This window comes from Rhipicephalus microplus, chromosome 5 (genome assembly GCF_043290135.1).
Source record: "Rhipicephalus microplus isolate Deutch F79 chromosome 5, USDA_Rmic, whole genome shotgun sequence".
Taxonomy (NCBI): Eukaryota; Metazoa; Arthropoda; class Arachnida; order Ixodida; family Ixodidae; genus Rhipicephalus; species Rhipicephalus microplus.
The window spans coordinates 46,144,288-46,288,466 of NC_134704.1; the positions used below are offsets into that span (position 1 = coordinate 46,144,288).

Here is a 144,179-nt window from a genome sequence, read left to right on the forward strand (position 1 = left end):
GCGCCGGTGCAAAGGCGGCGAGCCAGCGCAGCGTGCCGGGGTCCTCCTTTTCTTCCCTCCGCCCTTTGTTCGTTCACTCTACGTCCCCTCCGTACCGTAACGACCTCGTCACTCGCTCCCCAGCGGCACACCCTGTGCGCCTCCTGTCAGGCGCGCATTCTCTATCGCGTTTGTCGCGAAGATTTTACGGCAACCGCATTATAAACGATCGTTAATCTTGGGGGAAACTGCACAATAAGCGGTATGCGTATACATGCCGTTCTATGGGAGGGTAAACGAGAGTCAAAAAGACCGCATTGTAACCGATTCTGCACTATAAGCGGTTACGTTAAAAGTGGTCTTCACAGTAAAACACATTCCCGGTGCCAGTGTTTCTTCTTTTAAATCTACCCGTGGATGAAAACACTAAGATTTGTATTGACTTGAGTAACCACAAACTGCACAAAAAGGCCATACCCCTTGCAAAGGAATGCGTGTTCCTTAGTCATGGTTTCTACTGGTTTCACTGCTACTGCTGTTATAGTTTCAAATGATCAATTAAAAACAGAACAATTCGGCAGATCCCACAAGCCTCGGGAATTGATGTCGTGCAAAGCATGCGGATGGAAGGCGACTATGTGTCCCATTTTTTTATTGTGCAAAAAGTTACGATGTGGCGCTAAATATATGTACAAATGCACGTGCAAACACGTTAAACAGCCGCATATATCTTTATAACCAGTTATTTACAGTTGCGCAGTGATGCCAATAGCAACATGAATGTTAGCAGAAGTGGTAAGCTGATGAGAATCTCTGGTGCTCGCTCGCAAGGATAGTAGCCCTACATATCATCATCACCAGCCCGACTAACTATGCCAACTTTTTCTTGTCGCTGTGACGAGCAAGAATTGTCGTCCCATTTTTTGTTATTCAGCACCTACATGCACGCACAGATACCTACTTATACCACGTAGTCACAAAATAAGGAGGTATTGGAGTGAAAGCTCTGTATGGAATGAGTGATCAAGACTGCATGCAATCTTACACACAAACCTGCTGATACCGTGCGAGGTAGAAAAAGAAAATGCTCTACATAGGCAACAGAAGGAAGTCACACCAGTAGCGCTCTGTACTTCAGAAAAATATGCATTTATTGTAGCGCTCGAGAAGCAGGTCACAATAATTCTTTGTACATGTGTCAGACAAGAAATGAATACAGGAAGAGTCAAACAGTATGCGGACTTGTTTTCAACATGTGCACCGCTACACATACACACTAATGCTACACACAAGACGCCAGACTGATCGCTGTGCATTTTGTTCAAATGGTATTGAAGGGCAAGCAACTGGTGGACAACTGATAGTGTGGTTGTGCTCGACATGAACTGCAGTAATCATTACATACTAGCTGCACCATAGAGCGATGCGGCTTTAAGTCGCCACTGTAAAATAATAACACACTTCTGTGTCATTTGTAAATTGCAAATGAACTATTAAGCTGTCAAATAGCGGTATTGCAAGGCTCAACTGTGAACTGCACTTAAAGCACCACATCAATATGATCCTATTACTTCGGTACTGTGACCGAATGAAACCAAGACTAATTTAACCAAGGAGAGCGCAGAGGACACTTTTGCTCTAAACCCCACCGATGGAAAAGACGTTTTTTACCAACTTTAATTCATTTAAAATCCACACAATTACTACACTACCGCAATAAAATAATGTCTCCTATGCTTTTCTTGGCCTTTGTTGGTTGCGCCTAACAAACAAGCCACTGGGACAATTCTCCTTCTTTCAATGCAGTGAGAAATATTTGGCACCACATGCCTGAATTGGGATTATGACGTAAACATGAATTAGAACGTAGACTCGCTTATTCCCACCAACTCGATCTTTCATAAATATTAGATTTACAGACTTGTGCCCCTATGAACAATAAAATGGTGTAGCGTAGACCACACCACGCGCATCTCACCGAACGTATTTGTTAACATTGGTTGACACTGTTTATTGGTGTGCCTGATGCTTGATGCATAACTGCTCCTTAAAGCATAATTTCATGACACTTACACAGATAAGCACAACTCCCATAAAATGCAAATAGTGAATGCAATGCAGTCAAAGATACACAAGTTGTCAGAAAGTGCTTGTCATTTGTTGGACTTTGTTGTCACAACAGCTTATAATTGCACTTGAGAAGTCCAATAAAACTTCTTGCACAAAAGAGTGTGCGCTACGGTTTCAGCTACAAAATGTAGTTATGTGAACATCAGATGTTCTGAGCTTTTTTTCTCTTGGCATACACTAGAAAATGCAACTGCTCACAGTCAAGTTTACCGTGTTGTCACGATCTTGCTATTATTGACACGCAATCCACCAGCTCTTACAGCATTTTTTTTACATGCATGAAGGAACAGTACTTATTTAGCAAAAATGCAGATCACAACTCTGATGGTGTAAGGCATGCCACTAGGCAAGATTTGCAGCTGCCGGCTGTAGTGGCAGTGACCTGCAAAATTTTGGGCACAAACCTTCACATTTTTCTCCCAGTGTGAAATGGGTTCATAATTCATCAAGGTTTACGAAACATTTTATGGACAGCACATATATTTCCACTGGTTCAAAACACATGTGCAAGCATAGTTTTCTTGGTATCGCCTTTCACATTTTAAGGATGAAAAGTCACCGAAAAGACCGTGGCAGTGTTCCAGGCAAAACGGTTAACAAAAACTGGAATTGGCAGAAGGCAAGCTATTACTGCTTCATCAAAGAGAACGATGTACAAAATATATAAAGATGATCTGACAGTATGGGATCTGCCATGAGCAGAAAGGACTAGAGTGTGCGGTGACATATACACTAGTGAATAAAACAAACATGGTAAACCAGTTTCATAAATACAACAGTGAAAAAAGGTCCCCTCATTTTTTAATAGTGGCAAACCAAGGAATTGTTCAAAGAATACTCGAAGAAAAAAAAGCTTGGCATAGAGTTAGTAGCGTTCTAGTGGCTTGCAGGCCGCCCACAAAACACATCTCGCATTTAGAAAAATGCATTTTCAGCAATTTTTTCTGACGTTAGTAATAGAAGACGGTGACTGCTCAATGTTTCTCGTAAGAAAGCGGCCCTTCGTGCCCCTCGTCGTTAGAGCTTTGCAATTAACATCATACGGTGCTTACAGCAAGTCCACAATATCCAAATCTACAGAGCACGATTGGCTTATAGCAATTTAAGCACGGATCACCCAAAAGGTCAATTTCTTTAGGTTTTAAAGCAATTGCTCCTTACATTGCCCAAAAAAAAGTAAAATGTTAGCTACACCTTCAGGCTCTGTTTACATATTGTCGAGCAAATGCTTGAATTTTCATACAAGTTTTTTTAATTAGTGTATTGTTCTTCTATAATGATTTCCTTTAGAAGTACATTTTGCTCAGATTTTGGCTACCCAAACAAAAACCTGTATGCACCTGTGAGCTTCTCAAACGAAGTTAGACTGTACGTTGATTGCACTGCATAGTCCACGTCAGGGAATTGCACACGTGACAAAAGAAACAGGGCAGGTTTTTTGGCTGATCCATGCATACTTGTGAGCGAACATAAGCCGAATGAGCTACTGATTCGAATCTACGCAAAGATATTGTATACACATACATGCAACTACAAGCTACTGACGTTTATTGGGTACATACGCATTACCGTGCACCTTGCAAGGCCATTCCAGTAATATCCAGCACAACATGCAACACATAGTTGCAACAAATTCAAGAACTTCACAAGGAACGGCTGTAGCCTCTCTTCAGAGAAAGTCCCCCTTTCTACTACTTCACTGCCTTTGCACAAAGCACCTTGATTGGCAGTTTTGCGAAGTTGCACAGCACCTGGCACCCCTGTTGAATGCTCATAGAATATACATATTATTGTCAATGGCTCAGCTATGCTTTGTACTTCATTCTTTGAATTGCAAACACGCATGCAATCATCACAGCACAGGACACTAACATTTGTTCGTTATACTAGGTCAAGATACATTCGCAACGTCAATTGTAACTGAATAAAGTTTGTGGCAGGAACATTTATATAAGGGAGGTAAGTAGCAGAGATGTCTTGATTTGTAGGGGCAGAAATACCACACATATTTTCTTAGTGTCGACGATAGACTGAAATCTGGCTCTAGCGCATTTAATGTACCTAAATGACAGTGACTCTAGTAAATATAAATGCGAGCATCAGATTGTTGCGTAGTTCACAAAAGTTTGTTCCTTCATCCTTTAAAATGCATTATTGACCAATCATTATTATTTATTACACTTCAGCTGGTTGCATCTGAAGAAGTTCAGAACATTTAGGAGTAAAAGAAGTGTTAGAATTCGAAACCAGAATTACGATAAGTTCTGGTTCCAAATATCCTCACATTTCATTAATGCATACAATAACATGACAAAAAGAGTATATTATTTACCCAGTATCTAAGTGCTCTTTAATAATCACAAAGTCACATTTCTCCCCAGTAACATAGCACAGGCCGACAGACAGACTACAGATACTTACTGGCTTCAGCACCATCATTTGCAAAGTACTGTTTTAATCCTCACGTGCCCTTATGATTATTTATGAAAGGGGAGGATTTTTATAATTACGTGACATGATGAGTAAGGTGTATAAGTAATCCACTAATGAACAAGTGAAGCTTAATATGTGGCTATGTTAGTATGTTGCACTGTCACAAACATTTTCCGAGCATGAAAACTAAAATTTCTGTTTATGTACACAACAAGTTGCATGGTTCCACTACAGTTACTCATGAGAAAGGCTAAAAATGTCTAAGTGTAACTTGCATTAAATTACACAGCAATAAGTCAAATCTGACACACACAACAGGCTAAGCATTCAGACACAACCACAGCTACAATTTACCCTGAATTCAAGATATGATCTTGCAGCCTCTGCATTCACCAAGAATCTGAAGCCTTGAAGACACAATCGGATTTTTTTAAGGGAAGCTGGACAACCTTAAAAATAACATGTGCCCCCCCCCCCCCCCATAGCACCTAAATGATCTTTAGTCTGTATTTACGCATTTGCATTTTGAACAAATCTTTGAAAACATATAGAAACAACACTGAGGCTTGACACTGCCTTTCCTTAGGTGTTCACTCTTTATCACTATTTGTAGGCCAAATACAAACAGTAACATACTGGGGATTAACATGACTTTGCTGGCAAAGGGTGATGTGGGCTTCAATTCTTTCACATACTTTAAGCACAGCAATACATCTGAGAAAAGGTAAAGGGTATACTGTAGCAAAACTAGCAAGACTAAGCTAGACCAACATGCTGTCCTCAACAGTATTTAGGTTACTCCAACTTCCCTTAGTTGCCATGCTACACAAGTGATGGCTATGCACTGGGCTTTGTGGGGACCCACAAGCCGTTATTACATCTCGCAGGAATACAGGATAGCATTGCACCATTATAAACTTCCTGTACGCTTTGACACACTCGCACAGCAGGCAGGAAATGTACCTGTTCATATAAAAAAAATACTCTGCACATTTAGTAACTAAAAAAAAACAATCTCACCTGTGCGGTGCAGAGAGAATTGGTGATGAAACAAAAGATCACATTGATGTTTAAGACTTTATCATAGTGTTTTTCAAAATGAGCAAAAATGCCTAATTTGTAGAAACTGATGACATAATCACATCATTTAATATGTCTATCAACAATATGAATGCAGAATTTCAAGGTCAACTGAGGAAACAACCGATGCAAAGCTTCTTTTAAAATGTAAGGCCACGGCAAATTTGACATTGGTGTGCTAATGAGACAAGGCAGTTAACAACAGCACATTTCCGACCTCCCTGGAATGTGAATAAATTATGTTGTATGAAGATAACGTTGCACACACACACGCACACACACACACGAATTTTCAAAAATTGTGGACTCCCAAAAGCAGTCAATAAAATCTGAGAAACAGAAACTTGCCTAAGGACAACAAATATGTTATATAGATTAGGCATACCATTGCAATCACACAAGGCAGACAATAGGGCCCACAAAGCAGCGACTTGCAATAAATTCAGGATTGAATTTTTTTTACATAAGTACATAAAGACACGACTGGATAAAATCTATCATGAAAGCCTGTAGAACAAATCTATAAAATAGTCAGCACATAATAGAATTCATACTTTCAAATCACCACTGCGAACTTTTTATACTGGACACATCAGAGAATGCGAAAAAAAGAGCTTCCAAAGACATAACACGATTTCTGTGCTAATGCTACGTTTGGAATACTGTGGACGAACAGGTTTAGCATAGTGGAGACAATCCAGCGCAGAAGTAAAAACAATATACCGGTGTACACAGAAACGTCACGTCATGCTTGATTAACAAAGGCATGCATAATTTCGATTGCAACGATTAGCTGCACCCCTGGCATACTATGAACAACCGTAATGAAGGTATTATGGCAGGCTTCCTCATACAAAAATAATTCATGCAACCGAAGAGCGCTTTCAACGTGTTCTCTCAACAAAGTGACAAAAGAAGTCAGCACTAGATCTAATGTTGTTGGATATGTGGATTCGTATTGCAGTAAACGACTCCGTTGAACAGGCTCTGTTTCGCTGATCTGTATATGGCAAAAGTTGATACTTGGCAGGAAAAAATAAATGGCACAAAATAATGGTGTACTCAGAACAGCCTAAATGCCTTTCCCAAGAGACTTTGTTCCTCAGAGGAAATATTAATTGGAGCACAAGCATATTGACTCTGATTTCATGACGGCGGGAAAACACACTGTCCCAAATGTCGGAGACCTGACACTTCGGGTCACTGACAGGCGACTGCTGTGGTACAGCAACATCAAAGCGACATTTTCTGCGCTTTCAATAGGTCAGTGTACCGAATCAGAAATTATAACACCAAATCACAAATAATACTTTTTGGTGAGGCACTGTGTATAGTTAACGAGATCACTGTACACTGGTTATATGCACATTGTTATGCGCACACATGAATGAGCACACTTACGATTCTATGCAATTTCTGCATTCTGGGTCATGCCCAAGTGAACGTGGCCAAGTTATCTCTAACCGTGCAGTAAACAACGAAAGCATGCCAGGATCAGAAATCTATTAAAATAATTTGCAGTATTAACGAGGGTTGAAGAAAGAAGCTTTTACTGGAAATCCTCACAAAAGTACAATCGGATCAACTGTGAAAGTGATGGCATCTTACCACGCAGTGTGACAGTTTGTGAATTTCAGTAACGCCTTTCTAAATTACTGTCGTCAGAAGAAGTGCATCTACAAACTATAAACCCCTTTCACTTCCAAACCATAGTGACGTAGGAATGAACAAAACGTAGCAAATATGAGTACGCCAAATGAAAGCGTAGTTAATATAACAGACTAGAGCAATTTGCGGAATGTAGCAAAGATGCTGCGGATTGCAGAAGACGGCTAAAAAAATTTTTTTTTCACAGCCACAATCGTGAGAAATTTATAAAAAGAGGTTAGAAAAGTTTTTAGAACAGGGCGGCATCACACCCTCAGGAACAAATGAAGTTATTCAGTGAGAGAGTAAATTGTTTACAAATCTCAGGACAAACTGATAAGAACAGTAGCAAATTCAGATTAATATACTTTTTCCTCCTTAATTTATTAGATAAGTTTTTCAAGGCTCGAAGTAAAAGGTGCACAGTGTAAGTATTATGAAACGTAATAAAAATACCAGTATCATCCGAAATTTCTGGATCCAGTGAAATATTAAAAACTAGATTGCCATATAAAATGAAAACATGCAATGCTCGTCCTCAACAAGAATAAGACAAACAAATGAGCACCAGAATTGAGAGAAACCTACGAAATTTTCATATTTAATTAAAGAAAGTAAGGCCCCTAAAAAACTCTATCAGAACAAAACATTGCCCAGCATATGATCTTGCCTGGATTACACAAGCCTATGCAATTACGCTTTCTGGATGAATCAATGCTCATGGCCTATTTTTTTGAAACAGGCAAGCTTTAAAACACAGAATTGATAATGATCAAATGATTCACGAATAACGTAGACACTAACTGCCTTTGACCACGTGCCAATAAGCGGGAATGAGTGAACTGCAAGATGCACTCGTGATACCGCGACGAAAAAAAAGGCATATATACTTAAGTGCCATATCAGTTAGGTTCTGTGCTTGCTTCTCAAAGGTTTACGATAAATTCCCTAAGCTATACAGGCATTCTCGATGAGGGTTTTGGAGTCCTTCTGCATAGGGTTGCTTTTTTTAAAGCTTAAGCCCTGTCTAAGGAGAGTGCAGTGAATTTAAAACATGGTAATACACTCAAACCTCGTTATAATGAAGCTGCGTCTTACATAATATAAGTTTATTATATCCAGACATTCGTTATAAAGATATATTATTAACACTATAGCTAATGCATGACTATTCGTCATTTGATTTGTTATAACCAATATTACATTATATCTGGGTTCGTAATATCGAGATTTGAGTGTACTACTTAGTGGTATTTAATTGGTTCATCCATGGATGGGAAATTGCTGTTGTACTTTTAAACCAAGTCCTTGAGAAAAGAAGTAAACTCAGAATGGTGCCTTGGTGTTGCCAGCAACCCCTCCAGATATTTCACCATTACTATGCTTCTTTTATATTATTTGCAGATGACAAGTACTGGTGGAAAACACATTATGCTATGTACAGGAGAGACCTATAGACACTCTCTACACACAATATTTCAGCAGTCAACAACAAAATAATGTGTTGATTTGCCGGCACCAGTATAAAATGCATTTATAGGTGTCTAATGTCTCAAGACCTTATATTGATAATGATTGACAGGGTCGATGACAATGAATGTGTGATGTCACGACCTCCATTATTGCACAAGAGTGAACACCCGCCTAAAACATACTCGCATGCATAACCAGCTAAAAAAAAGGAACTGAGAGTCTGTGCTGCAAATGCCCCTCGCAACACGTCATTACGATGAAAAAGAACAGCAAATGATGCACTTAACCCTGTTTTGATTATAATGTGTAAATAAAAGCACAGATACTGCAGTTCCTGCAGGCATAATTACTAAAAGCTTCTTAAACGCAACTCACAGCAACAATGCCAACCACATAAGCAACATCTCAACATATCTTATAACTCAATCTCTCTGTTTCACACAGACCACAACGTACAAAACACTGTTTACAGCTTGGAGCAACACACGTGCGCTGAGCACCTGCAAAGCAAAACTATTTGCAACAACCCTCTCTGCACAAATAGGTACACACAATCACGTAAACCTTCAGGAAAGAAAGTTTCATAAAATGTTTTAAGAAGCCGACGAAACTTCCCACCGGCAATGTGTGCAGCACTCGCATGCATTTGATTCAAAACACGCGCAAGATGGGGTAAGAATGCCATTGCACTAATGAAGAGTTAAAAGCCTCATGACAGCCAAAGTCTCAAAAGATATACTCCCGTTCTTTGTGCTCCGATGAACGGCCCGCTGAGTTGCGTGCCCAAGTGATGGGAATTGGTTCGTTGTCTGTGACAAGCTCAAGGCTTGTGTCTGTGGATCCCCTGATGACTTCATAGAGCGCCGCATCTCCATTCGTGTTGTTTGCAGGCTCACTGTCTCTGTCATCGAGGTTCGCATTGAGGCTGTACGTGCTGGTTGCACGCTCTGCCGTTTCCACGCTGGTCGTGAGATTACTGTCGCTGCACCTCCAAATTCTTGCCTGCACACCGAGACACCTGCTCGCAGATGACGCCGGCCTGCCAACGGATCTATCGTCAGCTCCGTCCCTGTGCCTGACCCTTTCGTAGCCCGGCTCTTCCGAGCTGCTGTCTTCAGCACCACGCTCCGATGTGGAGCTGTCGTCCGACGCCTGCTTCCAAACGGGACTGGGTACCGGCGATTCTGTACTGCTTCCGGTTCCTTTCATTAAGCTGTAGCCAAGCTTTCGAACTATGTTGTCTTGGACGCTCTCGTATGTCTCGTCGCTCGACCCATTATTGTCTTGCTTTGCGGTGCCAGCGGTGACCGCGGCTGGGCGAGCGCCTGCTTTCTTGTAGCCGAAGTCACCACCCTTGCTGCGACCGCGCCACGACCGATCGCCACTGCCCCTATCCCTGATCCTCTCATACCCGGGATCGCTGTCCGCTTGGCTGCACGCGTCGCTGTGACTCCTGTGGATACGCTCGTAGCCGGGGTCGCTCGTGTCGTCCTCTCCTCTTCGGCAAATCTGTTCATATCCCGGGTCGCTTCCTTCATCATCGGCGAGACCTCGGCGACCCTTTATCCTCTCATAGCCGTAGTCTGCCGTGGAGCCACTGTCCTGTTGAGTCAGTCCGCGACTGCCAGAAGCCACTTCGTCTTCGCGGACGGCGGATGCTTTGTCACTCTTCCTAATCTGCTCATAATGAGGGTCAGTAGCCCCCTCCGAATACTCCGTCGCGACGTCCTTGCGGAGCGTCTCGTAGTCGGGTTCCTTGTCGAACCTCTTGGCTACCTTCTCGTAGCCTGAGTCCGAGATGCCGTCGCTTCCATGCCCTCCGGTCACTCTCTCATAGCAAGGATCTGTATCGCTGGAATCCTGGTGGTAAACCCTTTCGTACGCGGGATCCGCATATTCTTCTGGCGGTGGTGGAAGTGCCTCGACAAGTTCTTTTTTCTCTTCCAACTCTTGTACGAGTGTGACATTGGTACACGAGACAACGGACTCCATGTTTGGAGGCATAGACCGCGGCCTGTCGTGCACTAGGAAGGCTTCGTGCAACGGTGCTGCCGAGAATTTCTTTGCCTCAACCCCTTCTTCCTGTGAGGCGATGGCTGTAGAGGTAGGCTGGCGATGGGGCTTGTGAACTTTGGCGTACAGCTCGTCCAAGTTAGCCGGGCCTTCTGTGACGGATGCCACACCTTCTGATATGTGGATGGTTTGCCTCTGCTTGTTGCATTTGTCTACTGCAGTGTACAGGCTCCCGATGTCGATATCTGGGCTGGGTGCACCGAGCGATGACGCAGATGTTACCGATGCTAGAAATAAACAAAAGATGTGAAGGATACTGATAAACACAGCTCAAGAGATAACATCTGCAAAAGCATGTTGTCTATAAAAACAAAACTCCATGGCTACATCAATGCTACAGTAGATGGCTAACTGATGACCTAACCAGCAACTAAAACAAAGCAAGCAAGCATGCTTTTAGTCTGTGAAGGCAGATCGGTGGCTACAAAGCTCAGTTGTTGGCTCAAAGGCTGCGAGTTCTGGCCCGGCAGCAGCGGTCGCATTTCCCTGCATGGTAGAGGCCTGTGTACTATGTAATGTCAGTGCACACTAAAGAACACTAGATGGCCAAAATGTCTCGAAGCTTTCCACTACGGCATGTCTCATAACCAAATCATGTTTTTGGGCGTAAAAACCCACATATTATAATCATTTATGCCTTTAGGGGAGAACAACATCGGTGATCAAGTTTGCTAAACCAACTCACCCAATCAACCATGTTAACAAAATGGAACTTATCAACAGTCAACTGCCGATTTTTCGGACACCCGAATTTTCGGACATGCCCGATAATTCGGACATCTTCGCGGCACCGCCACGAGCTCCATAGAATCAATGTATAAGGAAGTCTGAAATTTCGGACGCTCGAACCCCCCGAAGTCCAATTTTCCGGACTTTTTGACACGATGGAAGGTCGAAAACCACCACTGACCTCCAGTGGAAACCACCACAACTGCTTCACACGCGATTACGATGGCATGAATGAGCGCGCCGGTCTACTGTGGCGGCATCTGTTGCTTGGACTCGTTGATCGTTAGCAAAGAAACACACACGGCCTTCGAGATTCCTAACACTGGCCGTGTTTATCGTGCAAGGGTGCTTCGCTGACAATCGAAACTATCCACCCGGAAATTTTTTGGCGCCAATAAAGTTCCTTTCGCTTTAGCGCTTGTGCTCGTGTGTGCCACTCTGGCTTCTCGCGCAGTGCTTTCGTAAAGCGTTTCACCACTTCGAACTAGAACTAACCGTCACACACCGATTTGGTCTGGCCACGCTGGCTATCTTGAATGTTTACCAGTGCCACCTCCGGAGTATCCGAGGCACCGTCGCCTACCGTCGCGCCGTTTTGTTTACCCAGCCCACATGGTGTTTGGCTAGCCTAGTGCGTGGTTGTGCGATCGTGTGAAGTGTGCTCTGCAACGCTAAGCCTAGGTGCTTCGACGCTCGTCAGCAAACTCCTTTGTTCACATCGTGAGGATTTTGCTTGCCTGCGATGGCCCCCACTCCGCCTTCGCCGTCCTCGCTGATGGCATTGAAGCGCGGAAAACAGTACCGTCGGTTAACGAAGGAGAAGTAAGCCGCCATTAGTAAGTTAGTGAAGAGTGGCCGATCGCAGGCTGACGTGAGCAAAGAGTTCAGCATTTCCAAGCAAACAGTTTCCGATTTCCTGAACAACAAAGACAAGATCTTGGAAGCGGCCGAAAAACCGTCTGGTGCCCAAAAGATGAATGCAAGCCAAGGTGTTCAGCCAAAGCTTGAGGACGCTCTTGTCGTGTGGCTTAATTCAATGATTGCCAAGCGGTTGCCAGTCTCAAGCTGAATCTTGAAACAAAAAGCAGAAACTCTCGCGCTTCGAATGGACATCACGGATTTTAAGTTCAGTGATGGATGGCTGAGCAACTTTAAGCATCGGAATGACCTCAAGTTCAAGAAGATGTGTGGCGAAAGCGGCGCCGTCGACAGTGCAGTTATTGCGCAGTACCGCAGTGGAAAACTTCAGTCTTTGTTGCAGCAGTTCTCTGCTGACAACATCTTCAACTGCGACAAAACTGGCTTGTTTTACAAGCTGTTGCCGGAAAGAACACTCGCTTTTGCTGGTGACGCATGCCATGGTGGCAAGCATAGCATGAACGGCTGACCGTTCTTGTCGGCAGCAACATGTCTGGCAGCGAGAAACTTCCTATGTTAGTAATCGGGAAGTCCAAGAGCCCGAAGAGTTTTAAAGCGGCAACGCTGCCAGTGTTATACGAAGCCAACAAAAAGGCATGGGTAACGCAGCAGTTGTTCGAGAGTTACGTCCGCAGGTTGGGCAGGAAGTTTGAACAACAGAACAGACGTGTTCTGCTCTTCGTTGACAAATGCACTGCTCATGGTCACATCAATAACTTGAAGGCTATCCACCTAGAATTCATGCCGCACAACACGACTGCGATCCTCCGACCGATAAACCAAGGCGTTATCCGTAATCTGAAACTTTTGTACCGTTCACGTATACTCAACCGCATGGTGCTGTGCTCGAAAAATGAGAAAGGCTACAGCGTTGACCTTCGGTCTGCTGTCGGAATGCTTGCGGACGCATGGAAGGCAGTAACACAAGACACTCTTCGCAACTGCTTTCGCCACGCCGGTTTCGTACCCGACACAGAAGCAGCAGACTTGCCTGAAGAAAGCGACAGCGTGACTGACTTGTGCCCGTTCATGGACGATATTATCAACGACCTCCGCTCTGCTGGTGCTTCCATGCCCAATAAATAACTTTTAAGCAATTCGTCGACGCAGACAACGAGCTCAACTTCTGCGCAGAGCTAAGCGACGACGAAATAGTCAGTCAGGTTATGGCAGATTCAGACGACTCCGATGTCGAAAACGAGGAACCAACCTACGACCGCCGAATTGATGCGAGCATTGATGATGCTGTCATCAGTATACAGTGATGACATAACCCTTGCCCATATCGAGGCGAATGTGATCACATGCAAGCGGAACGCCGGTCAAACAAGGATCAACAAGTTTCTCAAGCCACTGCAGCTCTAACACCGGCTGCCCTGGCGCCACCCCCTGTCGGCTGCATACATATTATTTAATGGCTCTTTTCAGAGCCACCCCACTGATGCTTTGGCAGAGTTCCGGAAGTCTGGTACTTCGACCTTGACCCTCTTGATCCGAGAAATATCAATGAAATAGTGCGTTTTTTGCTTGCACTGAGAAATATTAGCAAAATGGCACGTTTTTTTTTTGCTTGCATTTAAAGTTATCAGTAAAATAATGCATTTTTTCCTGCTTGCATTCATTTTTTGGACTGCCCCAATTTTCCGACGGTTTTTCGCTCCCTAGAGGGTCCGAAAAATCGGCAGTTGACTGTATATCATAGCATACTACTTATATTGATATGCCGTTTTATCTATGAAGTACAGTAGACTCTCAGTAAATAAAAATCCCTTAAATGAAACTGCTGCCTAAATGGTGCAACTGCTTTGATTTTCCACCCCAATTCATCTCTCAGTAATTTGAACTCCTGTTAAAAAGGACCCATTTTCCTGGTCCTATGAGGTTCTATTAAGTAAGCCTACTGTATCGCATCCCACACTTTTTCAGTATCCACTGCAGATCGCAAAGGTTCAAACTTTCTAGGTTCCATGCTGGAGGGGCTGTTATAATGCAACCCGTACACCTTTTGACAAAGAAATTCTTACACAAAAACTAAAAATTGCTTTGTCCTAGCTTCTGACTTGAAGATAGTATTCTGATTATCAACTGCACCAATAGGGAGCACTCATGCTTGCTTTTGCAAGATTATTAAGACCAATTTAACTGCTTATCACACAATAAAACAAACATTTGCATTCTACTCCGTCTTGTTCATATGAATGCAGAATCTGGCTGTAGTTGAGTAGCATTACACGTACTGTGGGCGTTTCTTATTTACATCCTCCTCATACCTGCATGATCATTATAACTATTATTCATTTGTTTCGTCCTCATCACCTCTCTGCGTCATCACCATCGTCCGTGTTCAGGCTCTGCCCATTTATTTTGCGAGGTCTTTCGTCAAATAAATGCTGTCGCAACCAAAAGTCATAGTACACGCAAGAGTAAAAAAAAAAATTGTATGTAGTACGCAGTGCTCATGCATTTGACACCGCTGGTTGTGACAGCCCTCTCGGCCTGATGCACGTCTTTACTTGATATGTTTAAAAAAAAATATGCGAGACGGTTTAAGGGTTTTTTAAAAACCCTGAAAATTGAGTAATTTGTACACTGACCTTGTCTAGAATGGGCCTGGGCAACAGACTTGAGGCTTTCGACAGTAGGGGGTGCTGGCGGGTGCGGCTCGGTCGTCCTTGGCTCGATGCGAGCGTACGTGACGGACGAGCCGGCAGAGTTGTGGCCCGACTCTATTTCAGCATACATCTGCTCTTCCTCGGGAACCTCTGTGTAGTAGGCCTCTTGGGTTGCGGCTGCAGCCTGTGTGTGGAGTGCGGTAAAGTCTGTTAGCGCTGCATGCACATGCGATGTTAACATCATGTTACGTGAAGAAAGAAAGCATTGCTCCTAGTCCGAAATCTCATGCACCAAGTCAAGGAACCCAAAAGCTGAAATTAGGCTGAGTAAGAGGGAATTAATGAAAACATGTTCACAAAACTATTTATACAACAGAACAAGATGCATTTTTTATATACCGCATGGAGTGCAAAAGTTCTTTACTTTACACATCACAATTCAATGGTCCACAATAAAAACTAAATTACAATAATGATGTTTTTTTTATTTATTACTACAGTTAAACCTGGGTGTAACAAAATTGATGAATGACGACAATATTTGTTACGAGCAGTTTCACACGAAAATCGACAAGTGTCACACCTCACAAATTTATTCAGAAAAACAAAAAAGCTGCGCGACTATGGCCTGTGTTCTTTTCCTATACCTTCTTTATAATATATATCACGGTAAGACTGGACTAAATAAAGAGCGGTATTTAAAGACGCCTAGTTATATGTCCAAACGGAAAGATCACTTATATAAAATTAGAGAATATACCTGTCGATTGAATGTCTTTAAATACTCTTTCTTTCCAAATTCTATTAGTGAGTGGAATGCGCTAAAAATACCAATATTCTCTGATTCTAATTTCCTAACAGCCATTGAAACAGCAGTTTGAGCTGCTGAAATAACCCATATATTTAACGTTTGCTTAGTACTTCTCTTGGTTGTTGATTTTTATAAGTATAATTTCTGCTTTCGTTGTATGATCCTGTGTTTTGTACTTTTGTTCTAACGCTGTACTACAAGTGTTGATTTCTCCTGTATACTGTAAGGCACGATTTATTTGCCTTTATTTTGCTGTTTTGTATTCTATTTTCTACTGTAACCCCCCTACAACAATGCCCAATGGGCGATGTAGGTACTTGTAATAAATAAATAAATAAATAAATAAATATATGATGAGATCAAGCAGCGCTCCAAGGAAGTTTAATCATGCGATACGGCTTAATCATCCAGCGTGCTGGTGGGTGGCCAATGCAAAACGTCCAACGCGTCCACCACTTTCTTCGTGGTACGCACGAACAGGATTGTGATCTTGCACCACCATTTCAATAAGCAGCGCACCTCACATTTCTTCAGTACATACGGCGGTATTTTCAGCAAACAAAAGTACTTCAAGTTTGATGCCATCGGGCACTCGTCCGTTCGCACGTAGCACATTCCGTGACTTAGTTACATCTGCCTGATTTGCAGGCCCGTCTTCAGTGTCGTGGATTTCCACTTCAACAACCTTTATTGGCCCCTTAGTGAAGCAATTTGAAACTGTCTGAGCTGCAACTTCTTGTCTTGACACGGCAACTATCTCGACGGTTTGATAGATGTTGATGTTCATTTACCCTTAAAAACGGATGTCCAGAAGAATCTTATTTACAGTTTTCACTTGCGCAATGAATACACTCGCATAATAAACGCACCCCCAACTTCATTCGTCGAAATCTGAATTTTTTTTTTCTCCCGCGTAATAACCCCCCCCCCCCCCGACGTTCGTCCGTTGCAGTCCCGCTAGCTGACACCTGGGGCCTCCATGCCCGTTGGATCCCTCTCGTTTTTCATTCTTACACAGACGCCACAATGGGGTTTACAACGATGTGGGTGTAGAGACATCGCAGCTGATAAACACACAGTGAGCGAAGGCGACGAAACTGCCTGCGCCAACCGACGGTTGCTTCCTGCGAATACGAACCTAATGCCCGTGACTTTCGAGCAACGATTGCAGAATTTGCTGTCACTATGTCTGTCGCGAAAAGCTATTCATCGACATCGTGTCACAGGTTTCTGAAAAATCAAAAAATCACTTGCCGCCCAGAGAAAATCTCGACGATTGCCGCAACTTGTAGCACCCTCGATTCTCGCTTCGGTCACAGTTTGCTCTTCGAGCTTCTAGTCCACACCTACTTCAAGGAACACAAAATATAGGCCACCTTTTCTACGGTAACTTCTCATGTGAACCGCAAGATGGCAGCCATATTTTGTCGTTAATCTTGTTATCGACTGTTTGTTTTGATGCTTCGGCGATAGCTTGCTGCGATGTCAACGGTGTCGTCACGGTGTTCGTGCGAAGTTGCCAGAAAGTTGGCAAAGTGCGTCGTAGTGCATGCTTCTGGGCACCCCTCGATATAATAGCTGTTGAAATTAAACGATTGCAAAAAGAGAAAGCCGTGAAATGTTTTTACAAAGCGCTCGGGGTGCCCAGCTTGCGGAAGATAGCGCCTTCAACCACCAAAGATGAGTGAAGCGCAACAAAAAAGCCGTTTCCAAACAGCATGCTAGTATGACAATTGTGAAAGGCTAAGCAACCTAACCCCCTCAACCCCTCACTTTTTTTTTGCATTACCTCATTTTTTTTTTCTCATCCCAAAAAAGTTTTAAAAATTACACCGCATAATAAATGCACCCCAACTTTGTTCTGATTTTTCAAAAAAAAAAAAAGAAGTCACTACGTGAGTAAATACAATATTACACGACATCAATAGCACCAATTGAAGCTGTTATTTTTTTATTATTACTTTGTGCTGTGACTGCGTCAAGGATGTGCAATTCTAAGAAAAAAAATGTTAACTCTATGGTTGAGAGCTGAGGGTCGTCAACGTGGTGCGCATGCATAACAACTGTCCAGGAGCAAAGAGATTTGGTCGCGTTGTTGCTTGATGTCTTTGTCGAAATCTTTCAACAAAGGTGAGCAAATAATCAAAATATAAAAATTTGCTCAAATAGTGTTTGCTATTCCATTCTATTCACACTAGAAACTATTCAAACTATTCGACCTTCCCAAAAACAAATGCACTCAAAATTCAAACAAAAATGACTCCTTCAGCTTTCTCGTGTGCTTCACCTCATCACACTTTCGTATTGCGGCAAAGCAGCTTTTCAGGCTCCACTGCAATTGCAAATTTATTGACTCGAGAAAATGCTCGTTCCAACATAGAGAGTATTGATGTGGCAGAGATGGGAGCTCAATTAATGCTGTTTTGGCCTAAAATTTGGGCAGCAAGTTGGAAAAGTTTGATGCCAAACATTTTTGGCATTCAAAATTTCAGATGTTTTTTTACAGTATACTCTCACTAATGGAAATTTGTAACACGGAACTTCTGCTTAAACAGAACTATTGCCTCTGCAATGCTTGTGTTCGGGCTTGCATTCTGCACCTATGTTCACTTCTCGGTAAACGGAACACCTGTTAAATGGAACATATTTTCCCGGTCTTTTCAGGTTTCGTTTACCGAGAGTCTACTGTATGTGGACGTCTATGAGGCAGATTTGAAACTCCATACCCTTGTCCGCCACATCAGCTGGGCTTCCAGAGCAGTTTAAACAGGAGCAGGAGAGGCTGAGGAAATAAGTAGCATGTTTGCCTTTCACATACAAAGTGTTGTCGTAACACTTCGGTTTCACCAAAATATGCGCATAAATACAATTCAGCCTCTCCATTACTTCATCCTTGATAAGACAACTCTAAAACACCAACACGCCAGTGCTTCGTTAACCTGGCCAAAAGAAACACTTTCATGTTGCTATCTTATAAGAATATGCATATGAACCTTCTCCAACTTCTGTCCAGCAATTCCATTTTGAAGAATTAGAAAAATATCCCAGAAATAATCGAGAAATATTCGAAAAATGTTCTATTCAGTTCGCATTCACACTTGAATTTTCTAATTCGCTTCACACCCAATATTTTGCTGTTTGCACAGCTCTATAAATAACCAATAAATGAGATATGGGAAAGGCTACCTTCCAAATGTTGACCCCCCCCCCCCCGCTTACTCTGCCTTCTAAACTGACCCCACCTTTGCGGGACTAAATTATTTTGTGCCTGCAGCCAGAAAGCTGAGGAGGGTTTAGGACCCTCAGTTTAGAGATAGGCAGTAATACAAACCTGTGCTGGTTTCTGTCTCATGGTCTCCTCGCGAACTTTTGCCAGCGGTTCACGAACAGAGATCACCGTGTAGGACAAGTCCGATTTCCCTGCAGTCGAAGAAATGAAAATATCTCTGAAACTCTGCATAACCAGCATAAAGTGATTATGCTGGTTAAAACAACACAGAAAGCAGTTCACTTGAAGAGGCCCAGCAACACCTCTTCAGTATCGCCAGGAAATCCTGCTGACCGATAGGGTTATTCTAGAAGTGTAAGCTAAACATTATTGCACAGCACACAGCCTGGAGTTTATAGTTTGCCCCAAAGAGTGTGCAACAGGCTCTGGAAATGCAGCTTTTCCAGCTCTACCTGTGACTGTGTTTTCCGTGCACTTGTTGAAACCAGCACCACAAGGTGCGAATACCTTGTTGCAGTTAAGTTCACGTTTGTTCAGACTGCAACACCAATTTTTCTGTTCTGGTCATTTTTCTTGGACATACTTTTTCTCCCTAACTTGCTTTGCATGCAAAATAACGTGAAAATTTTTTGCAGATCCACTTTTTTGTTTCACCACACTTTTCTTATTTTCATTATTCAGCACTGGATAAGTACACTAGTCAAAAGGACCCTTGTTTTGATGGGAAAAAAATTCGGCATTTATTTGAACTACTTCCCAACAATCAATGCTGGGCAAACAAAACAAGCTTAAGCCTGCATTAGAGCGGACGCCATGCAGCTGGGTGCAGGGTCTCAAAAATACTTACACGTGACACGGCCTTATCTGAAACATCAAGCCAGCCGAAAACATATTGAACTCGCAGCATTTCAAGTTAACAAAAACCCCTTTCTTTTCCAAGCTATAAATGAAGTTTTCATGCTTACCTGTAGGTTGTACAGAGCTGCCAGGTAAATCGGATGCAGGTGGTACAGGAAAGGCATCGGCAGCACCATGGGTTGATGTGCCGGGCACAGGTGACGCTGGTGCATTTACTTGTCCTAGAACAAGACAAATCGCTTGAGCTGAGTATGTGGAATTACAGAACTTCTCTAATGCGATGTATATGTATAACGTTCTATTGACCAAATTTCATCAGTGGAGTTAGGAGCATGTAACTTGTGCATCTGAATGACAAAAGATAGACAGAGACAGGCTCTGCAAGGAGTGATGGCCAAGGAGGCATGCTACAGAAACCGAGCAGGTTCATTGCTCATTTCTCTATTGACAGGTACTGGCTATAACTCTACAAGAACTAGTTGTCTCAAACGCAATACACATATCCAACTGTGGGAAGGCAGCATATAATGAAGGCAAGGAAAGTAGTGTGGACATTTTCTTGGTTTCGTAGAGCTTCTAACAAGAAAAAGTCCCTGAAATGATTCTTCTTCTTTTGCTTATACGTACATTGTTTCACAAAACCTGACCAAAGCTATAGAGAAGTGCCGTGTGCTTAAGGAACACTACAGGCAAACTGCAGTTTATGTCAGAGTGAAAGTTGAATGTGTGACGTCTAAAACGGCAATATTATCAACAGCACTGCCCTACTTGCCAAGAAATTAAGCTGAATGTAATACACAACGAGTGGGACATTTTGGAAATGATCCTGATGACATGAAAGCATCGGACCGTGATTAATCACAAGTAATCAAACTGGCCGCAATAAACAAAAAAGAACATTCTGTGCATCAAGAGATGTATAAAATGCCGATTGTCTATTTCTGTTTGATTTATAGAAAAAGGAACCACCTGGAATTACTAAGGGGAATGGCATGAGTGGTTCATAAGTTCCCTTTTTGCCTTGTTAGGGTGGACAAGTGGTGCCATCTAACAGTGCCCACTGGAACCAAGCAAGCAGTAAACTGTTCAATGGCGGTTGTTGCTCTTATGCTACCGCTGCTTTCGCTCTTGCTACTAGTGTTGGCGGCCATGTCGTAAAGGCAGGCAATGCTGGGCACGGCAGCAGTGACGTCAGGCCACTTTCAGGTGGGCCATTTGAAGAGCGATAACGCAATGGGGCAATGAAAACAAGATTTTATTTCAAGATAAGCACTTTTTTGGCAGAAAAGTAGCACTATGAGGTTTCTGGAGTACTATTTCTGAACAATTAACGTCGACTTAATATTTTTCTTTAGTGTCCCTTTAATGCTTTAGCAGAAGAAGAGCAGCTGTGTCATAACCCCTTGTGGATTATAACTAAGTTGTGGGCCACAAGGGGACATTTCACATTTAGTAAAAAATCTAGGTGAGAATGCAAATCATAATTTGCTTACTGTTCCACCTCTTTTATTGTTTTAGTTGTCTCTAGACGCCTTCTTAGAGAAATAACTTACGAAATGAAGTGACCATTTCTTCCAGTACAGGCGGCGGCGCACTTTCCACCGCTGCATCGGCGGTGACATCGAAGCGCTTTTCCGGGACGGGCGGCGCGGTGTCCTCCGAAGAACTGGGCGCACGCACGTTTGCCACCGAGTAGAGGGGATCTGACTCTGAACTCTCGCTCGGAGTGTCTGTGCCCTTGCCGACAGAAAGCACGATGGGGGCGGCAGATGAAGAGGGCGTGGTCGGTGGCGGCGGGGCGTGAGCCTTGTTCCTTCGGTGCGGACGCACGAGTGTCGTGGGAGCTTGCCCGTCTGTAGCAGCCGTGGCACCATTGTTGTTGTTGTTGCTGCCGCTGCCATCCCAGGCGGTTGTGACCGGGTTAGGCAGGGGATTAGGCAGAGACTGCGGTCGGCCTGGGGGCGTTGGCAGTGCACGTTCTGTCACTGGCCTGCTGCGAGGTGCAAATGACACAACATGGGAGTCTGCAGAAGTGTGCAGAACGGGCACTTGCTCACTCCCCAACTTCTCCCCCAAGCCACACGAACGCTTGACCCTTACCCAAGCTGAACGAGGGCTCCCCACCTCCTCCCCCCATCGCAATGCAACACAGATTTGAGCAGCACAGGACAGTTCGCTCATTGCTGCTTTAGCTTAAGTAAGAAGTACAGTAGACTCTAGGTTAATGGAAATCTCTTACACTCAAACCTCATTATAACAAAGCTGGATATAATGAAATATCAATTATAATAAAGTAAACGAAAAATAGTCTTGCAACGAATATAGTGTTAGAAAAGCTTTTATAAGGAATTTTTGGATATAACGAACTTATTTTCGTGTAATATGCATCTTTGTTACAATGAAGTTTGAGTGTAATTCAACAGAACCGCTGCTTAAGTTGAACAACTGCCTCTAACCTGATTGGCTTTGTACTTGAATACTGCAGCCCTGTTAATTTGTAAGTAAACAGAGCCATTAAATTGAACATAATTTCCTAGTCCTTCCAGGTTTGCTTTACTATGTCTACTATATTTATGCTCTGTAAATATTTGATATGTTTGAAAGGGATGTATCGAGCTTGAATCACCAAAGCACATTCCCCTAAAATTTGAACTACTTCATACTCATTTGTGGATGTGGAGGGCCCATTAGTGCCCAGAAAACAAGAAATATAGATTGAGTAAAAAAATTGTCAGCAGGAGGATTAATTACATCAGGCTAGTGAATTATGTACTATCAACTTGACATTTCATTAAACAGAGATAGTACAGCTGAAAGGTCCCTGGTGCTTCAAAATGCTACTTTGGGCTAATTTGTTTTGTTTGCTACACTTAAAGGGAGACTGAGGAGCAAAACTATTTTTCGCGTATTAGCAAAATAAAATTTCACAATCTCGAAAACGCCACTCAAACCATGAGACGACGCTTGGTAAGTGAGAAAACCCGCGAGAAGAAAATGCAGGTAAAGATTCCACTTTGAGATTCTTGCACCAAACGCTGTGATGGCATAGATTTTGAAGGTGTCTATTGGGCCCTACATAGCTTCTAATCAATAAAAAATGAAGTACTAATAATAGCGAAAGTTGGGCTACTTGGTGGTTCATACCTGGGAAGTAAAAACAGCGCAAAAATATAGACAAGGACAGAGGAAAAGATGACACCGCGCTGAACTTGCAACTAAACTTTATTGAAAGATACACGCACATATATCAAACATTCGACCCAATTACGTGAAAAACCAAAGGCGTCTGCGCATTAAAGCAAACAAGGTATGAAACAAGCCTAATCATATTGATCATCAACACGTCTGTAACAACCATGAAAAAAAAAACAAAAAGAACACACCTTCCTACTTGCCAAAAACATACGCAACGGTCCTTAACAAACTAACAATCACTTTAACATGGCAGCGCTGAACCCAGGTACCGAACTTCTTTTTCAATGAGGGCCACAGACGGCTTGCTTATACACCTTTCCCCCTCCTTTTCAGTGAAAAAAGCCTCCATCACTTCTCTGGTGCACTTGTCCTCCCGCTGTCCAAACAAACAAGTGGCTTTATCTGCCAAAGGTTGGCAGCCACTCTCCCTACAATGAGCTGGCAGGTGCGACCCGCCAGCGGCCGTTAAAAAGGTTAAGTGTTCTTTTAGTCTCACGATAATGCACCGTCCGGTTTGTCCTATGTAACCCCCCCCCCCACCCACACACATGACAATGGCAACATATATACAACACACGATTTACACTGAACATATCTATTTTTTCTCTTCTCCGGACAGTACGAGCAGGTCTTTCGTAAACTTGAACTTCTTTTATGCACGCGGAATAAAAAACTTTTTTTATGCACGTGTACATAAAAGAAGTACGCGTGCATGGTCGTTACAGACGTGTTGATCCATTCACACCACAAATTTATTGACTCGCCGTGTACCAAAGCTGCGACGGACAATTATATCATACCCTTTTTCTTACCTCTGCCTGGCCTCCTCAACCGATGAGGCATGCTGGCATCACCGACGATCTCAGAGCTCCAATGAGCACGCTCAACGTTTTGAGCTTTTACCAGTCTAGACCTTAGAGATCGCATGCCGACAGGTTGCGCGCAGTCTTAGAGGCCATTACATGGTGCGCCTGGCAGCACGTACGCCGTCAAGCAACAGTGACGAAAATCTCGTAGTGGTTCATACCTGTTCTGACAGGTGCCGCCACCTCACCAGCCAACCTTACTTCCGCGTATTCTACAGGCCATGACAGCCAGTCAAATCAGCAGCTGACGCGGCTGCTTAAGTGCTCTGGCCTCTTCAAGCTAGCAGCCAGAGCATGCCGCTCTGTGAATGGGCGGTTGAAAATGCATTTGGCCGAGTCGCAACAATCTGAAGCGATTTGCAACTTTCAGGGGTTGTAATAAATTACACAGTTTACGCAGAGAGCTCAAATTGGTTTGTAAATGACCCTTGAAACTTGGTCTACCGGCCCAATGTGTTTGTACAAAACCGCTAAAACCGTTTAAGGGTCCCTTCAACAAAGTTATTCATTATCAGAGGAATCCTTCTGTGCCTTGGCTTCATATTTTACAACATAAACAAAATTACGCTTGCTGCATTTCATTTTCACTTCGAATGTTATATTTTTTTTTCCAACTGAATTATAGGGTTGATGTGTTCTCAGTAAAATTTTGTCCTCTATAAGAATATAACTATGCATTTTAGCTATTAGTAACTCATTAAGAATGTAACCTATTGGGTTTTAAAACCAAAATGCCTACACTTGTATTTTCTGCGTCCCGACTATGAGTATTATGATAAACTGCTAAATTACCGATGCTGCTATAAAAGATCATCTGCTGATAATGATTTCTGGGGTTTTACAGCCCAAACTATAACATGACTATGACGCACGCTATAGTGCAGGCTTTAGAGAATTTTAACCATCTGGTGCTGGGTAGCGTACACTGACACGATGTACCATGTCTCTAGAATGTCCACACTGACAAAACGCAATTCTTGACGCCCCATTTTTAGGATCAGCAGTAGCAGCAGCATGGGCATCACACAGCGATATACTGCTTGCTTGGTTGATGGCGTGATCACAATACTGTTGCAACTGCGCATGTCCTAAAGCTTTCGTAACTGTAATCCTATGCTAATGTCCATAATAACTATATCTAGCTAGAGTATTGTTCCGCATTCATTTCATCGAAGTGTTGTTTGCTTCGCCAAAAAATTTATGGCTCTCAAAGCACAGCAGTTTCATTTTCTTGGTCAACAGACATTAGATGGAAGTTTCGTGACCAGCATTGAGGATTCCGGCTAAACCGACCCCTCTTCGGAACGGAGAATGGTGGTGAGGCCGAGCGAGAAACCGATACCAGCTGAAATGGTTGTTTTGCTTCTCCTAACACCGCCTATCAACAAAATTCTTGCAGCAGCAGCGTGTTCATATTGCACAAGCACATAGTTATCTCCTAATCTCAAATTTTGGCCTGAGGTGCCGTTTACTGCCCTTCAACTCGTTACCGACTGTTGCTTCAATTACCTGGGATGGAGGGAAACTTTCTCGAGAGGAGAGTCCCCCCGCAAGTCACCATTCTGATGATCGTCTGTGCTCTGCAAGTGAAGTTAGAGTGAAGTTTAGCACATTACACCGTAAACACAATGCAGTGCAAGATATTTTCTACTTGATAGAAACTCTAGCCCATTTTTTTTTCTAACATAAAAGAGGAGGGTACGGAGGTACAGTTGCAAGACAATATTTCAAATTCATTAAAGATGGCCCTAGTACTATTAGCATCATTGAAATGTCATTGCACAGATGAATATGCATCAACGTTATGTAATAATAATAAGGCTCTGGGTGATGCTACTGCCCATAACAAACAAAGACAACTGCCAGCATTTCTTCTTGCTGAGCTGCATTTGGAAACAACGGAACCAATATTTCACATCTTGGCACATATTTCCTGGTCACAGAAACCTAGACTATTCAGCAGAAACAAATGTAGTAAATTAGATATTGTACTCCGGTGCTAGCAAGTATATTTTTTACTTTGGCATAGGTAAAAAAAACAAGGTAAAAAACGAAAGAAAAATAAACGACACAAATAAATAACACTGACATGAAGAGAAAGCCTTCTTCTTATGTTTGTCAATTTTAGCCATTGCAACAAATCTTCAGCGAAAACTTTAAAACTAATTCTGCAGAAAAGAGCAAGAAACACCAAGCCAGCAAAAAAGCTTAGGAAAAGACGAAATTGAAAAAATAAGAGAGTGAGAGAAAAAGTACCTGAACTTTATAGGCGACGGGCGAGTTCTTATTCAATACTTGGTGGTTCTCACCCAAGAAATTGAGCGACCTATGGACAGGAGAAAAAAAAATAGATCAAAGTAAATAAATATGTTAGCATTTTCAATAAATGGGAAAAAGAAGGAACACACTTTCTCCTTTCTCATCTTCGTATATTCGAACTCTTCTGACAATGGCCCAAAAGCTTGATGCGCACCAGAGACATGTCTATCAGCTGCTTTGAGAGACTCTCAAAGTACAAAGTACACGCAAACCTCATTATAACAAAGTCGCATATAATACGAAAATGAGTTTGTTATATCCAAAAATTTGTTATAAAGGTATATTCCTAACCCTATATTCATTGCAAGACTGTCTTTCATTTACTTTGTTATGACCAATATTTCATGATACCTGGGTTCGTTATATTGAGATCTGTGTGTAATATGTACATCATTGCAATGCATATTCAGAACATACCATGTTACGTTGCAAATATTTCAAAGATGGTGCACACTGATCCCACAATGTAATCTTAGAGAGATTTTTCATGTATGATAGATGCTGCTGACTATTGAAGGTCATCCCAAAGGGCTAAGCTGATTCTTGACATCCTGTCATACAAAACACGCACAAAGGGGAACTGTGGGTAGAAAGACATATATGGGGTGCTACTACCCCCTGTAAAGTCATTTGTGCCGTAGAGTTTTCTCGAAAAACTAGAGGGAACTCTGGCGCTGCGTTTGTTCAGTGAGCATAGGTATGATGGGTAGAATACAGATTTGCCCAGTCTTCGTACGGGTGGTGGGTCACACTTGTGGCTTCGTTTATTGCTGGTTTCGGTTTTGTTTCGAAGGAAAGAACAAACCATTTTGAACTTCGTGACCCAATTTGAAATGGTAAACCTAAAAGGTGAAGGGGGTGAAGCGTAACTGGCAAACATTTGCCGATTGTTATTTCGTGTAAAACAGTTTAAAGCCACGCAAAGCCAAAAGAAACATAAAGTATAAAGACTAGGCAAATTTGTGTACTACCCATCATTCCAGTGCTCGCCGAAGCACCATGCGTTGCAGCTCCCATAGACAATAGTGCCAGAGTTACCTCTAGTGCATATTTAGTAAACACTATGGTTTGTGCCTCGTAGCGCATATGTGTTCCACAGATAAGCCACATTTAGGGTCAATAACTATTGAGCAGTATGTGGCTCAGTGTCCACCATTATCATTATTGGGATTAGTGCAGCAGCGCTATCAGTGGTGCCTGGCGGCGAGGCTGGATGGTGGCACATGAGACATGAGCGGCTCTTTGGCACGTGGCGGGATGCGGTGACCAAGGAATACGTTGTGAAAAGCACTGTAGAGATTATATTTGAATGCCCATGAAAGTGGCGTACAGGAATCCATTTCATCATCAAGAACCGGTGCAGCATTCAAGATTCACTTGCTCGCACGTGATATAACACACTCAATGTAGAACACAACTGTTTTTATGGATACCTGCCCATGCCGTCTATATACGTCACTTCAACTTCAAATTCCATCCGGACTAGCCCGATCCGAAACAACCATCCTCTGCAACTTGTGGCTGGGGGTGTCATTCACTAATAGTTTTGCGTACCGGATTGGGATGACTGTGCTTCGTGTGATCACTGTGGCAGTGAGGAAACCATTGCCCAAGTCTTTTGTGACTGTCCTCATGATAGCTCCCAAAGACAACAGCTTTTGGCAGCGTTAGCACGGCTCTACAACCAGACACTTTCGGAGCACTCAATATCGGAGTGCTGGAACGTTCGACGTTCCAGCTAGAAAGCGACGAAGGCGCTGCTGAAATTTCTGCGGTCAACCGGACTCTCAAAATGTCTGAGACACTACCATGCTTGAGTGTGTGCGCGTTTGCTGTCTTCTTTTCTTTAACCATCCTTTTCCCTCCTTACCTTTTTCATGCCCATTTCCTTCTATGCAGTGCAGGGTAGCAAACTGGATATTTTTGTCTGGTTAACCTCCCTGCCTTTCACTCAACCTTGTTCTCCCTCTACATATTTATTTACCTTACACCTTCTTTTATTTGCGGTTTTAGTGCTCTCCTTATGGAGCTGCTATAGATAGGTTCGAGTACCTTATATCAGCTTCCCTTACTCCCTCATGCCTGCTACTTGCTTGTGTACTGTAATTATGAAGCTAACACAGTTTGATTTAACCCTATTCAACACAACAGAACGGCAGAACACATTGATGCTACAATGCATGAATGCATAATGATGCCTTCAGTGTTTAGGAACTCAAGACGCGAATGCATCAGTCTCAAAGCTTGAGCACAGCCAAAGTCGTGCTACAGTTTGTTTTAGCCATAACTACGATGCTTCGTTTATAATGAAAAAAAACAAAACAAATCCAGACTACTTTTTCTTTTCCTTTCACATACATTAGCGCGCGAACATGACCCACAGAAAAGGATGCGGCGTAGCGGTTGCCAATTCCTTCCGGCACAAAATTGACGGACGTTGCACAGAACACATCACTCGTGTAAGCAGTCAAAATATTCATTTTTTAGTGCGGATCGGACTGCCAGAAAACTTTGGTTGCCAAGCGCACAACTACGAGCGGTCGGCGTGTTTTGAAGTGCTATCGCAACACGCGCGATTGCCCGACTCGGAACGGAAATCCCAATCAAAACATTCGTACGGGTTCCGTTTCGTTGAGCCACGGTCCCTACGCAGACGCGCGCCTGACCGCCCACATTATGCGGTCGTGAGTACACAGTCTCTATATTTAGCAAGCTGACGCACCGCAGTCTTCACACTCGAGCGAGTGCACAGTACAGCGGCTTAAGTGGCAATCAAAGGCACAGAATGGCCGTGGTTTCACTTACTTGTCCGCCCCTTGCTTACAAAGGCACAGAGCGAGAGCGACAATCAAAACCACTGACGTAGGGATGGCGACAAGAGCCCATGTCACCGGAACGAGCTCAACCGAAAGCATCTTTCACACCAGTCCTTCGAAACCTGCGCAGGTTGAACAAAGCAATAGAATGTCACAAAACTGCCTCACGAAACAAGCGAAGATCGTGCTACGCAAGGTTTTAGAAGGGGCGATGCCCCGCACAGTCACAAATTTACTCGCATAATTGATTCGGTGCACTTAGCGGGCTTTGAAGTGACAACGGAACGCTTTTGGCTGATGCGGACACGCATACGATGTCCACTCGTGCACTCTGTAGTGAGGTGCAAACACTCACTCATTGCGATTGGATGTAGCAGCTCGGAAATGGTAAACATCGGTGACCCGCGGCTTTCGCCAAATCACAACGACAGCGAAAATGTGGGGCAAAGGGGACGACGACGACGACGACAGCAGCGACAGTAGTGGCGGTGCTAGAGTGTACTAGAATGGGGGAGTGGGTCCACTGTGGCCGGCGGCAAGCGGTGCGGGTGAAGCAAAAACGGCGGAAAATTTGGTGGCGCTGCAGTAGCCTTCTCCTGAAGTGACGTCAGTTTCGGCGGGAGCGTGCGAGTCGTGCGGCGGTTCGGGCCGCACGACGCGCTGGCGGGGACGCTGAGCGCTCGATGTTGTCGTCTGCTCGACGCGCCGTCGTCTGTTCGATGCACCGTCGTTCGTGCGCTGTTTTCACAATTTGTCTCCTGGTTCTTTTTTTACACATTATTAGAGACAAAAACAAGTGACATGAAATAAAATGTATGCTTTTTTTCGTGAACGCGTAGGTTTGTATTTCCCTTTGAGCAAAGCCGTCTGGACAAAGAATACGCGGCAGACGGCACGTTTGCGTGCGCAGATATGTGTCTGCTGGTTGCATAACGGAGCGTTCCAAGCTGCTTCAAAAGATTAGAGGATGAGCACGTCTAGGCGTAGAAATTACTGTTGTGTCGTAGGCTGCCAAACCGGATACAGCAGAGTTAAAAACCAGCCCAAGCTCTCACTCTTTGGAGTACCTCAAGACGAAGAAAGACGCCGGCTATGGGACCAGAATCTCAACCGCGCTGATCGGCCCTTGCAAGTCACCGATGCCATTTGCGAGCTGCACTTCGAGCAAAAATACATACTAAGGCAATATGTACATATTATCGAAGGCCGAGAAGTATATATAGAGCGGGGAAAGCCGGAACTTCGCAGTGATGCTGTACCCATAATTATACCTCATCTCCTGAAGTGTCCTGACGAGCAGCCCACACCGGAGCAGTCAACGAAGAAGAGAGCGGCTTCACCACCAACCTGTGAAGACCAGCCGTCAAAAAGAACTGCGCTGCAATCAGTTGAGCCGCAACTGAGATTTGAAGATTGCGAAAGTGCGAGGCAAAGCGACAACGCATTTGAACTTGAAGACGTTGTCCGGCCAAACGACCACTGGGCAATGCACAAGTTTCGTCATTATGACGGAATTGCTTATGTTTCGGCCTCCCTAAGTCGTGAACTCGTAAGCATCGAAAAGACTGTGCTCATGAATTACGGTACCGACCGGAGTGAAGTGATTTGTCGGACATATGTTCGGAAGACGCTGATCTCCGAAAAGGTCGCCTATAACCTTGAAGATGCCAAACAAGTCCTGGACTGCGCAGAATCTCTTCACCCTTGCAGAGGAGCAGGTAGGGCGAAGGACTTCACCTATGACGTTCTTACGAAGAAACTGGAGCAGCAAATCTCTCATTCCGACGGCCTTGTCTTCAGTGTCACGTGCAAAGGAGCGGTTAAACAACAAGGTGAGTGCGGCAAACGTTTATTGAGACGTCACTTGTAATTGTACAATTAATCAATCAGTAACCTGTTTAATGCTAGAACATTTGTGTGGCCCCTAATTTTTGTAGTACTCATTAACATTTACGAAAGAATAGTTTGCCTACAGAAAGTGAAAGTGCATAAATTGCGTTTCAAACATGCATGGTAAAAAACTGGAAGCTCTTCATAATTTTTTTCTCGTATACTTCCAGGTTCTTCATGCATTTCATGCAAGTACGTGAGGAAAGTAATACTCACCAGAAAAAGCTACCTAAAACGAAAAGAGCGAAGAAACTCAGTCTCCACCAAACTGCGGGTCCTGAGTCAGAGAAACAAGCGGATGGCGACAAGGCTGTTGGACATTGCTGGTCGTCTCGAAGAGATGAGGGCAAACAATGCGAATGTCGCGGATAAAATACTAGAGGATAAAATATCGTCACTACCGCGAAAGCAGCAGGCAAGTGTTCGCGCTTGCTTTCAAGCTGCCAAACAAACCAGCAAGCAGGGCATGCGCTACAATCAGGAGTGGATCCTCGAGTGTTTACTCATGAAACTAAAGAGTCCCCGGCTTTATCAGCACATCAGAAAGAACGAAATTCTCATGATGCCCAGCAACACTACTTTGAAAAGATACTTGAGGTCATACGAGTCGGCCTTCGGTTTTAATCAAGCAGTAATGAACACTCTAAAGAAAAAAACCGCGAGCATGTCAGACCTCGAAAGACACGGCGGACTATTGGTGGACGAAATGAAATTGTCAGAACATTTCAATGTGACGGCGTCTGGCCAGATTCAAGGCTTCGTGGACCTTGGAGAATTTACGAAGCCCGAAGACAAGTACCAGCAATGTGATCACGGCATGGTCATCATGTTTGTGCCTTTCGCTGGAAAATGGAGCCAAATTGTGGGCGTTTTTGCGACAAAAGGAAATGTGAGAGGAGACATTTTATTGAAAATTCTCATGGAAGCTATCATCCTCGTGGAACAGGCGGGCTTGTTCGTCGACCACATCACTTGTGACGGAGCCCCCTGGAATCGAAAAATGTGGAAGCTAGCGGGGGTGTCGGCGTCATCGAAGAAAATAAATGGCGCCATACAGCATCCTGTCGACGAGATGAGGAAATTGCACTTTATCTCCGATTTCCCGCATCTGCTAAAATGCCTCAGGAATGGTCTTCTCCAGAAAGGCTTTGCAACACCAGACGGATTGGTACGTATAGATTCATGGTTGACATTTTACAAAGATTGTGTTTTTTGCATACATTGCATTACCTCAACCTATATTTCTAGGTGTCTGTGCATCCGGTTCGGGAGGCGTACCTTCTAGACAGAAGTGTTAGGACACTGAAAGTTATGCCCAATTTGACCGAGACGCATCTGGAACCAAACTCATTTGAGAAGATGAGAACCCCTTTCGCCTTCCAACTATTCGGTCCATATGTCCTACGGGGCCTGGCCTTCTACAAGGAGGACATCGAGAGAAGGTGTGGCAGCATCGAGGCAACTCAGCTGTTCTTCTCGTGAGTTGCGCCTACGTTCCAAATGAATTAAGTGTAATCGTAAACATCTCAAACGCATGATGAGCGCTCTTCTGACATACATTCTTTTTGTTTATTTTGCAGGAAGATCCAACGACTGATCACCGTGATGACTTCCAGGTTTCGGGCCGAAGCGCTGAGACCAGCTTCTACAGACGCGGCATTCCTGTCCAATTTTCTGGACTTCCTGAATGACTGGGAATCATTCAGTGACAACAAGCGGCACTTTCTCAGCGAGTCCACTGCCATAGGTTTTAGGGTCACTATAGCAAATACCCTTTCATTGCTGAAGTACCTGACAGAGAGCGTTGGATTCAAATATCTCATGACATCTCGACTTAGCACCGATCCCGTGGAACATTTCTTCGGCATCGTTCGCCAGTCAAGTGGCTGCAACGCGCACCCCTCTCCGGATGAGTTTCTAATAACCGTCAACTGCTTGTCCTTTTATAACTTGGCGCACAGTGTGGACAGCGCAAACGCAAACCCTGACATGATAAACGCTCTTGTCACTGTGCATGACAGACAGGGTCTAAAGGTCACGCACAAAAAAATTGATGATCTTATATCACAGGGAAAACTTGGCGAGGTCGAAAGCACGATTGCCACGATGCCAGAAAAGTTTGCTGACCACATCGATGTGACTTTGGAGAAGAGTGACTCGAGACTCATTTACTACACAGCAGGGTACGTGGCCAGAAAGTGTGTATTGAAGTTGGCATGCGTACAATGCAAAGAAGTGCTTCTGTTTGAGAAAGCTGTCGCGGTTGCTGAACAGCTCCCTTCGCAATTCACGGAGCAATGCGACTGGGGTGGACTTCTGTACCCCTCACGACAGCTGTATGATTTCATTGCCTCACTTGAAAACTTGTTTACTGAATGTTTCAGTGTTTCCATGTTGCACACAGATAGCATCTCTGACATCCTTTCATTGGTGAAAACTAATTTTCTGAACTCGAAAGCGGTCGGCTGTCCAGACCACAAAGATGCAGTGAGCACAAAGCTCGTTTCGTTCTACGTGCTCACTCGCCTTCACTTCTTAGTGAAGGGAATGAACAGGGAAAACGCTTCGAAACGAGCGAGAGCAAAACACTTAAAGCTTAGCAGGACAACATAGAGCCTGACGTTCCTTGAGCGACGGTGTCGAAGTCTTTCGATGATATTTATTTTGTTTTTTATATTTATGCGAAAAGCTTGCGCAGTCAATTTAAAATAAAATATTTTGCGCATATCACTTCTTTATTGGTGTCTTTCAGACTTCCTATCTATAGGTGAAAACACGTTCATGTTTCGAACAAATGTTTGCATGGACACGTACCGCAGGCACGAAGAGAAAAGGTAAAATATAACATATTTCATTAATACCTACAACGTATACCAGCACTAGATGCCGAACAAAAACTCATCATAAAACCACCGCGACGGACGTGCGTCCGCCCTATAAGTCATTTCCTACGAATAGCACAGTTGCCGTCCGATGTGACTAAACTTCCTTTGCCAACACCCTCACGTAATCGCAACAGGACTGGTTCAGTTTTTCAATAATATCACGCGTCCCTAACGAATAGCTGCAAATTTGCAGAAGGGTTCGCATACTTTAGCTTTAATTCTCGTGATAACAGCTGGTAACTTTAGTCTTGCATCATATTCAATTTGCTGCCGTGAGTCTAAATTTGCACCAAACGCAAACTTACTTATATATCCCAGTTATATTGACATTTTTAAAAGCATCGCAGTTAATGCTCATATTACACTTTCGATGCGTACGTTTTCGCAAAAGCCAAATTCAACTTACGCTCTTGATTGTAAACAATTACCGTGGAAATCACGGTACTTGCGTGCGTGACTACCTATACGAGCAGGGCGTTTCGCAATATAAACATTTAGATTTTGTTGAACTGGCGCGGAAGCACGGTGCGACGCCGTTCACGGCCACGCACGCACGAACGAAGCAACAACGCTGCGAGACTGCGCCAGACGCGCGAGCAGCACGCGAACCGCGCGAGCTATCAGACTACCCACCCGTCGCGAACCGCGTGGCAAAGGGGACTTGTAACCATGGCAACCACGGCTAAGTCTTCAGGTGAAGGCGATGGTAGCGCCACCTGGATTTTCCGAAAAAAACGCCTCAGCGTGGAGCCTTCAGTGGACCCACTCCCCCATTCTAGTACACTCTAGGCGGTGCTTTACAAATTAGGAAGCCTGGATAGATGCAAGTGCCTAAGGTGCTGGTGGCGTGAAGCCTTCGTACTGACGGCTGTGGTAAAATTAAAAAAAAAATTATACATATTATAAAGTCTGCAGAAACAATTCATAATAACTGCAAATTTTGACAATTAACTTAAATATGCGTTGTTTATAAGCGTTTTTAATGTAAAAATTTAGTGTTTAGTAGTCTACTCTGAGTCAAGATAAGTGGTAGTTTCATTTGTCCACAAGTCCCTTAGCTTAAGGCGTTTGTGGCGCGCGTGTGTGGAGCATGACCTACTACACTCCTGACCTGCCCAGAGAGCACCTCTTCCAGCGCCCACGTTCTAGTTCATACCTTCTGCCGCTAGGGCCGTCACCTACGAGCGGCGTGGCGCTAGTCAGCACCTGCTCGCTGACGTCATCTTCACTCTTTGTGGTCAAATTTTGACCAACAAAGCACTCGTAGTGCGTATTTATGATCCAAAATTTAGAATTATTCAGAAATAATAATACTAAAAGACATTCAGAATTTTTTTGCAATAAAATGCACGCTACCACGCATAGGCTGCCCTACATCGTGTAAATCTACGGGTTCCCACGTTTGTCAACCAGTGTGCTATAAATACTCAAGCGCTCTGAACACCTTGCTTAACCAGCAATGTATGGGAAGAAATAGTCACATATATGCCGCCAGTTCACTACAGAATGCAGGCATTCTTATACCAGCGCCTACAAAACAACCGTAAAGAAACAGACGAACAGGTTATAGGTAGCGCCACCAATGGTGAGCGGTTGAACGAGAGCGGGGACACGCGCTCCCATAGGAACCCCGCTATCTGAACAGGTCAGGAGTAGAGTGTACACTCTAGTCAGGAGTGTAGTAGGTCATGGTGTGGAGCATGAGGTCTCTTCGTTTTGGCTGCACCGGCTGAACCAGTTCAAAGGGTGCAGCACCTTCGTCCTCGTTTTGCCGGAGCAGCGCGCGCCCTCTGTCGCACCCTCTGCACTGGCTCCCTCGTTTTGTCTAGGTGTAAGCCTAGTTCCTGACGAGTTCTGTACCGGCGTGCACGCACTCCAAAGCAGGTGCAGAGTAGTGCAGCATGGCGGGCGTCCCCCCAAGGCCAGAGCAGACGACGTTGCAAATAGTTGTTCAGGGCGTTCAAAAGGAAGTTAAGGCACTTCACAATCCCGACGGGTCATTTATGACGGACGCCAACGGTTACGTCTATGAGGCATCAGGTAAGTCAGGCTGCATGCATTGCCAAAAAACGTGGTTAGCGGCCAGGAGTCGTAGTCGGTCAGCAAACAGCCTCGTAGCATTGCTTATGCTATGTCGGTATTTTTAATCTTGGTTTTCGCCCTTGCAGACGGCAAGCGCGTTACGTTGCGGTTCATGGCAGGGAATCGTGAAAATGACCCCCCTCCGGCACAACCGCCGACGCCTTCTCCTGCCTGCGACGGCGACGTTGACAGCGATGGGGCTTTAGCCGCATTTCCAGCAGCAGCCGCGTCGGCTGAAGATGTGGAAGAGCTTTGGAGCGCCCGAAAAACAAGGTTCTTCATCGCCAAATACTCGGAAATGAAGGACTTGGTGGGAAAAACCAGGGCACTTCGGTATGTCATCCTATGTCCAAAATTATTTGCAGCTTTTTATTATTCCGTTTCACTCTAGGCAAGCACCAACAAGATAAGGTGCAGCACCTCCAAGCTCAAGCCATGTTGCAAGTGTAGTGCTGCCTTGAGAATTTGCACTAGAGGGAATTGCATGTTGTTATTCTGAGGCACATCTCTAGCAAGTCTCGCCCTGCAGTCCTTGTGTCTTCACTGTCTGTCCGCATTTCTCTCGCACTGCCACTTTTCAAGATGGTGCAGCTCATTGTTAAAAGAGATATGCTTCTTGACACGTGCTACCCTATCTTTGAACCTAGACTGCGCCGTCGTGTCAGCAAACAAGGTTGCGCAGCTGCATGTTTTACAATGCAAAGACAGGTTAGAATATGGCTGTCTCCTTAGTGAAGCTTTATGATCCAAAAGAGTGATTTACACAATGTTCAACTTCTCCAACATAATGCTTCCCGCACAAAAAGAACGTTCGCAGTTATCAGAAGTGTGTGAATAGTGAATTTCGGAATCAAGTAAGAGTCAAATAGTAATGGCACCAAATAGAATACAAATAGTAATTGAATACTGTTTGAATAGTAAGTAGACCATTTTCAAAACAGCCTTAGAACAGAACATTTTATTTGAAACAAATAGTCACAAACTTTCGACAAAGGCCATTACAGTCAGTTTGAATCTACTCAAAATACCACAATTACGAAAACTAAGGTAATCTCGTATGCAGCAGGAACTAGAATATTCGTAACATTTTGTAATTGTAGGTTCAACTACGGCATTGACTAGCGTTATCAACGTGAGACTTTGTCACCTCACTTTAAATAAAATTGGGACACAAAAACAAAACAATTTACAACCAAACATTGCAGATACAACTAAATATGTAACGGAGCAGATCAACCCGTCATCACAACATGGCCTGCGCACTAAAAGCGGATAACAATGGGCGTTGAAATTTACATCTGCAAGAACAATTTACGCAAACGCAAAACTTGTATCTGTTGCTAGTCGTGAAGCTGCAAGCACTCGTAGTTCCCACCTTTGGTTATTACAAGACGAAGACAGGAGCTGATAAATGCGATACAGCTAAAGTGCAGTAAAAATTGAGCAAGAATGGAGCTTTCAGAAGCGCATTCATTCGACAATCAATATAGTGTAGGTAGTCTTGCAAAAGCTTGGGCTGCGTACAGGTCACATTAGGGATTGAAAGAATGACTTGTAGCTGTTTCGTTGTTTTGGGGTTCTCCCGCCAGTGCCGATTATTAAAAGAATATTTGTTACTTAGAATATGTGCAATTCGATTCGACTTAGGAACTGAATACAGTGCTGTTTGATTCATTATCCAAAATTTTCGAATAATCGAACATCCCTAGCAATTATCCCTGAAAGCTACACATATGAAGTACTAAGGAAAGGTTCATGTGCTACTGCAAGACTTGGGTCACGTTACGTCGCTTCCTTCTTTCCTACTAACTGTGCTTTGCTTTTTTGTTTAGCACAAGAAGGCTTCTGTGGAAGAAGTTGGCTGAGGCCATCAATACGGAGTTCTTGTGCAACGTGACTGCCACACAAGTGGAAAACAAATGGAAGTCGCTGGACAGAGCATATAAAAAGTCAAAAAAAGACAACAATTCTTCAGGTCACCACCGTGTGAACTGTGAATATGAAGAGTAAGTTACGATTGTGTCTTCATATCTTCAGTGATTCTCATAGTGTCTATTACAGAGAGCTGGCAGAAGTCTTGGAAAAAGAACATAGTGTAAATCCAAGGCTGCTCTTGGAGCCTGGAAAAACAATCCTGCCTAGTGCAAGTCCAGAGTAAGTAAAAATTACTTAATTTGTGCTGTAGCCTGGAAATGACATGGCACCTGTACAATTACTTTCAACAGCACCAGCATCACTGAAGCACCTCAAGATGCAGCAGTCCCAGTCGAGTGCAACACAGCATCCAAAGTTCGGAGCAGCACAACGCCAAAAAGGAAGCGCCAGAGTAGGTCCCAAGTCACGCCGCTCTTGGAGGCATTAGAAAAAATGCAAGCTTCGAGAGCTAAGCAAGAGGAGGCAGCAGTGAAACAACTGGAGGAAAGAAAAAAATGGGAAGAGGCAAAGGCAAAGCGGCATGATGAGCGCATGCAGCGATTCGATCGGTTGATCGACGTACTCTCAAATAAGGACGGGTTATAATATGGGCAATAAACTTTTATAACACTAGCAGTGTCTACTCCATCTAATTTGTTAAAAAAAAACATTGCTTCTAGACGCGGCACCCCACTTCGCAAAACATTTGCACACTGAATAAATCGCGAAGCAAAGATGAACTTCTAGCACTGTTCCTTTGCAATGAACTCTCGCAGAGACTGACTGTAGCCTGGCAGACTGCAATCAAAATCTCCTTCACTTTCATCATTGCCCACATCTTCTTCTTGGGGAAGCGTTGCAAGTTCCTCAAGGAAGTCCCTTTCATCGTTGCACATGTTGTGTAGCACACACGCAGCCATAACTATATAGCAGCACTGTTGCACACTTTTTGCATCAACAAGGTAGAGCCTCCTAAAACGCTGTTTAAGCAGGCCGAAGGTGTTCTCAATAAGCACTCGTTGTTGACTGTGTCGTTTATTGAAGCTCTTTTTCCACGTAGGAAAAGAACTTCCATTGTCCTTGAATGGGGTCATGAGCCATGGCATCAGTGGATATGCACTGTCACCCAGTATATAATTGTCTTCACATTCCTGAATTGCGCGTGCAAAGAAGGGGCTCTCCCTCAGGACACGGGCGTCGTGAACCGAACCTGGAAACCCAATAAACACGTTCAGCAACTTGTTCCTGTCGTCGCAGATTCCTTGCAGGATTATCGAAGGCCACTTTTTCCGGTTGAAGTAAGACTGCGTAGATTCGCTTGGAGTGAGTATCCCGATGTGTGATCCATCGATACAGCCGATGGTGTTTCTTGGGCCCTTGCCTTTACTTTTGGCGAGGAAGCCGTTCTTTATGCGGGTCACTTCCGCGCTACTAGGCCAGCAAATTATCTCATCGCTAATAGCGTGTAAGAAGTGAACGACCCGTGTCACACAAACATGAACAGACGACTCGGTAACATCGAATTTGTCGCCTATGGCGTACATAGATATTTGTGAGCCTAGGTACACAAGCGCTATGAGGCATGTTTTTTCGGCACTGATTTGTTGGCGGCCTTGCACTGCCCTTGGGTAGAAGGCTGAAGTCTTGAACTTGGCACTGAAACTATCAAAAGTCTCCCTGGACAGCCTGAAGAGGCGCTTGAATTCATACTCATGGTACCTGCCGATAATGCTTTCGTACCCGGGTACACGGTTGGCATCGTCGCGCACCAACGCGCACGCGACCAAGATGCACGCATCGTCGTACTCATCGTCGCAGTCACTGCAAACGGCACCGCTGACGGAATCGTCGTCGCTGCTCGAGTCCAGCAATTCCATCGCAGTCACAAGAAGTGCCATCACGGCCGTGTATTGATCGGACAAGGCGGCGGAGGCGGCTATTTTAGGCTTACACTACAAGGTGTTCTCCGGCCTGCACTCACGTCAACTCACGCCTTCGTTTTGGCTGTAGCCGTCGCGCGCTAGTGTCGGCTAGTGCCGAGGCGTGTTGAGGCTGCACCTGCACTTGCTCGACCGGCGCTGCACGCTCACTGCACCGCTTGGCACCGCTGCGGCACTTTTCTGAACTAGTGCAAGCCAAATCGAAGATTCCTATGGTGTGAAGTGCGTTCTGACGTGCATTAAGAGACGCGCTATTTCTTCTGCTCATTCATTTATTTCAGCTATTGACCATGGTTTCTCTAACGCCTTTTAACATGGCTGTCGACGATCTAAAAATACTTAACACGTATGTGGTACAGGGACTGGATATGATACGCGGTGTTGCTGCGGATATCTGTAGTGTAGAGACAGGTGCGCTTTGAAGTTTCCTTTACTTGAACTGCCTTAGCATACTGTGTGCAATGTATATACACTGTTTCCCACTTGAACGCTTGTATTGCTGAGTCGTGTATGTGGTAATGTGCCGTGAATAAATTGAAGAGTTTGGGCTCTTTGATGTAATCACCAATGAAATAATCCAGTTGCAAGATGATCGAAATACACCTATTTCTCTCGCGAACCCCGTGCGCTGCGTTTACCGGAGTAAATTAAAAAGTGGTTCGGATTGATGCTGCACGCGTGTTCGTTATCATGACAATGTTTTGGGTCGTGTCACTGCCCAGGTGACAGTATTAACGTAGACGTGGAGGAGTTGAAGAGTTGCACCGAAGCTGTGATTAAGGAAGAGTACGACGCCGCCAGTTTCGTGGAAGCGGCTCCACAACTTATCCAAAAGGTATGTTTTGGATTGTTATTCTACGCAAGTGTAGCACAGCGTAGAAGCTGATAAGTTGCTTACTACAGCGGCAAGCAATGCTAAAGCAAGTTTGTATGGCAAGTTTTTCAAATTCAGGAAAACACAAGCGTTCACTTGGACATCTGTGACCCACTGTTGATTGATGACCACGCCAAAACCTTTATTGTGAGCATCAATGTATGGTCTCTCACTGATATGTCATTTGTGCATTTGATACGTGGTTGCATAAAAGCATCATGTGTCTGTCCAATAAACTCAGTTGAAAATTTGCACTTGTGGCCGTATAGTCCTTAATCTCAAGTGATCGTCTTTTAAGCTGTGTGCAATAACGTAACATTGAAAAAAAGAGGGAGGCACAAAAAATGCAGTCCTAATAAGTGTCGTGCGAGTTGACGTTCTGGCTGTTGCGTTCAAGACAGAGCCTGGTGCCAAAAGCTGGAGCCTTGGGATTGTTCAGGTACTCGAGCAGCGACCGCCATAGCTCGTTGGTGGCAGCACCGGTGATGCGTCCAGGCCTGGAATGAAATTGGGTGCCATTCCAGTGGAATTGTGGCAATCCCGTTGCCTGGTTCCAGTGTACAGCGGGCAGTCCCAGATGAAGTGCGCCAGGTCCGCTCAGGTGTTGCAGTGGCTACAAATGCCAATATTTGTGGTGCCCTGGTCTTGATATCTGTGAAAACGCCGCACGAGGAAAAGGGTCAGGAGAGTTCCTGTCTTCCCGGTCAATTATTATGCAATTGGGTATGGTTTGGAATGCTTAACTGTTATTTCGTCTTTATTATTATTATTTAGTGAATGAAGAAAAAGCGTTACCTTCAACGTTAAGTGAAAGCCAAGTAAAGATGCCCTTGACGGAATTCCGAATGCACGATACAGTCCCTACATATACGAAGTGGCCAGTGAACAATCGTGCAGCGCGAGCTGTCATTTTTTTTTTTACTAGCAGATGCTGCCTGCATTGGCCTTATGAGACGAGAAAGAGCAAGGGAGCGACATTTTTGCGAGCGTATTCCTAGGCTGGCACGAGACGCAGTAGGGGTGTAAATGGCGTCGACGCCAAAGCGCGACATTGTGTGACTAAAAGATGCTCCGAATTTAAAATCACTTCCTCTTCTCTCAACAAATGACACTACAGGCCCAAATTGCTACGTCCTAGACCTAGTATCGTCCATTGGCCGATCTGAGCATGGCGCGCTCAGTCGTTACTGGGACCACCGCGGGAGGCCGCAGCTTAGCCACGCGTTTGCACGCGACCACCCCGAGAAGTTGCGCATTCAGAGAAAAAAAAAAAGAGAGAGAGAGAAAAGTGCTCAAGGTGACGAAGTGCACGTAATGCATTTTCTTTCCTCGTGTCATTCCTCCCTACTTACCTTGATTTTAACAGCGCACTGAGAGATGAGGACTACGTAAAAAAGGTGCACAAAACGTGCGCTGGTAACATGGGTACATTTTCTTTTCATAGTCCTCGTCCCTTAGTGCGCCATTAAAATCAAGATAAATCCATATCAACTTGCCTTAGTTTCAATCCTCCCTGCTTAGCTTCCAGCACTTTCATCGGGATGAGAGAAGAGAGAATGTGACTGCAGCATGTGACCAATCTTTGTAACTCCGTTCATACATGCACAGATTTGGAAAAATTTGATGGCAGAAAATTTGTGAGGCAATAAGCTCCTTTAGTGTGTCTATTCTTAAAAAAGTGTTGCAGGGCCCCTTCAAGATTTCCTGTGTTGTCTTGTGGGAGGGTATGCAAAAACATATGTAGAGCAGAGATGCACGGGAAATGATATGCGGCAGCCCCTGCTGCAGTGATCTTAGGCCCCATTCACGCTCTAGCAGCCCTTCCATCATCTCTCCGCCTGGCTACTGCTTCTGCCTTCCATGGGTGTGTCTGGGAACCGAAATGTGACATGTAATGCGGACACTCATCTCTCATCAGGCCAACCAATAGAACAGCTCTGCTGTTAATATTAACTGTGTCGTAGTTTCATTCAGGTTGAAGGTTGTCAGAAAGATTACAACTTTGTGTGTTTACTAATGTGACAATGAGGATTCATAGTTCATGAAGGGCATGGGGATATACAGCATGTTATTTAAGAAAGCTCTATATCACTGAGTTTGACTTCGATTGTTTCTGGCCACCATTTCAGATCCGGCAGGCTACTGAAGCAGATCAGAGCCTGTACTGGAAAAAAGAACTTGCCTCCATCTATGAAGCTGCTAGACAGAAGCAAGGAAACCCCGCCGATCACATGGCATACAAGGATGTCCTTCGGATTACCAGCAGACACGAGGAAGGTATGAGAACTTACAATGTTCGCGCTTTTAATATAGCATTTGTTATGTTCCCACGGGTTACTCAATCGTGCCACTGTCGGAACCAAAATTTTACACATTTAATGGGTGTTTTCACTGGCCCCGCCGCGGTGGTCTAGTGGCTAAGATACTCGGCTGCTGACCCGCAGGTCGCGGGCTCGAATCCCGGCTGCGGCGGCTGCATTTCCGATAGAGGCAGAAATGTTGTAGACCCATGTGCTCAGATTTGGGTGCACATTAAAAAACCCCAGGTGGTCGAAATTTACGCAGCCCTCCACTACGGCGTCTCTCATAATCATATGGTGGTTTTGGGACGTTAATCCCCACATATCAATCAATAGGTGTTCTTACTGTGGAATTGAGCTAGAGAAGAAAAAAAAAAGAGGTGTTGAAGTTGACTACCATAGTGTCAACATTGAAAGGGGTACTGAAGGCAAATATTAAGTAGCCGTTAATTCTTGAAACAGCAGTCCAGAAACCTTAATACCTCATTTACTCGCATAATCCTCACACTTTTTTTCCGCGGAAAACTGATGAAAAGTTGCGGGGTGCGAGAATTACATGAGGAAAATTTTGGGGGAACAAAGTGGTCGCAAATTGGTATTCTCATGCTAGCAACTAACTACAAGCTTTACAAGCTTTGAGAAGTACTCACAAAGACTTACTTTAGCTATAAAACCACAGGTTCAATACAAGACAAAATTTATTTGAGGCACAAGAACTGCAAGCAAATGGTAGAGTTTTGGAATATTGTATGCAGAGCTTGCGAGCATAGTGATAGCATTCGTCCGGAAACCCGCAAAAGGTTAGCGTACGACGTCAGCCTTGGGATCATGGCCATCTGACATGCAATTGTCCGCAGTTATCTTCTGGCAAAAAGTTTTACCATCCATCCCAGTCTTGGGCACACGGAATGTCCAGCGCGCCTTGATGGCTTTCAGCTGGCCGTGCTGCCGCCGTCAGTAGCGAACACAAAACTCGTCACCTCCAAAGTGCCTACCGGTGGCCCTGCTGCGGTTGTTTAGTTCATGATCAATCACTTCCAACTTGAAAGCAGCTGTGTGGCAGGTGTGCTTGGCGTTACCGTGCCATGCTTTTCTTCGGCAAAATAAATGCAGCAACTAGAACAAAAAAATACTTTTTTAAGTGCAGCCAGAAATTGTGAGGGCGATTCTTGCGCATATAAAAAAAAAAAATCACGCCCCGGAATCTCGCACGCTCTGCTGTCTGCCGCGTTCTCCGCTGCTGCCAAAATCCACAGTGAATGCCGGGTGTGCGTAGCTATACTCATTAATTTCACCGGGGAGTGCGACGATTGGGACGGCCGGAGAGAAACACAGCGCGTGCACTATCTCGGAGGTCATGGCAGAAAATCGCTCAGTGGCTGCTGTTGCTGCTGTGGCTCCTGCTACTTTCGCTCTGCTACTACTAGTGTTGGTGGCCGTGCAGTGAAGGTGGGCCACGTTGGGCACGGAATCAGTGGCAAGAGAAATAGCGCTTTCAGGCGGATGACTTGAAGTGCGCTGATGTGATGTGAATCGTTTAAACATGATTTTATTTCAACATAAGCACTTTCTTGGCACAAAAGTAGCACTACAAGGTTTCTAGACCTCTATTTCAACGTCAACTCAACATTTGCCTTTAGTGTCCCTCTAATTACTGGATTAGCCGAGCTCTGCTTTTGATAAAACAGACATTTTAGATGTTCTTAGACACTGAAAGTTCAGACTGACATAAATTGTTACTTGCCTTCAGTGTCCCTTAAAGGGAAAAAGACTAATTCAATATTACAAATTATATTACAAATTACTGATGTGACATTTCTGGGCTTTTCATTTTAACTTGTTTTATTAAGGGCCCCATACTTGAAACCTTGATAAAGTACTAGCATTTCAATGAGCACTCTTAAGTAGCAGCATTTGCACAGTTATTTTGGACTTAAGGGAAACTGTTGAAATGTCTGATACCTGTGTCATGTGGGCAGTTTTCGAAGCCCATCTTGTTTATTGCCATCAAAACACCACAGCTCATTTCACTCGACGCTACATGGCTCTTTTGAGGGGCCATGAGTGGTTGACCTGTTTCTTGCAAAAACTCTGTGGAGTTCCAGATATTTATTTTTGTGTTCGTTGCACCTGAACCTAAATAATATAAATTTATTTAAAAGGACAAGTATCTCTGTTGTTTTTTATTTGTTGCTTAAACATTTGAATAGATTGTTTACTTCTAGTTATTAATACGTATTGAATTTCAAGTGGTTGAGCAGCGAAACTGCCACAAGCGATGCATGGCAAAATGTGATGACGACAACGATATTGCTGTTGTTAAAAGTATGTACAATTTTGCTCATTGAAGTATGTATGCGCATTACATGTGGGAAGTGTGCTTTACTAAATAATCAATGCTGCTCAGAGCATACTGCTTTTAAAGCATAATCGTAAAATTTTTCTTCTTCTAATCGTGACTAAGAGCACGCTGTGGACAAGAAGTCATAATCGCCCTGCTTTCATTGCTCAGTGGCTATCGCAGTTTCGATAAAAATGTACACTGCTTCATTGGCCCAATAGACTATTGACACAATGGCCTTCGAAACCCCCTTTGTTGCAGAGCGTGCTTGACCACTGAGTCAGTAGACTATCAGTTGCAAGGCCTTTAAACTGCTCATGTGACGTGCGTGTGAATGATTGATGTCCAAAGCATCATATTTAGCAGAAAGGTGCAAAAAAGTGGCACTACGCACACGTAACAACAGCTTGCCTATAAGCCAGTTGTGTTCCTGTTGAGTAGATATATTGTGACGTTATGATGCAGAAAAGGTCGTGTAGAAGCAGCTAAGTTTCTTTTCGGGCCAATCAACAAGTTGCTTCTTTAGCAGACTAGCAAGGAACTGAAAGTGAGTACCAAAGCATCAGAAATTCCTGCTCTCACATTTCATTTAAATGTCCCAACGATGCAGTGTGTGAATAAGAAATCAAACCTGATCCATAGAAAAGCTGCTGGATTAGCTTATACACTCAAACTTTGATATAACGAAATACTGTTTATAATGAAGTAAATGAGAAATATTTTTCAAATAGTTAATCAACCTTTATTACGAATTTTTGGATGTAACGAGCTTATTTTCATGTAAGGTGCAACTTTGTTTTAATGAGATTTAAGAGTACGATTAATCCAGTCCTGTGCTTGCTGCAGCCACGCTACCTCTGCTCGTGACAGTAAGGAGAGCTTACAAGTGAAACATGAAGTTGTCATTTTCTCAATCTTTTCATACAAAGGCCCGTCCTCACTCACTTCAGAGCTCCAGCACCCGCCGTTAGACGTCCAACAGTGAAGAGCATGCCGTGAGGCAAGGGCCGGCAAAAATCTAGTGAGGTGTTCGCACCAGTTGCCAGTTTGTCTTCGGTAGGAGCGGTGCAAACTCCGTGTACAAGCTCAGCTCTTTTTTGGTAGAGGAACGGTTACGGACCAGCTTTTGGTGCCTCACTTAATGCCCTGCCCATGCATATCTGAATGGCTGACAGTGCAGAAAGGATGCATATAAAGAAAAACATGCATAACAGACCTATTCTTCGTCTGTGCAGTATCTGCGCTGTTAGCCATTGGCATGCACCACCAGCTCGCCTGAGAATTGCTCTTCTATGCTTATTCCTGATTTCAACCTGATGCTTTGCTTTTTTGAAGTGACATCATCTCAAAGCTCGGAAGACCTTATCATGACTGAGGATGTTAGCAACACTCAATGGAAGGACCCAATCACCCAGAAGGACATCGAAGTGCCCGTGAAAAACACGAAGTGCGGCCACATTTATGACAAAATGAGCATCAGCATCTACATCAAACGCTCCAAACACCCCAGGTATGCCAGCCTCATCGCTAGCGATGTGAAGCAGTACTGAGAAGTACACTTTATGGGGAAATGAAAAAGAAAAGTGATTTCATTTTTAATTTACTGCAATAACACTTTTGTAAACTACACTCAAACCTCAGTACAATGAACACGGATATGACAAAGTAAGTCAAGAATAGTCCGGTCATTTTTGCATCAAATGCGATTTCATTATTATGAGGCTCGAATGTAGTTTCGTTTCATTCCCCAGTGGGTGTATGGGTTGCGATGCCATGATACAGACAGTGGTAAAATGGGACCTTCTGCATACAAATACTAGTTTGGGGGCTTGGGCATGAGTCCTTAAACATCATTTTGAAAGCCTATGCCAAAACACAGATGCTCTCGCCAATAGTGTGCGCTCACAAAATGTAGTCAATTATGTAGGTTTGAAGCAAATAGTATTTTGGTCGAAAAATTTTGAGTCTAATTTGAATAATGTATATATCACACATTATCAAGAAAGAGGGGCATATTTGTCATCACAAAACTAACCTGCACCATATTTTTTTAAAATTCAGACAAGGCCTGTGTAAATGCCTTTTTTTTTGCATCAAAAGAAGTGGAAACAACTTTTAAAAGTAGCAGGATTTGAATGCAAGTGATGGCCTCTAAAGTCTCTTATGTTTTAAAATTTACTATACTTAAAGCATATAAGTCGGTAAAACAAGCTTTTAACTCAAAAACAAGAATGAATTGATGTGAGGGTAATAACTTCCGATTGCATTAAAGTGGGGCTTCGCAGCAGTGCCAAATTCTGATAATGTGTTTTCACGGCTCAGCACCAGTTCACAGCAGTGAAGCCACTTTCACAAAAAGTTGCATGTGAATTAATGTCTACTTGGATAAATGCTTTCTCTGCTTATCACTACTCCACAGCAGTGAAACCACCTTTACAGGATGTTGCATGAGAACTATTATGCATGTATCAAGGGTGCAACAGCTGCGCCAATTGCGCCAATTTGATACAATTTTACATTTTGGCACTGAGCTGTGCTAAAACCATAAAATTTGCTGAAATTGCGTCACACTGCACTAAAATGCTTGACCAGCCTCAAAATTTAATCAGTTGCGCTGATTTCCGCAAGTAACGGCGGCCACGTCTGCAATCTGCGGTTTGCGGCATAAACAAACTCAAGCGCGCAGCCACTAACCCTAAACCACGGTGTAGGATATATTCCCATTAGGTCAGGGCGCTGTTGACCCGCGGTCGACCAGATAAAGTAACAAAACCGCTCGCCATTGGTCTGCTGACCGCTGCGGGTATCTATTGGTGGGACTGCGGAACTTGAAAACAAAAAAAGACGTTTCCAAAGCCACCAACGCTTCACGATAAATAAAAACTTCCTAGTCAGGCAAACTTGACTGCGGCATGTTAGCAACAAAATATGGAAGCGTACACCGCGTTACTCGCGGGCGGACACACTCGATGTGCTGCGAAAATCAGTTTTGCTGGTGACCACATTGGTTGCCATAGCAACGGCGCTCAAAACATTTTACAGTCCTGAAGTTGCGTCGTCCCGGCGATAGATTTCCGGTGACATCGCCGGGCAAACAAGCATGCGCCGTTGTTATTTCATCTGGTCGAACGTGCCTTGCAAGCGAGCCAATTTGTTGTGCCCTAAACCTAATCCCATTGCAAAAACAAAACAGAAAGAAAAAAATGACGGCAGTTTCCCGAGTGGGACACTGGTTAGCATGCGGAGCATATATGTTGAACTGTATAAATGTGGTTTGTAATTTGCGACATGTGTGTGTGTTATGAGTGAACATGAGTGAACATGCACGCACATATGCTGCGAAAGACTATGTTTATTGATGAGACGCTTTGGGTATTTTGAGCAAGATGGCTTCATGGTTCGTAAAGTGAAGGGTGAGTGGGTCTGGTTGCAGCGGTCGAAGGTCGAAATTTGCAGAGACGCGGTCGATGCACGTCCCGCGAACCGTGGTCGGATGATGTTTGCCGTCGTGCGTTGCTCGTAGCAGTGTGTGCCGTGACTCCATGTCGTCAACCACCCAATCGTCCTTCATGACGTCGGCGTTGAAGTCGCCTACTATAGCGAAGAGTCGTTTCGTTAGCATACATTTTCACCAGTGACATCGGACGTGAAGCGACCGCACAAACCAACCGATGAAGGGCGGCGCGCCCTGACACTTGGTTATTTATAGCGAGCGCCGGCCCCGGCCTGCGCGCATTAGCATACAGCTGGCGCACGTAAAACTGAAGGTCGCGTGGAGGGGAGAAGCGAGCGCAGCGCATGCTGTGTTGAGAGGAGGAAGGGTTGCACAGATGGCTGGCGGAGGAGGAGGGGGGCTGCGGACGGTGACGGCGCATGACTAGCCCCTAGTATGACATGCTCCGCATGTAAAGGGGGGGAGGGGGGCGTAGCGGTGTTGCACGACTTATTTCAACTCGTGTAGAACGCTGCTTAATTCATCTTCGCCGCAGTACATCGGTGCCTTGCGGATAAACGCGTTTCGATTTTGAAGGGGCTGTAAGCTATAATCACAGGACACAGCACATTTTGTTAAAAAACTCGTGTGTGTATATGGCACATGATTGCGAGTACTACTAGGATTGATGACGTCGGAAAACGTTACTGGCAATCATTTGGAGCAGTGTATGACATTTCTGGCGCCCTAAATAAAAAAAAATGATGTGCCAGTTTCTTTTTTACCACCCCTATGAATTCCTCGAATTTCAAAGTCGCCAGCTTGGCAGATCCACTTTTAAATTCGCAGAGTTAGACACGGCAAGTGCTAATGTGGATGTCAGCATTATTTGCTCAGTGGGGTGGTTCAAGATACTAGTTTTGTTGAGATAGCAGTGCTCTTACTCACACTGCACAATTTAGGGCATATTGAGTGGTTTGTACATATATTTTTTTGCTAAATGTAAGACTTCTTACTTATACTACTACAAATTTGGTCTTTGGGATAAAAATGAATGTTTTCTTCCCTGTAACCTGCTGCAAATTCGGATTTTTGTGCTCCAAAAGTAACATTTTGCTGCTCTGAAAATTGCTCCAAATTCTATTTTGGCTGTCGCACCTTTGACATATTCGTTCATTTCGAATAATTCAAAATTTTTGATAATTTAAGTTTGATTTGAAGTCAATTCGAATGCTGCATTACTTGTTCAAAGAATTAGAATATTTACGCAAGCCTACAAATATGAAGAAGTGCAGTGTAGAAACAAAAGTGTGTGGTACCCACTTCATGTGGTATAGATTATTCGTTGTTAACAGCACTAGGAAACACAAGCCTCTCTCTTTTATTCTTTCTCCATATTTTCATGGCACTGTTTACAATGAGGGATAAGGCGTGCAGCTTTTACCTTTCAGCTGTAAATCTTAACATAGGGTCATGCTGCGGCAACAGCTAAATGGTAGTTGTTAAACAAATTATTGTGCACTTTTACGTTAAGGTAGTACCTCTTTATTGCGATAGCACCTGTATGGACATTTGGACGGGATTCCGTCATCTCCATCCTGTTGTGTATAAAGTCCGAATCGATCACATGGCTCGGGCATCGTATGTCTCACACGCGAGTAGAAGCACGCGAGCGTTACAGACGAATGCGGCTGAAGCAGAGATGACACAAGCCGGCTATCTCCATCGCAGAATGGGTGCACGTGATTACACCACTTAGCAAATGGCGCCTGCCGTCAATGGCTTTTCAAGGATAGGAGAAAGGGCACGAAGGGTGGTTTTTGAAACGGAGGCTGTGTAACTTGAGCAGCGATTGTGAACGTGGCTTGTATATCCTTGTACATGCCCTGCTCTCACCATTCACCTTTCATTGGGATGACAGACAGTACCAAAACAGGAAAAACCATATGCCTTTACATCGGGGTTTTGTAGAGTTACACAATATTGGTTTTAAAAGAGTCAGCTGCAAGCCCTACTTCGTAATATAACATTCCAAATTGTTGCGGTTCCACTCATTCCTTCGCCCTGTAATTTTCTGTGGTGTTGATATGGAAGGACACTATCTCAATCAATTTATTATTGTGGCCACACATAATTTCTGCACTCTATCTGCACCGAAAAGGAATAGTACTGCACTTTGATATGCATTTTTTTGCATGCGCATGTCACGCACCTGCTGCTCATGGGTCCTCACCACTGTAACTGTAGCCGCTGCTTAGACTAATTCAGTCACGTGTTTATACTGTTGCATGTAGCTTAAGCGCAAGTCTTTTTTCAGTGTAGTATTCACACTCAAGCAGAGGTGGCCAAGATGGCAACTGTCTTGCACTCCAAATCATATTGTCTTGCAGCCTATGGTGGCTGCTCCATATTGTGACCCTCAGAACTAAAACCACTGCTTTGGTGTTGTCTACACACTGTCTTGTGATGCAACAGTTACCGGAGCCGGAATGGCGATCAGCCATAAAGAGACTTAATGCTGTGGCTCTCAACTTGGTCAACATGTCTGCGCATTTTTACACGCACAGCGTTCAAACGACCTCAAGTTACAACATGGCATGTCGTCGATTGGTTGGAGTACCCACGTTTTCGGTTGGTTGTAGCACCTAGCTGAGAATGGCAGGGCGTTTTTCAGTACCAACAGAGCTCCCAAGCAGTGATGTAGTGTCGCATAGAGTGAGCAAGACCAGGCCAAATGAAATGACAGCTCACGTGGACGTATGCACTTGAAACACCTCAGTGCTCAGCAGTGATGAGGTTGAAAAATTCATTGTCATGAAGGTAAAAGCTACGGTGGTATATAACTGAAACATTTATGTTACGATTATTGGTTATAATGAAGTGAAGAATTTTCGTGCAATAGTGTTAGGGTTCAGAATATACATTTATAACAAACTTTTGGATATAACAAACTGCAAAAATGCTTTTGGATGCCCAGGTAAGGCAATCGTTTTATGTGCCGTACAGCAACGATTCAGCATAACATAACTTTATTTTCCTTAAAGACACCGCCAGGGGGTATTGCATAAGAGGTGGTTTAATGTACAAAAAAAGTTTTTATTGCCACAAGTTTTTACCTTGAAAAATGTACACATAATTGATCAAAAAATGATGATGGGCATTCAGTGGTGACAACATTATGGGGAAGATTGTTCCAGTCTTTTGCTGTCCGTACAAAGAACGTCGTAGAAAATGTGGTCATCTTAATTCGTGGCCTAGCAACTTGAAGTGAATGACAAGTGCCGTGAGATATGAGGGCCAGTAGAATAATGTACGGATGACATCGTTATTTTATGAAAATACTCATGAAAAAGGCTGAGACTAGAGATGCAGCGGTGGACGTCAAGGCTTGAAATAGACGATTCTTTTTTGAGCCTTTTTGTGCATGTATATACATGCCCCAGGGAAGCTTCCGCACTTTCGGTGCGGCTGGATGTGGCGAGAAAAAAAATATTTTCACACTAATATATCATCCTCAACAGAGTCAGAAGCGACAGTTTATTGTGTATAGAGCTAATTATCCTGTTAAAAACTGCAAGAAAAACACAGAAGCGGTGCACAGCAGTGATATCGAAAGGTTCTCTTAGTTGTGCAGAACGCCAGCACTGTATCTATGCAAGGTAACGTTTAAGCATTTAGAATAAGCAGCATGGGCACATTACAAACAAGTAAGGTCCAGCGCACGCTGAAGAGGGGCACTAAGTGAACCGTACAAACTTGTCACTTGGCGTGCTTTCCTCTCGCTATGTCGCTGCCACCGTCGCCTTGTCTTGCATGGTCAGACAGATCTCCTGTGAAAGGGACATATGTGCTCACATAGCTTTCCAGCCTCTCTAGCACAATAATTTGCGCTCTCCTGATGGCTTCCTTTCCAAACTGCATTTTTTAAAAAAATCCTCAAGTGCGTGCTGTGAGTAATTCGGACATGTGGAGCTGCACAGTGGTGATCCCGTGGCTAGTGCTATTCGCAAATGACGTCAAGTGCAGACCTCCTGTATATTTATTTATCTTTGTATAAGTGAAATAACATTACGCTGAATGTTTTGAATATGTTTGGTCAAACGAAAGTTATACTGGAAAAATCACAACCACTGTTGTCAGAGTTCATTTTGTGTTGCAAGCTTTCTTAATAGTAAGTTCAAGAGTTGCAGAGTGATCCAGGGTAGTCATTGTTAACATCATTCTGATTTTTTTTTTTGTAAGTGAAGTAACATTCCTTTGGGCATTTTGAATGTATATTGCCACGTTCAATTTCCCAAGTTTTGTTATCGTCCCAAAACACGACACAGTTCTCAGCGCAAGCCGCGGATGCAGTTTTCGAGAAGCTTCCGGACTGAAGTAGACCATTTCGATAAGATCACGCATACTCTGCGAACTGTACAGATTATTCTGGAACCTACGCCACCGCCAGCAATAACGCTAGATCATTCGACGGCAAGAGTATAAATGCCGGCGCACTTCGCCATTTGTCAGTTGTTGATTGACGGCCGACGCTCCATTTGTCGCTATCAGTCCAAGACTTCTACTGTAATCGGACTTTCCGTTTACCGGGCACCGGTTCGCCCAAATAAACAGTTAAATTCCAACGCAAAGTCTCCTGTCTTCGGCCACGTCACAACCCCGTGACATTTCGTCGAGGTGCTGCTGCTTTGATGTTCCGGACGCCCCCTTCAAGCCGCGACCCCAGCCCAAGCGGCACAGAAGACACGGATGCTAACCCTGAACAGCGAACAAGCCGAAGGCAGAGGGGACTACAACCAGAGTACGGGCCCCTTCCTGAAGCAGTCAGGCAGACCCGGATCCCGACAATGACTACTGCAACCATGACCGCCCCCGTGCAGCCTCCACTACTCCTGCTCCGGCAACCCAAAGAGCCGCCAACTTTTCGCGGTTGGCCACTGGAAGACCCGGAAAGCTGGATCGAAAGGTTCTACCGTGTCGCCACCTTCAATGACTGGACAGATGATGACAAGGTCCGGCATGTGTATTTCGCCTTGGAAGATGCTGCTCGAACCTAGTTCGAGAACCAAGAGCAAAGCCTTACAACGTGGGACGTATTTCGCGCCAGGTTCCTCACCACTTTCGCAAGTCTGGTGCGCAAGGAGAAGGCCGCAGCTCTTCTTGAAACCCGCATGCAGATGCCAAATGAAAACGTGGCGCTGTTCACGAAAGATATGATTAAACTTTTCCGCCACGCTGACTCCGACATGTCCGAGGAGTAGAAGGTTCGCTCTGCTCATGCGAGGAGTAAAGCAGGAACTCTTCGCCGGGCTGATCAGAAACCCGCCTAGGACGACGTCGAATTCATTTCAGAAGCATCTACGATAGAGAAGACGCTCGAAATGCGCATGTGGCAATATAACCGTAGCTTCTCGTCTACAAGCTACGCCGGCATTCAAGCGCTTGGAACCACTGACTTGCGTGAGACGATCCGAGCGATCGTGCAAGAAGAGCTGCGAAAATTACTTCCTTAAGCGCAGCCTGACGTGGAATCCGCGGAAGCAGCAGAACAACATGGAAGCAGCGGAACAAGCCGATGCAGCCGTGACCTGACGCCACGCCCTAACTGTAATGCGAGACGGCGAACTAGCGACCTCGACGTTCTTATCGGCGGCCACAGTGTGACCGCTCTCGTCGATACTGGAGCCGACTACTCCGTCATTAGTGGGTCGTTCACCGCGGAGTTAAAGAAAGTTAGGACAGCTTGGGAAGGCCCTGAAATCCGCACAGCCGGAGGTCATCTCGTAACACCTGCAAGAATCTGCACAGCGAGAGTCACCATTAACGGCCGTATTTATCCTACAGACTTCATAGTCCTACAGCGTTGCTCGAGAGATGTCATTCTTAGCATGGACTTCTTATGCCTCCATGGTGCTGTCATCAACCTAAAAACAAAGTCGATAACAATATCCATAGAAGAAGCACTACCGCCGCGCACGCCGTCGGGAAACCATGCCTTGAATGTGCTGGAAGAACAAGTCACCATTCCGCCTCGCTCAAGTGTCATTATTTCAGTCGGTGCTCTTAAATCACCTGACTTGGAAGGCGTCGTTCAAGGCAGTCAGCATCTGTTGGTCACCCGAAATATTTGCGTTGCAAGAGGAATTGCAGAGCTGCGGGGAGGCAAAGCAACGGTTATGCTCACGAATTTCAGCAATGAGTACAAACATGTGAACAAAGGAACAACGGTCGCATACATCGAAGAAATTGTCGAAGCCACAGTGCTTTCGCCCTCGCCGATTCTGCGGAACCTGCTCGATGGAACCAAGCCCCTCCCATAGCTTTCGATGTCAATCCCAGACTTCCGAACCATAAGCAAGAACAGCTCAAGGCCCTGCTCCTGCAATACGAAGATTGCTTTTCGTCGTCATCAAAAATTCGGCAGACCCCAATCACGAAACATTGCATCATAACCGAAGAAAATGCCAGCCCACTCCGTCAGAGTTCGTACAGGGTTTCGACGCGAGAACGTGAGGCCATAAAGAGACAAGTTGATGAAATGCTGCGGGATGACATTATTCAGCCGTTCAAGAGTCCATGGGCATCTCCCGTGGTGTTAGTGAAGAAAAAGGATGGGACCCTACATTTCTGCGTCGATTATCGCCGCCTGAACAAAATCACAAGAAAGGACATGTATCTTCTCCCATGAATAGACGACGCACTTGATTGGCTCCATAAGGCCAAGTACTTTTCTTCAATGGACTTTAAGACTGGCTATTGGCAAATCGAAGTCGACGAAAGAGACCGAGAGAAGACGGCTATTATAACACAGGACGGCCTCTTCAAGTTTAAAGTGATGCCCTTCGGTTTTTGCTCAGCGCCTGCAACTTTCTTTTCAACGCGTTATGGATACAGTACTGGCAGGATTGAAGTGGCAGACTTGCCTTGTGTACTTGGACGACGTCGTCGTGTTTTCCTCGAGTTTTGACGAGCATCTTCGGCGCCATGAAGCTGTACTTCAAGCCATCAAGACGTCCGGGCTCACACTGAAGCTAGAAAAGTGCAGATTTGCGTATGGGGAGCTCTTGTTTCTGGGGCACGTCATTGGCAAGTCTGGAGTTCGTCCTGATCCACAAAAAACAGCCGCCATCGCCAACTTCCCGCCGCCCACTGACAAGAAGGCGGTGCGCCGATTTCTGGGCCTGTGCGCCTATTATAGGCGGTTCGTGGAAAACTTCGCCCGCATCGCCGATCCTCTCACTAACCTTACCAAGGCCGACGTGGAGTTCAAGTGGGAAACGCCGCAGGAACACGCTTTCCAGGAGCTCAAACATCGCCTCCAGACGCCTCCATTACTTGCCCATTTCGACGAATTCGCCGACACAGAAATATTCACTGACGTAAGCAGCGTAGGCAGAGGGCTGACGGACTTGAAAGGGTTATCAGCTACGCCAGCCGATCGCTATCCAAAGCAGAAGCCAATTATTCCACAACAGAAAAGGAGTGCCTCGCCATCATCTCGGCTACGTCAAAATTTCGCCCGTACCTCTACGGCAGGCCCTTCAAAGTTGTGAGCGACCACCACGCCTTGTGTTGGCTAGCCACCTTGAAGGACCCTTCAGGTCGCCTCGCACGATGGAGCCTGAGACTTCAAGAATATGACATTACTGTCATTTACAAGTCCTGCAAGAAACACTCCGACGCCGACTGTCTCTCTCGTGCGCCTGTCGACCAACCACCACCCGACGACTTCGCTGAACGACAGCAACCCCGACCCGGAACTTAAGGTCCTGATAGAATACCTCGAAGGCAGGGCCGCCGAAGTCCCGAAGGTAGTCAAGCGCTCACTTGCATCGTTCTTCCTGCGAAACGGTCTTCTACAAAAGAAAACTTTCCACCGCTTCGAGCTAAGCACCTCCTTGTGGTGCCTTCAGCTCTGCGACCAGAACTCTTGCAGGTCCTGCACGACGATCCGACGGCAGGGCACCTCGGTGTTTCTCACACGCTCGCGAGGATACAAGAAAGGTACTACTGGCCACATCTTACCACCGACGTCACTCGTTATGTGAGGACACGCCGGGACTATCAGCGACGCAAGACACCGCCAACAAGGCCAGTGACTTCTGCAGCCAATTGAACCACCTTGCCGACCTTTCCAGCAGATTGGTATGGACCTACTGGGGCCGTTTCCGACGTCGGCTTTCGGAAACAAGTGGATCGTGGTAGCTACCGACTACCTCACTCGCTACGTCGAGACAAAACCCCTTCCCGAAGGCAGTGCATCCGAGGTAGCTAAGTTCTTCGTCGAAAATATCGTCCTACGTCACGGTGCCCCAAAGGTCCTTATCACTGACAGGAACGGCATTTACTGCCGACTTAACTCAAGCGATCTTGGCATACAGCCAGGCGAACCACCGCCGGACGACAGCGTACCACCCACAGACCAACGGCTCATCGAGCGGCTTAACAAGATGATCGCCGACATGCTGGCAATGTACGTCGATGTCGAACACAAGACGTGGGACACCATTCTTCCGTACGTGACCTTCGCATACAACACGGCGGTGCAGGAGACGACGCAGATATCTCCATACAAATTGGTCTATGGAAGGAGACCGGCAACGACTGTCAATGTCATGTTACCCAACGTCACCGACGAAGAAAACCTCGATGTGAGTGAGTACCTTTAACGCGCCGAAGAAGCCCGACAACTCGCGCGTCTCCGTATCAAGAATCAACAGACGACCGACAGCCGCCGTTACAATCTTCGACGGCGCTTCGTGGAATACCAGCCCAGTGAACGTGTTAGGGTGTGGACGCCGATACGCCGACTAAGTGAAAAGCTTCAGCGACGGTACTTCGGATCGCACAGGGTGGTTCGACGTCTCGGCCCACTTGATTACGAGGTTGTCCCCGACGGCATCGCGAACTCTCAACGACGCCGATCGCGACCTGAAGTCGTCCATGTCGCGCACCTCAAGCCGTTTCATGCACGTTAACAAACTGAAACAGTGTTTTTTTATTATTGTATCGTAATTTATTCATTGTACTTTCTTGCATAATTGTTGTACCTTCATCTTTAATTAAAGCATCGTGACGATGTCTTTTTCAGAGGGGGGCAATGCCACGTTCCATTTCCAAAGTTTTGTTATCGCCCCAAAACACTACACAATTCTCAGCGCATACCGCGGATGCAGTTTTCGAGGAGCTTCTGGACTGTAGTAGACCATTTCGATAAGGTCACGCCTACTCTGCGAACTGTACAGATTATTCTGGAACCTACGCCACCGCCAGCGATAACGCTAGAACATTCGACGGCAAGAGTATAAATGCCGACGTGCTTCGCCACTTGTCAGTTGTTGATCGATGGCCGACGCTCCGTTCGCCGCTATCAGTCCAAGGCTGCCACTGTGATCGGACTTTCCGTTTACCGGGCACAGGCTCGCCCAAATAAAGAGCTAAATTCCAACGCAAAGTCTCCTGTCTTCGGCCACGTCACGACCCCATGACAATATTTGGTGACCTTCAAGCCTGTATATAGAAGAAATTTTGACCGCTTTTGCACGCGTTCATTGTGTTCTTGACAAGTTATTAAGACTCGATTATTTTGTTTTAATTTTGATGTCCATATAGTTATTATAAGTACACTAAAATTAGTCATTTTTAAAAAATTTTATATCAAGAAATTTCAACATTGCATGCCGCTTTGAGTCCTTGAAAAACCTGTGACAAGTCTGGAAGAGTCCTGGAATATCCCTGAATTTTCGCTTTGAGAACCTGTGCAAATCCTGTCAGGGTGGTGAGACAAACTGGTATCTGCATCCTAGTGCAAGCATCTCATCTCTCTATGATGGAGACCGTATATCCTTGAGTGTGCAAGTCGTCTGGTAGGGTTTCCTAATAGTGGAGTACCTAGCAGCGTGATGATCAGTGATGGAATGTCCGTGTGAGTATGGACGAAGCTTTGCAACAGCCCACACGCTGTGATTTAATAATCGTGCTCAACGAGTGGCAGGGTCCATGCTGTCGTTGTACTAGTGTTGCTTCTATACTGTGACCACTGGCATAAGTTTCAATTTCTGTTGAAGCAAAGTGGGGCAGGATTGACGTAGGTGTGAAGAGAGCCATGAGTTGAGATAAAGATGCAGCACGATCAGGACCCCGAGAAAACAGCACATCTCTCTTCAAAGAAGTTGGCTAGGCGCTGTGCAACAAACAGTTGCGAAGTCTTCTATGAAGGACTGGACGTATAAGCACCGTCCTTCAAAACTGCAAGCTTAATTTGCAGACTTTGGGAGAGAAAACACAGCATGAATTTTGTACAGATCAGGGGATGGTGATTAGGTGACAACTAAGGCCATATATTGTGGAGTTCAACTATAGACTGGCCCAGCGAGACATGTTTGTCGAATGCAGGTGAAGTAACAATGACTTGATTCAGATAATGAAAACATGTGGACCACTTGAACCCTCACTACGAAGAGTCTATCGTTCGGCCGAAGGCGGCATGCATGTTACATAGACCAAGAGGCATTACTTTGAATTGATAAAGACCACCAGGGGCAACAGATACATATTTTTCTTGTTCTGCTTCAACGATGGCGATCTGCCATTAGCAACACCAGAGGTTAATGGAAGGAAAGGAGAGAAATAGCTACCACTTGCTAGGTAGCGCCGAGCACCACAGATACGGGCAAAGGGTAAAAGTCTTTTTTTGTGGAATTTTGTTTAGGTGAATATAGTCTGTGCGAAATTGCCATGCTCCACCATTCTTTTTGACAAGTGCAGTGGCAAAAGCTCAGGGACTACAGAAAGACACTACAATCTTCTTTGCAAGCAGTTCTTGCTTGTTCCGACATAGAAACACGATATGGACGTCAGCGAATTCAATTTGTATTGCTAGCATATGTGCAGTGGGCCACAACCACGGCATAGAAGAAAAAAAAATCTAGTTGTGTCTCAGGTTTGGGCGGGAGGTGATTAAATATGAAAGCTTGCAGACTGAAGGCACACTAAACAGCCAAACGATTTTTCTCGTACTAGTAAATTTTTCTTTCACGGTTGCCAAAAACATTACGCTTGCGGTCAAAAGACACTTGGTAAGCGGGACAACCCACAAAAAAGAAAGTTGTGGTGGTGACTTCACCTTATAGTTTCTGCACCATTCACCGTGACTTCATCTATTTTAACGATGCCTGCTAAGAGTTACATAGTTACAAATCAGTAAAAATCTTCTAGATTGTCCTCTGAAGGGGTCGTAATCAGAGATATTAACATGAAATTTAAAGATGGAGTTTTCAACTTCATTTTTTCCTCTATTAATAAACATATGATGGCAAAATTAATGACATTAGAGTTATCAAAGTACAATTTGTTAATCTAAACTGATTCAAATTGTTTCTCTTTAGTGCCCCTCTCAATGGCTCGGAGGTGGGGTCAATTCGCCTTTTTCTTTTCCCAGTGCTGCCCTCGCGAGGACAGCTCGTATTGCCTCGAAGATCAAGGGGCATTTCATGACTTTCCTGCTCAGGGATGGGTGCACGCACCGTGGCATCATGTAAATGGCAAAAGGCAGCTATAGGCACTTGGTGGAGAGAGCCGGTCGAACAATCTATGAAAGCAGAATGGATGTTTTGTGAAGGAGTTTGTGAGGGCAAGGGCTCTTCAACACCTTTTCACTGTTGTTTATTTCCTTGTGAATCAACGGCCAGCAATGTTTTTCAAATTCATAATGTAGAAGCATAGTTGTTGGCATGAATGAGAGGACACATCCAGTCTGTTTTCTGAACACTGTACCCTTTGTATCAATGTCATCTGTTGTGTTTCTTTCGCGTAGATGAAAATCACTAAACAAAAAATGTGCTACTGTTTTCAGGTTATTGCACAGTCATCCTTGTCACCTAATTTGCCTTTCGTTTGTTTCGGTGGATTCAAGGCTGTATGTTGTGCAAATTGCAGAGCTGATCTATTTTCTTGTCCTCGTAGGTGCCCGTATTTGGGTTGCGGAAACAAATCGACGCTGAACATGAAAGACCTTGTGAACGACCACTTCGTTGCAAGAATGCTCCGCGAACGATCGCAACACAAAGATTGAGCACCGCCCCCGTTCTCTAGTCTTGTTTATGTACAAGCCGTTACAAATAAAATTATCTTTCTTAGCAAGTTAGTGAGGATGTGGCAGTCTCTTTCTAAACTGCGTGTGCATGACTTGCATGTGCATGCTGCCTTGAGCCTTGTCTACCATTGGCCTGTTATCTACATATAGGTGAAAAAAATTGTTGCATTGATAACCAACATATGAAAAGTATAATACTAATGACTGGGTATGGTTTCCTACCAGCTACTGTTTTTCCGTAATGTGGTAGCGTGCCAAGAGCGAGGCACGGTGTAAATTCGGTCACGATTGGCTTACTTGCGCAAGACGCGGAAGGGCGCCGATAGCGGTTTAGATGCTGGGTCCCAATCGTAAGCCCGCACCAGAATTCTCTTTGATACAATGCCAGCAAGATGTGGGCCACAAGTGGGAGGTTCCCGTGCCACCGTCCCCATTCCCGAAATAAATCGCTACCTTTTAGCGTCACTGCATTTCCGGGCGGCCGAAGCCGCCGGGTCAAGGTCGTAATGAAACTGGAGCACAGCCCGCGGCGCGAGCTACCGGGAAAGGTTAACCGTGAGGCGCGGTGCTCCTTCCCTTTGCAGCGATTTCGCGTAAAAAAAAATGCACTGATTATGCGAGACGTCGTAGATAGTCTTACAGCTAGCCTAACCGTTATGCTGAAGACGGAACAAGCAGAAAATTGTGCCGATACTGCTACGCAAAACCGGGAAGAATTAGGTGCTAGCTGTATCGGTGAGCTCATTGGCGAGTAATGTTTTGGATGGACTGCGATGCACAGAGACGCACGTGAAAACGAGCACCTCTTTAAATTGCCCTAGCGCGGTTTCAGGATCCGAAAGCTCTGTTCCGGGAAGCGCCGCCGCGTCCTTCCGGAAAAGCGCGTCGTTGTTTTCGATTTGAGTTGCGTAGGCGAGGGCGGAGTACAAGGCGAAACGCGCCGCCGCCGCCGCCACCAGCGCCCTGTAGTGAGCGTCAGCAGAAGAAAAACGTAAACAGACGTGGAAGCGAGCGGCGGTCGTGCTGCCCCACAGCCGTGAATTCCCCGGAAAAAAATAGGAGGGTGGACTGGATCTTTACAACGCGACGTTGACGTGTCCTGCCGAGGGATCAGCGGACCTACAAACGTGGCTCACGAGGAGACAAGCTCTAGGTGAGCGACGTTTCTCGATTTGCGCGATGCCCGCTATCTGACACGGGTCTCCCCTTGCTGCGGAAGGCTAACTCCGAAACGAGGGGAGGTGGGGGTGATGATGCGAGTCTCGCGGCGATTTTAATGGCGTACGCATCGCTTCACGGTGCGGGCTGGTCCGATTCGCGTGCGTTGTCAGTTGACCCGACTATGCCGTCCGTCCTTGCGATGCGTGGACTTAACGATCTACTAGACCGAGGCGAGCGCATTTTACCACGTGACAGCGCCATTGCTGCCGAAGGGTCCGATTAGGAAGCGGCCGCGGTGTTACAAGCGTGTCGCTCAGTTGTTTAGCGCGACAGCTCCGTTTGCCGGTGAGCGAGAAAATGTGGACTAGTCGGCGAGTGTCGTGGCGTTGCCGATTCAACATGGCACATCTTGATCGTAGGGGGAAGGCGGGGTAGCGGAGGAAATCGCCGCCGTCGGTAGCGCGAGGAAAGAGAGCGAGAGAAGAGAGGAAAAAAAGTAGAAAAATGTTTGTACCAACACGGAGCGACTAGTACTATCAAGTTTTCATCTTTTGTTTTCCCCTCCCCATGTGTTCGGTTTCACGTTTGGGCCCTGCATTTCTCGCATTCCGTGCACGCGCCCTGCACGACGTGTCTCTTGTCTCGACGCACTATTTCCGCCGCAACACACAGACGGATGGAATGGCGAATGGCATTTTTTTTTTCTTTAGCCGCTTGTTAGTTCCGGCGTGGACCCGGAAATCTGACCGTAATTTTCCTTTCTGTTGACCCCGTTGTCTACCCGGATCGCTTGTGACGAGTTTGTTAAGCGCTCTGCTCATTCGTACGGTGTTTTACATTTTCTTTCCGGCCGCAAAGTGCCAACGAAGCGGCTTTGCAGCTCTTTTACTCAAGGTCAGGCGACTTGTTTACAATGTCTCGTTCTCTGTTTGTCTTTTGACCGGCTACGTCACGCTACAGGAACATGCCGTTATCGCTGTGTTGTCGCTCAGGGCCCTCGCTGTTCTGTTGCAGTGTACTACTTTCGAGGATACAGCAAAAAAAAGAAAAGAGAAACTGTCAGACAATGTGACGATGCGTTTGCCGCGGCGAGTGAACGGAAACGCACGTAAAAAAAAAAAAAGCGTGCGGTATTTTGACTTCCTTTGCTGCAGTGAGCACCGCCTAGTCGTAAAAATATCTCCCTAGAGGCGCGTGCTTTTTAGCTCGTGTGACACTAATTGGATTGCGTTTTGTGCGGCTTTCCGCGCAGTTACAACAATCCACGTTGGTTTAGCTTAGGTTGGTTAACGTTTGGATCGATTCGAGTGAACGCAGCTTCCTCAACCATTCAGGGGCTTCCGTGCGGGTTTAAACTGTGGGTTCGTTCTTAACTGGCGCTACCCGTTTGATTTTGTTAGTGCCTTGCCTATACCGACCGCCTTCACAATGCGTTCCTATGATAACTAAATCAGTAGTTCAGATATGAGCATTGTTGTGGCGAGTATAAGCAGTGTTAAATTCAGTACAGTTTAGTTAAATGGGAACTTGTTCAGCGAAAGCTGCTTAGTGCATTCGATTTTGTTGTTTTCATATTTTCTGTAAAGTTTTGTTACTCCTCCTTTGTTTTAAATGATGCTAATAGCAGTTAGTTTGAAATTTTAACTATTCATGCGGTTATCATAATAGGAGACGTATGAGTGGGGTTACTAAAAAAGAGGCACGAGAATGTTACCTTAAATGAAGCACCACAACCTTGGACTGTATCCAGGTGCAGAGCGGTTATTTCATTATTTTTTTCCCCTCCAAACATCCCAAACAATGCTTTCTAGTGTAATGCATCTTTCACGTGCACTTTACAAAATTCTACAAAGTAAAAACAAATTTCTAAAATGCTATTCTTATTGTATCCACTCTTCGAGCTTGTACAAAGGAGCCAAATTTATTTTCACAATTTTGACTGGAATTAAAGGTGTCCGCACGTGTGGTTGTAGTTACTTTTGAATACTGGCACATTGCAGTTTGTAGTACATTGTTATTTGTTTTCTGTTAAACTATTGCTGGAATAATGATGGAAAATTTTGACCCTATGTACTGTTTGTCGTCATCCTATATGCTTCTAATGCAGTCACATCAATAATGAAAAGCAGAGTTAATTTCCTTGACAAGGTTCATCTCTCTCTCGAGTCATATTAGTGCATTCTTCATTTTGAAGTAAGGAATGCGGGCCACAAAAGGTTATTCACCCTAAATTGCAAATGAAAACAAAATGCAGTGATGTCAGTTAATGGAGCATACCTTTTGCATACCAAAAATATTTACTGAATGTGCAACATTGATACTACTTGGGCTCCACCATCGAAACCACTTACAGTTTTCACGACATCGTCGGGAATAAAGTTGGCACCGTGACACATCTCTGGCTGATTTCTTTATTTTTTTTAGTTTGTTTGTAGCAAGGCTGCCCCTCTTTTTCACCTCAGTTATTCAGTACTCTTAACGAAACCAGCAGCATTCAGTGAGTGGGGGGCCTTGGATAGCATATCACAAAGGCTCGTTCGCATTTGGGACTAGCACCAGCTCCACAATTGTTTGCGATTGGGCGATGAATGTTAGCACTAGCCAGTGCTGCTCACCTGTCACCACACGAAATTGGCGTCTGCTTGCACTCCCATTGCCCAATAAAACAAAGTTGTGCCTTGTTCCTGCACATGACGCACCACAGTGGTCTAGTGGTGACGGTGCTCGACTGGTGACCCGCCGGATCGATTCCTGGCCATAGTGGCTGCAGAGGCCAAAATGCTTGAGACCCGTGTGCTTTAACTTATGTGCACCAGAATAGTGACAAGTAGGTCCAAATTTCTCAGGCCCTCCCCTGTGGGGTCCTTCGTAATCATATCACGGCTTTAGGATGTTACACCCCAACAATTCTTATGTTGCTACACACAAGATTGGTACACACGTTTGAGAATGCAGTCATGTGACTGACAAATGGAGCAGTGATTGACTTAAGCCAAAGCAGTTGCTTTCCACCAAGACGGCAACCTGCGACCAGTCGTAAATGGCTGCTTTGCATCCAAGTTGGCCTTGTGACTGGTGATTGATTGGTTTATATGTGGGGTTTAACGTCCCAAAACCACCATATGATTATGAGGGACATCGTAGTGAAGACCTTCGGAAATTCTGACCGCCTGAGGTTCTTTTAACATGCACCCAAATCTGAGTGCATGGGCCTACAGCATTTTCGTCTCCATTGAAAAGCAGCCGCCGCAGCCAAGATTTGATCCCGCGACCTGCGGGTCAGCAGCCGAGTACCTTAGCCACTAGACCACCGTGGCAGGGTTCCTGTGACTGGTGCTAGCTGCAAATGTGAACAGATATTAAGTGTTGCTTGTGCTTGGTGTAATTTGGGGACAAGATGTTTGCAGACTCCTAATTATGAAAAAGTAAGCAGGGTGATGAGTACAGAAAAGATACAAACATCTACATCCAATCAGAGACAAATCGAATAATTAGACGTCTAACGTGAATAAAAAAAAAAATTGCAGGATTCTGAGGAACCATACAGAACCTTAGAACGTGCACACACCCGCACACACATTTGCAGACAAAGATAATCAAAATGGCAAACCTTAAGTGGACATTTGGCACTGCATTTTTGCTTGAAGGACTTCTCACCACAAATAAGTGGTCCTGCCAATATTTTGGCTACAATCCGAGGGTAATTTACTCATCGTTGTTGTGGAGAACCAGGGCTGTGTACCTTTACCAAGTATGGACATTACCTCCAGTGTGGACTGCCAAAATTGAAAATGGGGTGCGTGGCCTCCAAAGTTACTCACCGCACGCTGGCAGCTAGTCTCGTTGGCCTGAACAACTAATCTCTATTTCAGAATGCGAACACACATACCGTGTTAGGTAAAACACACCTGACTACCATAGCATGAAAATGCCGCCCTGACTTTAGCATCACCGTATTGCCTCTGTCTCCTAACATGCGTGTTCATCTCAAAGATGAAAATTTAATCTTTTTCTGCGAGAGGGTTATATATGCCCTACTAACACATTTATCTCTCAGGCATGCAATTTCATGTGCTTCAATTACTTCACCTTTTTTTTCTGTGCCAGGCAAGTACCTTTGTGTCATAAAACTCAGATGTGCAGCTACAATTCATACAGTGAATGCCATGGTGGCCTCTAATAGCTTTTTTCAGATTAGTTGTAAGCCAGCACTCTGTCCTGCTTTCTCTGCCTCTGTCCCGTCGTTTTCCCGTTGTGTTTTTTACTATACGCGTGAACCAACTCACCTGCGCCTTAAGGTTAACAATTACCACACGTATTTAAAGGACTGTACCATGACATCACAGCACTGCATGAGCTTCTTGTCATGTACTTGCCCAAGATATTGTGGTGTTTCCAGCGCAGCTGAGCATCGTAGCTCCTTTGTTGACACACAAGCAGTCATTTTGAAAGTTTTAGTGATGCACAAGTGGCCATCTTGGATGTCTTGGTACCTGTCGTCATCACAACTAGCCAGACTGCAGTGTGAAGCCGCTAGAATTAAAACTAGCCTGACATCAAGCTTGTATCGATGCCGGTAGGTACATCATGGGGAAATAGACTTCAGTATCGAAATAAAATATCTTACAAGCATTTGTTGTGCTTCGCTCCGGATTTGTTTGGAGCCCTCTCTGTATACAGGAGATTTGCATGGCCAAGTAAGCGCGCCTTCGAAAAATGGCTTCCCAACCTTTTTAAATTAATTACGCGCGTTGTGTGAAACATTAAGTACTTGGAACCCTTGTCTGATTAGGATTGTAAAGTTCATTGTCACCTTGTTCACAACTAGAGATCACGCAGTCACATTCAGTACAAGGTGCAACACTGTTCCCTCTTTCAAGAAGGCTCCAATACTATGCACTGATGCCGCTAGAGTGAGCTGTCGGCTTAATAAAAAATTCCATTACTCGGAGCCTTGATGTATGTAGTAGTATAGCTCAGTATACAATTATGTAGAACTAAGGTGACAAATACTATTAATATTTTGGAAAGGAGTGGTTACCCGTTAGGATAGACTGTGCTCTACTTTTGTTGTGCAAATGTGGGGCAGCTAACTTGCGATTGCGCATCAACCATGACCTGGTGCTTGATGTAGGTCAAATGTGCACGACTTATGGTAAGATGTACCAGTGAGCTTGTCGATTCTACTTGCTGTTTAATTTCTTCTTGCGATGAAGTAAAAACTTCCGTAAGAAATGCATGAGCCACCCATACTTCTGTGTTTCTTCTGCTTTTGTAACAAACATCTAAAAGTTGACATATTTGCTCTTGTGTACCGTACTATTGCCTGCGTATCATTGCTTTGGGAACGGAAATTCTAGACTGTGCCATTGTTCTCGCCTCCGTTGAATAAGTGCTTTTATCAGGCTCGCCGCCCTCCTCCCCAAACGTTATCTCGCAAACATGCTTGTCGTATCGATATGGGTGAGAGATAGAAATGTGCACAACGCCGGCGTCATTTGGCCGGTCGATACATCATACGGTTCTGCACGACCAACACTCCTCGTTGCTGGTGCAAAGTGCACCGAGGTTGCGCACACAGCAGCGGGTGGCGTAACGTGCAGTTGCTAGTAATTATTTTTTTTCCCCTGCAAGGATGCAAAGGAAGTAGCTGTGAATCTCATCTCCGAAAAGTGATGCTAGAAGCAGTTGTGTAGCTGCTGTTTATTATAGTACAAAACACTTGGCCCATTTACGGACAAAGGAGGACGAGAGAGACCTGCAACGAGTGCACAGCTTTCTTCCCAATAGTGTTGCAAGTCGAAAGAAGTCGGCAGCCGATGTGTAGTGTGACTTTGGTGAATTTCCTGTGGCAGGTGGTTGAATATGGGACCAGACTGAGTGGAGCCATGTCGACGAAGATGAAGGACACGTCGCGGGGGAGCGGGGTGGTCTCCCTGGCCGAGCAGGCCACTGACATCCAGAAGACGGGATACCTGAGGAAGTTGAAGGTGAGAGGTCATGCTGTTGGTGCGATAGGTTATCTTGCGGAACGGCCTACACGCGAATAGCCCTGTCATGAGCGCCAGCTTTGCCTCGAAGGAGTGCACTTAGCCGCAAGTGTCACTTGTACGGTGTCACACTGTAACGTTTAGTGACACACTCTGCAAAATGAGCTTGCTGCGTCGTAGCGTCAAGCCTCAGTAGCAGTGGCTTAAGAAGGAGTAAGTTATATGAAGCTTAGTTTTCTTAGTATTTCTTTTTAACTCTCGTTTTCATTATTAGGAAGATCATAGTGCTCTAAAATTTACATACTGCAACGTACTACTTTGCTATTGTCATTCTCGAGCAGTTTACAATTACGGTTGTCGGGGGCATGCGCAGCACACACTGTTCAATGGCTGCATGCACCGCATTTGTGCTTTGTTTGTTTCAAGGGCAGCTAATAGCTAAAATGCATTAATAATTCAGAAACATTGCCTAAAAGCACCCACTGTCACTACCATAATTTCTAAACTACACTTCCCTTTCTCGTGCAGCAGCACGCCGCCAATGTGATACTTGGTTGTGCGTGCGGTCCCTCAGAAGTGATACTAGATTAGCCTCTGTGATGACGATATTACATATTTAGTAGAGTTACATCAGTGGGTCCCAAGAAATAGTAAACAAGACTCGGCAGGCTCCAAAGAAATGCATATAGGTGACAAATTCACGTGAATGTGCCTACAGTAAAATCTGTGTCTCCGTGAAAGTGCCTACAGTAAAATCTGTGTCTCCGGTAGTGTGGGAAACTGAACGAAAATTGTAATGACCACTTTAGCTCTCCTTAGGAGAACCAGACTCTCATTGACTCTGCCTACTTTCCTGTAAGACTTGTTTGTTCAGAAGGCTGCATTTTATTTTGCATGAAAAGTAAAAAGAAGTGTCTGTTGTAAAATATACTTCCGCACTCTCCGACTTCTCAATGTCTTGTCCCATTGGTTTATTTAGGTACGGCATATCTGGCTATGCGGTGGGTCGCACCTTTGTCTTGTGATGAGGTTCTCAGCTACTTACCTGCAGTGTCACAGTAGTACATTTAAGTCTATTGTTACATAGTTGTTGAGGGAACAAAGAAACTTCCGCAAGTTTTCTGCAAGTTTTCTTTAGCTGTCGCATCTATATATAGACTGAATCTTGTTTGTGTAAGGTCTGAAGGGGTAGCTGGATCGTAATAATACTATTTCATCCAGGTTTTATTGCTTCATGTTATTTTAAAGAAAGACAAAAAAAATGCGCAAAATGGCACACAAGAAGAGAATAGAACAACACAAGCGCTCGTGTTGTGTGATTGTCTTCTATTGTCTTGCCTTTGTGCTGCTTTTCTTTTTTTCTCTCCCTGCTCGTTTTGGCTTTTTTTATCACCTTGAACCAGTGTCCTCAATTATTGCTTCACTGTATCTTTTTCGTCTCGTTCGCTTCTAGTTAGGCAATATGGGATTTGTCATGAAAGGAGTTTATTTAGCTCTATTGAGGAACTACTCAAAAGTGAAAACGTCCTGCTTTGTCAAAAGGTGTTTTGACTATTGTGTGTTGGTATGCAGAAATGTTTTTATTTTTACTGTTCTCAGCTTATTTGTTATTTGCTTGTTATTTGAGTATTCATTGTTATTCACAGGTACCTGTTTAGCATGAAACATGCAATTCTGACAGGCACGTACAAGTTGATCGGCAGTGCTTGGCAGACGTGGTTAGCTCCATCTATCTGAACATGTTTTAACTTGCTGGTTACAGTTTGTACAGTTATCGATTACTATAATTGCATAGAGTATAATTCCAAACTTCCCTTTTATTTGTTGGCAGATGGTATTGACATATTGTGTATATTTAGCATTTTCATTGAAAGGGCCTGAAGATTGCATGGCGATGTCTGTGCACAGTGCATCTGAAAAATTCACACCAGCAACTGAAACGGTATTTGGTTCACTAAACATTTGTGTTGGCACTGCGATTCAGTCTTGCGATTCAGTCTTGCACTGTGATTCAAGCTCCACGGTGGGAAAACTTAGACTCAAAGCAACCATAAAACACAAACACCAGGTGTTTGTGTTTTCATGTAGAAAATACTGTGCTGCTAAAGCACGTACAAAATTTATTGGTGGCCATTTCAAGTTTTATAGTTGTTTGTGCTCCATTTTCACACATAGTGCACAGTGCTATAGACGCTAGTAATGTTACTTGCAGTAGTTGCAGTTCGCACAAAAAATAGTTCAGTGCTCTCTGTTTGCATACATCAAGGTGACACACCATGAGCAATAGAACACTGCAATAACACACAGGACAGTGCCTTGTCCCGTGTTTTTCCGCTGTCCTATTATTCACATTATTTTGCCAAAATGCATACGAAATTGTTCTTTCTCTAGGCTAAGTAGTAAACAAGGGCTCAGTTTCACGTTAAAGAATAAAGAAAACTCGGTCATACAGCTGTTCATGTGTCGTTTTCTAATTATATTGCCTTTCATTCTTTCTTAGTTGGAATATTATCATTTTGGCATCCACAAACACTTGCAGCCTCAAAATGTGCAACGTTTCATTGTGTTTTGTTTGATGAAAGTTTTATTCACCGAAACTGTGCAGCTTCCACGGTATGTAGGGAACAGAGCGGGTAGCAGTGTCAGTACATGCATGAAACAAAGTATGGGAGCACTTCCTGTTCTTTCTTCTGTGTTTTTAACCTTGTGCTACATCTTTCAAGTAGGATAATTGCTCATACAGTTATATATGCTATTTTCATTCACATGCTCGTGGCATTACCATTCTGATTGGCATTTTTACTGTGGCTACCTTTCTGAATGTATTCTGATGTTTCTCTTCATTCTCCATACAGACAATGAAAAAGAAGTTTTTTGTCATGCGCAAGGAGTCTGAGGCGGGACCCGCCCGTCTCGAGTGCTACGACAGTGAGAAAAAGTGGAAGGCTGGTGCGCTACCCAAGCGCACGATAGCGCTTCGGTCCTGCTTCAACATAAACCGCCGGGCCGACGCCAAGCAGCGGCACGTTTTGGCTCTGTACACAAGGGACGACTCCTACGCACTGGTGGCTGAAAACGAAACCGAGCTGGATGCGTGGCTCACGGAACTGCTCAGATTACAGCACGGTTCGAGCGACGTTGATGGTGATGCCAGGCCCAAGCCCCTCTTCGGTGAGTTGGGCCAATCGCATTCCCGCTAAGTCGCCCAGATTTAACTGCCGGAAGTAAACGCATGCATTGAGTTCAGAGTGCCATCATGACCGACAGTGTGAAACGCAGCAGCGCTGCGTGCCACAGGCATGGCACAATAAAAAAAATCTGGTACTTATCTCTAGCCCTGCACTCCCTGCTTATCCTCCTTGTCATGTAATGAAGAGAATAAGCAGGGTACCTACAGAAACACTCAGCCAATAGGAGAGACTCGCTAATTTAACGGTGTGTAGCAATGGGAGGAATGAAACGAGGGACGCCCACGTTTTGGTTGTGGAAGGTGTGTAACTTCATCATTATGACAACTTATAAAAAATTCTGACAATCTCACGCAGACTTGTGGGCAACTGCAGCAGCACAATCTAATTACTACTATGGGGGCTTTCTGGACCCGTTATTCGAATCGTTTTCACAAGGGGCAGAGGCAAATTCTTTCTTATCTTGTGGTGCATTTACTTATGAGTACCTATTCTCTCTTCCTCTTTATACAGAGCATGTCTGGCAGGTGAATGTGAAGACGAAGGGTCTGGGTAGCAGTCGCAACATCACTGGACCCCATCGGCTTTGCTTGACGGCCAGTGCTCTTACATTGGTCAAGATGCACACAGACCAGGAGAACCCAGAGGCACTCGAGTTTCCCGTGAGCTGTGCCTTTATCTGTTCTAATGGCTGCCAGTGTGATAACTTGAGCAGATCACTAAACAAGGCAGTGGGTGTCTGAAAACAAAATCGTAAGCAGTATCGGGGATTACGAGTGGCGCAAATGGCAATAAGAGTCCTTCATTGAAAATGAATGACACCGCAGTTCACCACGTGTAAGGGTTTCGTTACGTGCAGTCTTTATGGTGGTGCCACGCGAATTGTAAAACCACGGGAAATGGACCAAGCTTTGTTGCTTTTTTACATGGAAATATTTAACCTGCTTGTCGCCGTTTTTTCTATCATAATTTACTCATAAATGGGGCCAATGAGGCCACAAGAGTGCCATGTCTTGCCGATAATGGAACTAACTTCATGTTGCCATTTAGCTCATTTTCTCAATAAAATTATGGTAGGCTTGCAGTAAACATACCTGCCAACTATTCCGATTTTCCCGTAAAATGTGCGAGTTTCGACTGCACTTATTATTTTACCAAGCTTGTTTGAAATTTTACGAAAAACATTTCATTTCCGATAAAAAATTTAAATTTGTAAAATAGCTAGGCCTCCACGATTGGCTATGGCGCATTGTCGTAGCTATTGGCTGAGGCCACAAAAACAGCGTTGTGGCATGTAACCAGGAGAGAACAATATGTATTGGTGTTATCATCGTCACATACCTGCCAAGTCTCCCGCATTGTCCGGGAGACTCCCGAATTTTGACCGTTTCTTTCGTTTGTACGGTTGCCATAATAATCTCACAAAAATAGAAATTTGTGTGCGAGATTTCACGGCATTGACAAAAATGCACGTCAGTTTATTGCAGGCTTTTTGCAAGCCCACCGCATTTTATTATGAACAAATTTGAGAGGATTTTATCTAAACATACAGTAGAGTCTCAGTGATGTGAAACTTTGGCAGATAAAAATCAATGAAATTGGCCAATCAAATTATTGTGTCCATTGGGCCAAAATTCTAATGTTTCGAACACTTTTCCTAATCATGGCATGTAATATAAACTTTAATACCGAAACCGTCGAATGAAGGCCAATGGAGAGCATCGTGCTCGAAGCTTTGGAAGTACGCGTGCGACCAGCGCACGCACTGTCTTCTACAGTGCGTGTGCATTGCCACAACCGCTGTGGACAAAATTGTGGTCGTTCTGACACGATCATGTATGGCGACGACATTACTCACAAAACTCGGAAAGTGTGCGTGCGGCCAACGCTCAACCAGTCAAAGCAACGTTGCTTTCCGCAAATTGTGGACAAAATGGCGGCAGTTGCGATTATCAATAGCATAAAAGGACTTAGTTTTTAAGGCACGTGGATTGGAAACAAAACTACCGTTTGCCACAACCGCCGTGCACAAAACCGTGGTCGTGGGGATGCGAAAGCGATCTACGAGCTCCGAGGGCACGTGGCTGACGCCGCGGTAGATTAAAGGCGTTAAAGTCGTAAAAAAGGCTAGAAGCATTTTGGCGTTCCTCCTCAAAAAATCTAGTAGCAAGCAAAGCCAAAGCTTTGAACCATGCTCTCGCGGCAGCCAGCTGCGCTGTCCCGTTCGTTCACGTGTGAAGACAGAAGACATTTGCGAGTTGTTTTGAAGAAATCGATTTTTTTGCTAGCTGTTTTGATAACGCGAAATTTCTGGAGCATGTGCGCTCCGCCTTTGTGAATCTCACCTTAGTGGGAAACCCTAGTAGTGTTCATTACGAAACCACAACGCTGATGCTTGCATTTAGTACCCCCCCCCCCCCACCCCTCTTGTTTTCCGCAATGCTTTTTTTTTTCTTTTGGTGCCAAAAATGGGGGGAAATATTCTTTGACTTATTGCGGCAAACCATGATCATGCTTGTCGCTAAAGATAAATCCATCACAGCTACAAATTTTTAAAAAAAGTCTGTAACCTCCTCCCCCTTCGCTCCCCTTTCCCGCTCGGGGGGTTTACGAATTTCTATGTTATGAGGTTGGCAGGTATGAGTAAACGATAATCTTTCAAATGGAATTGCGGCTTAAATGGAACAACTGCCTCTAACATGATTGGTCTGTACCTGAATTCTGCACCCCTGTTGGTCTCTCAGTAATCAGAACTCATTTTAAACATATTTTGCCGGTTCCTTTAGGTTCCGATAGTCATTCCGTAGGTTCCGATAGTCATTCCGGATAATCTACTGAAATGCGCTGGGCACCTTGGAGCATCAGTGAAGGGTTTGGTGTTTTACCTCCGGCGAAAAGGTTATAGCTCAGATTTAATGCCCATTTCTTATTGCAAGAAAAACTGCCTACTCCCAGAACACAGTAATAAAGGTCTGGATGTTGTCGTTGGGACTTGAAATAGTGAGGGAAAAAAAAAAAGATGACGCTGTCATTCTACAATTTGATAACGGCATTCTTGGTGCCTTCCACTCGCTCCAGCTGATGAGCATACGGCGGTGCGGCCACTCTGACTGCTTCTTCTTCATGGAGCTTGGCCGTTCTTCGGTCACCGGGTCTGGGGAGCTGTGGATGCAGACAGAAGACACGGTCATCGCTCAGAACATGCATGAGACCATTCTGGGGTAAGCTGACGACAGTGGGAGTTTGTCTCTGTGCTTGTTTATCGCTTTTTTTCTTGCTCGCCCTGATACGAGTGAACAGGCCTTAAAGGGCCTCTCACCAGGCCCCATACCGAATGTTAGTTAGACAATGGAAGTTGTTGGGTGTCCGATGAGGAACATTTTGCCACAAAAAGATTTTGAGTCAGTTTATCACGAGCGGAGAAAACAAGTTTTTTAAAGCGGCGCGAAATGAGGATGAGAGGATGCGAGCTCGAAACCCTTGCCGCTCCTCCGCATAGCCTTCGCAAGCCAAATCTCTTCCCCATCTTCTCCAGCATCCGACCAAGAGGTGACGTGCGCATGACGTGCCCAAACAAATCCAACCCCCGAGCACGCGAGCAGCGTTGCTTTGTTGTCCAGCGTTATTTTGTGGTCTTCTGCCTGTTTCTGCGGGATGGTTTGGAAACGCTAGCTTAGACGCGGTAGAGTAGATGAGCACAATGAGTGCGCGAACGCGTAGGAGTGTTCCACGGCGTTCGTCTGCTCCAAGCACTGACCGCGGGGACACAAATGCATGCGAAATGCCAACACATTTGCCCCGCATTTCGTTGCAATTTACGGGAACAAATGAAAGAAAAACGTGCACAATTTTTTATTGCGTCTCATTATTTATTTCAAGTTTTATTAATCGCTTTCAGGAATAAATAGATAAACTAAGCATGTTGTGTTAAATAATTTTTACTATGTCACGTGGTATACTATTCACGTGGTATACGTCAAAGCAGAGTCGTCTACGTGGAGGACCAACGTCATTGCATTGCTGTATATTAGGGCCATTCATACGTCTACGTCATGCCCTCATTCTCTAGGCAAGCGCCGGCAGAGGGGAGGGGGAGCAGCGTTCATCTTGAAATTTGACCCATTTCCGCCACGCATAGCATTGCAAATTTTGGCAAACGTGATTATGAATGCCTCATCTACGCATTGCACTTGTCAGCTCCAAATTGTCAAACCTGGTGAGTGGCCCTTCAACGAGCAGTTCCCCATGCTATTGGAGAACAGTGGCGCCCTAGTGTGCCATGCTCATTTGCATGCTTCAAGCTTCTACTAATCTTGGCTAGTGTTAGCTTACGGTTGGCCAGTGTAAGTTAGAGTTGTTTATATAATGGCAAGTATGGGCTATCAGTTGCGTCTACCACATATACAGTATTAGCAGATTGAAATGAATGAAATGTAGGGATAAGTAATGCATTGTTTGAAAGAAGATCGCAAAAACACAGGAATAGAAAAGGCACAAACACAAGCGCTCGTGTTTGTGCCCCTTTCATCTCTGTCTTTTTGGGCTGTTCTTTGTTACAATGCTTTCAAACCAACTAGCATTAACACAAGTAATTCACATACATTCATTTTGAACATATACGATACGTGTCATATTGGCACAATTTTGACTTGAACGCTTACATCACAGCTATCGTTACCTTTAGCAGTCATATTCGCTTTGACATAATGCAGTTATCTTGATTAATTGCTCAGAGCCATCGTTATAGTGAAAAAAAATGTGATGCACCATATGAATATGTGGGCACTGTATATAGTCAACATAAAGTTGGTTTTGTCTAAAGCTTCTATATTTCACTTTCTGCATGTAATATTTTTTTTTTTCAGAGATAGTGAGTCTGTGCAGTTTAAACCCCTTTATAAAAGATAAGCATTGGGTCCCTTACATTGAATGTATCTTATAAGCATGGTACCACGTATGCAATTTGTTATCAACCCCTATTTCAATGTAGGAACACTGCTGTCTCTTATACCTATTTGTCCCTTGCATCAGTGTCTCTTAGAAAATGGTTCAACTGTACAAAGGTAGCAGAAAGTATATTCTAATTGCCTTTTATTTGCATGTCTGTTTGTTGTTGAGCTGGTTAATCTGTAAGGAAGTAGTCAGAAGAATGTACGAATGATCTCGCGTAGTTTACAGAAACATTTTTTACTTGAGGGACCTAAACGAATTCACCGTGCAGAGCAATGAAGACCTCTCGGAACAAGGAAGAACTCGGTGCCTTCACGCGTCCCCGAAGCTCCTCGACAAGCGAGAACAGCAAGCCCATCGCACACAAGCGGCCCGCGCATGCCGTGGCCACCACGACGACGCACGCTTCCACAAGTTGCCGGGATCGGTGTGACTCCATGCCCACGTCTCGCACTCGCAACAGCAGCGAGTCGCACGGCGAGAGCAGGTCAGCTTGCTGCCCTGACGCCCGCTTTTATTGTCTATCGTGTACTTGATCGACAGTTCGATGCTAAATTTTTCCAACACGCGTTAAAGGTGATTGTGGGTTGGAAGTAGCAGTTACTGAGCATGGTGGTGGCACCTGCCTAAATTTTAAGCTAAATTTCAATGTGAGATTCAAATGAGGGCACACTTCAGGGGCTTTGTGGCTATAGCAGTGAGGTTAACATGATGTTTTGAATACTACTCTGTAGATGATTCAATGACAAAATTTTCCTACTCCTCTAGATGGTAGCATTCGAAGTAGCAGTTGTTGAGAGTGGTAAGTTAGCACCCACCTAAAAACTTAATCTACTTTGAATGTCAAATTTAAATGAGGGCACAATTTGTGGGCTTTGAGTCCATAGCTGTGTGCTTAGCGATAGTTATAGCGCGAGAACATAACGACGACACAGAGACAATAAGGACACGAAGGACACGAGCGCTCATGTCCTTCGTGTCCTTACTGTCTCTGTGTCATCGTTCTGTTCTCGCGCTATAACTATCGTCATGTCATACCAACTAGCCCAAGCTGCTACACTTGTGTGTGCTTAGCATGAGGTCTTGGGTATAACTCCCGGTCATAGTTGCCAAACACCAGTAAGGACGAAATGCAAAAGTGAATGTGTACTTAGATTAACCAAGTGTAAGGTTAACATGCCCCGAGCAGTCCTGTTTGGCTTGTAGGGCTAGTGATATCTGCACTCCGAGGCAAGTAGGATCGTATGGCAAATCTTTTTGGCCTGTTTGCATTTTCTTTATTGAAGAATGTGTGCTGTTACTTTCCTATTATAAGTGCTATGTCACGGCGACAACCGTGTGCAGCTCGTGACCTTGGAATACCAGGCACGTGGCAATAACATAGAAAAGCAAATGAGATAATTCACAATTGCTCCCGTGTGGCAGAAAAACTCATTGAATTCACCTTTCTTTTTTCGTCTTGGAGTGTAATCTGTTAGCTTTCATGTCAATATAACAGATATGCACTCAAACCTCATGATAACAAAGTTACTATATCTTAAGCAAAAATAATTTCATTACATCCAACACTGTGTCATAAAGGTTTATTCCCAAAACTACATCTATTGCAAGACAATTTTTATTTACTTCATTGTAATCGATGTTTCGTTATATACGGTTTCTTTATATCAAAGTTTGAGTGCATATCATCTTCGTTTGATCTGAATCGGAAGGTTGAGTTGTCTGCCAGACCTTTTTTTTTTAAATAAATATTGTTACAAAGAAAATCGCCTAATTCTGATTTGATTTCTTTAAGCATGCTGCCTCTTTTTATATCTCTTAATTGAGCATTCAGTTGTTAGTTGCCGCAACCTGTACTTGCAACTCGTTTATTGTTGGACACAATGGTGGTGTGAAAGGAAGACTTGTGTGTGTTGCACTTCATACGTATCCCTGCTACCGTAGCCTTGGCTATAAAAAAAGATTGGTTGTTTTTTGTCAAAACCTTAAGTAATCCGAATGTCAGATTTAAATTAGCATTATTGCATTTTTTGCAGCTGCTCGGTACAGTTTTTTACCGCACATCAGCCTGGGATAAACTCTTTTGTTTTCCTCTTTCAGCAATCAATTTAATCCCAAGTGACATTTTGTTGTGTTTTACTTTTTCTTCCCCCGTATCTCTCCCCCTCCCCCACTTTTCTTTTTGAGAGTGGACAAGGAATGAAATTATGTTTATTTTTTAATGGGGCGGGGGGGGGGGGCAGCCTTAGGTTACGTAGTGCCAGTGCTAGGAACTGCAATTTTGTTGTTCCTACCTCTTGCAGCTGTGACTAGTGCAAAGTACAAATTACCGTGGACTCCCAACAAACGAAACTCACTTAAACGGAAAAGCCGCATAAATGAAACTATTTAAGCACATATGGTTGGTCTCCTATATATATAATGATAAAATGTTTTGGATAATCGGAACACTTTTTTTCGCCTACATCGGTTAAATGAAACAAAAAGGGACAAAATTTATGAACGGCAGAAGGGGCCACGGCAGTCTAGCAACCATGAAACAAATGCCGAAACTAGCCTAGGCAAGCAAATCCAGCGATTGCACATGTCCGTGCACGCCAAGCAGCAAACGACCCATCTCGTTTCCATTTTTTTTGTTTCCATCTCGTCGTGAACTTGAGATGGAAACTAAAAAATAGCAGCATAATGCCTTTTTGCTAATAACGAAAGTAAAAATCATTCAAGAACTTCACCGCAACGACCTATCGAAGACAGAAATTGTGAACAAGTTTAATATACCCTAGTCTACAATGTTGAAGATACTCAAGAACATAGGGAGGATTGAAGAAGCTGCAAAGCTTGTGACCTTCGCCACAGACAGAATGTGGATGAAAACAGCGGCGTACAAAGCAACCGAAGATGCTCTTTTTCTCCGATTCAAGCGTGCGTGCAGTGCGAACTTCCCGATCAGCGGCCCCATTTTCGAAGAAAAGGCCAAAGAGATTGCTACTCACATGGGGATCGAGCCCTTGCGGGTCAGCGATGGCTGTCTGAACCGTTTCAAAAAGCAGCGTGGTCTTGTCTTTAAGACAGTTTCTGGAGAAAGTGCGGCTGTAAACAGAGATATCTGTAATCAATACTAGCAACATTTTTCTTTCTAATCAATGATATAAGTATTGTATTCTTTAAAATGTGTTTGTTCAGTCAGACACAGTTGGTGCCTTTGAAATAGTCTTATTTCATTCATTTTGTGAGCTTTGCTTAAATGAAACTTCCCATAAATGGAACAAATTTTCTTGCCCTTTTGAGTTCCGTTTATGAAGAGTCCACTGTACAGACATGCTAAACTACTTTTAAAATATTGTCATAAATGGAACAGAAAATCCTCTTGTCGAACACTTACTGCAAGTGATGTGCCATAATTCAGATTGGTAGCAATTTTATGTTGCATATAAACGTCTACCACTCTGAGCTATGAAATGGCGTAGAAGCAGTTCCAACCTCAGCTTGTAGATTTAGTCTCATGTTGATTAAAGTTGATTTGAAAAGCCAGTCAATAGATACTTCTATTACTAATTTTCTTCGAGTGCTGCTTTTTTTTTTCTTGCAAGTAAACGGGCATGAAATCATTCTGAATGGGGACGTTAATTTCATTGCCACTTGCGACTATTTTAAAACTTGCTTAGAGACAATTTCAGCAAGAACTGTTGCCTGTCAGAGGGTAATTAGGTATGCAAATTGCGAGCCAACGTGATCAGATCTTAATGTTAAGTCTCTGATCTTTAGTCCAACTTCGTTACACCACCAAATTTCATGGTATAGTTTTCATTCACATGCTTTTTTTCGTTGGCCGTAAAATTTCATCTTGTTTGACAGAAAAGTGTAGCCTTAAGGAATATGTAATTTTTCTTTTTGAATAGCGGTGTTTTTTTTTTGTTTTTTGTGCATATGCCTTGTTTTTCTTTCTTGTGTTTCTTTTTTTTTTTTCTCTTTGCTGGCAAATGGCCGCTCTCTAAAGTTTTCCCACCATGCCTTGTTCCACCAATCGGTGGCAAACTTGCAGTGGGCTCTCTCGGACCCACACCGCTGAGTCGACGGCCAGGCCCCATAGTTCTTACGGGAGAACCTATTCGGTCTCCCCACCGTCTAACAACCCCATCACGTAGGTTCCCCAAATGTGCCTGCGAGTGTCTGCATATGTGTGTACGTGTGTGTGTGCATAACTGTTTGCGTAGAAACATTTGTGTGTATGTGTGTGATTGTCTACTTGGAAGTTCAGGCTTGCGTTAAAATTTACAGAAAAAGTAGTTGTGTGCGTCAATATGTTTGCGTGAATGTGTGTTGTGACCCAAAAGTACAGGCTTGCTTTATAGGGACACCAAAGAGAGAGACGATACTTTCCTCGTATTAGTAAATTTTTCGCTCTGCAATCGCCATGCTTGTTGTGATAACACGCCTGGTAAGCGACAAAATGCGCATAAAGAAAACGCTCCTGCTAAGCCACCGCAAAAATCGTGACCAGTTGCCGTGATGTCGGTATCTGCGTACGTAGTTCCTTGCTTTGTAGGCTTAATCTAGTTTCTAATCGATTAACAAAGAACATTGTCTTCTACGGGAGCCAGAGAGTTAACAATAGCAAGTTTCAGAAATAACGCCAGTTCAACCACAACATGAAAAAAAAAACAAGATGTATGATGTCACACATCAAAGATTTCAGTAGAAAATTTAAAAGTAAGACTTTCTACATTGCGTTTCTCATCTGTTAATAAATCTATAGTTAAGGTAAAGGGATTGGCTGCTGATTTTTTTCGAGTTTTTCTAACAGCATTACAGCGCAATGAAAAGCTTGGTTGATAATAAAAGTGCATAGCTATTTTGTAAGCAGAACTTTTCAATCTCAGAAAAAAAGAAACGATGATTGTGTTTCTTAACAGTACGTTATGTTGGGCTAGTTGGTACATATTAGGCTGAAATACGTGGCGCAAGGTTGACAAAGAGAAAAAAAGACGAGACAGAAAGAGCGCCAACTCTCAACCAAGTTTATTTTCATGAAGCATTCACAATATAGAGGCTCTAGGAGGACATGCGCAAACCATTTCATTCACCGCACGTGCAGGCATGAACATTTTGATGATGTAATAACTGATAATTGCAATCATGATATCTGGGAACCAGCAACAAACAGATATGCCTAATGTAAAGACGTCGAAAAAACCACACACCAAAGCCTGTGCAAAAAAAACAAGGAAAAAACAGCAAGAGAGGACTGACAGACACTTCGTAGCACCCATCTAAAATACATCTAGATCCAACAGTTGGAATTCACTGTTATGCAACACAACTGAAGGCACGCTGACACACGAGTCACCTTTCTTCATTATGTGAAAGGCTTCGCGTAACTCCCGCGCCAGCGCATCCCGGCTCCTTCTAAGTACTCGGGTGCGATCGAACTGTGGCATGCAGCCACACGAACCACAGTGAAAGGGCAAATGAGACCCTGTTCCATTCCTAATTGATAAGGAATGCTCCCTTAGGGAGCATTCCTTATCTAAGATTTTTAGATATGTGGACATTTCCTCGTGGTGTTAACTTCTACTAACCCTGTAACGCACTCTAGAGAGGTAGATTTGGTTTTGAACCTGTTCCGACAACATGGAAAAGGCTTGAATTTTACGTATGAACTGCCCATTGACGAAAGCTTGAAGTTTTTAGATATTAACCTGACTCTGGGCGAGGGTCATGTCTGTTGGAAGTTCGGCCCTAGAACGAGAAAAGGACTTCTTTCTAATGATTCTGCACATTATAAGGTGGTGAAGAGGTCTATAGCTGCTATGTGTTTTCATTCTGCGCTGTCCAAGTCATGCCAGCACACAGGGCTTGATAGTTTTTCCTTTCAGGTATCGCGGCTCACTGCAGCCTGGTTTCCTTATTCGGTCTTAGTCAGTGTGTCTGAAACATTGCTGCAGAGGCTGAAGGGGGAACGCAGGAGGCCAGAGCCATTGCAGTGACAGAGGAAAAGACCGCATGTTGTACCATACATGCACAAAATCTCCCACAACCTGAAAAAGGTTGCAAATCGGCACCATGTGCCAGTGGTTTTCTCTGCTCCAAATAAGCTTTCAAGGCTCTGTGCCCGCATTTCTTCAAGAGGTGCCAAGGGGGTGTGCGATAAGAAGCACGTAAAGCTGTTCCTGCGTTGTGCTGTGGGCACTGTTTATGAAATTCCCCTGAGTTGTGGCAAGGTCTATATAGGTCAGACAGGGCGCTGCACAAATGACCGTCTAAGGGAGCATTCCTTATCAATTAGGAATGGAACAGGATCTCATTTGCCCTTTCACTGTGCTTCGTGTGGCTGCACGCCACAGTTCGATCGCACGCGAGTACTTGGAAGGAGCTGGAATGCGCTGGCGCGGGAGTTACTCGAAGCCTTTCACATAATGAAGAAAGGTGACTCGTGCGTCAGCGTGCCTTCAGTTGTGTTGCATAACAGTGAATTCCAACTGTTGGATCTAGATGTACTTTAGATGGGTGCTACGAAGTGTCTGTCAGTCTTTCTTTGCTGTTTTTTCCTCTGTTTTTTTTTTGCGCAGGCTTGGGTGTGTTTGGTTTTTTCGACATCTTTACATTAGGCATATCTGTTTGCTGCTAATTCCCGGATATCATGATTGCAATTATCGGTTATTACATCATCAAAATGTTCATGCCTGCACGTGCGGTGAATGAAATGGTCTGTGCATGTCCTTCAAGAGCCTATATACTGTGAATGCTTCATTAAAAGAATATAATTGAGTGATTTTTGTTGTGATGGAAAACTACGGCCTACTTTTGGTTTTCAGTAAACTTAGTTGCGAGTTGGCGCTCTTTCTGTCTCATCTTTTTTTCTCTTTGTCAACCTTGCGCAACGTATTTCAGGTGAATGTGTTTCTCATCTAGCAACGCTAAAGAGTGACAGCAATATTGTTGGCCTTCCTTGCATAGTGTTCCATTACACTCAGTGTTCTCCGCTGACCATTTCTCAGGAGCGAGTGCAACTGTGGCCAACTGCTTTCATTATGACATTTGCAACAGTTCCTTTAATATAAAAAGGCAGTGAAATAAGTTTGATGAATACTTGTGGTCACGTAAAATTTCTTCACAGCCACGCGAGACAGGTGCTCCTATTACTTCTCCAACACGTCGACAGGTGCCATTATACTGTATTTGCTTGCATAATAGGCACACTTTTTTTCCAGAAAAAAGCCGGCTCTAAGTTCGAAGTGTGCTTATTATACGGGGAAAATTCACGACAATTTTATTTCTAACTATAGGATAAACTGCAGCTAACGTGTACGTCGCCAAAGTCGGGAATATTCGCACTGCAGCCGAAACATCTTTCTTCGTAGGCTATGCTAACACAAAACGTGTTGACCGTGCAGGTTTCGCATTTCTGAATATCGAGGCATGCCATGCGGTGACGATTCAAATTTCCAAAAAAAAATTAACATCGAAAGGTGTGCATTGCCAAGGAAGTTTAACTCAAAAAAAGAAACTACCAAAAGAAAGCACCGTCGCGAAAATTCGCCGGTTACATTTCAAGCCACCTCGATTATGCACATTATCGCAACCGAAGTTCTGTGCGCTGAACAGTATTGATCGTTCGATTTCACGGGCTCGCACCCCATATCTAAGACATTGCAATCCAATTGCAAACCACCGTTAGTGTTACAATCGTCACCGTTCCCGATTCCGTACAAAACTCTAATCGTGACTGCCCGTGGCTACCATTGAAAAGCAACCAACACTGATTAGGCCTGGCCTACGGTTCGGCATGTTTTCACGGCAAGTTTGTGCAAGATGACATGAAAACTGGGTGTCACAAATATCGCACTCAAGTACTAATTCAAGAGTAGCGCGCGTGAGACGATGTTTAGGTTTGCGATCGGGAAATCAACGACGACAAACGTTCGCCGAGCTTGTGCAAGTCTAGTGACAGCAAAGGCGAAAGCCCACGTCAGAAAGTTGAAAACCTTCAACTTTGAAGACGAGATGGCAAACGCGATGGCGGCGCTTTCTCCGACTGGAAAACTCAAAGCCCACTTAACGGGAATACGATCGCACGTTCTGTGTGGAGCACACGTGGCTGGCTAGCGGCCGTTCACCACGCTGGTGCAAAGGTTACTCAACGGTTACTCCGATTCCCAAGCAACTGTTCTTTTTCCTCACTCCACGAGCCTGTGCACTTCGCGCAGTGGTGCTGCAGTCTGTTTTATTTTCATTTTCTTCGCTTCAGTTAACGCAAGAGGGCATCGAATTGCAACCAAGCAAATACATTATGGAGCTGATCACGACCATGTTCGTAGTGCACCTATTGAGCCCAGACATTTAAGAAAATCTGATTTGTCGCGACCAAACTAGGCGTGCACCTATTATGCGAGTGCGTGTTTTATGGTAGCAAATACGGTTATTTGTTAACCTAACCAAACCTAAACCGACTCAGCAAAAGGAATGTGATTCACCAAATGGCAGACTTCAAAAAATTTTATGGATCTTCGTGTGCTCAAAATATGAAAAAAAACTTGCCAATCTAGACACTGCGTAGACTGGATGTGCTAGGGTTTCAGAGATAAATTTTTAAGAATAATACTTTCGCTTCATTTTCTCTTCTGGTGATGAACCCATGATGGAAGAATTGACGCAGCAGGGTTCACAAGCAAAAAAATTTTAATAATAATAATAATTGTCAGTTCAGTCTACCAATTTAGTCTTTCACTTTGGTGTCCCCTTAATCTTGTATGAACCATGTTTGAAGACAAAGGTTTCTGAATCAATATCTTGTACATGCATGTCATTGGCATGTGTAGGTACCACACATTAGCATATAGAAAAGTTCTGAGCGTTTTCGTTTAACTTTATCTTGCCTGCAAATTCAGCGTTAAAAGGCCGCTGTCAAATTAAACGAGGCCAGTAACTACAGTGTCTTGCGATACTGTTTTTGCTTGTACGATGTCCTCCACGTTAAAACACCTTGTAGATGACTCGTTTTTAGATCACTTGCCTTTAGGCTTTTGTCCTCATTACCACCTGTAATGTCTAATCCTATCAAACTATTTTTTTGTGTATGTTTTCGTGTCACATAACAATTTTAAAGTGTTCCTTGCTTCGAATACATATTGTATTGATGTATGGCACTGCTGTTAGGTCAGGGCTATGTGGTAATTAACAATGACTATAAGATTTCAGATTCTGTGTGATGAATCTTTTCTGTCTGGAAATCTTGTTTTTTTAAACAGCTGCATGTCGAGTAACTTCATTTTTACGCTGTTTTATTTTGTGTTTCAATTTCTTTCACTTCGAACGACCTACTCAGTATGAAATTCAGTGAGCTTTTTTTTCCTCTAGTTAAATTTAACCAACTCGGCTGAACAATACACATAACCTGCCGACAATCTTTTTAGAGATAAGAAACATTTCAGATCCTTCGGAAGTTTCACCAATGTGGAATCAACTCACACAAAAAATGAATTTAGTCTCAAGGAAGTCAAGCCTCAATAGAAAATTTATGGGGTTTCAAAGACAGGGCATTCTCAAAGTTGCCTCCTGCATGAGAAAAGTTGTGGCAGCACCTGCCTTCTGGCAGTGTGAGGGGCCACAAAAACCAGAAAAATACGTGCTTCAAGCAAGTTTAGTTATACCTGTGTCCGAAGAGCACCGAATTGGCTGCAGTCGAAAAATTAAAAGTTGACCACAATATCAAAAATCTGTGTTTTGTGGTTTCTCACATACTTGCCGATTTATATATGCTGATTTTTGTGTGCTGTGTTTGCAAATAAATGCTAGTTAATACAATAAAATGCTATATTGTTTATTTGGAAGTGGAGAGTTGGAAATGACATTGTTATTTACACTACATATTAAATTTATCTCTCTCTGCTACTCCATAGAACTTTAAGTAAAAAAAAATATCAATATTAAAGTAGGTAGTCTGGTTACAGTGGATCTCGTACTGCAATAAAGGATTTTGATAATGTACTACAAAATCTTTGTGGCATGTGGATGCTAAGTATGCTTTTACACGAGTCTCATTAACTTTTAAGCTGGCTCACCAGGTGCAGAGATGCTCATTGCGACCTCCCGCTTTTCAGGGTCGGCTCGTTTGACAGCACGAGCAGCGTGCTCTCGGCAGCGGATGAAACAGACGGACAAGCCGAGTACTTCAAGTAAGGCTTGCTTCACCTCTTCTAATTTTTCTGGCACCTTGGGCATTTCTTCTACGGGTTACTGAAGTATGTTACTTTGCTCTTAACTGAGGGCTCCCGTCTGAAATGTTTTGTGTGCCGTTGCAATATTTTTATGTTTCTGCGAGATTCATTTGAGAAATACCGTATTTACTCGCATAATAGGCGCACTTTTTTTTCAGAAAATCCGGCTCGAAGTTAGGGGTGCGCCAATTACGCGTGGTAAAATTTTTGAAAATTTTTTCAACTCAGTTCTCGCGCTTTAAATCTGCACACTTGTCAAGTAAAAGGAGACTTTATCGTTTACCAATTAATTCAGCATAAAACAAACATACCTACGTATCTTTTAATGAACAAGCGAGAGCCGTCAACTGCACACACACACGTAAAATTTATTTACACAAAAGTCGTAGCTGTTCCTCCTTTTCCCTATTCGGAGTCCGAGTCGGAGATCACACATTCATCCTCTCCGAGCGGGGATTCGTTTTCGGTGTCCGAATCATCCGCACCCCACAACATGTCATCCTCACTCGCATCCAGTGCGTTCGAGATACCCGTCTTCTTGAAGCTTTTCCCGACGACTTCGTCGGAGATCGCCTGCCACGCTTCCACAATCCACGCGTACAGCATTTCCACAGGCGGCCTCTTAATCTTACCACCTGGAGTCAGCTGATGTTGTCCTCCAGCCATCCAGGTGGTGTACATCCTTCGAACATTGTCCTTGAAAGGTTTATTCAAGGACACGTCCAAAGGCTGCAGTATCGATGTGAGGCCGCCCGGAATCACTGCCAGATCTGTGCGCAGCCCCTTTAGCTCATCTCGTATGCGGTCTACTAGGTGCCCACGAAAACTGTCCAGGACAAGCATGGACGGACAACAGACCACCCGGCCGCCGACCCCAGACTGTTTTCACCCAATCCACCATGAGTTCCGTGCTCATCCAGCCTTTTTCCTGGACTCTGACGTAGATGCCTTGAGGGAATTTTGCCTTTGGGAGCGTCTTATGTTTAAAAATAACGTAAGGCGGTAGCTTACGCCCATCCGCTGTCACCGCCAGCATGACGGTGCATCGTTGTTTATCAGCGCCAGACGTTCTGACGATGACGCTCCGTGCACCTTTCTCCTCCACTGTCGTGTTCCACGGCATATCAAAGCAAAGGGGGGTCTGATCAGCGTTGCCGATCTGGGACAAAATGAAGTCTTTCTGCTGTCGGAGCTTTATAACAAAACTGTGGAAGTCCACCACTTTGTCCTCATATGCTGCGGGCAAGCGCTGGCACAAGGTGGTCCGCCTTCGCAGTGCGAGGCCATGGCGTCGCATGAAACGAGTTGTCCATCCGGAGCTGGCTTTGAACTCTTTTGCTTCGATGCCCTGCGCTCGGGCTATTCTGCGCGCCTCAGTCTGCGCAACAATATCCAACGACACAGCACAGCCGTCTTGTCGTAGTTCCCGTATATGCCAGACCAGTTGCTCTTCGACGTTCGAATACCTGCCGGTCTTGGCACCGCGGAAAGCCCGTCGTGTCTTCTTCGTCGCCTTAAGTTTTTCTTCTTGGTCCCTCCAGTACCGAATACTGGTTTCTCCAACGCCGAAATGCCTGCTTGCAGCCCCGTTGCCGTGCTCCAGCGCGTACTGCACTGCCTTCAGTTTAAACCCAGCCGTGTAGCTCGCGTACTTCCCCATGATGGAACCAAAGTTCAATACACGACCACACAACATACGCACACCGCTTGCAAAATGGCGTTTCTTTCTTTTTCTCTGATGGTGGTGATGGCGATCGAGCCCCCGGCGTTGTACACATGACCTCCATAAAGCGCGGCGATTTGCGGGGTATCAGTAATTGATGGAACAGCCATTTTTTTTTTTCGCTCATGGACGCTTTTTTTTTTTTTTCAAGTTTTATTTCGACAAACACGTTGGTTAGGTCGTTGCACTTCGAATTTTTTTTTATTTGCTCGTCGATTTGCCTTCTTTTTTTCTTCAGGGTACGGGGACCGTGTTCCAACTGTACCGCTGGGGGGTAGAATCGTTTCTGATCACGGCCAAGTTCGGGGTGCGCCTATTATGTGCGGAATTAAAAAAATCGAATTTTCCGCGACCAAACTAGGGGTGCGCCTATTATGCGAGTGCGCCGATTATGCGAGTAAATACGGTATATTGACTTCAAAAGGAAGTATATGTAAATATGGGAATTGCATGTGAAACGTTTCAGCTAGGTGTGTTGATAAAAACACGCGATTTAGTAACACTGCATAATCTAGTTCAAAGCAGGGTTGGCATACCGTGATGAAGCAGTAAACAAAGAATGTTAAGCAAGCAAATGCAGATCAGCAGTTCACTGAAACCTCAATATAACAAACCCAGATATAACGAAATGCCTGTTACAACTAAGTAAATAAAAATAGCCTTGTAATATATATATCGTTAGGAATAAGCCTTTATAATGAACTTTTGGATATAACAAACTTGCTTTCTTGTAATATGCAAGTTTGTTGTAATGAGGCTTGAGTGCATTGGCGAGACAAGTGACCTTCGAGTAATTACTGAATGTGGGAATGACCTTCGAGTAATTACTGAATGTGGGAAAAGGTGGTTCTGATGTATCTGTCTGGGCAGAGTAAGGCGTGGGTACATCGTCGTAGTTTTGTTGAGTGTGTGCGATTGTTACAGATGATACAAATCTCTTTGAAAAGAATTCCTTGCTGCACTCCTGACCCGTAATGCGACTTTTTTGTTCGCCTTTGTTTTTATACTGACGAATAAATGAAATGCTTTGTGTCTTACAAATAAACGAACCCCGATAGTTATATAGTTATTACATTGTTTTGGATTGCTTAGCATCTCTTTCTTTACGTATCACAGCCTCCACAATTAATTAGTTTCTTAGAATGCACAGTCAGACCCAATCGCAGAGGCCACGTTTAAAATGGTGAAATGCAAGTGGGAGATGCACGAACTCGTACAGTTTGCATAGTTTTCACAGCACTGCACCTGATCTATAGAATGGAGTATAATGTAACATGTCTTCCTAGTGCCTTAACAGGAGGAAATCGGCATGTCCAATGTATTTATTTGAATCTATCAACGCAATTCACAGCCGGTACAGCCACTCACTGCCAATGGACATCATGGCTGGACCCAAGGAGCCGACCATCAAGGAGGAGGCTGCTGTTGACGAATACCTGATGATGTCATCACCAGTTGGTTCGTATTTTTCACTGTAGCTGTAACTTGTTTTGTCATAACTGGATTCATAGCAGTGAACAGTGCCGATACACGGGACAAGAAAGACACACAGGACTAACAAGCCACTCGCTGCACCCTTGCGTGCTCCGGAGTGAAGCATGCATGAAGAACATACAAATGCACGCATACAGTAGACTGCATACAGATTCCTGTCTAGCTGTGCGCATAGTAACTAGCTAGGGATGATCGGTTGCATGTGGTTGTACCGTGCCTTAGTAAAATGGCGACAGTTCATTCATTGCAAAGGTGGTTTAGTTCGCTTGTGAGCATGCAGTGGGTGTCGCTTAACACACGAAAAGGCCTAGCTTGTCACCTGAAGGATTGTTAGTGCTTTTAATTAAGTATTTAAATTGACTTTTACCTTGGAAAGTTCTTATTTACTTTTCAATGTGCCCCTGCAGACGAGGATATTTCTAATGAAATAAGGCTGCAGGTAACCATGCCTTCTGTCATGTCCACGTCTGCATGCCCCAACTTTGTTTGCGCCAAATTTCTGCCAACTACTCGAATTCCTATCGTTCTTACCATGCAAGTAATGTCGAATGCATTCATAAAACCTGGTTACATTTTAATACTACGACAAGAAGTGTTCGTCTGACAAATGTGCGCATCTCGTTCTGTCGTGTGATTTGCAGGTAGCAGTAAAAGCTCCCATTACTCTCGTCCAACGACTTTTGCTGGGAACCTTGGTGGGCATCAGCCAATGAACATGTCCGAGTCCAGCGACTACCTGAAGATGTCTATGTCTCCAGCATCTAATGTACCTGAAGGAAATGGCAAGTATTATTCAAGCAAATCCTGTATTGCCTCGCAGGTGTTGCCGGCATTGTAGGTGTAACCGCAAGAAAATGCCAGCCCTCACTAATGCGAAATAGTAATTGGGCTCTATAAGATGTATCAATCATCTGCATTTTTGTATCCACTGTTTTCTAGTAATTTATGCTCTCTTGTTCGTGTCTTTCCCAACAGTTGGCCGCTCTGGATATGGCAGTCTGTTTTTTTATGGAGGTCATTGAGAGGACTTAGTTCTTGCTTAAGTTCTTGCCCAGATATAAATGCATGCTTGTTGTTACCGTATTTAATGTTGTCCGAGCCCCACAAGTCCGGGGGAAAAAAAACATCGAATGTAGGCCGAACGAAACAGTGAAAACATTCAGAAACGGAAAGCATTTATCCAACATTAAGATGAAACAAAGCCTTTGGTTCAAGATGCAAATACATTAAGAAACATACAGCTTCTAGTCCTGTTGTAAGTATTTCTTTATCTCTTTTTTTTTTTTCGTGTTGGTTCTAGCTACAGGAGACTCTTAGTAAACCAAAATCTGATACAAATAAACCTGAATATAACAAAATTAATAAATTCCCGGAAAATTTGTTATAAAGAAGATTTCGTTATATGTAGGTTAGGTACGAAAATTTGGAAATTAAATGCACAAATGAAACAAAAAGGGGACTGCAGGCAGAGCTAACCCAAAACACTTAAAGTAAAAAACTGCGCTATTATTGCGATAGCAATAATGTGAACACTCTCGGCGAGTTTTTGCGGTTGCCGCCATGTTCTGTAACAAGTCCTAATTGATAACACATATGCCCCCGCACATCGTAACTTTCACGAGCGGGTAAAAGCGCACGAGCACTGCTGCAGCAGAGATCAAATGAGTCGGACCATCCCTATTACTTGGGAAGTGCATAAGATGAAATCTCCCTCGTGTTAGAACTGCCGCCGAACACTCAAATAGAAAGAAAACCACCCGTCTTGAACGAGCATGAAACAACGCGGGGAGTAGGGGGAGGTCGCTCGAGTAGCAATAATGAACTTTGATTGTAAGGGCGGTCCCGATCACTGGCGCGCTTGCTATCTCGACAAGTATCAGTGCATGTGGAAGGGACTATGTAAAAAGAGCACTTCTCCCTGGAGCCGCTGTATTTGCTCGCACCAGCGTTTTGTAGGTGTCCCGCGATATTGGATCCAAAAGAGTTGGCTGCCACCCTTACTTCTTATAACATTACAATTTTTCGCGATCGGGTTCATTGCACTGCATTCAACGCGCCATCCTGTTGCCAGAACTAGTCGGCTAATCGCGAAAGCTACCAGCCGGCGAGCTCGCGTCGTGGCACAGAACAGGAGCGCGTGACGAGTCGACCTCCGAAGATCCGTTGTCCCCATGGTCTTGGAGAGTTTCCATCAGCACCTAGTCTGACATCCCCTCGGTGGGGACGACACAGTTGTCCGAAATTTTAAAAAGTCACAGTTTCGCAGCAAATGTGAAGCAATGAATGCGATGGCAACAACTTGGAATGTATTGCTGAGGTAGGCAAGCAGATCGAAACGTGCAGCGCGCTGCTCACGCACAAATTACGCACGAAAACAACATACACAGCACAAGAGCGAACTAACAGCGTTTACCGCTCGGCACTTACCGTAATTACTCGAATCTAACACGCACCTTTTTTCCGGTTAAGCGAGTTCATAAATCGCATGCGCGTTAGAATCGAGTACGAACAAAAAAATTACGGCAAATCTATTGCCATCGGCAAATCTAAAATGGCCGCCCCCTACGTGCGTCGGCATGGCGCGTCGTCCATTTCTGCCTATGTGTTTCTCATGTGCGGCACTTCGTACGTGTGCTGAGGAGTTCGTCATCTAGTAGTGCATTAGCATCGACGGCGTGGAATTGCCGACTCCAAAAACTCGAGTGCACCACGATGCCGCTTTTAAAAGAAAAGTCATCGCGTGTGCAGAAACGGACGGAAATCGGGCCGCATCGCGGTCGTTCGGAGTTCCCGAAACGTGCGTGCGGGACCGGCGGAAACAAAAGCAGAAGATTTTCGACAACAAAGCTTTACGCAAAGGCTTCAGTGGACCACAGCAGGGTCGGTTTCCGCAAATTAAAGAGCTGCTGGGCGAGTATGTGCTTTAGCAGCGAGCAGCACAGCGGCCCGTGACGGCAGAACTGCTCCAAGTGCGGGCTATGCAATTAGTCTTAGAAAAATGTCTAATGCGGAGCCAGTTTTAAGCGAGCAGGTGCTGGCTAACTAACTTTATGAAGAGGAAAGGCTTTTCCCTCCGAAGGGGAACATGCATATGCGAAAAGTTTTGCGGAGGAGTACGATGAAAAGCTTACCAGTTTTCAGAGGTTCGTCCTAAACTTGCGGCGCAACAACGACTATCTGCTTGGGCAAATCGGGAATGCCGATCAGACGCCTCTTTACTTCGACATGCCTGGCACCACAACCGTCGAGAAGAAGGGGGCGAAGCAAGTTCGCGTGCTGACATCGGTCCACGGTAAAACTACAGTGACGGCAATGCTCTGTTACACGTCAGATGGGCACAAGCTTCGCCCGTACCTCATATTTAAATGGAAGACGCTCCCGAAAGGAGTCGTTTTTTCGAGTGGTGTGATCATGCGGGCCAGCGAGAAAAAATGGGTGCGCGTTGCAATCGATGTCTTATGGTTTTTTTTTTTTTTTTTCGCGGTGGAAATCGGGTGCGCGTTACAATCGAGGGCGCGGTAGAATCGAGTAAATACGGTAATGCACTGTTTAAACAAAAATGAGGCACGAAAAGTAAACGCAGGTACAGATATGAGTGCGAACTAACAAGTGCTCCAGTTGTTACTTCACTGTTGAAAAACGCTCTCTTGTTGCGAACGGCACCTGTCCAGCGAGCAAAGGGATCGCTGTGCGCCAGGCGACTATATGTAATCATTCAGGTCAAAGTCGAAGTTGTGCGATTCTGCCCATTGGAGTATAAGCGTGCGTACACAAGCATCTAACCCCCCCCCCCCCCTCAATCGCGGGCTAAAGTACGCGTGGGAGATAAGCGCTGGGTGCCAGGTTCAATTGGGGGTGAAGCTCTTTAAGGCATGGGTCTATCCATCTTTTGTTTGTTTGTATATATGTATGTATCTGCCGTATTTACTCGATTCTACCGCGCCCTTGATTGTAACGCGCACCCGATTTCCACCGCGAAAAAAAAAAAAGGTAAGACATCGATTGCAACGTGCACTTATTTTTCTCGCTGGGCCGCACGATCACACCACTCAAAAAAACGACTCCTTTCGGGAGCGTCTTTCATTTAAATATGAGGTACGGGCGAAGCTTGTGCCCATCTGAGGTGTAACAGAGCATTGCCGTCACTGTAGTTTTACCGTGGACCGATGTCAGCACGCGAACTTGCCTAGCCCCCCGTCTTCTCGATGGTTGTGGTGCCAGGCATGTCGAAGAGGCGTCTGATCGGCATTCCCGATTTGCCCAAGCAGGTAGCCATTGTTGCGCCGCAAGTTTAGGACGAACCTCTGAAAACTGTGAAGCTTTTCATCATACTCCTCCGCAAAACTTTTCGCATATGCATGTTCTTCTTCGGAGGGAAAAGCCTTTCCTCTTCATAAAGCTAGTTAGCCAGCACCTGCTCGCTTTAAACTGGCTCTGCATTATTTTCTAAGACTAATTGCATAGCCCCCACTTGGTGCAGTTCTGTTGTCACGGGCCGCTGTGCCGCTCGCTGCTCAAGCACATACTCGCCGAGCAGCTCTTTAATTTGCGGAAACCGACCATGCTGTGGTCCACTGAAGCCTTTGCGTGAAGCTTTGCTGTCGACAATCTTCTGCTTTTGTTTCCGCCGGTCCCGCACGCACGTTTCGGGAACTCCGAACGACCGCGATGCGGTTTAATTTCCGTCCGTTTCTGCACACGCGACGACTTTTTTTTTAAAAGAGGCATCTTGGTGCACTCGAGTTTTTGGAGTCGACCCTTCCACGCCGTCGATGTTAATGCACTACTATATGACGAACTCCTCAGCACACGTACGAAGTGCTGCACATGGGAAACACATAGGCAGAAATGGCCGACGCGCCATGCCGACGCACGTAGGGGGCGGCCATTTTGCATTTGCCGATGGCAATAGATTGACCGTAAATTTTTGTTCGTACTCGATTCTAACGCGCATGCGATTTATTAACTCGCTTAACTGGAAAAAAGGTGCACGTTAGATTCGAGTAATTACGGTAGTACATAGCCACCGGTGGCACATACCCTCTCTAGAGCGGGTATGTGCCACAGGGGATGTGAAATGGGAGTTGGCGGAACTTGGAGGGTTCACTAGATGGACGGACGGACAGAAAGATGGATGGACGGACTCATGGATGGTCAGACTGATGGACGCACGGATGGTCACGCGGTTGGATGAAAGCAAGAATGAATGGACAGACGGAAGCACAGACGGGCTGACTGACACTTCGCCCCACTCATTATCATTCACTCCGTGGATATGCTCATTGTGATATGTGTGTGTTTTATGCCGCAAGGACACGCGCATGGGCAATGCTGGCGCCTTCCCGCTTCGCGCTCACCCGCGAGCTCTCGCCTAGTGCGCCGTGCGCGCTGCCTCCGCTTCACGCTTCGTCAGTGAGGGGCCAGCCCCGGAAGATGCATGCTTGTGCCAAAATACAGAGCAAAATTCTTAGATTGTCCGTGGAAGAAGCTCGTTGTCTCGAGGTTGTCTTGCGCTGTTACTTTGTTGCATAAAGATCGCAAATACATGTGCTTCTATGGAGTAACGGCAAGGAATAGAAAAACTTCGTTATATTGAGGTTTGTTATAAGCAGGTTTAACTGTAAATGAAACTTCTGCTTAAATAGAACAACTGCCTCTAATATAATTTGTTTCAATCCTGCATACTGTAGCCCAGTTCACCTCTCAGTAAATGGAACTCCCGTTAAATGGAACACATTCTCCTGATCCCTTCAGGTTTCGTTTAGTGAGAGTCCACTGTACTTGCATCATAAAAATGCCGCGTTTGCCGATGCCGCACTTATTTTGAGTCATCATTGCTGCTTCCCTTGTCGCAGATTATTTTGTATGTGTCTTCAAACAGTGCGTGATCATCTGTGCCATCAAGCTCATTGGATATGCTGTATTTCTTATTAAAAAAGCGCACAATCAAAGCTCCTGGGATGTCATCCCCCGCTGCAGCCCCTTCAGCGACGCACATTTTTATTTTTTTTTTTCATCCACACCAAAGTCCCGATTGACTTGAACATTGGACCACGACTTCGTGGCTAGGACAACTTTCCTTTTATAAGCGGCACTATAATCACACGGCCTGTTTGGTGCCACTGACCACACAGACCATTCGAAGCGCGACTCGAAATGACAAATGGCTCGCCGGCTTGGCTACTGACGCTACAATACAGTCTCGGTGGCACCAGTTGTGCACCACTTTTCTCAATGAAGAATGGTGTATTTTTTTCACGAATCTAAGCTGACCGTTGAGTTTGATACAAAGAAATTCGAAAAAAACTATCGACCTAAATTAGAATAAATACGGTATTTTCTGTAGCAAATGAAGTATCGCACTGTTAAGCTAGTGAATGAAAGTCGGCTTCTCAGGATGTAGGTAGGAAATTATTTGGCGGGAGCATTGCATGATGTTTTCAAACTAAAAAAAAAATGTAGCACATTAGGCACTTGCGGAACTGTCAATGCCCCCCATTCACGCAATAAGGCAAGGGCTTCATAATTTTGTCAGCCATTTCTTTAACGGAGAAAAGTGGCTTATGTCCTTCCTCACTGAAGTGGTTGACGATTGTAGGCAGGCTTCGATGTTGCAATCTTGTTGGGGCTGAAGTCCTGCTAATGTGAGATCCATCGGTAGTTTTGTGAAGCATTTGCTGTCACTTAGCATTGAGCTGGAACATGGATAAAAGTAGCAATGAGCACGATTAACGGAAATCGTATGTGGTAACCATAACAGTGATTCTCTGTTATCCGTGCATGCATTGCTCGTTCCAGAGTAGTCATCTGTGATAATGTTGACTTGATAATGTGTTGCAGAATTCGTCATGTACACACTTTGATTGTGCAAGTACAGCTTCTTTCACGAGTGCTTAGAAAGAGTTGATCAATTTATAGGTCTGTCTGTCAGGCAGCTGCTCGCTTGGTAGTAGTTTACCCCAATTAGCCCTTAACGTCGCAAGTAATATGTATAGTTTTTATCAACTTGCTTCCAATGTTGATTTCTTTTCGCATTGCCCCTTAGAATCAGCACATTAAAGAAACACATGTAAGGTATTTAAAAAAGTATTTCTTCAAGAAATGAGAACTTTCACTGCACATCTCGCAGTTAGTTTTACTCGTGGTGATGTTACACAAAATTATATTACAGTGCTTTATCAGCAATCACGCGTTACAAATAGAACTTTGCTTCGATCACCATATAGAAGTTGCGACGTCTTATCACAGTCGACTTTTGTTAGTCCCCAGTAGCAGGGGTGCGATAGTGTGGAAATGCATGCTAAGCTAATGTGCATGAACGTGAGCCCAAACTAATTCTTCACTGTTGAGCAAAACAAGGAAAAAAGTTCATCAAGATTAACCGGTGCTGTATCCATCTTGTGTGGTGTTGGCAGCTTTGTGATAGACTCCCATTTGTCACCCTAGGAGATGGCTACATTCCCATGAGCCCCGTCGGGTCGATGAGCCTGAGCAGCTCCTTGGAGAAGACTGCAGCTCCGTCATCTTCGGCTGACACGGGCTACCTGTCCATGGAGCCACAGGGAGCCATGTCAACGAGTGGCTGCACCACTGTGCGGCCGGTGGGCCACGCGAGCTGCTCCTCTCCAACAGTGGTGCACGCGGGCTTCCCTTCAACGATTCTCCCCGTGCCTCTGTCCGAGTACATGAACATGGCTCCACTCTCTTCGTCGTTACCCAAGTCTGGTGAGTGAAACGTGATAAATGACAGTTATAATTAAAACTCGATTTAACGAAAATGAGGGGAACCGCGAAATATTTAGTTGCACCGGTAACTTCTTTGAACCGAAAGCGAAATCGCCTATGGGAAACTGAAGGGGGAATCCAAGTTTGTTCGTTCAAACAGGGTATTTATAAAGTTCGGTTTTGGCTAGTCGAGCTTCAGCTGTAACAATACAGTTGGCTCTACAAGAGTTTATAATTCGACACTTCTCAATTCAAAGGTGTTCCCTGGTCCAGGCAAGTAGCGTATGCATCATTTAGTGGGATGAAACTCTTGTTTATTTGGTCATATTTGACCGCAACTCTGTTAGTTTGGACTCTCAGATCGCACAAAGTGCAAAGCACTGCAAATGTGTTGTGCAAAGGAGTGAAAAACGCATTTGCAAACAGCCAGAATAGCTAGGCTTGTGCGAATAATGCAGTATTTGAATTGGCTTCAAATCGAATTTAAATTATTGAAAGATTCAAATTATCTGAGGCTAACGAATACAGTAAAAGCTCGTTAATTCAACACCCGTTAATTCGGATAACAGTTTTTCCGGTCCCGTGAAATCCGAATTAACGAGCTTTTACTGTACGTGCATATTGAAGGGTCACTAAAGTCAAATAACAATTTACATTAGAGTGAAAGCTCAATGTATGGAAATGTCTAAAACAACAACATTATCAACAGCAGTGCCTGACTTACCGAGAAATTAAAATGCACAAGAACAAATGTGCCATGGTAGGATGTTTGCATAATGATCCCGTCAATATCAAACAAACCACCTACAATTAAGCACTAGTAATCTATCTGGCTGCCCTAAATAAAGAACCTTCTGTGCATCAAGAGACGTAATAAAATGCTGCTTGTTCGTTTCTGTTTGATTAATAAAAAAAAGAACCGCCGGACGTTACTATGGGGAATGGTGCGAGTGGTTCAAAAATTCAATTTTCGCATGGTTAAACTGGACAGGCTGTGCCATCTGGCAGGGCGCAGTTGAACCAAGCACGCCTGCAATCTTGAAGGCCATGGCTAAAAATTGTTCAATAACCGTTGTTGCTGCTGTGGTTTGGGCTACTTTCCCTCTGCTGCTACTACAGTCTCGGCGGCCGCGCATTAAAGACGGGCAACGTTGTGCAGGGCAACAGTGACATCAGACGTTCCGTTGATGCTTGTAATTTGGAGTACGCTAACCTGATGCGGACCTCTAAAACACTATATAATTTTAAAACAAGCTCTTCCTTGGCACAAAAGTATCGCTAAGACGTTTTTGAACCGCTATTTCAGCAATCAACGTCGATCTAATAGTGTCCTTTAGTGTAACGCTCTGTAAAGGTGCTTTCACTGCAGTGGAGGGGAGCTAAACAGTGAAAACATGTATTCAAGTGTATTAGCTCGCATGTAAAAGTGTTTTTTGTACTGCAGTGAAGTGTTACAAAGCAGCCAAAACACTTATTCAGGAGAAATCCGCACTGTAGTGAAGCCTCATTTCAGGTTTTTAAGCTAGAATTACCTTGACATCGATTCTGTTTTATTATTTTCAGTTTAAAAACTCGTCACATTGACATATGCTCTAAGTATAGCAATTTTTAAAACATAGCATATTTTACTGGCTATCACTAGAATTGTACTGAGAGTCAAATCCTGCTACTATTCAAAGCTGTTGTCACTTCCTTTGGGCCTTTGCGCAGGCCTTGTTTCAGTTTTTAAAAAAATGTTGTGCAGATCCTGACAAATATGCCCCCCCTTTTTTTTATAATGTGCGATATATATACTATTTGAATTCGATTTGAAATTATTCGACCAAAATTACTATTTTTTTCAAATTCGATTTGAATTGAAAATATACTGTTCGCACAAGCCTAGAAATAGCCTGGAAAAGTCGGGGAATTCTAAAAGAGCACATTGGCGGACAAAGTTTGGCACACTGGAAGCTAAGCAGGAAAAGATGGCACTGGTGAAAAAAGCTATGTCACGCATGCATCATGACCTTGGGCACTTTTTTCTTTTCCGAACTAATCGCAAGCAAGCGCACGGTCACATAATGACCTTCTGTGGCAGCCATGGTAGCTATGCGGCTCGTGACACTAAAATCAGCCAATTGCTGTCACTTTGCGTATATGGCACAATCATTCATTTGTTTGGCATCTTTTGTAGAAAGAGGGCATGCTTTCTGGCTGACTTTAAATTTATTTGTAAACTCCAGGCCCCGTGTTATGCTAAAATGTTTGAATGGTGTGTTCTTAGGAGCTTCGGCTACCAGTCACCGTTTTCTGATCATGCTGAAAAAGTGGAGCTTGGCCCCTTAAAGTCTTTTTTCACTTACATGATGCTTCTGACCGTCTCGTTATTTCTCTCTCTCCTTGTGGTTTAGTTGGAGAAAGCTGCACAGACTTCAGTGGCAGCTGGTGCTCAGCACATAGCCTACAAGACGTGCCAAGTTCTGCCTCTCCACTTTCAGCTAGTTTAGAGGGCTTCCATTTGGACAAGGTGAGTGGATCATCAAATTTGTCATTGACAGTGTGCAGCCTTGCATAGATGCCGAGGTTTGCGAGATGTTGAGGTTTGGGCTGCTAAGCCAATGGGCACGTTCCGGTGTTACTTTATCTAGTCAAATGCCCCTTGCAAGAGAGCCGAGAAGCTGGGCCCCTAACCTCCATCATGAAAATAAAAGGGGGTAGGGTAGTGTAGCGGTTTGAAAATTTCTTTGCGTTGTTCTAACAAAAGCCACTTAAGAAGAGACGCGCGTCGAAAAGTCGCGGTTTTCTGGAAAATTCCCACTTTTTTTTTTCCGGTTGTATTGGCATCTTTGGACTATATTCTTTTACTTCTGAAAATATCAAGCTCAAATTCGCACGAGAAATGATCTAAAAATGCTTCCAAGTAGGGAGCGGTGACGTGAGAAATGCGCAAAAGCTGCCAAAAATGGCATAGTTCGCGTTGTCCTGTCGCAAAAAAACGACGCGTTGGCCGCCATTTGCAATCGTGCACGCATGCTGCGAAGGCATTCCTCTTCACAATCGACTAGTAGCCAGTCTCGTATCTTCACGAAGAATGATCCAGAACAAGATAAACAACGCTTAGGTTACGCAATTTAAATATTGCAACAAGCAGCTCGAGGCCGCCATCGGTCGGCGGTGCGTTCCGTCTCCTCCCCCTCCTATCCTTCCCCCATAAGAGCGAAGCCTCGGATGTCTCAATCGAGTTGTTCGGTGCAGTTTTGCGTCATGGCAAGCCCCGAGAAGCGCAGTCTAAATAATCGAAAGTTCAGAATTTGCCCCAAGTATCGAGAGAAACGACGTCGAATGCTTCCTAAAGCGACAGCGAACGCCGATGCCACCGCCGACCAATGGCCCGACTTCAGATAGGCTTAACTGACACCGAACCCCGCGGCGACAGTGGTTGTAAAATAGCCGCTGCCGTGGAATTCGTCAGTGTATCCAAATGAAGAGCGGATTCTTCGAGAGTGAATGTAGACCAGTAGGTGCTGCTACTGCCAACACGCTGCTTTGCGAAATCGGTGCGCTGACTGCCCTTGTGGCGGCTGCGCAATGCTCAACATGCCGCGAATGGGAACTCGGCGTCCGAGGTAGCTGAAAAGCGCAAAGGGCTTTTGCATTCTTCGAACTGTGCTGTGAAAATACCGATCGCCCTGAATCTACGCTTTCATTCACGCACGCGTCGAGGCGTACTACTTCGACCAGGGACCAAAGGACGAGCGCTCGTTTCGACAGCAGCAGCTCGCGTGATAGCTTTGCCGTAAACATTGAAGGCAGTTCTGGCAGCATGCGCTATAGGCGCATGCCACGACCAACTTTCACAATTCTGTGCGATTCTCGGTCCTCCGAGCATTCAGTGCACGATGCTTTTCATTGTGCCCCCATTTATTTATTTATTTATTTATTTATTTATTTATTTATTTATTTATTTATTTATTTATTTATGACATACTGCAGGCCCAGGTAAGGGCCCAAGCAGGAGGGGCATGGGAAGTACACATTATAATAACCAGAGGGAAACAACATTGTAAGTATGTAAGTATGGAATTTGATGCAAAAAAAAATGGTTTCCTATTAAATGCAAACTTTCCAAACTTTCAAACTTGTTTTCTCATTTTTATTTCTTTTGACAATTTCACATTTTCCAGGCAGCCTTTTAGACACTCATACTTATTGTATAATAGAACTTGGCACGCATATTCTTCAACACATGCAAAATGCAAATATTTACTTGAAATTGCAATGCCTACGAGAATTAGTTGTGAAAATATTAGGTTATTGTTTCAAGGGAGATGAAAAATAATCAGTCATTCAATACGATATTTTTCCTTGGTTCTAATATTTCTGTGACATATCTGGATAGATATTTGCAATTTACAATCTACCAAGAGTCAAACAGGATCAGAGACAATGCTTTTACTGAAAGTTAAGTACATGAAAGAGTACCCGCAAAACATGTAACTTTTTGCTATTGTGCATGGCGTAACTCAATAACTATAGCAGCTACACAAGAAAATTATTGCATAATCTTCATGAAAAACTATAATAATAACAAAATGTTCAAGTGTTTATGACTACAAATAAAAAAAGTTTTTTCGAGGAACGGCTGTCGAATCGCAAAAAATGGCCAAAAAAAGCGATTTTTCGAAATTCCGATTTTCAATTTCCGTAACCTGTTATCTCTCAGATTCTAAAATATCATTCTCAAAAATCGGGTACAAGTGCTTAAAAATATTGTTTTGTCACCTGATTCGATGCATAAAATTGCAGGAGTCGTGAAAAAGAGCGTGTTTTTCAAACCACGGTAACATGGCAACGGGGCAACCGAGAGCCGCCTTCTTTGTCTCGTCTGAAAGAGCGTTCCTCCAGCTTCAAGTTTCTCGCATCAGCCACCGTCTGTAGGCAAGAAGAAACACATAAAAAGCAAAGTCTCAAAAGTCCCACGCTGAAGCCTGACTGGCTGCGTGAGCCACGTGACACAAACGCAGGAGCGCCATTGGTCTCCTGAACAGTTGCCCTTGGCAACGGCGCAAATTCTTCGCTCACATGTGCGCGCATGCGCGCCTCCCGTTGTCTACTTTTCGCCCAATCAAGCGCGCCATTGAAGTGCTGAGCGGATATTTCGGTCGTGGGCAGCACGGTTTCGCCATAGATTGTTGCCAGCGATCATGGATCGGCCACGGTGTAAGAGAAAGTACCGAACATTACATAAATTTGGAAGTCGTAAGCGCAAATTACCGAACAAGAAAAAGAAAACATCGGCAGCTTCCAGTGCTGCCTCTGTTGCTCAACGTTTGCTCTGTGCTCTTCGGTTGACGACTTCTCGGACTCACGGTTGTGCTCATCGCGCATACATGAAATGCCATCAGTAACTGCCAGTACAATTCAAGCTCGCTTAGAGCCTCGTTACATATCGCCACAAGCCTCTCGTGAGCGCGCAGAGGCAGTTAAAGCCTCGCTCAAATCCGTTTCGGCAACTGAGCGAAAAATGAAGCTTCTTGGGGAGAATGAGCAATGCATTGATGTGAAACTGGCGGAAGAGTTTTCGCTTGCACAGATAGCAGCAATAAATGCCTTATATAAAGATTTGTTGTGCCCAAAATGCTTTCAGTGTGAACTCAGTCTTCATTTGGGGACAAGGCATGGTTTGGCAGCACGAATGATATTGAGCTGCAATAGCTGTGGCATTGTGTCCACTGAGTGGTCATCATCAAGAATGAAGGGGGGCATGGATTTTGATGTAAATATGCGTGCTATGCAAGCCATCAAGACCACTGGCAAAGGTGCAACTGGTCTAAATGACTTATGGTCTATAATGAACGTGTCGCATAGGGGCCTACACCACAAAACTTTTCAAAAACATTTGAAATCAAAGTTCAAATCTGCCGATGAAATGGCTGCAGAGAGTGTTTTTGCAGATTCTGTGACAGCTGTGCACCCTGTTCACAGCCAAATGGAGCAGACATTTACAAAAAAATGTCACAGTAGTGCATGATAGAACATAGATGACACGTGGTCATGCATCTCACATCGGTGTAGGCACAGTTATCGAGTTCTACACTGGTTTGATGCTTGACTGTGTCGTTCTCTCCAACAGATGCCATGGCTGCACACTTGGGCCAAAAGAAAATGATGAGGGCTATAAGGATTGGAAAGAGGCCCATGTTTGTCAAAAAAAAAAAACACCAATGTAAATTCAGGCTGAATGAAGGTCAAGGGTGCACTAATTTTGTTCAGAAGGTCGCTGGAGATAAACGACCTCCGGTACACATTCATTGTTTGTGATGGCGAGTACCTTCTTGGCTCTATCTGAAGAAAGAACATACGGCTTCATTCCATTGGCAAAAGAAGATTGCATAAACCATGTAAAAAAGAAGATGAGTTCAGATCTGTGAACACTTGTTGCAAGAAGTAAGAAAAATTGGAGGAAAGGGCAGCCTGACTCAAGAACTGATTAAAAGACTAACTAATTATTATGGGATGGCCATTCGTGACAACACTGAAGTGTATGACATGCGAAGAGCCATAATGGCGACGTTTCATCACATCACCTCGAGAGATGAATAGCCGCACCATGAATTGTGTCCGCCTGGACCACTGAGCTGGTGCAAGTACCGTGCTGCAGAAGCTGAAGGCAAGGCTCTACCACCGCACAAGTATAAACTGGTAGCACATGTTGCAGCTGCACTGCTGCCAGTCTACCAACGCCTTTCTGACCCTCAGTTGCTAAGCTGTTGCCAAGGCAAGAAAACCCAAAACGCAGCTGAGAGTCTCCATTCAGTAATTTGGTCTATTCTTCCTAAAGAACTTTGTTGGTTGCCCCCGAAACAGCTGTGAATGAGGCCATCTGCAAGTACAACTCTAGCACTCTCCATTCTTATCGAGAGTTTTGTGCATCGCTCTGCTTGAAACCGGGAAAGCACTCCATTGACAGAGCTGCAGAAAAGGATCACATATGAAAAAAAAAATGCATCAAAAGCGCACCAAAGCAAGAATCAAATGCCTAAGTGGCCCCGCATCACAAAGGACACCAAGAACTATGATCCCGGTGCATTTTAGATAAGTGGAGGCAAGGAAAAACTTCTCGAGCCGTTTTCTCAAAAGGTTTTTTTTTTTTTCGCCTACCTGCTGAGATTGCACAGCCATTTTCTTCGTAACCGTTTGGCTTATCTTTACTTTTTTTTTTGCAATATTCCTTACACTTCAATGTACTGTATTTACTCGCATAATCCTCGCACCCCCAACATCGGCCAACAAAAATGCAATTTTTTTTTTTTCCTCGCGTAATTATCCCACCCCAAAAATCGCAGCAGCAGATGTCGTCTGCTGCTTTGAGCAATGATGATAATAGCACCCATTAGCCTAGCGCCATCTCTTATGCATCATGCATGCTGATGAAACCCATTGCAACCGGGTAAATTCCACGAAGACTCTCCTGCTACGCTGGGACCAGCTTAACAGAGGGGCCGAGAAAACACATCGGCCAGGGAAACGCCCCACACACCCTCCTCTTCTTAAACCCCGCGCACCCGCAACCCGTCACTCGATTTCGATGAGTCGGGGGCAAACTAAAGTGATCCAACATGTGCCGTTATCAGAGTAAACATCCAAGTGCCGTTGTCAGATAACTTTAAACCACGTGAATGGAGCAGATCATGTTATTTTTTCCTCCATCGAGCAGGTGCGGAAGACAGCTAGCCTTGGCTCGGCTCGACTTACACCGGACTATTGGGCGCTTGCTTGTGTGTGTGTTTGAGCGTTTGAGGAAATTCTGACGCGCATTAAAGAAACTGACGCCTGGCCAGTGGACGAATAGACCAGTTATTTATTTATTTACTTTTATTCCTGTGGCGCAATACGCGTGCCTTGTTGTTTCAAAAGGGAAGAGAAACAATTACTAGCTTGCTAGAACGGAGCTCTAATCTAATCCAAACCAAGCCACAAGTTGCGTAGTAGCACTTGTGGCACGGCGTGTGACGGCGTTCTGTGGCACGGCGCTAGTGTTAGTAGTGCGATCTGTGGTGCGGTGTTCTGAGTTAGCGCAGTTGTGATCTGTGGCTAGCATTGTCCTTTCTGCGGCTACGCGATGAGCCAATACAAGAGCTATACAGCTAATTTCAAGGTAAAGGTAATCGACCGTGCTCTAGAACACGGCAACAGGGCCGCCGGCAGGCACTTCGGCGTGGACGAGTTCTGTGTGTGCTACTGGCGACGGCAGCAAGAACAGCTTAAAGCCACAAACAAGTCACGCAAGGCCTTCCGTGGGCCTAAGACTGGAAGGTACCCACAGGTTGAGGCGGCACTACTCGAATACATCAAGAGTCGACGCGCGGACGGGTGTGCCGTTTCGATCGAGCTGCTGAGAAATCAGGCGCGCATAATTGCCCGGAAGGAAGGCATCCCGGCGTGAGATTTCCGCCCGAGTAACGGGTGGGCCACACGGTTCATGCGCGGAAGTGGACTTTCGCTCAGGAACCGGACGACTTTGTGTCAACGGCTACCTTCGGCGTACGATGATAAGGTCATCGAGTTTCATCGATTTGTGATTAGGATTCGGGAGCAAAAGAACTTTCTGCTCTCACAAATTGGAAACGCGGATCAAACTCCGCTCAACTTCGACATGTTGCCAAGCACAACGGTGGAGAAGAAGGGTGTGCGGAGTGTGCATATTAGAACGACGGGCGCCAAGAAGCAGAGGTGCACCATCATGCTCGCCGTAACAGCGGACGGGCGGAAGCTGCCCCCATTTATTATTTTTAAGCGGAAGACCCTCCCGAAGGCCAAGTTTCCCCCTGGAATACACGTGCATGTACAGGAGAAAGGGTGGATGACCCCCGACCTTATGGTCTACTGGGTAAAAACTGTTTGGGGATGACGCGCTGGAGTACTTCTTTACCCGTCGCTGCTGGTTGTCGACAGCTTCCGCGGTCACCTGGTCGACTCCGTTCGGGCGAACCTGAAGGAGCTGCGGACTGACCTCGCTGTCATTCCAGGCGGTCTGACTTCGATGTTGCAGCCTCTTGGCGTATCCTTGAACAAGCCGTTCAAGGATAATGTTCGGAGGCTGTATTCGAATTGGATGGCCGAAGGCGACCACACAATGACTCCCGGGGGCAAGATAAAGAAGCCGTCAGTGGAGATCCTTTGTTCGTGGGTAATCGAGGCATGGTTCATTATTTCGCCAGAAATTATCGTCCCCAGCTTCAAAAAGACTGGTATCTCCAACGCCTTGGACAAGACGGAAGACGACGTAGTCCACGAAAACGACGAGGGAGACCACGCTGAAGCTGGCGATGAGTCCGATGACGCTGCTATGAGCGAAGAAGATGGCAGTCTTGATTCGGGCTCCGAGTAGTTCGACGAAGAGACTTCTTAGCTAGTGACTTTAGTCTGTGCAAATAAACCTTGATTTGGGTTGAACATGTAGTTTCATTGTAAAGGTAAGCCTTGTATTAGCACTTTTTGAAGCTTTTAGTTGCTTGTGGAAAAACTGCAATTTGTGGCCATTTTCTTTTTTTTTTTCTTGCGCTGTACCTTTCCGCGGAAAATTTTTCCTGCGTAATTATCCCACCCCCTACTTTCCATGAGTTTTTTGGGAAAAAAAGTGCGAGGATTATGCGAGTAAATACGATATGTCGTGACACACTTTCTTTCTTAGTTTGACTCTTTGCAATTTTACGATGTGACTGTTTGTTCACCCCTAGAGTATGCCTAGTGTGAAGGTTGCAAAAAGAATCGCAACACAAGAATTTCGTGTAGCAAAAAAATTAAAGCAGGCATGATTGATTGATTGATATGTGGGGTTTAACGTCCCAAAACCACCATATGATTATGAGAGACGCCGTAGTTGAGGGCTCCGGAAATTTCAACCACTTGGGGTTCTTTAACGTGCACCCAAATCTGAGCACGCAGGCCTACAACATTTCCGCCTCTATCGGAAATGCAGTGCCAATTTTCATCAACATATACTAAGTTTAGAGAAAGTTGGTTTTCCAAAGCTACATGCCCCCTCTTAAAGGAGCGCTGACATCAAATTTCAAGATCCCCGTGTACTCAGATTTGGGTGCACGTTAAAGAACCCCAGGTGGTCTAAATTTCGGGAGCCCTCCACTACGGCGTCTCTCATAATCAAATGGTGGTTTTGGGACGTTAAACCCCACAAATCAATCAATCAATCAAATTTCAAGATCGAGATGTGGCCATCGTTTGATAGCTTGGTATGCATAGGTCTTCTTGGCCGAATTTGAACATTATCTGTCGCGTGGAAGTTATTTTAATTCGATGTCAAACAGCTTAGAAAAGCTAAAGAGAAAAAACAGAAAATAGACTGCCCTGCGAAATCGACACTAGTGCTACGTGTTCAGTGTGATACATTCCACAAATACCATCCTGAGTGACGATGTCCTAGTAGCGATGATATGTACGATCCGAGTGTTGTTATCGTGGCGCCGACTGGCGCCAAAGTGCAGAAACCCACTCGCTTGTCCACGGCCAGGCTAGCGCGCGCAGGTGCAGTCTAGCCCGGCCGTGGCTCGTCGCGTCTGATCTTCATCGCACCGGTTTGAATGATTACGTGAAATCATCAAAATGAAAACCACCTTTAAAAGAATATCGAAAGAAAAGAGCATGATTAAACATGTGCTTGTCAGTCAGCATGTCGGGGAAACGTTGTGAGTTGCAGTCGTCTAGTTCGAAGCATGGAAAAATCGCAATCGGGGTGTCTTTTCATATCACGTGTTATACATCAAATGCAAAAGCAAGCTTTAAAATGCGGAAGAACGTTCAGTCAGGTATCATTGCTAACAAGTAACACGCAGGTATCGTTGAAGTTTAGTTCATCTGTAGACTCTCCGTCCACATAAAAAGTGGTAATACCGTGTTAACCGCGAAACGCTGGATAGATGGGGCCATCTGTAGGCGCAAAAAAGAACCTGACAAGCAGGAAACGTATTCTATTTCTCCGCTGATGCTCATTCGCGGTAGCTATATTGCATTGACCCCTCTGCGTATACCGGAATGCTTTGCACGACAAAACACACCACTATAGCTAACTGAGGCACACGAGCGAACATGGCTGAAGCGTGCATCCTCAGGCACCTCTGCAGTGCTGCTTGGAACTGCGTTCATTTTAAAATCACGGTTCTGCAAAAGGTCGATCGAAGCAAAAATAAGTCACAAATCGCGGGGATTTCAAGCTCCAGACTATCGTATTGAACCCGAGTCGACACTTTGTACGGGGACGACAGCAATGCAGGTGACAAAGCATGACTGAATATGTCGAAATGTTTGCGGAGCAGCTTCACTTCACTTCACTTTATTACCTTAAGGGGAGACGCTCCTCGAAAGCACTTTTTTTTTGTTATTCAACTTAGAGCTTCAGAAATTGGACCACTGATGCAGTTTTTCCTCCTGATTCCAAATCTGTAATCAGTTTTTACATAAGTGCAATAGTTTGGGAGTTGTGTTTCAAGTAATGGTGAAACTTGATAAGTTTTCCGGGAACTTTCGCGCATACTAAATGTTCATGCAGAGAGTTGTTCAATGGCTCCTTTTGCTCCCTATTAGCCTTAGAGTGCCGATATCTAGCTAGAAATTGTGCTCCAACTTTGAAACTATGAAAAAAACATCTGTGTAGCAAAGTACCCTTTTTTTTCCACTCGACCACCATTAAATTTATTAATAGATATTTACAGCTGATAGGTTGTGCTGATTCAAGTAGATGTCGGCACCCTACGCACTCTCCTCAATGTGTGTGCCAAATTTCGTCGTCGTATGACCATTCTAAGTGCCCGAAACACTTCCCGCAAAAAATGCAAATTGGCCAAAATTGCGAAATGAGAAAAACGCGTTTGAAAGTTTGAAAGTCTGTATTTACAAAAATGAAAAACGCAGTAGCACGAAACTTGTGCTGAACACATACACACATGTCCAGAGGGAATATCAGTTGTCTAAAACTCTCCAGCACCGTAGGTTTTCCCTTCCCGGCTGGTGCGGCAGGACTCTTCCACCCGGGCCCTCTTGGCTGCACTGCGACGGTGTGCCCTCGCCTCAGCGGTCTGACGCACATTCATCTTGTGCATGCGCATGCTGTCTCGGCGGTCGCTGAGGGTAACCAGGGCCTCCGAAGGAAGCACCCCAAGCTCTTCCAGCACCTTTTCAAAGCTCGCGTGGCCCCGGTTGAACCACAGGACTGCAATGGCTGTGGCTGTTTCCACAGCAGTCCGGGAAGCAAACCGGGTCTTTGGACACAGCAGCCATATTTTGCTGTTCAGGGACTCGGCCGCGTTCTGTGTCTTGCCGTGGAGGCACCGGGCAAGCAGCTTCGCATCTGTGAGACGCTTGTAGATTGGGAGGACTGCCAAACCCTGGGCCTTGGTCAGGAGGGGGGTGTGGCACGGTGCAGGCTGGCCCTGCGCCTCAGCACGTCTGTGCTTGCACCACGAGTCTGGGCCTGCAGGACAGAACTTGTGACTTCCAGCACCGTCTGTTGAGCACGAGTGCAAACATGAGGCCCATATGGCAGTGTACATCTTGTGGACATTTCCCCGATTGTTCACAATGGCCACCTGAAAGTAAGTTTGAAGCTTCTGGATGGTGGTCTCCTTCAGCTTCTCCCCTCGTGGAAGTGGCGTTGGCAGCTTCCGCAGGCCGGTGCCCAGACGTTTCGCCACGTGGTTGGTGCACTCCTCTTTTTCAATTGGAGTGTCAGGGTACACGTTGGCATCACAGACCCCGTTGTAGGCCTTGCTGTCTCCATCGCTTAGGAAGATGGTGAACCGCAGGGGTGTCTCATAGTCCACAGTCCTCTGCCAAATGCGCACTGCAGCTTCGGCCTCCATGGCATGCGAAGAACAGTCGCAATTCTTCTCACAAACGGGATGATGAAACGCCTGCCATGTTTCTTCATCGCCTCCCATGTCGTTATGCAAACTGCACGCCAGGCAGAAGTTGGAAAGCACTTCATAGTCCAGGCACAAACCAGTGTCCAAGGACACTACAGTTCCCACACCATTGTGGCTTTTGTGGCCTCTTTTTTGCCATGTGCCGTCAAACATGACTGGCACGTCACTGTTACCAGCCACCTCTTTGGTGACGCTGCGTGCCCTTTGCATGTTTTCACAGACAGCCTTCACTGCCGCACTGTGAATCTTTTTGCCGATAGCATGGAAGGTCTTATGGTGCATAGGGTTTGGCAATCCAACTACTGCACAAAATCGTGAAAGTTGCTCATGCCCGATACCGACGGCACGCGCTGCAAGCACCACTTTCAGGTTCACGGCAAAGGCGTCACGCGAACTCCCGCTGTCGTAGCTTCTGCTTGCACCGCGGCCGCCATCTGACGCGACCCGCTTCGACGAGTACGCGGACGAAAGGATGCTCTCCGAGCACTCCGCATTCTCGCAGTGTAGCTCCAGAAACGCCGAAAGGCCTTTCCGCTTTTTATTCGGTGCCCGAACTGCGAGTTTACTCTCGTGACAAACGGGGCATGCCGCGCCTGCGACGACGGCCGTCAATGCACCCAACTCGCACAGCACTACGCTTTCGGCACGATCGGCATTCGGCCTGACGTCGTTTTCGAATAACGCGATCTTTTTCTGCGATGCACTCACAAAATTCACTGCAGCGTTGATCTCGTCGTCGCAGTTGCCATGGTCGACGTTGCCGTGGTCGATGTTAGGCCTACCGGCCGCTGGCCCGTCGCGGACATTTTCGTTGGCGGTGGCTTTCTTGTACGTCCTCCGCCGCTTCCCTCTGAACTTGTTCTTACTTCTGTATTTCCGATGGTCGGCAACGGCCTTTTTCGGGCTTGCCATCGCACGAAAACAGCGAAAAATAACTCCGGAAAACAGTGAAGCGAACTACGGCAAGAAAACACGGGTGCTGTCAGCCAATGGCGGCCCTGCGTTAGTGGCGCGCGGTTTGAAACGGCGGGAAAAGACTGTTTTTGTTGCTTTTTTTTTAGATTTTTCGTGAACGTACGAGACTTCAAGAACCGGGATCGTGGAGAGTAAGGACAACTCTACACGAGCCAGCGGCCGCAATATGGCGGACAGCTCTCTTCGCGGCCCCGCGAGCACGCGAACAGCAGCCCGTTTTGTGTAAATTTCGTGATGCCGCGCGTCACTGCCGCTCACTCAGACGCGTTTTTCACTGACTTCTGATGCTTATTTCGCTGTGATATTTTCAGATGTCAAAATATAATGTATAAAGATGATAAAGCAACAAAAAACAGAAAAGGTGAAATTTGGAAAAAAAACGCGACTTTTCGACCCGCGTCTCCCCTTAAAGACCCCCTAGAGGGGGTATTATATAAGGGGTGGGAAACATATAACAAATGTAATACATATGCAGGATGGGTACACGTATGAACAGGGGTAACCAATACAGAAAAAAAATAATACATGTGCAGGATCAGTATACATATTAACAGGCGTAACACATTGCCAAAAAAAAAGAAGACAAAGTGAGAACTAGTGGCACAATAGGAACAATGTAATGTATTCAAATGGAAAAGAAACGAGTGACATTTTGTGTAAATGTTGAGTGGCACATTATGGTGGCGAGATCAGTGGAAAGGCCATTCCAGTCGGGCCTGACGTCGCTCTTTTCTGTGGAGAAGTGGTCAGCTGTGGCGTGATCTGGAGATGACCGCGAAGTAGCGCCACTGCTGGTACTACCAGCGCTAAAAAATGGCGGGATTGCCGGCCGTTTTTTGAACAGTGCTAGATCCCAGTGATATGGATCAATAAAAGTGATAGTTATTTATCCCTCAGTTGCGTTTTAGGTTGTGAATCGTTGCTGCGGGGTCTATAGCTATTCGTTTCCTTCCCCCTTTTCTTATCCCCTGTGTAAAGTAGCAGGCTAGAGCGAACTAGCTCGGGCCGACCTCTCTGCCTTTTAATACATTTTCACTCACTCACACACACGCACATTGACGCAAAAATCTTGGCATGAGTGAATTTGATGTCAGTGCTCCCCCAACTCTTCCGTTACCATGCCTATCCAAATTGATCACCGGTGATCGACGGTTTCGAATCATCAATTTCGGCGTGCTAAATTTGTTTGTCGTGCACCCAGCACTTTCTAGTAGTTAGTCCAGCCACTCAACTTTCGAAATCTATTTGAATTTTCCCGTTTTGGCTGCATGGTGATTTTTGACAGAGCTTTGCGCGAACCAATGTGCGTGTATTTTTGAAAAACTGCACTAGGCTGGTGAACTTCACTGAAGTGCATGCCCCTCAAGATTATGGTACAGTAACATTGAAGTTTTGTATTGAAAAGGATCATTGCAAGCCAAATATGAAATTAAAGTGTCTGCTTTGCAGTTTGACTATGTTGAGCAGTAATGATAGTGAAACATTTATACCATATATTCAATAGAACGCTCTTCCGAGGAGTCGGGAAAAATTTGTTCTACAAAAAATATTTGCGAAAGTCTGCCGCGTGTTTACAGTGTTGAGGTGGCCTTCTATGACAGTTTCCAGCAGCTTTAGTCTTGCTTTCATTGTTATATCAGACACAGGGTCGCATCTAGTGTCACTAGTCACTCCTATGATGTCGTCGTTATGCGCATGGATGCGCATTAGTGCTGAAAAACAAATGCGCTGCTCGAAACTGTCTTGCAATTCGACCTGAATTGAGTGACGACGAGCTTAGCGTTTGAGGATGACAGCACCTCAGCTTCAAGTTTTATGGTGACAATGTTTTGCATCAGCCTGATACATCCACTGCCGTTCATGGGTTTGTTTTGTTTACATCAAGTTTCCTTCGCTGCAAGTGTGTATGGCTTCTGACCTTTGCGCACAATCTTATAGTTACTCTGGTTACATGTGTGGCCTGCACTTCACTGGGGCACTGTGTGCTGGCTGCAGAGCTTCTCCTAACAACAAGAAGGCCCCTGGAGCACCTCTTGGTCCCTGACTACAGAGCAGTGCGAAACTTTTTAGAACTGCGCGCGGTATTGTCTCTTTATTAACGCTATATGCACAAAAATGCAAAAAGAAATATGCTTGGATGCATTTATTAAAACACCAACCTATGCGGTGTACGGTGGCTCAAGGAAAGAGGTGACGCTAGATGAAATAGCAAAGTTCATTGGATATCTCATATATAGAGGGATTATTTACATCACAGGTATCCATCTATCTCTATTAGAACACCAGGAGATTCTTATTGCAACACAACAAAAATTTACTGAGAAAAGGTGTACAAGTACACTTCTGTCTTACATAAATAAAACATGCCATGCTTCACTGCATGGCATGAGCAACGAAGCAGCACCTCGGTTCTGATTTTCTTTGTCTATGTGAAAAGAAACATTTTTGTGCAACATTCATTATTTTTTATACTATCCCTGGGTCATTTATCTACAAAATTTATATTCTGAATTTTTTTGTTTTGAATATTTTTGCATATATAGTGTTTTTTTATAGTAGTGTTTACCAGCTTGTGACCGAAAATTCTTCACTGTTCAGTTTTTATTCATTCTAAAATATTTTTGTTCCTCTACAACATACATTTTTTGGAAAGAGCATTTCATTGTTTAAAGTCTCGAACGCTGCAATGCATGCTGGAGTACTTTTCCAACTGGCAAAAACGATCTTCCCGGAAAAACAACCATTTTTGCGCGGTAAGGAAAGAGTTAAGCCACCTTCGCCACAGTACACTGGTGGCCTACGGAATAGCATTTTAAGAGTTGGAAGGGGCTGTTAGTACTAGTCACAGGACATAGCACACTTTGTTCAATTACTCGTGCTTGTATACGCCACATAATTATGAGCACTAATATCTGACGGCAAAAAATGTTACTACAACCATTTTTGCGCGGTAAGGAAAGAGTTAAGCCACCTTCGCCTTAGTACACTGGTGGCCTACGGAATAGCATTTTAAGAGTTGGAAGGGGCTGTTAGTACTAGTCACAGGACATAGCACACTTTGTTCAAATACTCGTGCTTGTATACGCCACATAATTATGAGCACTAATATCTGATCGCAAAAAATGTTACTGGCAATTATTTTTGACTTTGTATGATATTGCTGCAGCCCTACAAAATAAAAAAAAACTGTGCCACTTTTTTTCACCACCTCTACTCCTCAGTTCTACGAATCTCTCAAATCTCAAGGTCGTCAACATGGCAAATCTACATTTCAATCTTCAGAGTTTTTCAAAAATTTGACAGGCGTGGCGAATGCCAATGTGCATTTTATGATTGTTTGCCGAATGGGGTGGTTCTAAATACTTCTAATGAAATAGCAGTGTTCATATTCACTCTATGGTATTTAGAGGATGTAGAATGGTTTGTGCAGTTTTTGAGACACTTCTTTTTTATACTGCTCCAAATCTGGTCTTTTGTGATAAAAAAAAAATCACAGCATATCCACGGGGTGAATGATGATGAGTGGGCCAAGCTCCTGTGGGGAAATCATCGGTAAAACCGTGACTCTTCAGTGAAAGTTCGCCCACTACATCATCAAGAAAGATGTGAGAAACGCTGTGTGTGTGTATATACGGCAGGGTGCTTGCGCCGTTGCCGTGACGCTTGGGCCTCACGTTCTCGAACGCTGGGATCTTGGCGGCGGCGGCGCGCAACCAGACGACACGCTTCGGCCTCCCGCTCTCATACGGGAGGATCTTGGCGGCGGCGGTGCGCAGCTTCATGGAGCACTTCTGCCTCGTGGTCTCGCACATCGGGATTCTGTCTGCGAGCACGGGCTGCCGCCGCTCTGCGGCCTTATCCATCGGGCAACTCAGAGCACGCACCAACAGCGAACAGATTTTATTACAATGCTCCCCGCCATCTAGTAAACAATTGAAGAAGTAAACTAGAGGCAGCCACACCATCTAGTAAACAATGCAAGAACTAAACCAGAGGTGGCTACATACATATGCCGAGGATGGACAGACCCACGCCTTAAGGAGCTTCGCCCCTTAAGGAATTTTTTTTCTCATAAGCTGCCTCAAATTTAGATTTTCGTGCTCCAAAAGTAACGTATTGCTGCTCCTAAAATTGCTCCAAAATTTATTTCAGCTGTTGCATCTGTGTTGCATCTTCATGTTTTGCCAACACTTCCTTTTTTAAAGGGATACCAAAGAGAAACAATGGGTTGTTTTAGATTGATAAACTGCACTTTAATAATTTTGATATCGTAAGTTTCTTTGTCATAAGTTCATCATTAGCGCAGAAAATCAGGGTTCGTGTTCCGTTTCTGAATTTCGCACCATAATCTGCTCGCATGATGCAAGAAATTCCACCATGTTATGTTCATATTTCGCGACATTGGCTCGTTCAAATTTTCTGAGACTTCGTATGCTAAGTTTAAGGCACCCACAGATTACAATGTACCTCAATTTTATCGATTAGGAGCTACATAGAACCCAGTAGACACCTAAAAAAATTGATGACGTCGCAGTGTTTGGTTCAGGAATCTCAAGGTGGCATCTCCCCCTGCAGTTTCTTTTCGCGCGGTTTCTCCCTTACCAATTGTCGTGTCGCTGTAAGACTGGTGTTTTCTATATTGTGAAATTATAATTTACTAATGCATGAAAAATCTTTTTGCACTTTAGTGTTCCTTTATTATCATGGCCCGCCCCAAGTTAGCCGTGAAAGATCATATTTCAGAATGGTGTCTTGTGCTAGTTGGAAATGCCAAATAATGAGTGCAAATTGCCAGATTTCTTGTTTGGTTCGTCTTCATTGAAGTGGATAGTGTTCGTATTGCAACACTTTGCAACGAATCCCTAAGAGTTGTTTGTGCACATCCTTTATGCAGGTCAAGTCCTACTTTTCTCCATCAGAAGACGATGCCGAAGCATTCATTAAGCCTGTGCGGGCTTATTCAATTGGCAGTAGGCAGCAGGTATGTGTGTGTGGCATGTTATTAATTCGATTGTTTATTCACCTGCTGTGTCTAGGGCAATACGACATACGTGCTGTAGTTGCTACAGCGAGATGCGAGTGCAGTGGTGATTGCAAATTTCACCTCATTTTGTTGAATGGATCCCATAACAAATTTTAAGTGTTGCAAATAAGCATGTGTCGGTTTGAGGCAATGCTATCACATAGACATCTTGACATATTATATGTTTATATTAGCAGGTCAGAGCAAGAAAACTTTTCTAGAAAAGCTTCCCTAATTTTTTTACTGTTCTCATTGGTCTCCAGGTATGTTTAACTTACAAAGCATTATTGACACTGCAGGTGTGTATAATGTTGTTTGACCGTCTATTAAGAAAGCTTACTTAGAGCTGTGGGGCTTTTTTTTGTAGTAGAGCAATCAAGGCATATTCGTGTTACACTTATTGGCAATCTTGGGGAAATCTCATACAAAATGGCCTTGGTAATTTTGCAGTTATGATGTTCAACTGCAGAGAAGAATTTTAGATTTTGTTTTCTGCCACTACGGTACTGATAAAGAATGCCACTTTAAAGCAAAGTCTTTGTGTTTGCTTAGAGGGCTTGAAGTCAGAATTGCAGCAATAGTATTCTACTGAAATTTCTCGAAGCTTCATTTTTGATGGTCGTTTTGTTCGCTCGTGTGAATGACAGTGCCACTGCCTTCCTTCTCGCAGGTCAAAAAGACTTCCCTGTCAGGCCATCTAGACCAGTCTCGCGTCCGTGCATATTCGGTGGGGAGCCAGGTGGCACCGATGGCCATGCGGCGTCGCCTGAAGAAGGACGCCGACATCGACACGAATGCCTTGCAGCGGCTCGAGGGTCAGAAGTCATCCAGTGTGCCCACTTTGCAAGAGGATGCATCATCCTCCCAACAGGCACCACGGGCGCTCAACTACAACGAGGACCTCATGGAGATCAACTACGACCGTAGCGACCTCGGTCAGAGCAGCAGCAGCACACCTGTGGTTGAAAAAAGCAGCGTCCTTCCACCCGCTAGCATGAAGCAACCCGAAACGTCTGAGGCCATTCGAAAGCTCAGCACCGCCAGCACTCCAAGCACCACCAAGACATTTGACGACTACATGGTGATGACTACTGGCTCGGAGTCTGGCGCTGGTAGCAGCAGCAGCTACCAGCACTCGCTTACCAGCTCCACCGGCTCGGAGCATACGGAAAGGAAGGTGAGCGTACCCTCGAGCAGCAGGCAGCGTAAAGAAGACTTGGGTAAAGAGAACCACCCAGGCGGACGGAGTAGCAGCTATACTGGTATGGTTCGGAGGAGCTCGACCACACAGCAAGCTCTCAGAGAGGACAACGCTGTGTCAATGTCCAGTTCGCTGCCATCTAACGGTCTCAACCAGTGCAAGACTGACAGCGAGTACGTTGCCACGGAAATGACTAAGAAGGGCGTGGCGTTTCTTGGCACGTCCAACGGCACGGTTTCCAAGGGAAAACCTGGTTCATCTTACCACGTGCTTCCGACGACAACCACGTCGCTGCGTCCCGCTTCGCCTGAAAGCCAGCAGCTGGGAGAGTACGTGAACCTGGACCTGAGCAAGACTATGAAGTGGACGCAGCACGTCAAGATGCCAGTGTCTAGCAGCGGTGACTCAACGCCCACGACGTCCAGTGCCAACGGATCCTCCTTCTGGAGCAGTGGCCTAAAGCTGCCAGCCGAAGGCTCCACCAGCGTCACGAGAGTGGCGCCGCTCGCTGTTGCAGAATCGTCCTACGTGCAGCTGCGAGGTCTCGCAGACCCTTCGCCGCCTGCCACAGTGCTTCAGCAGGTTCCGCCCGAGGCCAACTACGAAAACATTTCTCTCAAAGGAGGTGCCGCCACTGTTGTTGAGGCGCCCGCCGAACGAGTGCTCAATTACGCGTCGCTAGATCTTGCACCTCCCAGTGGGGAAGATGGAGCGCCAAGTGCGGTTCAGCGCTCGCCACGCGCTCCCAACGCTGCTGGCATAGACACGGCCACTGAGGAAGGGCCCTCTTTCTCCTACGCCGAAATAGACTTCACCAAATCCGAGGGGCTGCGCAATGTTTCTGGGTACCGTTCGTGAAGGCCACCTTTCGTAGTCACTCTTACGCTGTCCGGGGCTACCTTCATTCTTTTTTCTCTTTCTCTCTTTGTCTCTCTGTCTTTTTTTCTTTCTTTGGACTCACTAGTCAAGTACTGGAGCTTCTAGGTGGTGATCAGGGCAGCCGGCCAGTTTGGGTTAGGAGAGATGGGAACTCTGCGGTGATGGCAAGTGGGGACTGGTCCACTTCTTCGGCTGGAAGATGACTTGTGTGTGTGGCATGCATGCCTGTCTGCTCATAACAATGCTGCTATACTGTAAAACAGTGTGTGGTTGACCCTTGTGTTTCTTCAATGTGTAATGTAAATCAAGAATGTATGCGAGTGTGTGTGTTGCTCTAGGTCACTGTAGGGTAGAGAGATCACTTCCAATTTTCATTTTGACCCAAGTAGCTATACACGTGTACAGGAGTGCTTCTCTTTTTCTTTTTTGTGAATGTGAATTATTCAGGGTAGCAAGCACCAAATCCACCGCACGCCACGACGTGTATAGACACGCTGCTCGAATATCACCGACTACAGACTTTATTCTTTTTCTGTATGTATGTACTGTGTATATGTGCATATCGACCTTAGGTGTCAGAGCTTTAAAAATAAGATTGTGGGTGTGATCTATATATATATATATATATATATGGGCATGTACATTCATTATCCGATTTTCTTTGTGATCTATACTACATGTTGTATATGAAGTGGCATTCATTGCATGGAAGAGTAAAGTGAGAAGACCAGGCCTTGAGAGATTTCCAGGGATGTGTTTTGAACTGTTGGTGTGGCCCATTCGTTTCTCTCCCTTTTTTTTCTTCCCTTTGTTGAATTTTGGTTTTTCTTTCCAGATGCTGAAACAATAAATTGCAGCTTTATGTTATTCATTTCTTGCTAGCTTGATGCTTAGGGGAAGTAGAAGAAAGGAATGAGGCAAAGGTATTTGAACACCTCAGCGGGGCGGCAGAAAGCCCACGAATTTGTATGTTTGTGACTTTTGTCATTTTGTTTGGGAGCTGTGACGCCAGGCTTTATCAGTGATAGTGGAAGCGGGAAAAATCGGCAAAGGCATCGAAATAATCGCCTCAAAAGTAAGCAAGGGATGTTCACTGAGTAACCATATCCATAATTTTTCCAAGTGCTCACGTTGGTGCGAGAGATAGATTGATTCTGGCACCCCATTTGTCTTTGCAGTGCCTCATTGACATTACATTGCGAGTTAACGTTGTTGAGAAGAACTTCTCGTTAAGGGCGAAACTTAAAAAAGGCCAGTGGTGTTCAGTTTTTTTGCTCACGTGGAAAGTGCTAACATTTCAGACAGCTTTGAAGTGCCTGTGACCTTTTGATGCGGCATTCCCGTTCCCCAATCTTTGCTGGCAGCCAGTTAAAATGCTCGAAGAGGTAGTTTTGTTTCGTAGCGCCTGCCTCCCTCACTTGAATCTTGAAATGTCGTGTTTGTACTCGTAAATGTTTCTTTTTTTTCACCTTTCTCCTTTCTTACCCCTTACGCGATGTTGATACCCGTGCCCTCGTCTGGGTGCATCTTGTGGCCACATATGACATATTCAGTTTCAATGTGGTAGAATGTATTTCTCTCTTTATAAATATTCTTTTGTTAGTTTGTTTTTCTTGAGTTAATGCAAGCTCTGGAATGCAGGAGGGTTTAGTCGAATGGTCACAAGAAGCTGTCGCGAGGCGACGTCCACACCTTGATTTGGGACAGATGTCACATGCGACTCTGCAAAAAAGCCCTCCTGGACGCTTGTTACCCTCAGTTTCTTTTGGATCCCGAAAAAATTGTCAAGATCTCCCTGGCGAAGCAGCGTCAATTTTCTTATTTTCTCCTTTCCCGTAAGCTGCATTTGCGTGGGAGCTTAAGCATGAGGATCGCGCAAACCCAATTTCGAGGATTGGGTTCTCACCCACGTTGTTGCTTGCTTTGGCAGGTGTTGTTAAATGTATTTCTGGTGCTTACACAGTTACACAGACACACTGAGGAAAAAAAGTAAAATGTCAGCTGCGGTGCTTCTTTGAAGACGCAACTCTATTTTGTTGCCTAAACTTCTCAGCGATGGTCAGTCGCGTAAGGTACATAAAACCCTACCTTGGAGCTAAAAAAAAAAAAACGGACTTTAAGAGCTACCAAGCTACCTAGCCTGAAAGTTTCAAAGATGTACATAACTGTGATGTAAATCGCGTGTCTCCTTTGTGAGTGCACCAGTGACTGATGCATAGTCAAAGGATATCGTTGTGAATGCTGGAGGGCTCTTTGAGGGCGAATCAGCAGTCAAGATATGTTGCTTCTGTCAAGAGTAGTGTGCATGGCCCTTGAGTTGCCTTGCCTCGTGCTGATAATGATGACACGTGCACAGCCATTAGAGGAGTGTCTTTGAGCCACTATGTTCGCCTGCCCCATTGCTCTTACAGATTGCTTTGTTTGCGAGCGCTTAAGCCCGAAAAGTGTCATCTTCATTGAGCGATTGTATGGCAGTTTATATGCACTTGCAAAGGCATTGAAAAAGTATCTAGAGTTTTAGTCGAGGGTTACGCAACCTGGTACCGTCGGTTTGTTTGAGAGTTTAAAGGGTGCACCTGTATCGACATCAGTGTACAGCTTTCCGTTACGTTTGCCAAAATGCGGCGTGCAAGAATTGGCTCACAATGTTGTGGCATGGCCATTTGAGCTGGCATAGGAAATGCGCTTTTGAAGAAAGGCTTTTGCTCGTGACAGAGTTATATAAAGTCGGACGTGACAAATTGTGACAGTGCTTTGCCAGAGACTTTCCTGTGGTCTTTATGGTTGTCTTTCTCGCGGGCGAAATTCCTGGTGCATTTTCCCGGTGTCCGTTTCTTTCGAGCACGTTTCAACTTGCCAAACTGCCCGTAGCGTCGCTAGCACTGCCATCTCGTCACGAGTCGACCCAAGTGCATCGTTTGGCGGGTGTCGAAGGTAGCACCTACGTGTATTGCATGGGTATCGAGGGAGTTGACCTCTGAATGATACTATATTTATGTACAAATGAATGGCCTTTAGCATTTACAATGTGAACAAACCCCCCTCCTTCCCCACCCCTTTCAGGCATCGGTGCATTGCAGCTGGTGGCATGTCGTAGCCTATGGTTTGGAGGGTGTGTGTGTGTGTGCGCTTGACATCTATGCGATTGTTGTCATTGGACGAGAGCTGCCCCCCTTCTGTTGCTCTAGCCAAATAAAAGCTCTTTGAATGTGCAGCACAGTTATGCCTGGTCACTGTGGTATGCCATATTCTTGCATAAAAAACTACTGTAGTGGGTTACAACACTAAAAAAAATGACACCCCAGCACGCTTGCCCTTGACCTGTGAAAGACATTAATGCTAGCTGGTTTCCACTTTAAACACAAGTACTTGACCTGTGAAAGACATTAATGCTAGCTGGTTTCCACTTTAAACACAAGTACTTCTTCTGGACTATTGTAAACACAATGCATACTAGAAATTAAAGATTTGCCGTTTGTACCTAAAACATTACTTTTGGCTAAGCAACAATTTGGAATACCCGACGAAATTCACCAGGACATTCTAGTTCCGACTTAAAGTTAGCTACAAAAATGCAAGTCTAAATGGAAAAGACTGCTCTCTGAAACACTTAAGAAATGCTTGATGTCATGAAAATGCTAAATGCTGTTGGACGGAGCCCTTATGCAAATTCTACGTGGCAGAACAACAATGGCTGCAGGCTGTGCAGACATTTTTTTTTTTTTTTTTTTGAGTTGAGAAGTATGGTGAACTGTATGATACTATTCGCAGAAATCTCACAGGTGTGGCGGCTTGGTCAGCACGGGAGTGAAAGGCACTGTGCACTCACTTCTCGCACGAAATGGCTATCAGTTTTTAAAAATTGACAGTTTTCAACTACAGCATCTGAAATAAAAGAACTAGCAGTAGTTTTGTGTACCAATACAGCTGATGAGAAGCTTCTTGGGAGTGAGATGCTAACAACTATGCGCCCGATTTCGCTGCTGGCTTTCATGAAGGCGGCAGGGTAGGGAGAATGTCTGCTGCGCTCTATGGCAGGAACGACTTAACAAGACTGTGAACAGGGCGCAGTGCGAGCCATCTGCCGCCGCACCTGCACTTCCGCTGGGCCTGGAACACACACCTGCTGTTTTGCTTGGCACACTTGCCCAGCGCAGCGAGCTTCGACGGCAGTGTGTGGGCCTTAGGAGCTTTGCTCCTAAACATTCACTATGAATGTGTGAAGACTCAAGTTTCCTTGCTACGCTTATGGAAGTCGCACGTGTGCTAGAAAATTTACATCATCAAAGCGTGCTGAATTTTAAGCCCCAGCAGAGGCTTCAAATGTGATGCCTATCCATGCACTAACCCTCACTTCCTCGGCAACAATTGCAGCACCAGGGCTCACTTCAGCAATTTTTGTGGGGAGCTCTTTTGTACCATAGTGTTAATGCTTGAGTGTTGCTTTTTGGGAAAAGGGTCTGCAAACTTGGAAAATGAGGTATTCAAGTACGACTGATATGTTGTTGAAGTTTATGAACCTCTGCGCCATGCCTTTCACAAGTTAAGCATCAAATTTAGATCGTGTAAATGCTGGGAAAATAGTTCTATTAATTTAACACTGACGTGTCCATGCAGATCGCTATGAGCTATTAATGATCAACATCGCTCTGTTAGCACCACAGTCCTGAACGTCTGAGCAAGCGAGTGCTAATAGCACAAAATAACTTATACTGCGGAAAAGACTGAGAGTGAAAAAGGAAGCATCTATTTGTCAGTGTTTTTCCATGCTGTAAATGTTTGACGTGACTTGGAGAAAAACTTGACATCAAATGGCAGCAAAGCCATATAGCTCATGCTTATATAAGACCGGCCAACGCATAGAAGTGCCAAGGTTAAAGTGAGGAGAGGCTTGTTTAAAAAGTATGCCCTTCCATACGTCAAAGCGATATACACTCGCCAAGTGTACTTTCGCCAAAATCGTGCCGTCGTTTACATGACCACGAAATGTATGATGCAAAATCAATGCAGTAACCTTAGAAATTACATGTGACAGATATTTAGAACAGAATGCATTTTTTTTTTTATTTTGCAAAAGTAGTGGCTTGAAGAGAGAAAGGCCGCTCTTTTTGTAGAACCCTGAGCACGGTATACGTACTGTGTACACGCACAGGTGCACGCATGCACCTGATGTGCTGCAAATAAAAATACAAACCGAGTGCAGTCTGCGACAGACGAAGTGGCATGCACTTCTTTTAATTGCACCACCTAAATTATAGAAAATTATAGCGTGTTCGATAGATGCTGCTTGTTCTGTGCCACTGGAATCAAGATTGTAATTTAGATAAAATTCGCTTCTTGTTACAGGCGTGCTAACTCTATACAAAAGCCACACCTTGCACTCATGAATTGAAATGATGGGAAGCCATCACGTTTCATCACACACCTTGAAGGTCGTGACATGGACTGATGGTAACTTCTTTCCCCTGTGCCATCCCTCACTGAGTAGCTTTCAGTGCAGTCATCAGGAGGAGAAAAGGGAGACGGCACTTGAAGCATGCGACAAATCCCTGTAACTCCGTTCAGCGTCGGTGGATCCAAGAAATTTTTTCCAAATTGATTCATGAAGCAATCAACTCTGATACTGAGGTTATTCAATGGTGACTTGGAAAATGGTTCAGCATATTGTTGATGTGACTGTGCTCTGTGGTTTCATGCAGTGCGCCAGCATTACTCTCTTCCAGGCAGTTAAGTGGCACCCCCAGTGAATGGCATACTTCTAAATTCTCAGAAGGTCATTGCCCCTTTCATAGACCATTTCAAAAATAATTTTTTTTGCTCGGCTCACTCCAAGGTAACTCGCATGTTTGGCAGTTGTTTCAGCTGCCTTTATGCTCCTGCTGGTTTTACTAGCGATTGACCGCAAAAGAGCTTTGACAAAATCGAGGAACTGGTGCATTTGTTTCCAGATCCGAGTTCAACATTCTGGAGTGCAGCTAAGAAATGTCTGGTAAAGTGATGCACCACTTTATAGTCTGTGCACCAGAGTGATAAGAGTTATAGTAATTGTAAGATATTCGAAAACCGCAATGACAGGATGTGTAATCATGATTGGCAACAACATGAATGTCTGCTTGGTTTAGCCCCCACTATAAGAGCAGTGAATTCTTGACGGGTGGTGAATACCAAATTTTTGGACTTTGGCACAACTGTGTAACCGTGTTGTAGAAAAAAATGAAATGTAGTGTGTTTTCAAAACTATGGGCATGGGGCCCACAGCCCATGTTTTTGAGCCAGAAGTGAGTTTGGAGAAAGATTACCGTGTTACATAGATGTAGTGTGCAATTCGTGCAAAACAACGAGACCCTGACGGATTGATTCAAGAGAAATACATTGTAAAGCTTTATACACGTTCAACGAAATAAATATGCAACAATGAAGTTACAAATGATGGACGTACTCTTTGACAGATGACTAGAAGAATTTTTACAACACGGGTATACATATACCAGTTAGGGGTAGGCAAGGAAGTGAAAAAAAAAAAAAAACTAACCGTCCCGCTCGGCTGAAATAGCTAAAACGTTCACTGCACTGCACTCAGAAACAAATGCACACGGCTGCGATATGCGTAAGCTCCATAGCCTTCGCACACGCCGCTTATTACACATAAACAGCCACTCCTGTCAAAATCATCGAAACAATATCACGCGCTCAAACACTGGCACAAACACCATACGGTTACGTTCCGTTTGAGACGCATAATAAATCGGATTTTCAATCCAGCATGCCTGATTCCCACTATCAGAGCTGATTGACGGAGAGACACATCATCATGCCGTCACTACTCTGTCTCGCGCACACGGCCATCGTCCCGTCACCACCACAAATCATTCCAGTAGCGAGGCCAACTAAATAAAAAAGCTGGCGATGATAGGGCCGAACTTATCCGGACGTCCTGAAACTGAGGAGTTCGACGGCACCGTCTCCCCGTAGATTGGGTCAGCTCTGGGATATCAGGTGCACGAGAACATTGCATGACACGCCAAGCAGGAGAATCCACAGCGGCAACGCTACGAACACCCACGGAAAGCTGGCAGTGTACTGCAGTCGCGTGCAGAGACATATCTGGAAGGCCGACTTGAGCAGCAGGCAGCACAGGGCCCACAGCCTGCGGCGTATTTCGCGAGAGTTCTCGCGTCGCCGCTTGCAAGACTTCATGAGACGTATGGTCAGGTACAGGAACAGTTTGATGTCGAACGCCCACATGGGAACGAACACGATGAACCAGTTCCAGTCGGTCTTCTCGTCCAGCCTCAGCGCGAGTAGCACGAGAAAGACGGTGAACAGGAACCAGGCGAGCAACACCTTGTGAAGCACTGCCATTTTTCAATCACTCTCTTACCTTCCCTGCTTACCATGTTTACTTTTTGTTGCTCTCGGCAGCGAAAACAGCACATCGACATCAACCGTAGTGCCAAAAAAGTTGGTAAACTGCTAAATGGCAAATAAATATAAAAAATTTAAAAATCAAAGCAGGAAAGCAACATTTATATGTGTGTAAACACTTAAAAAAGTTCTTTTTTTTAGTTGTTTAACGTTTACGGTGCATGTTGGGAAGGCGCGTGCTTCAAACTACGCACAGCTACGCACTCATTACAGCTCAGGGAAGCAGCTCAACCCTTACGCCTGAGTGAGCCTCCCTTCCTCCACGAGTTAAACGGTATTCCAGCGTTTCATTTTCGGTAGCAACAAGTGCTTTATAGGTTCAATATTGCTTAGTTAAATGGCGGGTGAAGGAGAGCCAGGTCGAGAAGGGAAAGTATGCCCCGTTCGTAACACGCACAACAGGTAGACGTGTGTGGTCGCGTGTGTGCATGCCCTTGAGTATGTGTATTAACTTTTACGTCGAATGGCGTAGCCGAATAGGAGGGGGGGGGGAGGGGTATCTGCCTCTATAATACGCCAATGTTTTCGATGTAATGGGCATGCACACATACGCCCCATGCATAAAGTTCCATTCAACAACGCCCCCTTAGAAAACTGTTGGCTAGGCTACGTCGCTGACCGAGAAACACTGTTCTTCACGCGCGAATATGGTGGTACGTGAAAAGAAAGAGAGAGAGATGGTGCAGCAATTATTTTTTAAATACTTTTTAAGAGCGTGGGACACGTTATTCGAAGGTCGCCGTTTCAGTCCCATGCCGATGGCAAGTTATCTTTTCGTCCAGTTTTCTTTCTTCGCATTTGCATTACAACTACTTCCCATAACATTCCCTTATACTTTCTTTGGTATTATTACTCGTTAGTTATCATTAATATTGTGTCTAACCAAAAAAAGGGGGGGCCCGTTAATTTGTATTTTCCCTTTTTTCAAATACTTTCCTTTTGACAGTTAGTGGTGTTCTAGCTGCTTACATTTATAGCCGTCACAGGCCGTCCCTCTGCGAGCTAGCAAGTTTTGCAATGCATTTTACCACCTGTGTGATTTTGTTTTTTGATATTCAAAACAAGAATCCACGCCTATCGTTGCTTCGTCCTCTTGTTAAGTTCTGCATAAGGGTCACGTATGTTTAATGCCATGTCAATTTTGCAATTCGCTTCATCGCCTTGTTTGTTCTGAAAAAACAAACTTTTTGGTCATACGCGCGCACACTGTCCCGTGGAGCTGCAGTTGTATGCGAATCGATCTCTTTCGTTGTTACACTGTGGGCTAAGTCAAGACCACTCGTGTGTAAATCATGGAAGGAGGAATGGTCTTGAACCCCCCCCCCCCCCCCTTGTGCCCAGGCTAGGCGGGACACGCCTTGCAAGCACCCCCTTCATATATTTGAATTGGTTGACATGTAGTTAAAATGAGAACATTCAAACTTTTCTTTTGATACCTGTGTCGATTTCCCCAACCGTGTAAGACTATTTAAATCACAACTGTCACTCGACCGGTTTCAGGGAAGATTAAATTACGTGAGCTGAGAACCCGTGCTCTTATTTCTAAAATTATATTTGAAAGAATTATTTTGATTTATAACTACAAATAAAACCAACATATAAAAAATTGCCACCATGGCAAGATGTGGGTCCCCCATTTTGCTTTTTCTGGATTTACGTTATTGCTCAACAAAAATGGATTATTGATGGCCGGACAAAAAATTATTGCGATATCTTTATCAAAACATCGTAGCACGTTTAATTTTTGGTTAGAGGAAAATTATTGATCAGTTTTGCTGCCGAGTGGAAGTTTATATGTTAGTGATGATAATGCGAAGGATGACCTCCCAGGCCGAAACATTGGTGCTGTGCGTTCGTGAGCGAGAAGTACTAGCAAAATTACACAATTAAAGATCTGTGCGAGAGATGCGGATGTGAGTTATCATTGATTAACATTTTACACTCATGCACTAAACTTGAAGAACTAAGAAAAAACACTTTACCTTAACTTATTTTATTGCTTGGAAGTGAAGACGCGCTGGTTCATAACTCGTACGTTTTTAGCTTCCTAAGAGAAGCAGCCAATCTAGAAAAACTATAAATTTATACTCATTCACAAATTCATACAGGAACACCTAGTTCACCTTCTCACTATAGAGAAGAAAATCGACGCCTTTAAACCTGTTTGTATCCTCAGGGCTCTTGACAAGGACTCGGTGATGTAAGTTACAACATATTAAGAGAATCATGCCACGCGTTTGGTGCATGATGGCCCAAGTTGCTTATGCACCGTAAAAACCAAATCATTTCGTCGTCATGCATCTTTCTAAGCGAAGATCTTGCCGCCTACGGATTTCGGGAGTGGCGTCCTACGTGAGAAAAACCGTAATCGGTGACGTTACAGAAAGGCGCCCCACGAAGGGCTCACATGCGTATTTGTATGCGTCATCATCATCATCATCATCATCATCATCATCATCGTCGTCGTCGTCGCCAGACTAACTACACCTACTGTAGGGCAAAGGCCTCTTCCGTGATCCGCCAATCAACCCGGTCCTGTGCTTTCTGCTGCCACATTATACCTGCGAATACCAATGCGCGCAGGTATACAGTGTTCATTTTCATGAAAGGGCTCTGCCGCTGTATACAGTTACTGTATATGCTACCTCAAGGTAGTTAGCATAAAAAGTAACTCTATGCCGCTGCTGCCTACAGCACCATCAAACGACAGTTAAAAAAAAAAAAAACGCGCCCGCTTTTCGCGTCACCTGTTAACAAAAACAAAACAACGAGTTATGGCCGTTGGACGAGCGCTAGATAGTGCTCCCGCTCTGCAGGGTCACTCAAGGGGCGATGCCGCCAAAAGCAGACGCCATATCTGTCGGCTTATGGTGCTGTACGTGGCCGCGGCACAACGCGGGCCACACGCTAGCGTGTTCACTTTCATTAAAATTGTACAGTGTAGTTCTATCACGGCATGAGAAAATATAGGAGCTGACACACTCCCCGCAACGCGTTGAAAAACGCAACCCAGTGCGTCCAGACAATGTTCGGGCAGTTATCAGTTATCTAGCAGCTTTATCGGTGCCTTCTTAGATGGCGCTGCGACTAGCGGAGTCAGTACGAATCCTCAACCTCACTATTTAAAGGGAAAAAAATAAATCTAATCATTAGTTCACTAAGTATTACGGCTAGGTGGCGTTAGCCGCCGCCCGATCTAAAGGGTACAGCCACATCCATCCATCCATCAGCCATCTCGGTAGCACGCTCGGCAGAAACGCTCATGCACGCTGCCGATTTTTTTGTTGGCATGTGTGACCACGCTGTTTTGAAGTCAGGTTTCTTTTTTTGTTTGTTTGCGTGTGTTAATTGTTATTCTTTTGATGAAGGTGACGTCAAATTGCGGAGAGGTTCCCGCAACGGGTACGTATAACGTGTTTTGTACTGCCGTTCTGACTAGCGGACTTGTGCGGAGCGTGGGCCTCTCTTCTAAGTGCCGTCTGAAAGTGATCGTTGGGGTAAATATGTGAACTTTCTTAGTAACATCTAGCCATGAACAACCGCATCGCTTTAGTGTGCTGTTTATATAACACTTGCCCGAATCGAATATTTACATATTTCATGGAACAACTCCCTTGCTCTTGTGTGCTTGATAAGGAATAATTGCGCGTTTCAAATATTTATTTATATCGCGTTCACATGGAACAAGCGCAACTATGGTTCAATCGTTTCATGTGTAAATGGAAGCAGCGATGCGCATGAAATACGTTTCTCGTGCAGTAACTATATCCTCCTTTGATAGAGGGTTAATAATTATTCCTCGGGTTTTACGTGTCAAAATCACGATTCTATCACAAGGGCCGCCATAGTAGAGAGCTCCTGACTAACTTTGACCACCCGGGGCGGTTTAACGTGCACATGCATCTAAGAACGTGGGAGTTCCTTGCATTTTCTCCCCAGGGGAAATATTTTGGTGGGCCCCGCCGTAAGGGTCTAGTGGTTAAGGTACTCGGCTGCTGACCCGCAGGTCGCGGGATCGAATCCCGGCTGTGGCGGCTGCATTCCCGATGGAGGCAGAAATGTTGTAGGTCAGTGTGCTCAGATTTGGAAAATTTCGACCCCAGTGGGTCGAAATTTTCAGAGCTCTCCTTTACTGCGTCTCTCGTGATCATATGGTGGTTTTAGGACGTTAAACCCTACATATCAATATTTTAATGGAGAAGTAGCACACTGGCTGACGTTGTTTTTTAAAATTGTTTTTCTTTTCATTGAGGAATGTTGTGAACAGACAAAAATACAAATGCAGGCGAGTGGAACTTAGCTTTGAGTGCTCCCCGATCGATCCGTGCTGACGACGTTCAAAGCCTGCACTAGGCATTTTCGTGTTAATGAATCTTTACACCTGGTGAAGCTTTATTTTTAATTTAAAACGACAAATTATCTTCGCGCTTTGAGTGTGTTAGTCACGCCACTAAAACGATAACGTTGAGCAGGCAGAGTAATTGCGATGCGCCAGCACCGCTTCGTTGGGTATGTTGGCCGCGGCGCAAACAGCAGTGTGTGCTCGCGAGACCGAACATTATCTGGCCGCTAAGGTGCGCTCATTGTCAACACCTGATTATTTTTACACCATGACTTCTATGCACCGTTGTCCAATAAATTGTGCTCTCTCTCTCGATCGTGGCTCGTCGGTGATCATGCGATTTATAATACGGCGATATGACCACTTATCGAGCCAGCTTGTCATTTTCACGTTGCCGCTTTTTGTTGTTGCTTGGATGTGAGCGCATGACCGTCGTCGTGGCCTGTAGCAACTCAAATGTTTTGTTCCTAAGCTCGTGGATGACAGCCCGGCATGAAGGATATAAACAATTAGGATGGAGCATTATGCGATGCAATGTAATTGATTGATTGATATGTGGGGTTTAACGTCCCAAAACCACCATATGATTATGAGAGACGCCGTAGTGGAGGGCTCCGGAAATTTCGACCGCCTGGGGTTCTTTAACGTGCGCCCAAATCTGAGCACACGGGCCTACAACATTTCCGCCTCCATCGAAAATGCAGCCGCCGCAGCCGGGATTCGAACCCGTGACCTGCGGTGCGATGCGATGTAAAGAAAGTAATCCACGCATATTAATTATAATTGAAACCATAGAGTAACATATGGCGAAACCATCATATGATTACGAGATACGCCGCATTGGAAGGTTCCAGAAATTTCGACCACCTGGGGTTGTTTTAACGAGCACATGGGCCTCAGGCATTTGTATTTAGAAAAAGTGTTTAACGATTTCGACTACTTCATACTCAACTATGGTAGAGCAGTGAGCCGTTCCTGATAAAACCAAGGAGGTTTTACGTGTGTTCAGAAAAAGTGGGTAACGCTTTAGAGTACTAGGTACTAGCATGAAGCCGTCCCTTGGGCCTTACACTTGATGAAAGGCATAATCTGCGGAAACTGCCGTTAATCCCCATCATCATGCATATTCACAAAGTGAATGCTGATGATGAAGCGAAGCAGTGTGCGCTGTATCACGAATTATGGCCTTCTATGTTATTCTGGTTAAGAGCCTTTTATTTTGTTTTTGGTAATTTTTTTGTTCTGCCATATGCTTTCATTGGTGGGTGATCAAATGTCGACGTTATTCGTTGTTGCGGCCTTTTATTTTGTTTGTTCTGGCTAACAGCATTTCATTAACATTTTGTGTTTGCTAGATGTTCCCGTTTCTACAGTCACAGATAGACGCCGGGTGGTGGTTTGTGGACGGAGGGACATAGTGCAATCTACTCCTAAAAGAAAGAAAAGCTGTATGTCAGACGCAAAGATTCACTTGCCCTCACTTAATCGTTCCTATTTCTTTCTTTCTTTCTTTCTTTCTTTCTTTCTTTCTTTCTTTCTTTCTTTCTTTCTTTCCTTTTGTTTATTGTTGGATCCTGCGGATACGGGGCCGCCTTCGCAAGGAAAGATGATTGTGCGCAGTTTAAAAATCGAGCAGACAGACACATGGGCAGGAGAAAATTTATTCCAGGGGCGAATTGCTATGGAAAAAAGAAATGCAAGGAATAAGTGCAAGTCATTACGGTCAAAAAAGCAGTGTTAATAGTCATTACGTGATACCGAAGATAACTCTAGCTTGGTTCGGTTATTATCCTCAGAAATGTTCAGTCGCAATCGTTTATCAAATTTTAATTCTGTAACAACTTCAGTCTCACGCCGTACCCCAGCGCAATTTATCGGCGGGTTATCGCCAGGCAGTCCTTGTGCCTTCGTGGTCGTTTTTATTTTTTGTAGGGTTTAGGAGCCTACGAAACACAATGCCTATGTGTTGAGCAGCAGCATCTATTGTCAATGTGTTTGTAAAGAAGCAACTTCGCATGCTAGCAGGCGTAAAGTACACTGTAATAAAGGGCGCATGCGACGAGTACAAGTATATGTGTAGTGATTGGGTGGCGAATTATTGTGACACTGAGGCGAACCAAAGCGTACATTGCTTTTATTGAAATAATCGAATGCTTTCCGCTTATACCTGCTGATCATGCATATTATGTATCTATTTTTAAAGATAAATTCAGAAACACATTCATTCATTCGTTCATTCCTTTTTTTTCATTAGCAATGGTCAACTGCCATACTATTAAAAAACTCGTGGCTGTCGAATTCCACCTTGAGCCAATCGCAGAAACCGTTGCACCTCCCTGGACCAATCATATAGCTGGCATCAGGTCGAGCGTCATAATATGACGTCATTTGACAGCACCCTGAACTACGGTGTATTGCACTGTGCCTGGCGTGAGAGTGTGCTAAACCACAGTACACGGCTCAATTAAAACTGGGTAGCACGTTGTGGTTAACCACAGCATTATGTAAAGTGCACGCCGCTGCTCGATTGTAGAACTCGTTTCCTCTATGCTGTAGTTAAAGCTCTGTAATGACAGAACGCTGCTCCAGCGAGGTCAGTAGACTTACTTGCGCCATTGTTAGGAAAAATGTGACTTTACCAAAAAACTGCTAGAAAAATGACTACGTACGCATTGCAGAAGCATTAACGTGTTGACCTGTTACAATAGAAGCACGAACCTATATTCAAATAGTCCCACCTTCATATTACCATTAATTGCTTTAATGGCATAGCCAGTGTGTGAATAAGGATCACACGGGCTGCCTCCCCCTCCGAAAATGTTTGCATTTTTGTGTGTGTGTATGTACAAAACACTCGCACCAACATATATGCATTGAGGCGTGTCGGACAGATACGCATGACGCTTACAGTGTCCGTTACCTCAATTGCGCGGACAAAGGATAGCAATTCTATACCCTAGTGGCAGATTTGAGCAAACGATCAGGTGTCTCTGGATGAATTTTTATTAAGCGCCTCTCGCACCATTCCTGTCGCATGACCGCATGCAAGCGCTCGCGCTACTGACTCCGCCTGCGAGTCTCCGAGCCCGTGCGACGCATGTCGGTCATCATTCGGACTCTCCTCACCACGCTCTCGTCTCGATTTGTGGCTTTAACAGCGGTAGCCCGGGCCTCATCACGCCTTGGAGAAGGGATACTGGAAGGCTTGCTGCTGCTGTCCTCCGGCAGGATAGAAGGCGGCCTGGGCTCCGGCAGCGCCCCCTGGTCGCGTTATGCCTCCGCCGTGAACCTTTGGCGCGGTAGACCTGCAGCAAAAGCGGGGAGCATGAGAACATATGCGTGCTAAGGGTAGCCGAGTTTAACCAACTGTTTTACGTTTCGTCTAGGTTGCCGCACGGCGCATGAAATTTTCTGAACCTCGTAGTATAATATAACGACGAAAATCACTGAAGGCACGCGTAATTTTTTTTTCTACCATTGAGCGCGTATACCCATGTGTATCGAGTACATTTATTGTCCGGCAGTCTGCTGTGGAGGACGTGGCTCTCGGACACCACTGTTGCATAATTATATATTGACGTCTAGTAGAGCAATTCAAACAAAGGGGCATAGGTGTGCGTAGTGTTTCCCTTCGGGGGAGGGCTTTATTGAGTGAATACATGAGGTAGACTTTTCACTATACCCCCTCTCACTTATAAGATGCATATCATCGGATCATCGGTCGTTTTAAGAAGCATATCATCGCCTAATCTTCATTCTTGCATCCACTGTGAAGCTTGCTTTCTATAGGACTCAACCAACGAGAGAGGGGAGCGGCAGCAATAAAGCTTGACCCCCCTTCCCATCTCCCACCTTGAATGCAGAACCTTGCCCGCGCCAATGCCCCCTGTGGCACACCACACCGATCGGTCGGCGCTCGGAACGAGCCTTTTGCAGGCACCGTTATACTAAACGGCGCCAAGAGATATACCTCAACTATGGAGTTGCAGCGAGGATCGAGTTGCGATACTTTACACCAGCAAGACTCGTGACGGAAGATCACGCACCACTTTGCGAGAGGAGCTCTCCGGATCCGAAAACACAATCGACCGCCTTAACCGAGAATCATCGAAGCGGGTCGCAATGCGCACGTTCCCAGCTGTAACAGTGACTGGTTGCTTAAATGTAAGTGCGCAGAGGAAATTGTTCGAGTATTAAAATTTAGTTTTCACTTAAAGCCTACGCCAACACCTTCCCTGATTGATTGATTGATTGATATGGGGGGTTTAACGTCCCAAAACCACCATATGATTATGAGAGACGCCGTAGTGGAGGGCTCCGGAAATTTCCACCACCTGGGGTTCTTTAAAGTGCACCCAAATCTGAGCACACGGGCCTACAACATTTCCGCCTCCATCGGAAATGCAGCCGCCGCAGCCGGGATTTGATCCCGCGACCTGCGGGTCAGCAGCCGAGTACCTTAGCCACTGGACCACCACGGCGGGGCGCCAACCCCTTCCCGAAAATTTTCTATTTTGCATGTATATATATATATATATATATATATATATATATATATATATATATATATATATATATATATATATATATATATATATATATATACACATGCGTTCATACAAGCACCCACACGAGTGCATTTCGGTGGATCAGATGCTCGGCTCCTGACCCACAGGTCATGGGTCCAATCTCAACCGCTTATGTCTCATTTCAGTGGAGGCGAAACGGTAGAAGCCCGTGTACTGTGCTATAAGTCAAATTGAAAATGCCGAGCCCTCCACTACGGCGTTCTCTCATAATCGTATTGTGGGTATGGGACGTAAAACTCCAAATATTATCATTAAGCAGGCAGTCTAACATAAATACAAGGCTGGTTATACCCCTCCCCCCTCATATAACACACACATAAACACAAAAGTTTTTTTTTTTTCATACGGCCTGCCTCAAGGTTATAGCAAAACTGAGATATATGAGTACGAGGCTTGACGGCCACCCTCGATAGTCGCACTTTCTATAGCCACCGTGTATTCCGTTCACCTGTTAGCACCATTAGTCAAGTCATCTCCTTTCTAGCAAACAAAAGGATCGTGTGGTGTACGCTACAGAGATAGGTCAACGGCGTATGCGTCACGCCAGAGGTGCGCTAATGGAGCTCTTGACCAACTTATAACCATAACCTTGCTGCAGTCTCGGCTAGACGTCGCGCCTGCAATTCAGAAGCGTAAATGTATGGGATGCAACTTTAATTAGTTCGAAAACGGAAGTACATAGTTTGTGGAAGAGCGTATAACTTATAAGTTGCTCTCACACAACTAGAACGTGCAGGTATGCTATTTTTACTCTAATTCTGCGATGTTGTCAAATTAGCCATTTTTTAAACTTTCCTTGGTTTATAGGGCTGGGGCGGCCTCTGCAGGCTAAACGGCCATTGCGGAATTTTACAAGATGGCGGAATCACAGTGGGGCTCTTACATATGCGCGTCTGGCTATTGTGAAATTCGAAAACGGGGAGTACACGGTTCTGGAGCGGACGTTTCGAAAAGCGGACTTATCTTTTTGAAGGCTGTAAGGTTACAATGGACTCCACTCCCCCCCCCCCCCCACCTCCAATTTTCAACTCGGTAAAATTTGAAACTGACGCCTACGATTTCACAATCTATATATATATATATATATATATATATATATATTGTTAAGACGTTTATTGGCGGACACTCGTTGATGATTCACGAAAGCGACAGTCAATGCGGGGACCGACTCTCTGCACGAGCTGCTCTTATTCTTATGAAAAGGGCGACCCACTAGAAGGCACTCGAGAGGAGGACGACCCACTCTTCGAAGGCTTTGCCACAATATATATATATATATATATATATATATATATATATATATATATATATATATATATATATATATATAAATCACAGTTTCGCCGGAAAGCCGAAACATTGAATGCGATAGCTAAAAGTTAGTACTGATCCGAACTCACGCAATTCTACAAAACGCGTTAAGTGAATACGGCCGCTTCAGCGAGCGAAGCGGTCTTCATGCTGTCTGTCGTTTCAACGTAGAGTAAACGGTCAGTGTACAGCATGCACAACTGATGCCTGTCGAGGTCTCTGATGTCTGCCACGCCGTTGATCACCGGCTCTCACTACTGCGCCCTTTTGCTATTGCAGCTCGCGAAGTTGATGCTCGAGCAGCGCAGAATATCTCCCCCTTCCCGTCTACAGACAACCCTCCATGCTCCTTCGCTCGACAAGAGACGGGCGGGTAGTTTCCTCTCTGCTTGAGGAGCGATCGACGGCAGACCTCACGCATGGAGTGATGTCCCAGGCGCCCTTCGTGCGACAGAGATTGGCGACTCGTTTCATCTCTGCTTCGACCAGCCGCGTCCACCGTTTTCCCACACCTCAATGCGCGCGCACTTTTGCTCGCGCATCGAACATGCGATGCGTGAGGCGATGTTACCGATCTGGACGTTTACGGGACATGACGGCGACGGACAAAATTCACTGGAAGTGTCCGTATTGTTGCTATCGCAAAGGTTCGCACGTTTACGCGGCGCTCACCTCCAGACGACGTCGGCCGGCGACTCGTCGGCGGTGCCGTGCTCGTTGGTGTCTACGGTGGCGCGGAATCCGTTCTCGTCGGCCACGTAGCTGACGCGGCGTCGCGACCCCTCCGCCGTGGTGATGGTGTAGAAGCCCGTGACCCGGCCCTGCGCGTCGCCGGACTCGCTTCGGCTGCTAGAGCCGTCCGCTCCCGGCGCGTCGTATGCGAAGCTGTACGGTGACCAGCCCAGGGGATTCCCGGCGCCACCACCGGGCACCACTGGCACGAGCACGGGCTTCGGCAACGTCTGCGGAAGCTGCAGAAAAAACAACAACAGATGGATGCACTTCAGTGTGATAGGCTATAGACCAGTTTTTTTTATAATGCACTTGAAAAGCGCGCACCCGCCACGGCGAGCGTGTATGGTGCTCGACTGCTGATCCGATGGCCGCGGGATCGGATACCGGCTTCAGTGGTCTCACCTTCGATGGAGGCGAAAATGCTTGAGGCCCCATTAAGCACACGTTAAAGAACCTCAACTGGCCGAAATTTCCGGATCCCTCCACTACGGCGTCCCTCATAATCATATCGTGGTTTTGGGACGTTACACTTCAACAATTACTCTTTTAAATATGCGAACAGTTGATCTTGTTGGTTGTGCAGGGTCGTCTACATTCAGGTTTAACTTCTCGTCGGTATTGGGTATCTCATAAAAGTTCACATAACTCGAAAATTCGTTGTTAAGGCGAAAGCCTTAAGTGACTCTAAATGCGTCAAGCAATACACTGACTGAAAAGACAAATCACAGCGTCTCTTATGCGTTCACCTATAAAACAACTCGAAGCTGGAAGCGACCTTCTTCTTCTTGTAGACCAGGCACCTCACCTGGTCTCGCACTCCACCGTGATCGGCCCGCCCATCTTTGAGCACCTCTCGATGTACGTGATGACGGCATGTCGTCATGAACATGTCACATTATTTGTCTATTGGTGACATCGTGATGATGTCATGTGAGACGTTATCACGTGATTATCTATTTTTTGCGTCACTCATGTTGGCGACGATGCCGCGGGACGTTGCCGACGTGGGACGCTGATGAATTTTCGCGGTCGATAAGACGTCTAAGGCTTCCGCCTTCCGGTCGTCTTAGGCAAATGTCATAAGTGGTTCTCTGAGTTCTTGTGTTTAAGATACCACAATTTTACGTGACACAACGTACATTTATCTCGTAAAGTTATATGAACCTTCTACTTTTGTCGTCTTGCTGGCTTGAAATACTTTTGTCAGCTTGACTCTGTACATACTTTAAAGAACAGCGCAAAAAACGAGAGGCCAGACAACGGGACGCACACACAGCTCTTTGTGCGTCGGCTGCTCTATTTCTTCTGTACGCTCATCTAACATTGATTACTGTTGAAATCATCCGACTTGGTGGTACACTCGGGGACAACTTTCTGTGGCAATGAAGGGAAGGCTACGGAGGCAAAGTGGGCATTTGCCACCACTCTAGAATATCGTGCCACGAATGCATCCGCGTTTTTCGCGTGATAGTAATAAAAAAGAACAACACAATTTTGTACTAAATGCTGTTTATAAAGAGACGCTGCACGCGCTGAGGAGATACTATTATTTATTGTTGCTCTCTGAAGAGTCATTCCGCGTTTTTGCGCGTCTGAGAAACGTCGTACAAAACCAAAATGGCGTCCTCGTCTTAAGGCGAGCGCGTGTCGATCTCCAGCTATTCCGACGACTCGGCCGAAGGTTAACTTGTGTCGAATTTCTCTCACAAATGGCTGTGTAACAGGCGTATTACACTGTGTGCAGTGGAATTACATGAACGCGGCTGTCATTCGTAATGCGAGCCGAAGTGGACTACATCGCGGAGGAGTAGCCTTCCCTTCATTGCCACAGAAAGTTGTCCTCGCGAGTATTGTGGTTAGAAGGGGAAGAATGCGCCTAATTTCTAGCTGCAGCCCTGAGAAGACGTTTACAGACTTGAGAAGGCGTTTACTGAACGCCTCCCTGCTCCCCTTTCCCTTATCTTTCCGTGAAGAAACTGGAAGTGGAAGGTGGGCCTCTTCGATACTCACGAATCGCTGCGGGAATGGCGGGAACTGGCAGCTGGCCCACTGGACGAAGCACAACGCAATGACGGCCGTCTGCGAGACACAAACAACACGCAGGCAATATTGAAGCGCCGCTCCGATCGATACCAGTCCATCACGGTTACGAGCACAATGTCAACGAATATTTGTACTGTGTCGTACACTACACTTTACAACATTAAACGTATAACATTTAACACCCAACATACAATACTGAAATGTCCTAAAGTAAGGCCGTGCCTGACTTCCCGTACCTGTGTATAGCTAACGTTTTAATGAGCTCTTCTCCAAATTTTAGACCTCAAAAATCTTTACGCGAATTACGAATAACCGAGATATTGTGAGATGGGTTTCAGAATTTAACTTACAATATGCGTAACACACGGACTTGCCTGACACTTAGATGCATTATTTGGAGGTAGAGGTCATCAGTGTGATTGCCGACATGTTTGTCGTATTTGCGACGGCAAGCAAACGGGTTCGTTCAACATACTTGTAAATTTCCGTCAGTCAAAATGTATCGGCAGCGCTAAGGAGTTTTTGAAAGCACGTGTTGCGCCTTGCGTCGTTAAACATCGCAGCCGTAATTATCGTAATCGTCGCCACTTCGTCGTGATCATCAGTGACGGATATCGGTGCACTATTTTTTTGTAGTGCTATATAGACAGCTTGCGAAGTCACCACCAATCGGATACATGTCTCGTAAGTGCTCCCCTCTCGCTTCACGGGTGCAGTGCCCGTGCATTACGGACGATATTGAATCGCCGTATACACATCTATTTTATGAAGCATGAACAAGAAATATCTGCGTTGTCGTGTATGTATATACCCTTTTCGAAATCGTAAAGTTAGCTTTCCTGCTATGCAGTTGGAACACGTAATGGCGGCTCGACATTTAGTTCGAATAGCCTGTTCAAGCGCTGTTTACTTACGCAATGACGTGTAAAATGTTGAGTCGGCTCTCTTGATACAAACACTTATAATAGACAAGGCCCAGTGCGTTCAACTGAGACCAAGTCTCCGCTTGAAGCACGATAGGAGCCGCCATTGCACGCTCAATATGCAGGGAAGAGAAGCGCACTTGCGAATTATGGAAAGAGCCCGTTATCGGAATCGAAAATGCGTGAAGACAAAAAAGACGGGCGGCGACGCCGTCTCTTGTAGTTGCCGTGCCACATGCTCATGGGGTTGCGAGCTTTTGATGCGTGAGTTCGTTAGTTTGTATTATAAAAGAGCCCGAAGCTCTACCATGAAGGAGGATTGAAAGAGGAAGGACAGGGAGGTTAGCCAGTTCAGAGTAAAGCGAGTGGGCTGGTATAAATCCCTGTAACCCTCAAAAACAGTCGAGCATCGGAAATCACACAGCGTACGCAAGCAGGCGAATATTCCCTTGTGTTGACGATTGTAGCCTTCCAAACGTGTAAGCTAACGACCCTTCTGTAGAAGGGCTTGCTGCTCCGGAAATGGGCGCATAGGGTCAACGTCAGGAAGACCGGATTGCGACGTGTGCGCCCCGTCCATGAAAGTTTCGAATACCTCTATTGTCGTCTTTATTATTAATTTTTAACAAAAGATGCCTTAAGTACGCGAAATTATGCGGAACTCTGAAGTGGAACTCTTAACGTAGACCATGGAACTGCGTGGTCCTCATGACTTAACGGGGATGTCGTTCGGGCGCGAAATTAAAGATGAATTTTGTCTCATCAGGTCCTGTTACAGCAATTAATATCTTTTGGCTAAACATTACCAACCGAGTCTGGAAAGGATGCCTAACCAGGTTCACAAACGCGACGTGACTCTATCCAACTTTTCAATGCTTCTTTAAACTGCATGGTCAGTATAAAACGCTAAGTTACACGCATGTGTCCTTCATTTTAGTATAAATAATCGAGTGCAAGACACCACGTTCTTAGCTATTACGACAAGCCCTCCTCCCCCTCCGCCGGCTAGTTTTCTCAGCATGAGTGATAATCAACCTCAATAATTCGATCTTGTATTAAGCATACATTAACTAAACTATATGAAAAATAAAGCAAATGCTTGGTGTAATCGGTATAACGACTGACCACTTATTTAAGTCCCGAATATCGGTCTTCATTGCACCCGAGTGAAACAGCGCAGTTTGTGGTTGGACAGCCGTGACATCACACATTTCATCGTACTTTAACACACCTTTTTGTTCTTTTCTGTAGCGAATTCAACGAATAGTGTGGGGATATGACTTGAAAGCATGAAACAGAAGGCTGTGCAAGCTCTAAAATAGCTTTTTCATGCATTACCGGTGATTGAGAAAACTTTGAATAATTGTATAAAAAGAACAGGCAGGACTCCAGCGTCCTACCTGTCCTGTACTTTTCCTCTTCTCTCGCTTTGCAGTTTTCTTTAATTTCCACTAAGATTCCCCTCTTTCCCAGAGCGGGGTGACCTGTTGGGCTCTGCCCCGGTATACGCTACCTGCCTTTATTCTACCTTCATACTCTCTCTCTCTCTCTCTTCTTAAAGTTCTTGCAATGCGTGGGATGACATTGCTTTTGCATTACAGGGCATTGCAACGTAATTTTTATCACACAAATAACTGCGACCTGTGATGCATCAGGTTGTACTGCCTCTGGTACTTTAATAAGTAAGTAAATAAATAAATAAATAAATAAATAAATAAATAAATAAATAAATAAATAAATAAATAAATCATTCAATTCAGACAGCTGATCCGCCGTGGTGGTCTAGTGGTCAAGGCACTCGGCTGCTGGCCCGCAGGTCGCGGGATCGAATGCCGGCCGCGGAGGGCGCATTTTCAATTGAGGCGAAGATGCTTGAGGCCCACCAGTGCTCAATTTAGGTGCACGCAAGAGAACCCCATGTGGTCGAAATTTCCTGAGCCCTCCACTACGGCGTCTCTCACAATCATACGGTGGTTTCGGGACATTACACCTGAAATATTATTATTAATTCATAGAGGCATTTTTGCGCTTTTGCAATCCTACGCTCATGGCATCGCCCAGATGCAAGCAAGGAGAGTGGTGGCTCCGAAACCTTCATGGACCTCGCGTGCCCTTTGAAGGCTGTATGAGTCGTTTTTAGGTTTTGAACGGAGAAAAAACATGTCACAATTTATAGGACGCGTCCTATAGGGACCAGAAAATCGGAGAAAGGTGGACCTTAATGTTGTAATACATGACCAGCACTTCACAAAAAGGGGGAACACTGTCGACGAGCCTTCGGTGACTGAGGTGACCAAGCGTGCTTAACTTTTTTTCTTTTTCGGGGTCGTCGAAATATAATCCAATATTTAGAAGCGATGGCGGTGAACGAATATCAGAAGGGTGGAAAATCGGGTCAGTTGGCACTCCAATGCCATTGCTATTCGGTATATTCAGTTCGCGTTTTTACTTTTATTAGAATAATTAATACCAGGTTAACAGCAGCATCTGCGATGCGCTGTAACATATCTGAAACAGTGCGTCGACATATGCACTCACAATTGAAGAACAATACGAGTTCTATCTTCAAAGAGCGCACTTTAAGGCGTTATTGCCGCGGTATGAGCTGGCTATGTTTTAAAATAAAGCAATGAGACGAGAGGAGGTCAGTATGACTATTAATTGGCGTGAACTAAGTAACTAACGAAATTCGAAGGCACTTTGTACACTTACAGAAAACATGCGCAGATGTCGTGGCGCCTCTTAACGCCAGCTGAACTTAACCAAAGCAAGGGAGTAAGCCATAATTCTGTAGTATGTATTTTACCAAGCTTTCCATTCGTTGCTTTACAAAGGCTTTTCTCTCGGAAAAAACCTTAAGTGCTTTCTCCCCGTAAATAGGGCGAAGCCTCAAGCTAGCTGGTTATGAAGGTTCACGTTCTTCATGTAGACTTCGCTGCCAAAATCACCTGGGCACCTAAATTACACTCTCTTTGGTCGCTCCTTCCATCACACAGTAATAAACATTATATGGCTCGATATCATTAGCGCGCATCCGGTAACCACACGCCACTTGGCCGGGAAGAAAAAAAAAGAAAAAGAAGACGATAGTAATAAAGCGCAGCGGCAACAGGGGATGATCGGTGAGGACAATCTCCCAACAGACGATGACACCGACGATATCCAGGGTCCTAAAGGTGGCACTAGGTGACATGCCGCTGAGAAACTCACCTTTAACATGATTCTGCTTGATCCTTCTTTTTCGCTAACGCCAAGCACACGTAAAGACGCGGGCTATATGCACCAAACTGCAACGTTCCGATACAAGGATGAGCACTGCGAAACTAGCGTCTCCGTCCCGAACTTATATAGGAGGTGCATCGCCAAGTCTGTTGAGGAGCGGTGAGGGGGCAGAGTACTCCTCCGGAAAGGCAGCGTATGCGACGATATGTGCTGGGGCGGAAGACATGGCGACGTCTGCTTGCTTTGGCGGTGCTCCCCGAAAGAACGGAGACGCTATACAGTAAACGACAAAAGAAAGAAGACGCCCCTCCGTGCGATTTTCTCTCTTTTTTTTTTCTTGGTTCTGTGGGAGAAACGCCATTCCTACGCCCTTTGGCGGCCGAATGTTACGAGATCGAAAGAAGAAGAGACAAGCGTGGAAGTCAAAAAAGAGAGAAAGAATTGCTCTGACTCACGCGCACGCTCACGCACGCACTGTGTCAACGTGCATGCATACCTGAGTTCGCTCACACACGCACATAACCCTCGCGCCAAGAAGCGACAGCGCTTTCGCGCTCTTACGTCTGAGATGCGCGGGCCGCTGTCAACCAAACAAACTACACACAACACTGGAGGCGAAAAGACCCGCATTGTTCACGGAATCAGACACGGAGGAGTTTTTTTCGTGGCGGGCGTGTATGTAGTGCGTGCATGTCCGCGTCTGTTTCCTGTTTGTGCGTGACAACAGGTCTGTGCATCTGTCCTCACGGTGTAGTTTGTTCGTGCGTACGTGCATCAACTTCGCTTCCGTTTCTCTTGTAGCACGTCCTTGAGACATCACGCCGGGTCTGGGGCAGTGGTGCGCCGAGGGTTTGCGGCGTACATTCCTGCCAAGAGGGAGGAGCCGTTCGCATGGGGCTTGATAGCATCAACGTCGCTGTAATCATATCTTGACCGAGTTAGCCCGCTCCGGTGACGCCGCAGCGTCCTTGAGATTCTCGCGCTGGGTTGTGCTCGCTTGGAGTGTCTCGGGCTTGTGACGTTAAGACAATCTGTCTTGCTTAGAACGGTGTTGAGAAGCGGCTGAGTGTGCGTGCTTGCGTATGCACGGGCCATTGTGCGTGGAGTGGCAGGTTTCCTGAACACTAATCACTGCGGTATACCCAACAAGCGCGGAGAATCATTCGATACTCGGCCGTTCGTCGTTAGCTCTCGCTTCACCAGCCCCCCCACCCCCTCCTTT

The 144,179-nt window shown here is 44.9% G+C and overlaps 6 protein-coding genes across 8 annotated transcripts; 3 read left to right on the forward strand and 3 right to left on the reverse strand.

Annotated features, from left to right (window-relative positions):
- Positions 1–1,109: 1,109 nt before the first annotated feature.
- On the reverse strand, positions 1,110–29,655 carry LOC119174624 (uncharacterized). 2 transcript variants are annotated; one of them, XM_075895359.1, is made up of 9 exons: positions 29,524–29,655; positions 29,158–29,290; positions 26,290–26,359; positions 25,543–25,613; positions 21,526–21,962; positions 20,080–20,193; positions 19,217–19,305; positions 15,057–15,258; positions 1,110–11,042 (listed from the first exon to the last, which is right to left on the reverse strand). In XM_075895359.1, exons 2-9 carry the CDS (start codon positions 29,265–29,267, stop codon positions 9,469–9,471), a joined length of 2,667 nt encoding a protein of 888 aa, XP_075751474.1. In that variant the 5' UTR covers positions 29,268–29,290; positions 29,524–29,655; the 3' UTR covers positions 1,110–9,468. The 2 variants fall into 2 exon arrangements, with proteins under 2 accessions (XP_075751474.1, XP_037281509.2); XM_037425612.2 differs by having other exon boundaries at positions 21,526–21,965.
- A 6,089-nt stretch (positions 29,656–35,744) lies between these two features.
- LOC142817764 (uncharacterized) lies at positions 35,745–38,427 on the forward strand. Its single transcript, XM_075895360.1, has 3 exons — positions 35,745–35,983; positions 36,112–36,358; positions 37,858–38,427. Exons 1-3 carry the CDS (start codon positions 35,845–35,847, stop codon positions 38,033–38,035), a joined length of 564 nt encoding a protein of 187 aa, XP_075751475.1. The 5' UTR covers positions 35,745–35,844; the 3' UTR covers positions 38,036–38,427.
- Positions 38,428–40,073: 1,646 nt separating this feature from the next.
- LOC119174623 (E3 SUMO-protein ligase NSE2) lies at positions 40,074–60,972 on the forward strand. The gene is made up of 5 exons (XM_037425610.2): positions 40,074–40,290; positions 40,602–40,714; positions 42,883–43,030; positions 46,730–46,904; positions 60,792–60,972. The coding sequence occupies exons 1-5, from the start codon at positions 40,170–40,172 to the stop codon at positions 60,898–60,900; spliced, it is 666 nt and encodes a 221-aa protein (XP_037281507.2). The 5' UTR covers positions 40,074–40,169; the 3' UTR covers positions 60,901–60,972.
- A 964-nt stretch (positions 60,973–61,936) lies between these two features.
- On the forward strand, positions 61,937–118,437 carry chico (insulin receptor substrate 1 chico). 2 transcript variants are annotated; one of them, XM_037425608.2, is made up of 14 exons: positions 61,937–62,074; positions 67,938–68,072; positions 70,928–71,243; positions 71,774–71,922; positions 74,339–74,481; positions 76,482–76,697; positions 80,253–80,351; positions 86,311–86,385; positions 89,502–89,608; positions 90,286–90,426; positions 97,091–97,369; positions 99,763–99,878; positions 116,159–116,245; positions 116,958–118,437. In XM_037425608.2, the coding sequence occupies exons 2-14, from the start codon at positions 67,971–67,973 to the stop codon at positions 118,344–118,346; spliced, it is 3,219 nt and encodes a 1,072-aa protein (XP_037281505.2). In that variant the 5' UTR covers positions 61,937–62,074; positions 67,938–67,970; the 3' UTR covers positions 118,347–118,437. The 2 variants fall into 2 exon arrangements, with proteins under 2 accessions (XP_037281505.2, XP_037281506.2); XM_037425609.2 differs by lacking the exon at positions 80,253–80,351.
- Positions 118,438–125,208: 6,771 nt separating this feature from the next.
- Positions 125,209–125,802, reverse strand: LOC119174620 (transmembrane protein 60). The gene has a single exon (XM_037425606.2). The coding sequence runs from the start codon at positions 125,727–125,729 to the stop codon at positions 125,346–125,348; it is 384 nt and encodes a 127-aa protein (XP_037281503.1). The 5' UTR covers positions 125,730–125,802; the 3' UTR covers positions 125,209–125,345.
- Positions 125,803–133,119: 7,317 nt separating this feature from the next.
- On the reverse strand, positions 133,120–143,075 carry LOC119174619 (uncharacterized). The gene is made up of 4 exons (XM_037425605.2): positions 142,946–143,075; positions 138,780–138,848; positions 136,707–137,005; positions 133,120–133,439 (listed from the first exon to the last, which is right to left on the reverse strand). Exons 1-4 carry the CDS (start codon positions 142,952–142,954, stop codon positions 133,310–133,312), a joined length of 507 nt encoding a protein of 168 aa, XP_037281502.2. The 5' UTR covers positions 142,955–143,075; the 3' UTR covers positions 133,120–133,309.
- Between the last annotated feature and the right edge of the window lie 1,104 nt (positions 143,076–144,179).

Coding starts and splice junctions, on each gene's coding strand:
- LOC119174624 (XM_037425612.2), bottom strand. CDS start 29,267: ATGCTTTCGGTTGAGCTCGTTCCGGTGACATGGGCTCTTGTCGCCATC. Junction 26,360..29,157: donor TGTAAGCAAGGGGCGGACAA/GTAAGTGAAACC, acceptor TCCTGTCCATAG/GTCGCTCAATTTCTTGGGTG. Junction 15,259..19,216: donor TGAGACAGAAACCAGCACAG/GTTTGTATTACT, acceptor CTCCACACACAG/GCTGCAGCCGCAACCCAAGA.
- LOC142817764 (XM_075895360.1), top strand. CDS start 35,845: ATGGCGGGCGTCCCCCCAAGGCCAGAGCAGACGACGTTGCAAATAGTT. Junction 35,984..36,111: donor TTACGTCTATGAGGCATCAG/GTAAGTCAGGCT, acceptor TCGCCCTTGCAG/ACGGCAAGCGCGTTACGTTG. Junction 36,359..37,857: donor GGAAAAACCAGGGCACTTCG/GTATGTCATCCT, acceptor TTTTTTGTTTAG/CACAAGAAGGCTTCTGTGGA.
- LOC119174623 (XM_037425610.2), top strand. CDS start 40,170: ATGGTTTCTCTAACGCCTTTTAACATGGCTGTCGACGATCTAAAAATA. Junction 40,291..40,601: donor TATCTGTAGTGTAGAGACAG/GTGCGCTTTGAA, acceptor GTCACTGCCCAG/GTGACAGTATTAACGTAGAC. Junction 46,905..60,791: donor AAACGCTCCAAACACCCCAG/GTATGCCAGCCT, acceptor TTGTCCTCGTAG/GTGCCCGTATTTGGGTTGCG.
- chico (XM_037425608.2), top strand. CDS start 67,971: ATGTCGACGAAGATGAAGGACACGTCGCGGGGGAGCGGGGTGGTCTCC. Junction 76,698..80,252: donor GAGTCGCACGGCGAGAGCAG/GTCAGCTTGCTG, acceptor GCAAACTTGCAG/TGGGCTCTCTCGGACCCACA. Junction 97,370..99,762: donor TTCGTCGTTACCCAAGTCTG/GTGAGTGAAACG, acceptor CTTGTGGTTTAG/TTGGAGAAAGCTGCACAGAC.
- LOC119174620 (XM_037425606.2), bottom strand. CDS start 125,729: ATGGCAGTGCTTCACAAGGTGTTGCTCGCCTGGTTCCTGTTCACCGTC.
- LOC119174619 (XM_037425605.2), bottom strand. Junction 137,006..138,779: donor CGCCATTCCCGCAGCGATTC/GTGAGTATCGAA, acceptor TTTTTTCTGCAG/CTTCCGCAGACGTTGCCGAA. Junction 133,440..136,706: donor CCGGCCGACGTCGTCTGGAG/GTGAGCGCCGCG, acceptor CTTTTGCTGCAG/GTCTACCGCGCCAAAGGTTC.